The sequence below is a fragment of the Spermophilus citellus genome (assembly GCF_964194105.1).
Source record: "Spermophilus citellus genome assembly, chromosome: 17".
NCBI classification, from domain to species: domain Eukaryota; kingdom Metazoa; phylum Chordata; class Mammalia; order Rodentia; family Sciuridae; genus Spermophilus; species Spermophilus citellus.
In genome coordinates this window covers 62472779-62614340 of record NC_138199.1, presented here as the reverse complement: position 1 = coordinate 62614340, position 141562 = coordinate 62472779, and the positions used below count along the sequence as shown (strand labels likewise).

General features: G+C 43.3%; 1 protein-coding gene across 1 annotated transcript; it reads left to right on the top strand.

The window, feature by feature from the left end:
- Positions 1-54599: 54599 nt before the first annotated feature.
- On the top strand, positions 54600-138236 carry MARCHF10 (membrane associated ring-CH-type finger 10; the record flags this gene model as incomplete). The annotated part of the gene is made up of 10 exons (XM_081272803.1): positions 54600-54689; positions 63803-63925; positions 88103-88277; positions 101073-101222; positions 106584-107997; positions 115788-115954; positions 118576-118685; positions 128993-129106; positions 134162-134204; positions 137559-138236. 10 exons carry the CDS (start codon positions 54600-54602, stop codon positions 137609-137611), a joined length of 2439 nt encoding a protein of 812 aa, XP_081128929.1. The 3' UTR covers positions 137612-138236.
- Between the last annotated feature and the right edge of the window lie 3326 nt (positions 138237-141562).

The following is a 141562-nucleotide window of genomic DNA, read 5'->3' as shown; positions in this document are numbered from 1 at the left end:
AGTTGCTGGTTTGTAGTAGCAACGGCTCCCAGGTTAGTGTGCTACATTTTCCTAACTTTCACTTGGGATGACAAATGGATTTTCCGTCTCACACTAATCCTAACCCACTGGTTGTGACTGTTGAAAGCACAGTACAGAGAAGGCTTCTAGGGTTGTCTTCCACGAGTCCTTTTGCCAGGACTGCGGGTTAGCAGCAAGTGATTTAGATGTTTGCCATCTCTGGCATGAGTGTTGAGAAGAGAACCTACCTCACCACCACAATTCCTGTTCCCACCAGCAGTCCTATGAGCATGCTAGGGAGGAGTTTCATGTGGCTGGATGTAGAAAAATAAAGGAAGGAAAGGTTGGGAAACAGGGGCAAGCCCAGGTTGTAAAGGGCCTGGGAATGCCAGATTATGAATGTTCTAGAACAATGTTTCTCAAGGTGTGTCCACAGGATGTTCATAGTTATTAGGTAACAGAGTATCCTGCTGGATCCTGTTGTCAACTACATCTGAGCAACATTGAATTAACAGTAGTTAACCACTCTTCAGAACTTTTAAAATGCAATTGTTCACTGTGACTCTCCAGGAAGGACCTGTAGTTTGCAAAAATCCCAAATTTAAAGAAATGTTGTTCTTGGAGCATTGTGGGATCAGTCACAGAGCTCACATTCAGCATGACCTGCTAATTGGTCAGCTGACTAGTCAGATCTAGGATCTGAATATTTTTGCAGGTATAGGGAGAAAACTATTTGCCCCAAAGAAAGCATCAAACCCTCCCTCCCTCTTTCCCCCTGGTTTATTGTTATAAGGCTCTGCCTTCAGGACCCTCCATTTTTAGTCAGACAAATTGTATGGTTCTCACATTCTGGACTTTTTTTTTTTTTTTACTGCTCGAATAAAACCTGGTCTTCCTTCCAGGGCTCTAAGGGTGCTCTGTTTTGAATCTCCCATCTGTCATCCTGGATCCCAGACCTGCTGCCTGATGCCCCTTGACCCCTCCCCGCCAGCCTGCCTGGACTCCTTCTGTGCCACTGCTCTGCTCTGTACATACTTTGAGTGCTCCTGGTCCTCCTGGTCAATCTCTCCATGTCCCACCTCAGGCAGCTCACAAGCCTGATGTGACTGTGGCTCTGGCTCCTGCCACTTACTCAGAGACAAAGGCATCTGCATCCTATCTTCTGAGAAGCTGGGCTCCTGCGTGTTTTGATGAACATCCTCCTGCCATCTTTCCCAGTTGTGGTGGCTTCCAGGTGAGATTCTATAAATCTGCTTCAGAGGGATGAGCAAGCAGCTTCTATATTTAACATCATTTAATTATCTCCTGTGGAGGGGAGAAATCTTAGCAGTGACATGTTTAGAGCTGCACTTGGAAGGAGCTTTAGTTGATTGGGCAAAATTGGGTGGGATTGCACAATAATCTAGATGAAGCAGTCAAATCTCTAAGCTTTGGGGGTCTGTTAGGTTGTTCAACAAGAAGCCAGCCGTGGGGAGATTAAATGAAGCTAGGTGAATGGGCAAAGCCTTGGCAGATAAACTTTAATGAGAAACAAGAGCAAGACAGGAAGAAAAGGTACAAGATAACCTACAGAAGACGAGTTGTGCCACTCTGAACCAACTGCTGTTGTAACCCAGGAAGGGACTTGGGACTCATTGAAGAGTATGCAGCAAAGACTCTGTCCCCAAAAGGTTAACCAGTTTTTGGAAGTTGTTAGGAAAAATAAGGAAGGGGAAACAACAAAGAAAGCATTAATTTCCTTTTGTTTTAAACACAGACCGGAAGATGCAGTTCTGATGGATGAATTTCAAGAAAGAAATAATGGGATTTACGAGGCATTTCAAATGATCCAGGGACTTAGGGGCTCCTGTAGGAGGCCAGAATGAAGGCCACAGGATGACAAGGCATATACGATTGTTTAGGAAATTTGTGAAAGGTACAGATAATGTGAAAATAGACCAAAACCCAGATTCTTAGAAATAACAGGCATCTGGAGATTTTCTCAGTTAAAAATGGTTACTAAATCTGTGGAACTCAGGAGTTAGGGGTGTAGTTCTGAGGTAGAGTGTCTAGCACACACAGGTTCAATTCCCAGCACACACAAAAAAAATTAAAAATAAAAAAACACATAAAAACTAAATGTATGGAACTCATTACCCCCAAGAGGTATCATAGGCTGCAAATAGAAATAGGTGTTTTTGAAAACAACTTGCGTGATGTTGTGATGGCTGGGACTGCCACATTATACTGAGGGAAATGGGATTGTTGTGCATGAGCTCATAGGGGGGCCAGTTGCATATGTTTAATGCTTAGTCTTTAGCCTCACTCTCAGTATCACTGGAAATTTTGGGTTGGATCCCACTTGACTTTACTTACTTTTTTTTAAAGTACTTTTAAAAAGTAAGATTGCTTATATGAATGTATGTATTGTGATATTATTTGGTACCCACCCTGTGTTAGAGATCAGATCTCACAATAATACTATACAATCTAATAATTCCCCCCATTTCATAGATGAGAAAGCAAAGCTCGGATAAGCAGCTAGCTCAAGGTCGCACACAGCTAGTCAATGAGGAACTGGGTCTTGAATCCCATTCTTACATTTTTTTTTTTTTTTTGGTACTGGGGATTAAACTCAGGGGCACTTGAGTCACATCCCAAGCCCATTTTGTATTTTATTTAGAGACAGGGTCTCATTGAGTTGCTTAGCTCCTCGCTGTTACTGAGGCTGGCTTTGAACTCGTGATCCTCCTGTCTCAGCCTCCTGAGCCACTGGGATTACAGGCATGCGCCACCACTCCCAGCCCCCATGCCTACTCTTTTTTTATTTTTTTTTTTAAATACTTTGGCAACTGCTTTCTTTTTTTTTTTTTAAAGAGAGAGTGAGAGAGAGGAGGGAGAGAGAGAGAGAAAGAGAGAGAGAGAGAGAGAGAGAGAGAGAGAATTTTTAATATTTATTTTTTAGTTCTCGGCGGACACAACATCTTTGTTGGTATGTGGTGCTGAGGATCGAACCCGGGCCGCACGCATGCCAGGCGAGCGCGCTACCGCTTGAGCCACATCCCCAGCCCCCCATGCCTACTCTTGATCCATGTAATATTGTCTCTCATTCACTCACTTCTTAGGTTTTTCTTCCCCTTGTGCCAAAATTTAGTCTAAGACTAAAAGCCCCAATTCCCAAAGTGTACTTTTTTTTTCTTTCTCATTGCTGAATAAATGACCTCAGTCATCATGGAACTAGAGCATTTGCCTCAAAAGTCCAAAGGACTCAGCAGGAGAGGGGACAATGGGAGTGCTGGGGCTGAGACCAAAAGGAGAGTGGGAAGAACTGATGTCGTGGGCATTTCATGTGTTCCATCATGTAGTTTTCACAACCTTTACTGTAATTCCCATTTTAGAGTTGAAAAGACTGAGTCTGGAGAAATCATGTAAAATACTTAAAAACCCATAGTGCACAGGCAATAGACCCAGAATGTGAATCTGTCTAATGCCGAGGCTGCCTCCCTTGAAGCAGGGAGGACCGTACAACCGTATTCTCCTTCCTTCCAGGAAGGTCACCTTGTGCATTACCTCCATTGCCACAAACTCCAAAAGGCTCTCTGCACAAACTGTTGCTAAATCTAAACTGTTGGGAGGAGCTTTGAGCTTCCTTGCTCTACAAAGAGTAATTTGGGTTGAAATTATGTCTGTTGAATGAACTATCTGCCCCTGCCTCCTCCTTGTCAACATTTTTCCTAAATAGTTGAAGAGCTGATTTTTAATGAAACAGATGGATATTCTGATTCCTCTAACTCAGGGTTTCTCAACCTTGGTGTGTTGACAGGGTGGGAAGGGACTGCTTTGTTGGGGGGATTGCCCTTTGCATTGTAGGATGTTTAGCAGCCTCCCTGATCTCTACCCACTGGATTTAATAACCTCCCTCCCAAACAGGATGACAACGCCAAATGTCTGCAGACCTTGCCAAAATCTCGTCTAGGAGGCAAAACCAACCCTGGTTGAAAACCACTGGGGTAACCCAAGGGCCTTTCTACCCCAAAATGCAACCAGCCAACCCCACCCACCCACTGATGCAGGAATGTAAGCCCTGGGGACATGGTCAAATGACACCTGTAGATGAAATTTGGCTTTTCTGGTTTGAGGGGGGAAGGCATCACAGATTGCTGGCCCAGGACATATTTGATGTCCCCATGAGACGTTAAAAATGTAGAGCTTTCAATGTGCAGATGGCTTGCGCTGCTTAATTACCAACCGAAAGCACAGTAGCATCTTCCCTCTCCCTGCTGCAACAGGCCTTCAGGAGCAGTGGAGGCAAGACGACCGGGAGCAGTTGCCCTTTCCCGCATCCTTATCGCACACTAATTATTTCATTCTAAAGAGACAAAGTAGAGAGAATGTAACATATGATTCTGACGACAAGTACTTAAAAAAAAAGAAAACTGTCTGCTTTTCCTAGTGACTAGAGCATAGGAGCTGGTTGCTAAGCAACTGGGAAACTGCAGACTCGTGTACTGGCCACGCTGGTTTCGGAAATGAGCCATAAAAGGAATTCCCCAGTGAGAAGGGATCCCATACCATTGCCTGGTTGCCATGGACACCATACATAAGTGATGGATCGTGGGTTACAGGCCCTGCTTAAGAAAAAATATGTTGTCTCTGCTTAAGGCTTGAATGGTATGAGAAAGGTATGGAAATCTTCTCCCCCTACGTTATCCATGTGAGCATGCCCTGACCCTTTCTTTCCTCATGTGCTCCCCCTGAAAGAGAGGTCTGAATCTAAGTGGTTGAGACATTCCATCCAATTTCAGCTCTGCTTTTATTTAATGTGTTCCAGTTTTTTAAGGAGTTGGAAGGGAGTCTGCAATCTGGAAAAGCAAAATTTTAAGCAAGAAAAGATGCCTCTGGTGGCAGACTGTCTGTCTGTCATCCACCCTTGTTTGGGGGCCACACAGAGCCAAGATCAGGCACAAGGGCAACTCTCTATGTTCACACGTTCTATTGGAATTTTGCAAAACAAGAGAGATTAGCAGAGAAAAAGACAATAGCCGTGACTCCAAAATGAAATTGGCATGTCATGCAGAGCAAGGCAACAATAGGCCACTTCAATTCTGTCAGAAATTAGAAACAGACTTCAGATAATAGGAGTGGAAAATGTGAGGCAAATGCAAAGATGTGGAGCTTGAAACACAGAGAGGTGCAGGTTTCGCTGGGATTCCTGTGGGAAATAGAAGAGTTATGCCTTGTTGGAGCACTGACTCTCACTTCCAGGAGAGGACATTAGACTCTAACCCCAAGTGGTCACAAGGAGACTGAGACCCAAACAGTGAAAGTGATTTTTCTCAAGGCCAAGAAGACAAAAATTTCTGGATGGTCTATAAAGAAGAAGCCTCCATTTTTAATATTTCTCCATAACAAATTCCCTCAGAAGGTAGCAGCTTCAAATAATAAACAGTTATTATCTTACAATTCTTGCAGATCAGAAATCCAGGAGTATCTTAGTTGGGAACCTCTGATTTGGGATCTTTCATGAGGCTACAAAGATGTCAGGTTCTACTGTCATGAGTAACTAATTAGAAGAAATTTTAAAAATAAGGTAAAATAAAGATGTCAGAGGAGCCACAACATCTCACTGCTCCAGGGCAGGAGGATCAGCCTGGCAGCTTGGCGGGGTGCTGGCCAGTCTCAGGTCCTCACTGACTGTTGGCTGGAGACTTGTATTCCTTGCTCTCTAATTCTCTCAATCAAGCAGTTTATGATATGGCAGCTGTTTCCCCTCATGGCCAATGAGTACCCAAGGCAGAAGCTGTAGCCTTTTAAAATCTCAGCTTAAAAGTGACATCCCATCATTTTTGCCATGTTTTATTTGTTAGGATGGAGTCACAAGGTGCAGCTGTACTGAAGGGGAGTGGATTACATGAAGACATGAATATTAGGAGGTGGGACCATTCACTGGTGGTTAATTCAGGGGCTGCCTACCTCCAAAACCAAGTCCACTTTCAAGATAAAAACCATAAATGGGAGAGATTGGGGGTGGGGCTTGAGCTCCTAGTTGCATGTGGAAGACAAGAGAGGGGAGAGTTCTGGGGCCTAGGAAGGGGCAGCTTGGGGAAACCAAAGGGAGAAGTAGAGAAGAAAGTAAATGTGAGAAGTAGAGAGTAGCAAAGAATAGGACCAGATAAACGTCCAGAGGAGAGAAGCAAGGGGTTGGGATGAAGGGCATACATTATAAGAAAATAGATAAAATAGAAAAGGGGATGGGGAATGAACAGGAAGTGTAAAGAAGAATCAAGACATGGGAGAAAGGAGTGGAGATGGGGGAATTAGGAAGAGGAAGGGAAAGAGAGCCAGAAGCCAGGGGCAAGGCGCTTACAGACAATGCTATAGAACAGAGGGAGAAAATTGTTAGTGAGAGGCGAGTTGGTGGGGAATGTAATAATAGAAAAACTCTGCCAAAGAGATGGAGGAAAAGGAGCTATTTTAGGGCTGGTGCAGAAGGTAGCAACTGGGGAAATCAATGACAATAACAACACAGATTTATTGAATGCCAAGAATTTCACGTGGTACCTGATTTAGTCTTCATTGTCACTCAACACTAAAGATGATGTTATTTATAGCATCTCAGAGATGAAGAAATTTAATCTTGGAAGAATTAAGTGCCTGCTCAAGTGGGCATGGCCAAGAAGTGGCTGCAGGTGCAGGGAAGCATGACAGGGCATCATCTTGCCAGGCAACCAGTCCTAGCCTCACAGTCATCTTGGTTAGGGCAGAGGAGCTGTAGGGTGCAGAGTTTATGCCCTTATCCTATCTGTAAATGGATGTTAGCTCATGTCTCTTCTGCTACCCACTGGTAGTCTAAGTCCCAGCACAGATTTGGATCACTAGATTTCTTGTCAGTGGTAGTAGTCTTAACAGAACATGATGTCCAGGGTGTGTGCCCCAGTTTATTATATGAACCCACATATTAAAATACAACTCTTCTCTATATCACGTAGTTGTTAACTACATCACTGAGAGCATGTCTTGTTCTTCAAAATTCCCATTGTGCTTTGCACTGTCTTATACTGGTATTCAAAAAAACTTTATGAAGCCAAACATTTATGTACACTGCATCCCATGAGAGATTCTGCTGCAGTGAAGTGGGGAAAGTGTGTCTCTGTCCCCTGGGTCCAGCTTTTCATTAGCTGTTTAACTCTGGGCAAATTACTTAACCAGACTGGAATGCAGGACCCTTATCATTAAATTAGGTTTGCCTAACTAATCTTTAAAGTTGTTTTCTAGCTCGGAAACTTCACAAATTAGATATCAAGAACAAGAATTAGGAGTCAAAGTCAAAATGGTCAATGGGTCAGACACAGATGTGGGCTGCCACGTAGGCAGAACCAATGCAGAGCTGTGCCAGAGTCTGTGCGGCCAGGATGCCAATTCAGCAATATGCATCTCAAGGGAGGTTCCGCTCAACTCTGTGCACAACAAAGACTCCATGAGCTTAATTCTCCTCATCACCAAGCTCCTTCTCTGATGCTATGTTAGGAATGTAGAGAGGCTTATCAACTGGCAAAACAATAGAGACCAACGGGGCATGATGGGTTCAGCTGCCAGAGTGCCATTAGGAATAAGGAGAGCAGCAGGACTCAATGGGTGTGTCGTGGGAATCTGGGTGCCTGGATTTAATCATGCTTTTCAGTTGTTAGTGTGTGGAGCTGGTGCCTAGGAATAAAAGACAGTGTCACCTATCTCTGTTTGGTTCCTGCCCACCTGGGCAACTCTCAGAGGGCCAATCTGCTACACCATGGTCCATGAGGTACCCAGGCATGTGCAGGCATTTTGTGAATGCATCAAAGGGGCAAGTCTATGCTAAACACAGAAATTCACTGATGATGGATTCAGACCATCTTAAAAATAAAGATTGAACTTGTTTGCTTCTATAATCACCATCTGCTGAAAATGATAGAAAAGGTTTGATATTAATCTATTTGTTGTAGCCATGGGTTCCATTTCCTAGTATTTCTGCATAAAGAAAATAAATTAAGGAAAAATACATCACTCTCCTAATCGTAAGTCTCTAAGAACCTTACCAACAACAAAAGGTTTTGGTGATTCTTGGGAGCAGTGGAGAATCGACTTCCTCACATGTGTTCTGAGAAATTGAGTGCAGCAGCTGTTGTTGGTGTCCTGCCCACAGCCTCTCCGCCTTTACATTTCAGCACGCGTTGGCTTGGCTTCCAACTACCAGCATTTGTATATCTCGTCATCCAGAACTTTCTTTACCTGGGAACTGTCGTAGAGTTTTGGTAACTCCTGCCCATATAGAAGGCAGGAAGTCTGGGGGATTAACACTCAGCCCTAACCAAAAGCAGCTCTCCTCAATGACTGAGGGAGGTGGGATACAAATCCCCAGCTCCCTCGCCTTAGGTGGTGTAACTGAGGTATGACTTCTGCCCTGTCTCCCAGAGATCCCCAGCAGGATTTAGCCCCACCTGCCCAAAGCTGTAACTTACTTGATGACAAATCTTTTATTCACTTCCTTCCTTTCCTTGTATCACTTCCCCTCACTCCTACTGGTGTTTCCTGACCTCACCTCTCTGCTAAACAGTGTGCACTTAAACCCCTATTTCAGGTCAGCTTCTAGGGGAGCCCAAACATATCCTAGGGCAATAAGAAGGAACAGAGAACAAAATATTATTTAAAAGAAGGATTTCTGTAAGCAGTGTGTTCCCTGATGCATTTAAGAGTTTATTTGCAGCTCATTACCTTCCTTTAGAGAAACACCATGGGCTACATTAGCTAAGAAGTGCTGCTGACTAAGGACCAGTCAGAAATGAAGATAAAACATCTCTGAAAAGATCCCAGAGGTTATTAGAAACATTACCTTGATTTGCAAAAACTCTGTTTTTCCATGATGTCCGTCTGGGATGAACAATGCCACGTACCTGGAGTGATAACCAATTGCAGCATCCCTTGAGATTCCTATCTATGTAATTACCTGGAAGCCACACACTGACTGGGGACAAGGGTCTTCAGAACAGACAATGCTGTTCGCTTGGCAGTGCCCACACTGGGTCATCTGGTGTGCCTTCAGCAGCATCTGGTCCTAAGGCTGTCCCAATGCAGAGGAAAGGGGAGAAAGAGAACAGAGACATCATAACTTGAAGGGCAACTGGAGAGGAAGCAGCTTACAGCATGTGGGCTCGATTTTCCTCAAAAAGCTCATAATATAACTGTCAAAAATGGCACGGTGAACCCAAATTATAAGATAATTATGTTCAATCCCAAATTCAACACAATAAAGGTTATTTGCTCTCCAACTCTAGCAACCATCTCATAGAGAGGAGAAAAATGCCATACAAAAACAAAATGTAAACTTGCAAAGCAGTAATAAAACCAGCACACAACTATTCATTTCAAGTCTCTTTTGAAAAGCCTTTGATAATACCAGTAATTCCCCGTAAAGCTTCTATTCTTTTGCCACAATTCCCTTCTGCAGATAGAAAAAGGGTTTGCTGTTCTACAGCTATTCCTTTTAGGGAGATAAAGTCCACTTTATTTTCCAATTTTATATGTTTATCATTCTTTAAAAAAAAAAAGAAAAGAAAGAAATCCCTGATCACCTATGCCTAGCTAAGCCTACCATATAAGTAGGGGCTTAGTGGCAATACCAGTGTGAATCCTCCTTGTTTTATACAGCACAATTTATTTAATGGTCTTAACAAGGTGCTTAAACATAGCCCAAGAGCCTTGTCCAAAAGACATTCCAGTAAAAAGTAGAAAATTCAACTAACAGTCTACCCATTTCCAAACATTCTGATGTTTCATAGCATGCAATGTGAATATTAGTCCTTTTATAACCTGGCTCAGTGGTTCTCCTGGATACCACTGGTAGGTCTACCTGCAACTGATGCTAGAAGAAAGGAGATTGGGACACCTTTGGTTGCAAGAAAAGGGATTTATTCAGATGAGTTCAACTAAGAAAAGGGTGATTGTCCAGTCCTTCGCAGACTCTTAGGAAAAGCTGTGTGATCAGGTTTCAGGAAGAGTGGGAACTGGCTGCCATTGGCATCCAGCTGTGGGGGCTGATGTGGTAGAGGAAGGGCAGACAGAGCTATGTGCAGGGATAGAAACACCTCGAAGGGAATAGGTGTGTGGGCAATGCATAGGATAGTAAGGTAGGATAACAAAAAGGAAAAGGAAGAAGAATAGGAATTGGGAGCAGGAAAAAGGTAATAGAAACTAAAGGAAAGAGGAATGATGAAATGTCATCTGCGAAGGCTTAAGCCAGCCACCAGCAACTGACCAGTACTAACCATCAGCTGTCCATGCTGTGGAGCCAGTCTGTGCAACCCTGAGAGGCTGCAAATACAAAGCCCTTCTAATTTATCTGAACTGGTCATTCTGATTGACATGGAATTAGGATCTATTTTTAAAAAAGATAAAGTCGTATTAGTTGGAAGGATGTACATGATCTCAAGGAAGATCTGGATGAAAAAGTCTTATATAACTCATAAAGCTTCATAGCATGTAAGTAATTGCATTTGGGGTATTTTGATGTTGCTTGCTATGACTGATGTGGATTTTAGTTTGTCACTGGGTTTATTTACACAAACATGGTAGTGATTCTTTGCCCCAAGGAATATGCCCTAAAAGTCCCTTTTCTTGCAACCAAAAGTGTCCCAATCTCCTTTCTTCTAGAATCAGTTCTAGAATTCTACTTCAACTGTCATCAGAAATGGGTCTCAAATACCTAAGACGCTCAAGGACTCTGCTAAGCACTTGCTGGATGCTGTGTTGAAGAAGACACAGTCCTGTTTTAATGAGCTTGTAATCTGAAAGTGGAGGGGTGGGTGGTGGGGGTGTTAGGCATCATTAGACATCATTAGACAGTAACTGTGAGCAATAGACAATCAATCACTTGTGTCCACTCGCTGTTCTTGGAACTCAGCTGTCTGACTAGAGTCCATGACGAGCCCTCTCTTCTTCTACCTCCCCCTGCCTGTCTCTTTCTACCTAAATCCAACTCATCCTTTCATCCTACCCATTCCATGATCACACATAGATAATTATATTTAGTCCCAAGGCAGATCCTTCCACAGCATGCGAGCCCTTTGGAACCTCTCCAGTCTTGGTTTACTAAGCATAATGGAAATGATGACTGGAGGCTAAGTGGAGCCTTTTGACTCCCTGAGTCAACTGGTCCAGTGGAAACCACTCAGGGAGACCTCAAACGCTGAGAAGAGGCTGAGCTGCTGCACACCTGCAGCCGTTGTCCTGCTCAGACATGTACTCACTGTGCTTGCACTTGTGGCTTCATCCGGGACTTCACGTGGAAGTGTGTGTGTGTGTGTGTGTGTGTGTGTGTGTGTGTACACTAGAGGAGAAAAGATAACTCAGATGGGCTTTCCAACCCTCATTCCCTCTCCTGCCTCCTTCTGCACAGCTGCTTCCTAAAATCCAGGTAAGAGACTGCTACATTGCATTGGGAGCACTTTGAAGTTTCTTGCTATAACTGATGTGGGTCTCAGTTTGTCACCAGGTTTATTTACGCATACATAGTAGTGATTCTTTGTCCCAGTGAATATGCCCTAAACCTTTAGGAATGGGTGGATTTCAGTTTGTTACCATGTGCCAACCGGGATCATACCCCCTCTGGCATTTTCTCTACCAGTTTTGTCCTAGGAGAGCTGCTGAGCACTGAGGACAAATTTGACCTGTTGACTGTGAAGATGCTCCATGGTTGGAGCATTATTCTGAAAGCCTGTGCCTGGTGTGGTATCTCTGCCTCTGTCCCTCTGCCCTAATTCCAGTGGTGACAGGGATCAAGTGTCCAGGATTATCCAGTCTGCCTGTCGCCAGTGTCAGTGCTTGTCTATTACCCAGGGTCTTCACCAGACACCTCAGCCTGCAGCCCGAGTGCCATGGGGGTAGTGGTAACTTTACTCTTACGCTTTCAGATTACAGACCCTGGCCAAAAGCATTTTATTCTTCCCAGAGGCTGAGGGACAGGTTTTACTGGAGTTCATATCCCCAAACTTGAAAAGCAAGTTCATCTCCTTTCCTCTACATGTTGGTGTTCCATTCTATTTTTGAGGAAAAAGTCAAGCATCCACCTCCATAATGACTCTAGAGATCACATCTTGCTCCCAGTGTGTATGCTAGTCACTAGAGCTTGGCTGATTAACTGTGGCAGTTTGGGACCAAAAGGTTTCTGAGACTTGGGACATTCCGTGCTAAAAATCAGGAAAATCTCAAGCAGCCTTGGTTGAGTTGGTCACCCTAAGTAGAACTGATCACTGGACCTCTTAAACCAGATCCCTGGCATCCCTGGGATCTATAGTTAAGCAAAATCCATAAGAAACAAAGAAAGAGCTGAATTTGGAATAACAGCAGACTGTTGCTCTCCTTTGCCTTATTCAGACCCTCAAGCTTAGTTAGAATAGTCTTTGTTCCTCTAGATCTGAACGGGCAGGGAGCCAGGAGGACACGAGCTGCAGCATCACCACAAACCTGGACTGTGTTTTAAGTCTTGTCAAAAGGGGATCCTGACAGTTATGCATAGATTGAGATGCAGATGGTACAGAGTTGGACCTGGGGCCAGGAGCACCCACACCTTCCCTCCATCATCTACACTTCCCTTCCAGGTTGCCAGGGGAACCTGTACTTACAAGGACAAAGTGAAGCTAAGAGGCACTCATTCTAACTGTTGCTTTGGTCCCAAATCTTGTTGTCAAGCCCTAGGGACTTGCCTGGGTCACTTAAAGAGCTTCCTCAGACTCAATTGGAACCAAAGCTCAAATCCCAAACCTCAGGGCAAAGTAAGGAAAAACCAAGCCAGAGAAAGTCACCAGGGATGAGCAGAGCCAACAAGAAAGGAAGGGGTACCAGCAAGTGAGTATCTACCCCAAGGTCCAAAGCCAAGTTTATCTCACCAGGGAATCTGGAATAGCAGCTGAATCCAATCCACAGACCCTTCCCCTCCCCCCAGCCTCCTGCAACCTTTTGGGTGCCTAAAGATGCTGTGGTTGGATCTCTAAGTCACACTTTGTTTTTCTGGAATCTTTAAGGCACAGTATCCAAAGAAAGATTATGCATATGCTCTGGGATCTTTACCTATTTGAAAAACTCAATCTCTATGGCCCGATTTTAACCAATTCTCTGAACTTGCCTTTGATGGGGAATTTCCACTTCCCCTGCTGGACTGGACACAGGCTGGTACTCAAGAAATCTGAGCTTTATTCTTTTTAAAAATCTCTGTGACTGAAGGCAAAACATTTAATTACTGTTTCCTCACCTATAAAATTGACTGGACTAACCTTTGGGGATTAAGGTTTCTTTTGGCTTTATGATTCTTCATCTCTCTCTTTCTCTTTCTCTTACAAACACACACACACACAAACACAAACACACACACACACACACACACACACACACACACACCTTGTTCCATTTTATTTCTGGATATTAACTCTTGAACCACGCCACACCATATTGAAGCTTGAGATGAAGAAAAAAAATCAGTAATCCTGGTCCTCTTTATTTAAATGTTGATATTTTGTTTATCATGGATTTTTTCATTCATTTAAATTTTTAAATATTGCATAAAAATATTCATCTTGGTTACTGACTTTTTAGTGCCCCTTTAAGCTCTATGCCCAAGGCACCTCACCTAGTGTCAGCCCTGTTAGTCCAATTCAGCATCTAGGTGAGTTGGCACTGAGTGAAGGAGGGAATGCCAAGAGAGGCAGAAAGAGAGATTAGATGTCACCACTTTACGCGATTACCTCAGGCCAGCACAGAGTCAAGCACTGAACAATCAGAATGCAAAGGCAGGACATGCACAGAAGTCTAGATCTTGCACCAGCATCTCTCTTGACCCTCCAAAAGGTAATCATTTATCATTAAAAAAAAATTTAAACTTCAGAAAATAAAAACATAAGCAGCTGGAATACCAAAAGAATGAAAACAGTTGTTTTGGCACAATGTTACCAGATAATGAAAAAGGAATTTGTGTTTCATCTCTTGCTTTTTCCTCTCAGATTGGAGGGGATCAGGGAAAGGTAAGGCTTAGGCAAACAAGCCTCCGGGGACCCAGAGGAGGGTCACCCTGAGGAAGGTCACCAGCTGGACTCATCCGTTCTTTGATCTTGAACAATGAAGGCCGCTGGTGACCTACCACCTTGCAGCAGGACTTGAGGGAGAACATCTTCAAGCGGCACAAACCTGGGCCTGGTAAGAAGAGCAAAGGGAATGGTATCAAAACATCACCCCCTTAAAGCTGCATCAGAGGACATTACAGGAATTGTATTGCTTTCAGTGTGATGCATTAATAGAGACTAATAGCTCTAAAAATGGATTTGTACCGTAGCCCTCCCTGGCAAGCCTTTATGCTGTAAATAAGCAAGAACTGGTGTTTGGATGCTACAGTGACAGAAGGCGCTGGACAGGATTCGCTTCTTATTTCTGGCTGGGTGCCCATGAGCAAATCATTCACCCTCTCCGTGCTTCCTTTTCTTCATCTGTAAAAGAGGGCCACTAAGACCCCCCTCTATCTCTCACATTATTCAGGAGGTGCTCTAGTAAAAGGGCTGGGGGGGTATGATTTACTTGTAAAAGATTCCCTTTTGCTATCTTTCTGCCCTGTTGGCTTTTTTTTTTTTTTTTTAATGGAGAGTAGTAGTCAAATGCTTAATTAGTAGGTTTCAAGATATGAAGAATACAAGGCTTTACTGTACATTTGGGAAGAAAGAAGATTTTTTTTCTTTTAAGTCGAGAAATAAAGCTTGCTTAGGTTTCTTACTGAAGCAAGTCACACCCCCACAAAAATGAAATGGAAGCATGAAAGATCCTGAAAATCTGGGACTCTACAAGCAAAGAACAAGTACTGGGTTGGTATTTTAAAAAAGATTTCCATTCCATGTGCAGTACCTTTGTACTTCCTTTATGGATTTCTCCAACTCTTTTTTGGCTCTACAATGAGCTATTTTAAGACTGTTTTCCTTCCATACAGTAATACCGTTCAGATAAGGCAATTTAATTGTCATCATACTTTTTCTTAGTCTTTCAAGACCTTTTGTTATGGTGAAATAATTTTAGGCACATCAAGCACAAATCTATTAAATACTTTCCTAATTTCACTAATGAACTATTGTGGGTGGTAAAAATTAATTTCATTCCACCCATGATGCATATCTGTTAAATTTTTATAGTTAAGAAATGAAGGTTGCAAATAACTGTATTCCAATGAGAGTCTTCTCTTTAAAAAAAAATGTTGCCTGTTGTTTCATTTATGCCAAGATGGATCAGAAGGAAAAAAATCTATAAAAAAACTCACAAATGAAAATGGTTCAATAGGTTCAATCTCCAGGCTAATACTGGAAACGTTTTAACAGGCAGAATGTGCTTAGGAACTTGAAGGACCCTGTGTTAATGAACTAGGCGAGGAGTTCTGAGTGGGTGTGTTTAAGCTCATCTGCATGAACAGATCAGATCTTAGCAAGCTTGTTAAAGACGAGGTACTGAGGATCTCAGGGTCCCAGACTGAATCGCTTATAGCTCAGGCGGTGATGCCCATTCTATAGCTCAGGTTGTATCCCTGGAACCCCTCTGCTATTTTACATACCTCTATGGAAGGTCACAGGCTAGAGGATGAGGATGGCATCTAGCCAATCCCTCCCCATAATACAGAAAAGGACTCCAAGCACAGGCTATACTAACCGAAGGCCTGGGAACCCACTTTGACATTTGCTCATGATAAGAATGACCGGTCAGACCCATTACTTCTGGTTGGAAGGTACTTTGAACAGGAAACCAGGAATCATCTCCATCATGTAGAAGAAAATGGGTAGGATGTGCCTTCACAGGGAAAAAAAAAAAAAAGAAAAGAGAAATACACAGTTGAAATGAAAGCGCTCTCCTCCAAGAGACTGGCCAGATGCCACACAGCAAGAGAGGTCAGAGTCCTGTCCCTGAAGGTAAAAATTTCCAGAACTCCTGAGGACCTTGATGCATGTGAAACTGGGATTAACTATTAAAAGTTTCCTTATTTGCAAACTGTCCCTTCCAGGGCCAATTCCTATTTACTTAAATTAGTGTCAGTCCCTTGGGTACAAAAGGCAGCCTGCTGATTTTTCTTCAGTCAGATTTCATTCCAATTTCAGCCTCTAAATGTGTGCAAGCTACTTTAAAGGGTTCTCCAAGCCTGGTACTTTAACCTTCTACTCTTTTTTCTTTCATCTCTTATTTTTGACTCCTCTTCCATTTCTTTTCCTTCTTTCTAAGCCCCAAATAGTAGCTAGATTGGAGGACACAATCAAGGATAATAAAAAGAATCCAGTCTATACGAAGACAGATAAAGAAATCCCCTAACTCATGTTCTGTGGCCCTGAAGTAATTACTAAGAGTCCAATGGAGTTCATGCTGGTGCTGAGCTCAGGGCTTACCAACATGACCTGGAAGATCAGTGACAACTTTAAGGAATAAATGAATAAAAGAAGAATGACAAAGCAGTTACCTTTTATTTTTTTTGTCAGTCTATGAAAATAATGTAATTGTATTCCTGCACACACACACACACACACACACACACACACTCACACATATGCTCTTCTTGATCCCTTTTTTCTATTAAATGGCAGTGAGCCATGAAAGACTACAGAGAATTATAAGCAGAATCTGCCTTAAAAAAAAAAAAAAAAAGATTTCTCTCCTCAAGCTACAGTAAGTTGGATAAATGCTATTTTTGGATGGAATATATCTAATGTCCAGATGTGATTCTACCACATGAAGGGAAAAGCAAATCTAAAGCCCCAAACTGTACTTGAGGACATTTTTTTTTTAATTTCTGGTAATAATGATTTATAATGGAAAGACTTCAACACGTGGTCCTGGCCATCTGACTCTGCAGCGGTCCCCTTAGGAGTGACATCTGCACACATGGCTCCAACATGTAGATGATCCCAAAGTTTACATTCCTGACTTAATTGTTACTAACTCTCTGGGTTTGCAACTTTTCAGTGGTATATTTCCATGCAAGGCAAGGCAAAAATCAGGATTTCTGTGCTCGGCCAGTGAGTTCTCCCATGAATGTGACCTTGAGAGGTCATTTGTCCACATAAATACTGCTTCGGCTCCGACATTTTTGGACATCTTCTTCATTCACTCAACAAATATTGATTAAGCATCTACAATTTTCCAAGCTCTTTTCGGTGCTAAAAATGAAGTGATAAGTACAACAAACGTAGCCCCTGGCCTCAGACTTACAGTCTAGTGGAATTTCTCTGGGAGTCCAGGTTACAAATTACAAAAGAAGATAATCTTATTACTTTAGCAACACAAATGGTGGTGTCACATTTGATCACAGCCTTCATCACTGTGCCTGACCCTGACTAACGTCTGGCCATTTGGAAAAAGTCAATCCCTGCAATATAGTTATGGAAGATAATCAAAATAATGTGCCTCTGAGAGAAGAGTCACAAACAGATTATTGAGCAATGACATCATTGCTGGATAAAGAAATGGGCTCTCCAAGTGACTCTGTAGTTTATACTCCTATAGGAGAGGGGATAAGGACATCCTGTCCAGGGACAGCAGCCAGGAGGCAGAGAGGAAGAAAAGAGGGAGTGGTAGGGAACTAGATGGAGCAAGTCCAATCCAAGTCCAGGCAGGTAGTAAAAGCCCTGGGTAGAGGAGGGAGTGGTACTCTTAGGGGGAGAGAAGTGTCAAATGAGAGTAGCTTTGGAGGAGCTGAGCCCAGATGTTTGGAGAATCATGATCAAGCTGCATAAGAAAATCCATCCAAGAACTAGATTGAGAGAAGGAACTAGGCTTGTCATCCCAGAGGAATAGAAGTCTCCAAGTTGCTCAAATAAACCTACCTTCTAGTTGCCAGATAGGTGATCTAGCATCTCCGAGGGCTAGGGGAAGGAAGGGGCTGGGCAGTGTGTCTTTATGGTGCCATAGAAGTGTCTAGTATTCTGATATATTGTCTGACTGGTCCCTACTTTGTCTTAAGAATAGGATGAAGGCTGAGAATAACTATGTCATCATATGGACAGTCAATAAGGGGTTAAGATGGGACTAAAATCAACTACTGTATTTGGCATTATTTCATAATCATTTCTCAAATGTCCAGTAGCCATCTGAAATGCATCTATATAAAAGAATCTTCTTTTCATCATTGACAAATTATGTTCTTTGTTTTGAAGTTCGAATAGTTATTTTTTAGCACGAGAGATGGATTTGCATGTAGTCCTACAAATTCTCCTACTCTAAATCCTTCACAAATAGCCAATCTGGGGGGAACATCTAGCTGCTACCTGAGTGTGCCTGCAGGCATGAAGCAGAGCTGATCAAACTTCAAAAACACTGGGCCTGCAACCTTGGATTCACTTGACTAACCAGGAAGCAAGTCTACCTTTCCCTCCTCAAGGCCTTCCCCACCCAGCATGGTCTTTTAATCCACCAGGTCAGTAATATCCTAACCTTGTGCTCCTTGGCACTTTGGGTGGTGCCACTCCCCTTGGGGACTCTTGTGGAGTTGTTCTCTTGGTCTCTATCCCAACACCCTGCTTTAGACCAGTGGGTTTCAAACCTGGTCTCAGAGGGTGCCTCAGGGTTCATGGGATGGCTTAACAGATGGGATCCAAACTTCCCATCGTAGGTACTTAGCTAGTGGCTGTTGATATAGTTTTTAAATTGGTTTTCTACACCAGTCTCCACGCAAGATTTTATTTCATAAAACAAAAATGTCAGAGGAAGTTCTATGACACACACACACAAACAATGCATGTGTGAGTATGCATGTGCGTGCGTGCGCGCGCGCACACACACACACACACACACATACACGCTAATTAATTACTGTTTTAAACCAAGAGTCAGCAGTCATTTTAGCCATTTATGGAATGAACAGGACTAGACAGTGAAGTAAGCAAATTCCTTCCATGGCCGATTAAGCACAAGACATAGACAAGAAAGAAGAGAAATTGGCAAATAAGAAAAGGGGGGAAAGAAAGAAAAAGTTACAGAATTGATTTTGGGATTTTTTTGCTCCAAAACAAACATACATTTGTGTTCATTTAATATTCTGTAGACAATGAGGGTGTCCTTGGATGACAAAGGCTCACATCTGGGGCTCAGGTTGGAAAGACATCTCTCTGTCCACAGCAACTGTATTCACCCTATCACGGGCACAGAGTGAAGGATGTGAAGGCAAAAGTTTGGATTCTTAATTTTTCTTTAATGTTTCTCTGATCATTTTACCTCATTCTCCTCATAAGGATGTTGCTATGAACTCTTAACAAACCATGTCCAGAGTTTCAAACATGGGATTGCAAATATTTTACTTGAGATTCTCATTAATGTGGCAAATAGCTTCTCTTGGCTACTTTCCAATTTGTATCTTTAGCTCTGTAATCAGAACAAATAATGTAATTGTCAGTTATAGATCAAGTCTACCACTTGCCAAATGATTTCAGTGGTTGTCATATTAAGAGTGTCCTTGAAAGCACCAAACATTTGAGGCTTTTGCTGGAGGCATCCAAAGTCGCTGGGTTATTTTTCCATTCATAACCCTGAGCAAAGGCCCTCTGGTATCATCCTTAAGCCTTTGGTTTTGATTGTTGACACTAAAACTGCTAATCAGCCTTCTATTTAGAACTTTAAGACTGAGTAATCCACCCCGTCTCATAACCCTGTCATGCGTGATATTACCCAAAATAATCGTTGCCTCTCTAGCCATCTATCCTCTCTTGAACTTACAAAGTAGAATTTCAATCCAGCACAGTTTTCCTTCTGAGTTTCAGCCTCCCATTGATAAGATTATTAAGTGACCACTTTCGTGTATCAAAGACACCTTAAGTTCAACATACCCAGCACCACACTCCTTTCCTGAGGATCTATTCCACTACCTGTCCACCTGCACTGGCCACCATATGCACAGTTGCTTAAGACAAAGATCTCTGGGCTTTTCCCTTCTTTCTTGTTGATTGTCACATCTAATAGGTGTTAAGATCTTAATGATTCTACTTCCTACATAGGTAAGTGTTATGGCAAGTGTCTTCTAAATGGCTTTCCTAATTTCACTTTGAATTCTCCAGTCTGCCCCTCAATTTGCTATTAGTGACCTTTCAAAATTACACACTTGACCTTGTAACTACTTTCACCTAAAATCCTTCAGTAGGTTCCCTTTTCCTTCAAAATACAACCAGACTTCTTATCCCGGAGTTTAATGATCTTTATGAATTGTCCTGGTCTTTCTCCACTCCCCGCCCCCAGGCCAATACCCAAGGCTTGCACTCAGCAAACCACAGGCTGAGTGATGACCATGCCCTCTTGGCCGCCTTCTTCCCTTTGTTAATACCTACTCACTCCTCCAAGATGTTGAACATTGTGCCAGCACTGCTTTTAGCTACACACATAGCAAAATTTCTAATCCTCCTAAGAATCCTGTGGAAATTGTAGAAATGCCTAAGATTGCCCAAGTTCAGTTAGTGAGTAGCGAGAGACTCAAATCAAGCCTTGTCAGACATCAGTGCCCAAGTTCTTTCCATGAAGCCAAGATGCCTGACTTCAGAATACCACTCAAATGTCCTTCCCTGACCCCCTTATGCTGTACTTTCATGACCATCCAACCTGGAGTTCCCTCTAAGAAGCCTCAGGTACAACCCCCAGAGCAAGTGTCTGTCTGTTGGTGCTATAGGCTCTGAACTATCAAGCCGACATTGGGACTTTGAATGAGCTAAGAAACGCCTGTTCACAGATGCTAAAATTCAAGTACATAAAGCTATATGGAGACCCCCATCTCTAGGCCAACTTAGAGGTGACCAAAGTTAACCACTACTGTGTAACCTTCCAGAAGTTTTTGTGACTATGGAACTATACATACATATAGCCTTTGCCCCCAACACAGAGGCTCATATTTTATACTCTTCCTCTGTGATTTTTTTCTACATCTAAGACGTTTTTCTATATTGGTACATATAAGTTGGCTTCATTTTTTGGTAGAAATAAATCTTTAAATATTCTTTCCATGATTCAAATGGAGGAATAAAACTCACACTTTTAAGATTTAAAAAATCAGGGCTTGGGATATAGCTCAATGTTAGAGTGCTTGCCATGCATGCACAAGGTCCTGAGTTTGATTCCTAGTACTGAAAAAAAGTCAGTATAGAAAAAAAGAAATCTATCTATATGCTGTTTTTAAGAGAAACACCTAAAATATGATACAGAAAGATTAAAAGCCAATTCATTGAGTAAAATAAGAATACATGAACTTTCTCTCTCTCTCTCTCTCTCTCTCTCTCTCTCTCTCTCTCTCTTTCTCTCTCTCTGCATGTGTGTTATGTGTGTATGTACATAAATAGGTAGGAGAAGGGAAAGTTGAGCCTCATAGAAGAAAGCTAACCAATGAATGGAGAAGGAATGATGGAAGTAGAAAATTTCTATTTGGCACCTATCATAGTATTAAATGATTCAAGCAAGAATCATCAAGTGTTACTAAGACTAGAGGGAAAGAATCTGAGGAGTAGTGAGAAATTTATAATTGTTTGAAAGTATCTATCCATAAGAAATAACAAATTTATAAACTACAAAAGAAAAAATAATAACTTTACAAAAAAGAAATTTGAGAATCACCACCTTAACCAAGTGATTCAAATTAATACAAGTAACAAAACCCATCAACATCATCTGTGATGAACTGAGATGGGTGCAGCACTGTGTCTGGAGTGTTTCTGTCAAAATGCATAAATGGAATATAATCAGGAGGGAACGTCAGATCAACCCAAACCAAGGGGAATTCTGCAAAATAAAGAGCCAGACTCTTCAAAAGCTCAAGTTCAGGAAAGATAAAGAAAGCTCTGAGGAAACATCTCAAATTAAAGGTGACTAAAGAGATCTGACAACAGAGTACAACCTGTGATCTGGGACTTTCTTTTGCTATTAAGGTCATTATTGGGACAAATCTGAATAACCTTTAAAAATTACAAATCTGATCTTAGAACCACTCTTAAAGTCCTTCAATAGTCACATTTTGCCTTCAAAACCAAACTCCTTAGTATGTAATTCAACACTCTCACTAAGCTAACCCATCTGTAAATACTCTAAGGGATAAGACTTGTTCTTGTTGTCAACACAGCCATAATTTCATGCCAGGCTGAATGTGGGTGCTGTAAGGAATTCAGACAGAGCCTGCGTACCAGCCCGCACCAGCCATGATTTGGCCGTATGCCTTTTGAGTGATCCTCCCTGTCAAAATCTGGATCTTTGGAGAAGATATTGGCCAAATTATATTGTTATATTGTGTGCATGTATGGATATGTAACAACAAATCCTACCATTATGTACAACTATAATGCACCAATAAAAATGTGGAAAAAATTTGTGTCTCTGAGGGTACAGAACATTTCCATACTGCAAAGATTCCCCATGTTACCCTTTTATAACCACATGCACCCTCTCAGCACCCTCTCCCTTAACTCCTGGCAACCACTAAGCCATTTCTATAGTTTTCGTCTCAGGAATGTCCTATAGGGCCAGAATCATACAAGAATTATAGGCCACACCTAAAATCCCAGCTACTTTGGAAGCTGAGATGGAAAGATCATTTAAGCCCAGGAGTTTGAGACCAGCCTGGGTAATATAGTAAGGCCAGTACTGTCTCTTAAAAACCAAACCAAAACAATGTCATATAAATAAAATTATACAGTAGATAAACTTTGGGGTTTGTCTTTCTTCACTCAGTGCAATTCTCTGGAGACACATCCAGGGTCTGTTGAGTTCGTCGATTTTGCATTCCCACCGGCAAAGTTTGAGGGATCCAGTTTCTGTATGTTCTTGCTAGCATTTGGTGTCGTCATGATTTTTTATTTTAGCTATTCTGATAAGCATGTCATGGTATCTCATGGTGGTTTTCAGTGCATTTCTCTAATGACTGATGATGTTGAACATCTTTTCATGTGTTTATTTGCCATCTGTGTTGTCTTTTTCATGGCTTTTCACCATCTTCTAACTGAACGTTTGCTTCTTTTACTGCTGAGTTTTGAGAGTTCTCTCTGTATTCTAGATACTAGTTCTTTGGTGGGGATGTGCCTTGCAAATATTTTTTCTTAAAAAAAAAAAAATATATATATATATATATATATATATACACACACACACACACACACACACACACACACACACACATACAAAATTTGTTTTTTAAGTTCTCTTACCAGGATCTTTTCAGAGGAAAAATTTTAAATTTTTATGGCATCAAGCTCATTAATTTTTTCATGGAACATGCTTTTAGTTCAAGTCTAAGAATTCTTTGCAGAGCCTTGAATTCCAAAGATTTTTCTCCAATTATTTTTTTCTTAAAAATTTTACATTTCACGTCTAGGATTGTGGCTCAGCAGTAGAGTGCTTGCCTAACACATGTGAGGTGCTGGGTTCAATCCTCAGTACCACATATAAATAAATAAATAAATAAATATATTATTTATTGTACTGATTAGAGCTTCTAGTATTGTGTTCAATAAGAGTGGTGAAAGTAGGCATTCTTGCCTACCTTATAGGGGAAATTTTACTTTTGTACAATTACATATAATATTAGTTGTAGGATTTTGCAACATTGGGTAGTCTTTCTCTGTTATAGTTTGAATGTGGAATATCCACCAAAGGTCCATGTGTTAAAGACTTGGTTCTCAGAGTTGTGCTACTAGGAGGTGGAGGAAGCTTTAGGAACTATATAAACCTTTTCTCTTTATAAGTTAGCCATTTCAGGCATTTAATTATAGTGATAGAAAGCTCACTAATTCACCCTCTAATCTTGTTTTTCTGGAAGTTATTTTTTTAATCATGAATGGGTATTGAATTTTATCAAATGATTCTTCAGAATCTACTGATATTATTATGTGATCTTTCTTCTTTATTTTGTCAGTTAGCTGACTATTGATTTTGAATAATAAACTGGCCTTGTATCCCTGTAATAAAACTCATTCTTGGTATATATTATTTTTATATTGCTGAATTCTATTTGCATTCTTATTTTATACTTTGTTGGGAATTTTGGGTCTATATTCATGGAAGATTTTAGTCTATGGCTTTCTTTTTCATGCTGTCTTTGGTTTTGGCATAAGGGTAACACTAGCTTTATAAAATGAATTAAGAAGTGTTCCCCCCTCTTCTATTTTCTGAAAGAAGTAACATGGAATTGGTTTAATTCTTTAAATATTTAATAGAAATCTCCAGTGATACAATTTGGACATGGAGATTTCTTTTGAGGGGGTTTTAAAATTATAAATTCAATTTCCTTTTTAGTTAAGGTTATTCAAAGGATCTATTTCATATTGGGTAAGTTGTGATACTTTGTTTTTCCATTAATTGGTCCATTTCTTCTAAATTATTAAATTTATATTGGTAGAGTTGTTTGTAATATTCCCTTATTATCCTTTTGATGTCTGCAGAGGCTACAGTGATTTCTCTTTTTCTACTTCTGATGTGGATAATTTGTCTTCTTTATTTTTTATTTTTTAAAATCTTGTTAGAATCTTGTCAATTGAATTGATCTTTTCAATGAAACAGTTCTTCAGCTAATTGATTTTTCCCATTGTTTTTCTGTGTACAACTTTATTGATTTCTGCTCTTTATTATTTCCCTCTTGCTGTGAATTTATTTTTGTTCTTCTTTTACCAAGTTTTCAAGTTGGCACTTAGATTGATTTGAGACTTTTTAATTTTCTTTTTCTAATGTACACACTTAGTGCTATATGTTTCCTCTTCAGCATTATTTTGGATGTGTCCCACAATTTTGACACATCGTATTTTCATTTTCACTCAATTCAATGTATTTTTAAACTTCCTTTGACACTTCCTTTTTGACTCCTGTATTATTTATATGTGCATTTGTACTTTTCAAATTGCTTGGAAATTTTCCTGTTATCTCTTTGCTATTTATTTCTAGTTTCACTCCATTGTGGTCAGAGAACACACTGTGCATGATTTAAATAATTTAAATTTTATTGAGGTTTATTTTATGGCCAAAGATATGATGTATTTTGATACATATCCTTTGGCACTAGAGAGATTATGTCTTCTGCTGTTGTTGGGTAGAGTATTTTATAAATGATGATTATACTTTGGTAGTCATTTGTGGTTTTTTTTGTAATACTCCACTTATTTTCTGTCTAGTTGGTCTAACAATTTTGAGAGAAGTGCATAATTATGTATTTTTATAGATCTCCTTTAAGTTCTGTTAGTTTTTACTTCAGATATTTTACAAGTGTTATTTGGTGCATACACATTTAAGACTTCTATGTTTTCTTGGTGGGTTGATCCATTTATAGTTATATAGTGGTCCTTTCTGTATCTGGAAATTTTCTTTGCTCCAACGACTACTTTATTTTACACTAATCCAGCCACTTCTGATTATTTCATTGTTTTACTTTATTTTTTATATTTTTATTGGTAGATTATAGTTGTACATGATGTTGGGATTCATTGTTACATATTCATGCATTCACACAATATAACAATATAATTTGGTCACTCCTGCTTGTTTTCGAGCTCCATTTGCATGGTATATCATTTTCTGTACTTTTACTTTCATCGCATGGCTGTCTTTCCCTGAAAGGAAAATCTCTTGAAAACAACATATAGTTGGGTTTTATTTTTAATTCTGCCAGCCTATATATATATTTTTTGGTACCAGGGATTGAACCCAGGGGCACTTAACCACTGACCCATATCACCAGCCTTTTTTAATATTTTATTTAGAGACAGGGTCTTGCTAAGTTGCCGAGGATATCACCAAGTTGCTGAGGCTGGCCTTGAATTTGCAATCCTCCTGCTTCAGCCTCCCAAGCCTCTAGGATCACAGGCATGTGACACCATGCCCAGTCAGCCTACATCTTTTAATTGGAGAGTTGAGACCATTTACATTCAATGGTGTTATACAGAGATGTTTATCAATTACTGCCATTTTGATTTATTTATAATGTTTAATTTGGTCCTGCTTCTCATTTGCTTAGCTAGTCTTCAGATGAGATGTGTCCATTTGTGAACTCTGTGTATTTTTTATTTCTTCTTTGTTAAGTATTTCTTTAAGTATCTTCTTTAACACCAGCTTAGTAGTCATGGATTCTTTTAGTTCCTGCTTATCTTGGAAGGTTTTCATTTCTTCTACAATTCTGAATGACAGCTTTGTTGTACATAGCAATGTTGGTTGACAGTTATTTTCTTTCATGACTTTTAACACATCATTACAAGTCCTCCTGAGTTTTAGAGTTTGTGCTAAGAGCACAAAAGTAATTCCAATTGGCTTGCCTCTAGACATGACCTGACATTTTTATCTTGAGGCTTTAAAAATTTTATCCTTTTCTATCTGTTAGATATTTTAATTATAATGTGTTGTGAGGAAGATCTTTTCTGATCTTTGCCATTGGTATTCTGTATCTGGATGTCCATCTCACTCTCAAGGTTTGGAAATTTTTCTGTTATTATTTCCCTGAAGAGGATGTATATGTCATTAGCCTGCATCTCACAACCCTTTTCAATTCCAATGTTCTCAAATTTGGTCTCTTAGTATATGCTGGTCATGGTTCCCTGTTTTCTTTAATACTGTCTGAATATTCAAGTCTGGCTACTTTGTCTTCTAAGATTCTGTCTTCAGCATAGTTTACTCTATTAGAGGGATTTTCAACTGAATATTTTATTGTGTTGATTGATTTATTGTGTTATTCATTTCCAAGATTTCCATTTGGTTCTCTTTTTAATATTTATTTTTTAGTTGTAGTTGGATACAATACCTTTATTTTGTTTTATTTTTTTTTTTTAATGTGGTGCTGCGCATCGAACCCAGGGCCTCGCATGTGCTAGGTGAGCACTCTACCGCTGACCCACAACCCCAGCCCCTCCATTTGGTTCTTTAAAAATATCTTTGTCTCCTTACTGAATTCTTATTCATGTCCTGTACTGACTCCCATAATTCATTCAGTTGTTTTTTTATGTTATCTTGGAATTGTTTTAATAATGATTCTTTAAATCTTTAATATTTTATCCACTTCAATATCTTTGTACTCAGTTGCTGGTGAATTATGAACTTTAAGAAGCATCATTTAAAAATATTTCTTATATTCAAGTGTGGGCTTTTATGCATCTGTTGGGATAGATTTCTCTTCCACTTTTATACATGGGCATTTTTAGGGTACAACCTTATTTTGCCAAAATGTCCAGAGTGATCTAGATTGAGACCTTTAACAAGTGTGGTATCCACAGCCTTTGTGTTAATTCTCTCTGTTTTTGCTGTAAAAATGGATGTTTGTGAGTGGGACACGAGGGCCCCCCAGTTGCTATTCCTACTTAGGTTCTGGTCATTAGTTTGGGATTTTTGTCTCCTCTGTTGTTTGCATTAAAGTATCACTGAAGTTTGAGAGTGATTAATTTGTGTGTTGAGCAAGTGGGGGCTCAACTTTTGACTGGGATTAACTCAGCAGCAGAGACTCTATCCTTTCAACTTGCAGTGCTCCTGTATCTGCAGGTATCCCAGCGCCTCACAGAAAAGGAGTAAACAAAAGCAACAACTGAAGCAAACTGTATATAGCATTAAAGCAAATACTTGAGTCTACTAGGACATCGAATACACTAATTACCACAAAAACAGAAATGATGGGGTCAGCAATTGCCAACAGCACAAACATTAAACTGCCATGAACTAGATCTGGCATTAAGCAGCTGGCATCAACTAATGCCAACCACAGTACTAATAACTGCAACAACATGAATGGTGGGGCAGGGTTTATATAAACCAAATAGCTTTAAAAGATGGTAAAAATACAGTTTATTAAGAGAAATCAAAATGTGATAGGAACAGAAAAGAAAGTTTAAATGTTCAAAATGTGAACAGAGAGAATGCAGAAGAAACATAGCAAGTGATGGTTATAAAAGAAGGAAGAGAAAAAGTAGAAAAAAGTAAAGGGAGAGAGAAAGTGAGAACAAGAGAGTTTAACTATTAGTGGGAGAGAGAGAGAGAAGAAAGAGAAACAAAAACAACCAAAAAGCCCTAACCCTCAAAAGTCATAGAAAATTTATTGTTTTAAAAAATTCTATAAAAGAGCAAAAAAGAAATAAATACATAACTGTTGTATTATATATATAGTATATAATATATATTACATGTAATATATATAGTATACAATAATTATATATGTATATGTATAGTTATTTTATATATCCATGAACCAATCATCAGAGCAAGAACACCAAAAATAAAAAAGGAAAAAAGACTCTTCATGGAAAGTGAAAGAATTTTTTTCCACTGAAGTAGTCAAAACTGTCTACAAGGATGGACGTTCACTGCCTATGCCTAGCAATATCCTTCTTCCATTGGGCTACATAGAGAAAGATAGAGCAGGAACTGGGTGTTGTTAATCTGTGTGTGTGTGTGTGTGTGTGTGTGTGTGTTGCTCACAAATCTTCCAGCTGCAGCCTAAAGCTGGTAGAAATAGCTTTCACCTCCCCTTCTCAGGTGGAACCAGAATGAGAGTTTTGTCCAAACAGGCCAGATAGATGCACTCGCTCGGTGGGGCGGCTGCAGAATTCTAAGAGGGAAGTTCTTGTGGCTGGGGCATATGTCTAATCAGGCCTTAGGGAATTTATTGGGTGGTATCTGCTCTGGAGAGATTAGATCAATATATCCCTAGGGCCAGGCAGATGCTGAACTCTGCTGGAGTCTGAACCTCAGAAAGCTCCCATGGATTCTACTTGTGAGGCAGGGAAGCCAATCCTCCACAGGTCTCACACTTTCCACTGTCCACAAATACACTTTCCTAGCCTTATTCCCCCATGTGCATTGATGCTCACCTGTTCAGTTTCCTGATTCTCTTCACCTGATCACATAAGCCAATGGATTCAAGGGGAAAGCATTTCTGACTTGAATGCCCCTGGGTACAGTCTTTTCTATGCCTGTTTCACTCACGTTCTGCTAGGTACACCCTAGGCCACACTTAGTCGCTTGCTGGGGCAGCATGGCCATGTTTGCTGTGATCTCCTGAGCTACCACACAGAAAGTTGCTGTGTCACCTCCTCAAGATGGCTCCTACCTCAGTTCTCCATTTGCCAGTTGAGAAATACAGAGCACTTTTCAAACACCAGTTCACTGCACAGCCTCTGGATCAGACTGTTTTTCTGATCCAGGTTTTTCCATGCCAAATTTGCCCCTTGTGTTTCTCTCACTTTATTACCCCTCCCCTCTGCAGTGAACCAGTGCTGCTGCCATGGCCACAACCAGCTTGGCCCCAAGGTACTCTTTCTTGTATTTTGTTCAATGCATCAGAATGTCTGAGTCTTTAATATACTCTCTGTCTACATTAGAGTACATTAGAGACTCTAATTGAATTAGTGAATTTCAGTGAATTCCCAATTTTACCTATCTTACTGAAAAGCAATACTCCCATTGTTTGAATCCCAAGACACAGAGAAATTGGAAAGGCAGCCTTCTTCTAATCTGCCATCTTGAATCTCCTATCTTTTTACTTTCAACCTGCCTATATTATTATATTTGAAGTGTGTTTCTTATAGACAGCATATAGATGGGTCATGTTTTAAAACTATTTCTGTCAATCTCCCTTTTAATTGCTGTATATGGACCACTTACATTTAATGCAATTATTGATATATTGGATCCTAAGATTGTCATTTGATTTTTTATTTTCTTGTTTGTTCTATATTTCATTTCTCTTTTTGTTCCTGCCTTACAGACATTTTTAATAATTCAATTTTGGTTTATCTGTGTTGTTTTAGAATATATTTATTTGTAGAGGGTTTTTAAGTGGTTGGTGTAGATATTACATTATACATAAATAGCTCACACAGTCTGTTGGTATCATTTTTATATTTCAAGTGCAATATAGAAAAATTATTTCCTTTTATATCTCTTTACCTTCCACCATTTATAATACAATTCTCTTACTATTTCTTCTACATACATTTGGAACCATACCAAAAAATTATCATTTGTACTTCAACAATTAAACAGTTTTTTTGAAGTGCTTGCGTAGGTGTATGGGGCACAGGGCTCAATCCTCAACACCACATAAAATAAATAAATGAAATAAATGTCTAGAACTAAAAATATTCTTAATTGAATAATAGATGGGAAAACGATTGTATTGTTTACTAATTTACTAATTATTTGTTTTTTTCTGATGTACCAAGTATCCTTCTTTTATCATTCCCTTTCCTGATGCTCCAAATTTCCTTCTTCTGCTGTTCTCTGTTTAGAAAATTTCTTGTAGCCATTCTTTTAGAGTATGCATGCTGGTGACAGATTTTTAGTTTTCATTTATATGAGACTATCTTGGTTTCCTTTCATTTCTGAAAGAAATATTCACTGGGTATAGAAATTCTGGGTTGACAGTTCTTTTTTTCTACACTTAAAAAAATATCGCACTCCTTCCTTAAGACTCCCAAGGTTTCTTATAAGAAATCCACTATCATTCAAATAATGTTTTCCCTGACTAATTTCAAGATTTTTCTCTTGGCTTTTAGTCTTCAGAAGTTTAACTATGATGTGTCTTGGAGTGGATTTCTTTGGGTTTAACTGTTTGTGGTTTTCTCAGCTTCTTACTCTCTAGGTTTATATCTTTTATGAAAAAATTAAAGTTTTCAGTCACTGATTCTTTGAGGATTCTTTTATTCTCACTTTCTTCCCCTTGTCTTTCTGCAACTCCAAAAATACTATGTAAATCTTTTGTTATAGTTCCACAGTGTTCTGAATTTCAGCTCATTTTTTGTCTATTTTTGAATCATTGTTAACATTGGGCAAATTCTATTATTCTACCTTCCAGTTCACTGATCTTATTTTCTGTTTCCTCCATTCTACTATTGAGTCCAAACACTGGGTTTTCTATCTTAGTTATTGTATTGTTAGGTTCTAAAACTTCCATTTGGTTCCTCTTTATATCTTATATTTCTTTGCTCAGACTGTCTACTTCTGCATTCATTTCTAGTGTGTTCATGGCTGTCATCTTGATGTTGGCATCAATTGATTGGCTTTTTATTTACTTATGCAGTTTAGTATCTTCCTGGTTGTTGATATGATGAGTAATTTTCAGTTGAAACCTGAACATTTTTATATTATGTATGAGTCTACAGATCTTATTTTACCCATTTGCTTTATTTTTGATTTTTGTTTGTCTTTCTCTTTTTTAGTTATTACACTGTTCCAGCAGAGGAGGGGGACACCACTTTACTATTGCCAGGGAAAGGTAAAAGTCTTGGTTCCCCACTCAGCCTCTGTATTATACCTGAATAGCACTTCTCATCACTGAGGAGAAGAGAGGGAATGTGCAGAGGAGGGAATTCCAGCTCCCCAGATGTCCTCCACTGACACTGAGGTGGGGATTGCCTTGTTACCATTGGATGGTGGTAAAAGTCAAGATTCTTCACTAATCCTCTTCTAGTCCAGCAGGGATGGGGAGGGCCAATTCATTACTGCTGGTTGGTGGTAGAAGTCCAGGCTCTTCATGGTGGGTACTTCATCATGGCCTCAGAAGGGTAGATTTCTAGGCTCTGCACTCAGCCGTTTCTGGCATGGGTGAGGGCCAGAGATTTTTCTATGCTTTTTAACTAGATTAGAACAATTATTATATATGTTAGTCAGCTTGGGTTGCTATAACAAAATACAATGGTCTGGTAGCTTAAACAATAGATGCTGTCTTATAGTTGTAGAAGGTGGGATGTCTGAGATCAAGGTGCTGGCCAATTTAGTTCCTTGTGAGGGCGCTCTTCCTGAGTTGCCAATGGCTACCTTCTCACTGCATTTTCACATGACAAAAAAAAAAAATCTGTCTCTCTTCTTCTTATTTTTTTTGGTCTCTCTTCTTCTTATAAAGCCACTAATCCCATTATGAGGGGCCACATCCCTGACCTCATCTAACCCCAATTATCTCCCAAAGGCCCACTTCCAAACATCATCACATTAGGGGATGGGGCTTCAACATATACATTTTGGGGAAACATAATTCAGTCCATAGCACTAAAATTTTCCTATCTTGCTATGCCACCCCTTTCCCAGACCTTTAGCTAAAGAAAGCAGACTTTTATTGTTGTTATTTTTAACTACTCCTGTTGGCATTCCCAGCTTGCTGGCTTCTTCAACTCCATGTCTGGGAGTAAAAAATAAAAATCCAGAAACTCACTGCAATATTATTCCTCAGGTTCTTTTGTGAGTGTGTGTGTGTGTGTGTGTGTGTGTGTGTGTGTTGCTGAGGATTGAACCCAGCGCCTCTCAAGTGCTAGGTGAGCACTCTACCACTGAGCCACCACCCCAGCCCCTATTCCTCAGTTCTGAGGTTCTCAAATATTCTGCTTTCTTTTCTCTATCTTTTAGAGTCTTATATTTGTTCTATACATAATATCAGGGTTTATTATTATGCTTAATGGAAGGAATAGGAAAATACACTAGAAAAAGAGAATTTTTTTTCCCTTAGGAAATGAAAGGAAAAAGTTAGGGCTCCATGTACTTGTTTGTGTATATAAGACTATCATAAGCCCATTACTGGGCATTATCTCCCAAACTGGCCACTGAGAGACATTCATTAAAGTTTATAAACTTTAGTTAATAAATTTATACATAGACTCTCTATTTGTTGAAAAATAAAAATTACATTCTGCCAAGAATCACTTGGACAAAAACATAAACATAATTGACTCTGCCCAGTGAATTAGAACACCAACTTCTCTCATGTGCCTTTTAAGTCCTCTTTGCAGTAAACTAAATTGACATTTCACCTTTGCAAACCTCAGGTTTCTATTCATTTCTATTAAGATATACTTAATCTTACTGAGACTTGAATAAAGGAGTAGTATGGGCTGTCTTTGCTTTAAGCCAGTGTAATAAAATTAAAACTATTTTCTCACAATAATACTAAGATGTTATTTGCCTTTTCTCTGTGTTAAAATTCTCATAAACTATAATGGGTTAAACTTCTGATGCTTCAGCATGAACCCAACATCAGTATCAAACTGTACTGGTATGAAAGGTCCATTGATTTAAGAAAATGGGAAGACAAGCCATAGACTGGGATAAAATGTTTTCAAAACACTTATCTGACAAAGGACTAGTATCCAAAATATACAAAGAACTCCTAAAACTCAACAATAACAAATAACCCAATTAAATAATGGGCAGAGAATCCAAATAAACACCTCAACAAAGAAGATATACAGACAGCAACTAAGCATATTAATAATGCTCAACATCATATGTCACTAGAGGCTTGCAAATGAAAACAATGAGAAATAGATACTATGTATATATCAGAATGGCCAAAATCCAAAAAACTAGCATTACCAAATATTGACAAGCATGTGGAACAACAGATATTCTCATTCATTACTAGTAGGCGTGCAAAATGGTACAGTCACTTTAGAAGACAATCTGGCAAATTCTTTTTTTTTTTTTTTACTTTATTTTGTTTATTTTTCATGTATTGCTGAGGCTCAAACCCAAGGCCTCACACACGCGAGGCAAGTGCTCTACCACTGAGCCACAACCCCAGCCCTGGCAAATTCTTACAAAACTAAACACACTCTTACTATTTGATCCAGCAATCATACTTCTAGGTACTTACCCAAAAAAGTTGGAAACTTATGCCCACACAAGTGTTTATAGTAACTTGTTTCATAATTTTCCTGAACTGGAAGCAAACAAGATGGCCTTCAGAAAGTGAACGAACAATCAAAACCATGGTATATTCATAAAATGGAACATTACTCAGTGATAAAAAGAAATGAGCTATCAAGCCATGAAAAGACATAATGATATTTTAAATGCATATTGCTAGTGAAAGAAGCCAGTTTCAAAATTCTACATACTGCTTGATCCCAACTATATGATATTCTAGAGAAGGCAAATCTATAGAGACAGTGAAAGATCAGTGGTTGCCAGAAGTTTTGGGGAAGGAGAGAGGAGATGACTATGAGAAGCATAGGGGATATTTAGAGTAATGAAAATATTCTTATGATTCTGTAATGGTAGATACATGCCATTATACACCTGTCCTTTCTTATGGAACTCTGTATAAGAAAGAATGAACCCTAATGTAAACTATGGACTTATGTTAAAAATAATATATCAAAATTGGTTCATCATTTATAAAAAATGTACCACATTAATGCAAGATGTTAATCCTAGGGTGCTGGTGTGGGGAGGGACTTAGGGGAACTTCCCATACTATTTGCTTAAGTTTTTTAAAATATTTATTTATTTTTTTAGTTTAGGTGGACACAATGTCTTTATTTTTTTATTTTTATCTTTATGTAGTGTTGAGGATTGAGCCCAGAGCCCCACGCAAATGCCAGGCAAGCGCGCTACCGCTTGAGCCACATCCCCAGCCCAATTGCTTAAGTTTTGATAAACCTAAAACTGCTCAAAAACGTTTAGTCTAGCTGGGCATGCTGGTACACCTACAATCCCAGCAACTCCAGAGGCTGAGGAAGGAGGATTACAAGTTTGAAGCCAGCCTTGGCGACTCAGCAAGACCCTGTCTCAAAATAAAAAAAATGTTGGGAGTGAGCCAAGGGATGAAGAACCCCCAGGTTTACTCCCCAATACCACCACCATCAAAAAAATAGTCCACTTCCCCACCCCCCCCCCAGATTCTGCATTGCAACTCATCTTTAAAAAACTATCAACTTTTGGTTTTGATTTTAAAGAAGAATATCCATAATTATTTGAAAAGACCATTAAAATACTCTCTTTGTCCAACTACATAGATATGTAAGGGCAGATTTTCTTCCTATTTTCAACCAAAGCAACATATTACAACAGATATTTTAGAAGGTTATCCATGTTAACATGCAATTGCTCACTGTTTTTTAAATAAATAAGTGAATATTCAAAAATATCTGATTTCTAATTTCTTATAAAGTAAATATTGAGAGAGATGATCCACACAAGCAAAAAACTCTTTAGAGTCTTTGAAATTTTAAGAGTGTGAAGGGGTTCCAAGCCCCAAAACCATTGCTCTTGGTCTTTGTGGTCTGGTTAAACTTTTTTTAGGTTATTTTTGGACCATTTAACAACTGATATACTAATAGCAAATATATCTAATAATTACACAGAAGCTTCTGGTATCCAGAAAGGGGCCATCAGGGCTGACGGGTGTATGCTAAGCATATCTTTTTTCAAGCATGAATTTGGAATTTGTTCAATTTTCATTCTTCTGTTATCTTCCTTTAAAACAAAACATTTCAACGAATATAATAAAACATGAAGGTAAATAAAAAAACAGTGAAGTCAAATTTATGGTGAGGCAACATAAGGCTTGCTATTACAGCTTTTAATGGCAGATAGTTTACAATAAACATTGGGCTTAGCCTGGTAGAAAATAGTCACAGACAGGAGGTAATTACTTGTCCATCTCCAAGCATCAGAAACTCTGGAGTCCCTCCAGTTGAATAATGCAGATCTGCCAACTGTCACTCATTTGGACCAATGCTTTTTTTGTTGTTGTTTTAATTAAATTGAGAGAGGGAGGAAAAAGAACACGAGATAAACCTCTCTCTCTGAAAGTGCTAAAATTCCAGGGATGGATAAATCCATGACCCATCCTTTCACGCTGTCTTTATTAGTCCTGAGTAAATCACATAGACTCCCATAAATAGAGCCACCGAGGGAATGGAATGTATATGTACGTGCTAGGAAGGGCCCACTGCCAGCAAATCTGAATATTACAGCAGGGGTTCTATAAACAGCACGAGGAAAGCAGCTCGATCCCCTCACAGATAAGAATATAAAAGGACCTTTTAACGAAGCTTTGCATCATCACATATGAAATAATAAATACACCCAAACAGAGATAAAAAGAGGAAGAGCAAAAAATTATGCAAAAATTCTGTTGTTAAGATATGTGGGCAGTGTGGCTCAAAATAGAAGCCAAGCAGCTTTCCAAAGACTTGAAGGTTTAGATACAGAAAATAAAATCGCTCTAATTCTTGTTTAATCCTGTTCCCTCCAGCTTTTATGTCAGAAACTGTTACCCACCTCTGGTTATTTGAGGACAGTGGAACTGCTCACGGAAATATACCTGAAACAGATTCTCACAAGCACGCATTCTAATTTTAGGGCTTTTACATTTAAAAAAAGAACTGTGGCGAAATTCAAGGTTACGTATAGGGAGAATAACCAAGAAGCAAATGGAATTTGTATCATATTCTAATCTCTAATATGCTTTATGAAAACCTGTATTTATATTTTGTTTGATATGTACTTCAGATTAAAAGGTAATTTAGCATCAACTGTTATTATTAATACCTTAGATTACTTCAAATCAAGGGCTTTCAGTGGTACACTATGTACTTATCAAAGGTGTGTTCTTCTGAAATGAAGAATGCATGCAAGATTAATTCTGATTTTTTTTTTTTTGGTACTAGGGATTGAATTCAGGGATGCTTAACCACTGAGCCACATCCCAGTCCTTTTTTAATATTTTATTTAGAGACAGGGTCTCATTGAGTTGCTTGGGGCCTTGCTAAGTTGCTGAGGCTGGCTTTGAACTCACGATCCTCCTGCCTCAGCTTCCAGAGCAACTGGGATTACAAGTGTGCACCGCCACACCTAGAGTAATTCGAATTTTTATTTCATTATCATCTCATTGGCTAAGAGGTTGCCCCAGTGCTACAATGTAACTTGCATTTCATTTTACACTGAATGAAAACAGTTCTCCTTATACAGTCATGTTTAGCCGAACTAGTGTCTATCTCATGGTGATGTTAGTAAATCTGACTCATTATATGCTCAAAAAGAACTTAAAAATAAATTATACTAGATCTTGTGAACTGTAATGAGCTTCAGTTTCAATTTCATCATGAAAATTTATGACACCTCATAGGTATCACACCCAAAAGAAATAGTAACCTGAATAGAGAGGAAGCAAATTTTTAAAAGGGGAACCGAGTGCTACTACATGTGATTTTTTTCCTTCTACTGATGCTCACTGTTGGCACCCTCACAAGGTCCAGGGGAAAAGTAAGTATGATGGTGTTAGGCCAACATTTTGGAAGCCAATAAAGCTCAGTGATGAATATAGAGAAGTCTTAAGCTTATCTCAAAGGTTGCACTCTGAGGACTTATGGGCAGAATACAGCTCATGTGTCAGCTTTCTTTGACCTTTACAGTGTTTTTCTGAAAATTGAGTTGGTTGCCAACATTCACAAATCAGGATATTAAAAACAACAACCAAACCAAACCAAACAACCAAAGCCTCAAATCTCTGACTTTTCTGAGCAATTCAGAGGTCTGGCCACACTGAACTTTTATAGTCTCCCAGGGCAAGGAGAAGCAGGAGGCAGGGTGAGGCTCATAAGGGACACCCCTTCAGCTGGCCAGGGTGCATACCCAGCCTACCTTATTCACCCATGTTACCCACTTGACCCTCAGATATGTGTACGTGGTGTCCTGGGCTTATGAGTCTCTCTGGCTGAGCCTCAAAGAAAGAACTGGTCAGACTCAAGCGTTTGCCCCCTGGGGGTCCCTCCCTATCTCTTTTACTAAAACTCTGAAGTATAGTTTCAGATCCCAGCTAGACCTGAATGGGAGGCATTCAGAGCCTTAGTCCTGATCAGAATCACATCAAATTATCGTTGCTCTGAAGATATTCTGGAAATAAAGAGTCAGAGACCTTTCTTGAAGCTTATGTTCAATCAAAGTTGAGTTGGGAAATGAATCATAAGACAAAATGAGAGTAATTCTGGGATCACAAAGAAAAATGATCCCCCAACAAAGGTGTTATGGTAATGTCTCTCAGTATGTGAGATGTAGTAAAGAATAATACCTGTATTCTAGCCCCCACGCTGCCTATAACAAGCTGAGGGACCTTAGACAAGTCACTTAGCTTCATTACTTTCTGTCTTTTCACCTGTAAAATAAAGGAGATCCAAATCATATATTAGAGTCACCTGGAGAACTTAAAAAATGTTGATGCCCAGGCCCACTCCAGGAAAATTCAGTCTGATTCCTTGAGTTGGAATCCCAGGAATCAGTATTTTCCTGATGCTCCCTAATAGATGCTAATGCAGAGAGGAAGGAGAGACATGAATCAATATGACCTCAAAGGTTCTTCCCATCCTCCAATTCTGTGGTCTCAGTGGATTGGGACCAAGTGCCAGGAGAATAGCCATTTGTACTGTTAATGGCTCTTTGATGTCAGATTGCCAGCAAAGAACATTCATTTCACACACATGCATGTGGGGGTTGGGGGGCATAACTTTTCATTTCCATAGTAAGTAACTAAGAGAATTCTGGGTTAGAAGCTCACATTCTACCACCCAACCTCTTCAATTCACTTTCCACATCCATATCTTAGGCAACACTTGTCCAAGACATTATGATTCTCATATTGTAAATAATTATATACAGTGAAGTTATTTAAATCATTGTCCTTTAAAAGTTACCAAGAGCTTCTTGGTATGATAAGGTGGCCATCAGTCATATGCTGCTATTGAACACTTTCGATGTAACTGGTCCTAATACAGATGGGGCTAGAAGTGAAAAATATACACTGGATTTTGTGTACGTAGTGCAAAAAAAGGTAAAATGGCTCATTAATATTTTTATATTGATTTCATGTTGAAATGACGATGTTTTAACACAGTGACTTTGGCAAAATGTATTATTAAAATTAATTTCATCTGTTCGTTTTTACTTTTCTAAATATGATTCCTAGAAAATGTAAAATTACTGAAATTTGGCATGGTAAAACATGCCTGTAATCCCAGCTACTTGGGAGGCTGAAGCAGGAGGACCAGGAGTTTGAGGCCAGCCTTGAGTAAACAAAAATATTTTAAGTACTTGTTAGCTCACATTGTATTTCTATTAGATAGCACTGAGAGGTGTCCACTTTCTGAAACTTTAGTTGAAGTTTGTCCTGTGCATGTGTTTTTAAAGACAGTCTCATGAACTAAGTTGAGGGTTGATGAACAGTCAACTTACTAGCCTTTATTGCCAAGGGACTGACTAAAATTCCACAGCCTTCACTGGGTGGAGAGTCACTAATCAGAAGTAATAGAGCAGTCCCTTGGTATCCTTGGAGGATTGGTGCTCAGACCTACCTCAGCTCCCAAAATCTACACATGCTCAGCTTCTTGTATAAAATGACATAGTCTTTGCATAAACCCTATGCACATCCCCCCAAATGTTTTAAATCATCTATCTCTAGATTATGTACAATATCTAATACAGTGTAAATGTCATGGAAATAATTATTATATTATATTATTTGGGAATAATGATAAGAAAAAAAGTCTTTATGAGTTCAATACAGATGCATTCTTTTTTTTTTTTAGTTGTTGATAGACTTTATATTATTTATTTATATGTGGTGCTGAGAATTGAATCCAGTGCCTCACTCACACCAGGCAAGTGTGCTACTGCTAAGCCCCAGACCGAGATGCATTTTTAAAAAAATGTTTTCGATCTGAGATTGAATCCATGCCTGCCAAACTTGTGGATCTGGAGGGTTGACTGTACTTATGCCTATAGGACACTTCTGTATCCCTAGATATGGCTCTGGGGAGAATCCTAGTGGAACACTACAAGTGGCCACTTCCCCTTCTTTTCACCAAACATTAGGAATATTGTTTCAACACATCTACCTCTTCCCACGTTTCCCCCCATTCACACACTCACTTAGCCAGTTCTGTCCTCAAACAGAAAACTTACAAATGGTACACAAAGTTCATGGGGGCATTTCGAGGGGACATCATCAAAGTGTCCCATTTGGTGCAATTGTGTTTCCATCACCAATCTCTCCAAAGCTGGGAAGCAGTTGTTGCTACAGTCTTGGGAGATTTCCAGCTAAAAGGTCTGAGACTAGCAGTTATCAGGCCCCCACCCGGGGCCTTATCATGCAGCCACAATACAGGGCAGGGAGGGGAAAACATGTCAGATTGAATGTTTGGAATTAGGGCCAACTCTAAGTGCAGAAAGAGCAGGCAACTGTCCAGAATATGTGGATCGGGGTGCCAGGAGCCTCCAGCCTCTCGGGAAACTCTTTTCCTTGGCTCATTGCAGCTCTTTGGACTAAGGCTTTGAGGCCTGGTGCAGGATCGAGTTCCCAGGTGCACATGGGACGAGTCACTTACGCTTCACTGGGAATACTCTTCAGATTAATTCGATAAATATTGATTATGTGTGGCTTCTCCAAGAAGCTCTAGATAAGTGTTCGGAACCTTCCTCCGGAGGGGTGGGGGAGAAACATGCAGGAGGGAGGAAAAGGACGCCAACGCCAAGGCTGGGAGAGCTGACAGCTAACGTCATCCTGCTCCAGGTCTAGCCGGTGTCTGGCCGTGCTGGGAAAGGCTTCCGCCAGCGGGGAACTGACGCACCCGTGGGCACCACCGACGGCCCTCCAGCAAGGCTCGGAGGCCCTTCCCCAGTCCTCCCCGTGAGAACCTACCCTTCCTCTTTCCCTCGCCCTCCCCCAGGCCCACACCTACTCTATCGCAGACCTGACTCCATGGTCTTGTTTACCTTCCTTCCTCCCCCGCAAGCGCAAAGACTGTCTGAGTCCTCTGTGACACACGGCCCTTGGCCCTGAAATGCTTCATACGCATTTGAAGAACGAACGCCGGAGTATACCCTCCTGGCCCGTTGCGGGGTACCAAGAGGAGCTATGGTCCTGCCCATGATCTCAGGGTGAAAGAAGTTGCAAATCTATGTATCAAACTAGGCCTGCATTTCCAAACACTACACACAACATTTTGAAACAAAGGTGAAGGGGAAGAGGCGTAGGGCAGGTTGGGGCATGAAAATATTACCACCCATGTGTGTACATACCCACTGAGAGGCTGCCAAAATGTTGCCTCTGCCCTTTCCCACGTGTCTTCCTTCCTGTTTTACCCCCAGCCTCAGTGGGTCTCCATGAGAAAGACCATTAGGATAACTTGGTTGGCATCAAACAAATAAAAACAAAGTATATCAAAACCTTCCCCGCAATCCGAGGGTTATCGTACTTTTTAACAAACTGACCCACCACTGTTCTCCAGCATTTGTGATAGGCTTCTGCAAGTAGGCGCCTGGCACTCGGAGAGCTCAAGGTTCCAGCAACAGTTGGGTGGCCTTGGATAAGGAGCACAGGGAGACTCTTTGTCCTCTGGTTTCTTCAGTGTATTAAAGAGAGAGAATGGTATATTCAATGGGTATGAAAACAGCTTAACATTAGTCTGCATGAAGCTCTTTGAAATGCATGAAGGGCATCGCAGTGTATCAATTCAACACTTGTCCCAGTGTTCACTCAGAGGCCTTGTCTGAACATTTGTAAAATCTCTCTGGGGAAGTGTACATGCACATGCACATACACACACACACACACACACACACTCACAACTATATTTAAAATTGCTTTTAAAATGTTTAAGTAAACACACTGTAATGGTTATAAGGCGTCTGTGCAATGTAAGCCTGCCACGATAAGAGCTATTTGAGAAACTAAATCACATCAATGAAAGAATAGCAATGAGTCAATTGATGAAATATTGCATTAGCAGTGGCCTCTGACCCCGTGTGATGCCAAATGAATGCTTTTTCCTCCCTTTGTAATTCAATCATCTTTCAGTTAGATTAATTTCTTAAAATCCACTCAGTCTTGTATTACACACACACAACTCCAGCTGTAGGTGAAATAAAGGACAAACCGCAATTGTGTTATGACTCTCTGCTACTGCTTTATTCTGGAAATGGACAGTGTCCTGTTTGTTTGTTTGTTTGTTTCTCTCTTCCCCTCTGACAAGAATTTTCTTTCTGTTAAAGGGTAAAGTCAAGGGACCCAAAAACCCCAAGGCAGAGACCCAGTCACTATGCTATGAAGCTGTAAAAACACCACCAGGAGAGGCCCCACAGTGTGCCTCCTGGACAGATAGACTGGCTATGTTTTAAAAACATTATTTGAATGCAAAGTAACTGACTGGAAGGTGACTTTGTGAAGACAGCAACTCTGGGAGGAGCTAACAAGCCGGCCCCACGCCTGTGCTCGGGCTTGCTGGGGGAGCTCGCTCCACACACGTCCAGGAATTTGAGGTCTGAGTTTGTTTAAGTCATGTTTTAAGAATGTTCTCTCATTATCCTGACTCAGAGGGAGCAGCAAGCCACAGAAGGGACATTGCACAGCGATACCTTCTGGGTTTCAAGAACTGCCTTCTACTGTGTTGAGGATGGGAGACCCATGTGGCACGAAGTGGCACCTTCACGTCTGCTTTCCACAGGGCTAGGGGAAGAGCACTTTTTCTTGTTGACATTTAAAAACAACAACAACAAAAACTTGTAACCTGGGAATTAGGCTGAGGAAGGTGGGGAGGGTGGGAAAGATATGGGGAAGAGTGAGGGAGACAGAGAAGGAACTTGACCAAAAGAGAGACCCAATCAAAAAGTCTGTAAAACTGGCCAAGAAATTTGTTTGGGAAAAATAGAAATCTAAGAGCTGTGGTTTGACAAGTAACACCGACTGGTAATGAGAAAGGCAGAGAGAGAAGAGAGGGGAGTCTAGGATAAGGAGGGGAGGGAAAAGAGAGGAGGAGAGGTGCAGCTCAAGGGAGGAACAAAGGGGCGGTTAAAAGGAGTGAGACTCAATGTGTGACATCAGAAAGGGACATTATGAGGGAATGCATTTTAAGGAGAGCCTGGAAGTTAACAATCAGGATATGCTGCCCAATAGGGGACATCTGTTCATGTCCATGTCCCAGAACAAGAAGAAACAGCTTTGCTGATTTATTTTTGGTCCTCTTGTCTTATCCAGCCAACAAGCATGTGCTTGAGTGGCATTGGGAAGGTTCCTCAAAGAGTGAAGTTGGGCCAGGCATGGTGGCTCACACCTGTAATCCTAGCAGCTCAGGAGGCTGAGACAGGAGGATCACAAGTCTAAGGCCAGCCTCAGCAACTTAGCAAGCCCTGAGCAACTTAGTGAGACCCTATCTCAAAATAAAAAGTGGAAGGGATGTGACTCAGTGGTTAAGTGTCCCAGTGTTCAATCCCTGGTGACAAAAAGGGTGGGGGGTGGTCTCCTCACCTACCTTCCCTCACAATGGTCTTCCAGCCACATTGACTTCCTTTCATTTCCTTGAATCCCCTGAGCTTTCTCTCACCTTAAGACCTTCCCAATTCTGTTTTCTGCACGCTCAGAGAACTGGATCCTCCTCATCTTTTGGGTCTTACACAGAGAGGCCATCTTAAACCACTCTGAACAAAAAGGCTCCCAATCTCCCCACTGCTATCTCCATCACTGTACCCTATTAGCAAGCACTAATTGTCACTCGTCAGCATATCTTTCCTGATTTGTCTACATGAAAATTGTCCTTGACACCTACTATCTATTCAATAATTATTTGCTGATTGAACAAATGGATGGAATATTCCAGATTCACTGATTTGAGCACTGGCAGCAAGCCCCAACAACCCATCTTTGCTTTTGTGATTCCTCTTCCTGACCTCTCCAAGCCTAGCTCCCACCTGTGTCTTGAAGATGGTCCTGCTGCCTGTGAAGACCCGAAGCCTAGCAGAAGGAGAGGTGAACAGTCATCCTTGGGTGGGACAGAAGCAAAGAGACACTACAGTTTAAAGAAATTGGAGCTAGGTACAGTGGTACACACCTGTAATTCCAGTGGCTTGAAGGGGGGGGGGTGTGGAGGCAGGAGGATTGCAAGTTCAAAGCCATCCTCAGCAAAATTGAGGCACTAAGCAACTCAGTGAAACCCTGTCTCTAAATAAAACACAAAATAGGGCTAGGGGTGCGGCTCAGTGATTGAGTGCCCTGAGTTCAATCCTCCCTCAAAAGAAAAAAAAAAAGAAAGAAAGAAAGAAATTGGAGTTTGCAGCTTATCTGATGCTTCTTCTGTCATTAGAAAAACTGAAAGAGAATTACAAAAGGCAAGCACTCTGAAGAGAAAAGAGGGCAGACATTGGAAATATTCTAGTCAGGGACAAATGCTCATCTGTGTGGTACCCTCAATGGGAAAGGGGGACCTGATCCATTCCTGTGAGTGCAGAGGTTACTTTATAGAGCAAAACCTCCAGAATCTCAACCATCTGAAAATGGGTGATCAGAAAGGAGGGCGCCTTTGCTCTGTTATGCGGCCTACCGGTTGTAGGGCTACTATCATCCTCACTTGCTGTGCACCTTTATCCAAATAAAATGTCATGGACTAGAATTCACAAAGGTCCAGGAGTTGCTCAGTGCTCATGTTCCCTGTATTCTTGATGAGAAGGATGTTTTCGGTTTGGCCTGAGTATTTATTTCTCCAGAAACATGCTCTATGGTCATGTGGGATTCTCGGCGCCATCATGGATTCTGAAGGCTGCATCTTTCTCAAGAGTTGAGAGTCAGTCTACCGATTCAACTCTTGGCCAAACTTGTGTAAGTTGAGTTGATCCAAAGTCCAAACAAACCAGATACTCCTTCTGGACAGAAGTCCAATTCTTTCCTTTGATAATAGTTTTTCAGAAATTAAAAATGCAGTATGTTTTCTGTTATTGAAGTTCTTACAATCACATCCAATATCGTATCAGATGCATCAGTTGCCATAATGAAAGGTTTTGAAAAGTCTGAAGCTTCCAAAGTGGATAAAGAAATCAAAGCTCATTTGAACTTTTGAGAAATATTTCAGCACTGTAGGATCCAAAGACTCTAATGAGTTTGCCCCCTCTTTGTAAAACAGCACAATTGACAAGCAACAATTCCAAGTGAGGGAAATTCTAAGGCATCTCCCAAAGGGCATGCTTTCTTAAAAAATTAATTATAGTGAGTTTGCCAATCTCTAACAGAGTCTACTTTGTTCCACAAAAGAATTGGATTTCAAATATCTGATCTTTGAAAGCCCAACAGACATTACTAAATTTCATTTAATTTTTGAATGACTGACTGCAAGCCCCAAACTGAATACACCCTCGCAATTAGGGATGAGGTCAGAAAATGTCACTCTGAAACTCAGGATTAAAAAAAATAATATAAAATCAACCACAATGATATTATTTAAACACAACTAGCCTTTTAAGAAAGAAATAAGGCTTTAGAGATGTTTTATAAATTTGTGGGAGATGTTCCTTGGGGTGTCCTCAGATCTCAGCAAGGAGAATTAAATCTATGTATATAATGTAAAAAATAGTGATACCATTTGTTGCACACCTACTGTGTATCAAGTCCATGCCAGAAACTTTACATTATCTTATTAATTCTTATTAATTCAAGTGCCACCGCTGGGATTTTAACCCAGGTCTTCTCAACTCCAGACTATATGGTTAGGACAATAGATAGAAGAAAAATGTCCCCATAAGTCAAGCAAGAAGGCACCTATCTGAAACATAAATATGGTAAAGTCTCCAAAAATTTTGAGGTGAACAATCCAAATCAGTTATCCAGACTTAAATGTCCCTGGGGGGGTAGGAAACTTATTCCTTAAGGTCTCCTTAACCTGCTGGATGAATCCCTTAAGAATACTCAATTCCCTGTGATCTAATTCAATATTTACCACAGACTCCTTTAATTCAGGCTCCTGGGGATAACTTTCCACGGGGAGGAAGCACCTTATGTACATGGCCAGGGTCAGCTTGCCAGCTTTGTTCTCTGGATGAAAAAATAAATAAACTGGTCAGGTGGAGGACAAATTAAAGTTTCTGCTGAGGGGGAGTCTTTGGAATCAGTTCCTAAAATGATCAATTCTGAATTAACAAAAATGGATCCATCCTACAAAAAGGATCTGATCCTACAAAACCAAGACCCAAATCCTGGAGCCTTGATGACCTCCATCATGAATTATACATAGGGAATGGTCAGTGATAGAGTGCTTGCCTAGAATGCAGGAGGTCCTGGGTTCAATCCCTAGCACCAAGAGAGAATGAGAAGACTGTGTGTGTGTGTGTGTGTGTGTGTGTGTGCATGTGTTTGTGTGTGTGTGTATGTTTACATATACACATACACACATACCAATGCTCACCTTAAACATCCTATTAAGCTCTCTAACCATCTTAATACGTCAATGTAGTATCATTCTTAACGGGTACCATTAATTAATGGTTATCATCTTGCACATACCCCTTCTTGTCAACTGTAGCTAAGGGGTGAATGCAGAATGTTATAACAGCCCACAGCATACTCCATAAGTCATTAGTCAGTTTTTTTAAAAAAAATGAATCAGATGAATTCCCTGCACAGAATTGTGCTGGAAGAGAACCCAAGGAGTGCTCAAGGACTAGCATGCCTGTAATACCCTTCTCAGGAAAGCTACTCTTGGAAATTCTTTTTGCAAACAAACGCCATGGCTCAGGTCAGGTGCACTGATTGAAAGCAAGACCATTACATTAGCCTCAACCAACGAGAACAGGAACTTGTCAGTCATGTGTGGCTCAAGATCAAAATGACCATGTTTAAATTGTTTGTGAGGGAGGCCATGCGCCTCTGAGGCCATTTGATGTGAAGCTTTATGCCCTTGTAAAAGAGCTCCTGATTAGTTACTGTCAGAGACCTAATTAGACAGCCCCTCCCCCCACACCTTTCCCTAAATATGAGGTGAACAAAAGAGGGTGGGTATTTCCAGCTCAACTGAGTAGCTGGACCAGTTTTCTGGGGGATATCCCAATCTTAGAAGCCTTGGGAAGCTTTGAATGATAACTACCTCTCTGGAAAGTTAACTTTTCATATTGAATTAACTGTTTTCCTCAAAAAATATTATTCTGAAACTTAATTCAGTCTACTTCTGAAATTTTACACTTGAAGCTGCCCTTGGTTGGACTCTTAGATTCAACAAAAGAATGCTGGTACTTACTGGCCAACAAGAAATATCTTATTATAATCCACTGTCTACTGAAGTCTTAATTTTTTTCTTCACTTATTCATCATTTAATAGGGACACATGCAAAACAGCAGGTACAAGTAGGATCCTTTCCTCAACCTGGAATTGTTTTTCTTCCTCACTTTACTATTTCTCTTCCTTAGCACTTTGCTTTTTAAATCCATAACTAATCTTGTTTGTAATTTACATGCCAAGGTTAAATTTACTCATGAACCACTTAAATTGGAATTGCTCTATAGCTTTTTAATGGGCTGACCTTTGGTTCTATCACTCTCTTTCAAGGGCACCATGATTCTTTTCATAGAACTGAATTTTCAAAAACATGTGAAGTGCACAAGAGCTTAAAACTGAGATGAAGTGATGTCTACAAATCTTGATATTTTTAAATCTTAAAATATTTATGGTTTATGGGCTGAGGTTGTGGCAGAGCGCTTGCCTAGCACGTGCAAGGCCCTGGGTTTGATCTTCAGCACCACATAAAAATCAATAAATAAATAGAATAAAGCTATTGTGTCCAACTACAACTAAAAATAAATATTTTAAAAAATATTTATGGTTTACACTCATGTGCATTAAATAAAATCTTAAAATATGCTTTAGGAAAAAAATTACCAATTATCAAGTGCTTACTATGTGTGAGGCATGATGTTAAATGTTTTGCCTTCTCTCCTTCAATCTTCACAGCAATCTTTGGATGCAGGTAGTTTTATTTTATGCAGATTTTGAAATTGAAGGAGAGAAAGCTGAGTCCAATAAATACCATGTGCTTTTTCTTACTAGTGGGCAACATCAAGATATCAGATGTGGGAGTCTTGCTTCTGAGTGCTGTTTCTGGTTTTTCTCCTATGTACATGGTCATCTGAGCTTCAACTTTCTCCTGTTAATCATTAATAATAATCATTTATCATCATTTTTTTATTTGAGGTACACCATAGCTCCAACAGAACAAGCTCCTTATCATTTGACTATTATAGTTTCAAGCCAAAATTTCTTAAACTTGGTATATTTTTAAATACCTACCTTTGAAAGGCAAAGATCATGGAGAGTGATCTTAGGTTAAGTCCTTAGTTAATGTTTTAATAAAGGACACTAGAGAGCTGAAAACAAGAACAAAGTGTGGGTGGGGTTACTGGTACTGGAAAGGTTGTAAGGACTTCTGGGTGACCAATGAAGGTCAAATGAGAAAGTGCCCAAAACCAAGACTTCACCTAAGTATATTTTGTCCAGACTCTGTTCAGCTCAGGATATGTCTTAGAAGTTGATGCGAAGACAAAAAAAAAAATAAGACTCAATGTGTTATATAGAGTCCCATCGGGCCAAAGTATGAGTAAAGAAGTACTAAAGGACAAAAACCTAGAAAGCAAGCCCAGGGGAGAAAAATGGGAAATTCATGCACAGAAGTTCAGAATTCATTGCACAAAGAGGATGCTTTAAGGGTTTCTTAGCAGGGTCAGAAGACATTAGACTTCTGATGCTTCTTAGGGCAGAGAAAATGGTGGGCATAGTGTGTGAAGGACAGAAGCCGGGGAGTGTTAGGAGATCCTTATGATAATCTAGTTAAGAGGTCATAGAGCTAAAAATCAGGGGGTGGTGACAAGAATAGAAGGACTGTAGAGGACATGGTCACCACCTGGATATGGGGATTGTAGAGAAGACTCTGGATCCACAGTCACATAAAGATTCTGGGCTCTGGTGAAAGGTCCAACAATTTCTATTCTCCTTTTTTTTTTTTTCCTCCACCCAATCTAAAATGTCCTAAGTTGACATCTACTGGCAAATTACTGACAGCCTAAATATGCAAAATAAATGCAAGAGTCACCTTTGCCTATGAGAACCATATGCAGAAATAAACCTTGGAAAAACAGTAAAACTAGCAAAGGTTCAAGTGCCTTACTTCCAAAACCGTGGGCACTGGTCTAAGGCTCCAAGCACTTATTTCCCTGGGAGGTCGGTGAAGACCACTGATAACCAAGAGGCCAGAGTTCTGGTGTCCATTCTGCTTAATTATTTATGTCTTCGTTTTTATGTTGGACTACAGCATTTCTATTGGAGCTCCCCTGCAGAACCCCACCTCCAAGATTACAGTATCTTTCCCTCTTTCCAAGTATGGTCTCTATATTATGTCATTTGGAAAAAAATTCCTCTCTCCTTTTCTAATCTCCTTCTTGATAAAGCCCTGGACCCTTTCAGAGAAGAAGTGAGGGCCTCTACATCTGAGTCTGGGCTCCGACATCAAGACAAAGCCAGCGAGCCTCCTCCTTGAGCATCCCCTTGCTTTCCTGCCACCATCACCGTTTTGCCTTCCCTACTGCATCCCTCCTGGTTCCCACGGCAACCGGCGGGGCGCCCACGTGTGGGCTCAGGACCTCTGAGGCCCCCGCCCCGCCCCGCCCCCCACCCCTGCGCTCGCGACGGGCCGCACGGAACACAGCGCGAGGAGGGCAGAGGCCCGGTTGCCAAGGAAACGGAAGGACGCTAGGCAGCCGACCCCACCGCCACCGCCCCTAAAAAGGCCGGGCAGGCGCTGCGGAAGGCTGCCTCCAGGAGGAGGAGGAAGCGGGAGGGAAGACGTGAGTGGAGGAGGAGAAGCCCAGGCCAGCCCCAGTTCAATTGATGGGCAGCCCCTCTGCACTGAACCCGCCCGCCGAATCCGCTCCTTGGCCCCTTTAGGAGACAAAGTGTAGGCTCTCAAGGTAACTGACCCGCCTAGCCCAGACCTCCGTGGGAAGCGAGGTACTTCTAAGATTCTGGAGGGAGGTAGGGCCTCCTGATAACAGGGCTGCCCTCCTGGGGATGGCCCCCGCCCCACCCCACCCCCTTTTTTCCAGCCTCTAAAGCACTGATTTGGGGAGTCTTATCATTTGCGCACAGGCAGCCCCTGCGCACCTACGTAACTTCACTGCACCCTCCTCAAACCTGCAAGAACAGGAAAGGTATATTGGTGATATTTGGTATTAATGATAGCACCAATGGGCTTGTCAAACCTGTGGCATCCGCCCCCTCCCCCCCCCCACGTCCCCAAAGTTTCCCAGTTACACATTGAGTCTCTCTGGGTTTGATCCTCAATATGTGATGGCCCATCTCCCTTTGTTTAACAACAAAATGTAAAGTGGCCGCCTTGAACAACAAGCTCCTTTCTCGCCCTCACCCACCCCCCACCACCTTGATTTCCTATGCCAAATTGGCTAGGAAGAGTCAAAAGATTTCCCTGCCTTTCCCAACAATGACTCCTCTTTATGATCCCAGGACTCAGGGAGTTAGGAAAATTGGCCCCAAATCACTAAACTTTGTTGTTTATTATCAAGACTTTTTAAAAATTTTGTTTATTTTTTAGTTGTAGCTGGACACATTACCTTTATTTATTTATTTTTATGTGGTGCTGAGGATCGAACCTGGAGCCTCGCACATGCTAGGCGAGTGCTTTGCCACTGAGCCACAATCCCAACCCCTATTATCAAGACATTTTTATAAGTTAAAATATTTAAAAACTCTAATATTATTTTGTAAATCTAAGATTGAAACAAATCCTGCAATTCTTGTTATTACAAATTAATTGAGAAAAAGGTTGAATTAAGATCTGAAATCTTTCTTCCAGGCACTCAATTGTGGAAAAGAGGGAATTTATAAGCCTGATTGACAGGTATTAACGTTGCCATTTAAAATTTGTTTTAAAGGAAGCTTCAGCCAAAGAAGAGGTTAAATCTAAAGCTTGCTTAGTTGTTGAAATCAACTTTAATGATGTTTCTAATATTATAATATTATAAGCTGAAAACAACAAAATAGCTTATTAAAAAGGTCTCCTTTCAAATCATTTTTAAATAAACATGGCCACAAAACAGGACTCATATATATGTAAAAACTCATATATAATATTATACATAGTATGTTATATATAGTCATATATATAAAATCATTCAATTCTCTAAAAATTATACATATATACACAGAGAGAAAAAGAGAGAAATTTTTAAAAAATGTATTCTGCAATCAAATTATCTTCTCCTTATTCAAGGAGACCCAGTTTGAATTCATTGGAAATTTACACTAAAGAGAAATTTGTATGTCACAAAGTTTTTAGAATTTTTCTCATTGAAATTTCACAGATGTGTAGAATTTGGAGGCCAAGAAGAATCCTTAGCTCTTGCTTTCAGTGAGGCAAGTTCCCTTATCCCTCTATCTCTTTCCTCCCACTACTTAACATGGCCTCTTCACTGATTTCTAAAGCACAAATTTGACACAGTACATTATCACGAAAGATTTAAAACAGAAGTATGCATAACCATGAGTGGATTCTAAATTGAGAAGCAGCTTAAAGGTGAGCAATAGAAGACAATATGGAATGCTATTTTAGAAACATATGCCTTGGCCATTTTTATTATCATTGTCTTCCACTCCTCCCACCTGTCTGTATTTGCTGATGAAAAACTCTTGGCTTCAAATGGCCATCTGATTGAATCGGCCCACAAAACTGAGCCCCATGATTTTCTCCTGTGGGATCATATCCATACAGTTACTTCTGTTTTGTATTCATCCTGATCAGTTTTTCAAACCTGCAGTGTGGTATGAATTTCAAGTGAATGTGGGAGAATATTTGCCTAACCTGAGATAATCGACCATCTCCTTGGACAATCTCTACAGTCTGTTTCCTTGGTGCCTACAGTATCATTTAATCTCACAGAGTCTTGATGAGCTGAAATAAGTAATTACATGTAGTACCATGATGCTTCCAAATACAGTGTAATAGAGACTTGGGGTAGAGGGTGGAGAGAGAATTTGGTAGGCAATTGTAAAGTCCTTTATTTTGGTAGGTGATTGTGAAGTCAGAAGTAACCTAGCAAGTTATTCAATAGCATTACTTCCTGCCTCTTTAGACAAAGTGATTTCATGCCTTCTGATTTAGAGGCCTCCTTAAAATAACATTGTGTTAAAACCATGATAGCTGACTTTGCTATGTTAACTTTGTAACCATCTGATTGGACTCTGGGATGTGCCTCTTTAGTCACCATTAACATATTTTCATTATGATCTTTGTGTTCTCTGACTGATTAATATTCAGACAGGCTTCTCTTCCCAACAGTAGCAGCAGGGATCTCTCTCTCTCTCTTATTAACACCATAGTTTTCTGAAAAGAGTGGGAACAGAACTTCATTCTATGCAGCTACAAATTTATATGAAAAATGAAAAGTGATCCTTTAAAATCTAGTCTCATAAAGGACTATTAAAATGCTGAGAGATTATCAGATGTGGTGGCTCACACCTGTAATCCCTGCTACGACAAGGCTGAGGCAGGAGAATCTCAAGATGGAGGCCAGCGTCAGCACTGAGGGATACCCTATATCAAAATTAAAAAAAAAAAAAAGGACTGAAGGTGTAGCTCAGTGATCCAGTGCCCCTGGATTCAATAACCAGTACCAGAGGAAAAAAAAATGCTGAGAGATAAGATTTGGTTTGGTTATGGACTGTGGAATCTAAATATTGGGTTGCAGTTTCAGACTCTGACTCTCAAAAACCAACATTCTATACTTGAGAGAAAGTTATTTCCCCTGAGGACCAGCAAAAGTTTTTCCTATTGTTCAGAGGTAGACAATAAACCTTGAGAGATTTCATAACTACCAGACGAGACATTGGGTCACCATAAGTCAGGGACAACCTGACTCTGCCAGTATCTACATGACTAAATAAACCTGAGGCGTTTGGGAAGGCCACAGAGGCCACACACTGAGGACTAGGATGTCTCTTTTAGCCTGTCTACCCAGAGCCTAGAGCAGGCCCTGTCACACCATGGCCATGAAAAAAATATGTGTAGAAATAAATGAAAGGGCATCACTGGACTATAAACAGGAATCTTGTGGGGGCTCCAGCGATCCTATAGGTGAGGTCTACCCATCTCATTATGCACAGTGCCATTTTATCCCTTTGTGAGCTTTAATATTATGGTCATGAATTTGACCGTGCCAATCAGAACCAAACTTTTTGAAATCCTCTACTTCCTTACCTCCTGTTTGCACTCTATCCTCAGAACTGTCCCTTCACTAACTGCTCTCACCAGGGTTATTCGCTACCACCTCCCCAAAACACTCCCTTGAGAGCTCAGAAAGGGCACCAACCTCGTTTTCTGGCCTCCCAGGCTTCTTCACAGGGCTTCTCTTTGGCCATCTGTTCCTCAAATTATAGAGTTTGTCACAGGTTTGTTTTGTGTCCGTTTTTTCTTTTTAGTCTCCATTCTACTTTAACCTGAGTCATCATTTGCCAGCATTGGCCAAATCTTTGCCTAATTGGCTTCAGAGTCCCGCATCTAACTGCTTGCTTGACATCTCCACTTGTGGAAGGGCCAGGACACATGAAACTCTATAAGTTGTTTTCTCAGCTGCTGCTCCTCTGTTTTCTGAATGGACTGTTGGTGCCCCAGGCAACTAGCTTGAGCCAGTGACCTGGGTTCCTCGACACTTCCTTCTCCACCCCATCCCTACAGTCACCAAGTCCAGATGGTTTTCTCTCCTGAACATCCTCCTTATCAGTTGCGGTGAAGAGTGTGGACACTGGCACCAGGTTCCCTGGGTTCCAATCCAAGTTCTTCCACTTAATAGCTCTGTAGCCTTAAGCAAGTTACTTAAGCAAGTTCTTTTTGTGCCTCAGTTTCCTCACCTGCAAAACAGAAATACAGTGCCTGCCTCTCAGCATTGCCGTGCAGATCGACTAACTTAATGTGTGTAAATGCTCAGAACAGTGCCTGGCACTGGAAATAGGAGCTATGATTCCTGCTCTGTCCCTATTTCCCTTTTTTTTTTCTTCTTCTTCTTCTTCTTTCTCCTCTTTCTTCCCTCAACCTTGGCTAACCCAGCCTGGCCACCATTTTACCTCATCTGGGTTATTATCACCTATTCCAGTGGTCTTCCTGGTTCTACCCCCAACCATTCTCCCTACTACAGCTGGAGAGGTCTTTTAAAAACACAGATCATTTATTCCCCAGATTGGAACCTGTTAAAGACTTCATATGACTCTTCCAACCATGGCCTTCGAGGACTCACATGAGCTGGTTCAGCCTTTCTGGGGCTGCGTCCTGAATTTCCTCCCTTGCCCCTGCCCCTTCCTCATCTGCATCTGCCCCTTCATGTCCTAAAGCCTCTATACCTGCTGTCCTCTCTGTTCCAATTCTTGCTTATCTCACTCCTTATCAAACCCAGTGTTCCCTGACCCCTCCAGGGCAGGTTATGCCCCCCCATAACACTCCCTCAAAGAACCCCATACTTCTGTTCCATAGCACTCATTGGCAGTTAAATTTCATTTATTCAATGTCAGCTTTCCACCTTAGCCTAGAAGGCACAAAGGCAGGAACCACGTCTGTGTGGCTGGTGGTTGTACCCAGTACCTAGCACAGTGCCTAGGTTGGAATAAGGGTAGAATGGTTGTTATGTAAATAAATATGAGAAACCTGGGATTTATGACTTGGTCATTGATAATTCAGCTAGGTTTTGGGGGTTTTCTTTTTTTTTTTTGTCACATTATAGAAGTGCTTCTGAACCCGTGTGTCACTCAACCTCACTCCCTGTGAATAAGCAGGACAGGCTCACTGAGGCCAGCTGATGAATGTGGCTGCATTATTTATGCCCAGAACCAGGAGAGCTATACGGGCTTCAGCACCAACACAAGAAGCCCCTTCAGCCTGAAAGGAGCATCTGTGCCTTTCAAGCAACGGAGATTAGATTAATAAGAGAATAAAAGCAATTACTGGAAAATAAATCCAAACATGGCAGTCACAAAGGAGTCCGTCACAGCACATTTATTTCTCTTTTATATGCAGGTCAGGAATTAAGAATCATGTTGCATGAAGTAAAGGATAGACAGAAGTTCGTCAGTGATGTTCAGTGTCTGCAGGACATGCAACACAAGGGGGACTCTGAGTATCAGGTAATTGTGGAAAGTAAGGAGTGTCTTTCACCTTCTCTTACAGTGTTGGCAAGTATGCAGACTAGAGCATCAGCTTATGATGCTCAGTCATCGTTTCCACAGGGGGTAACCATGAAAAATCACTACACCTTCCTGAGTCTCTGTTTCCTCATCTGTCAAATGGGGAGAACGATGGCGTCCATTTCACAACACCATCACCAAAAAAAAAAAAAAAATGAAACTAGATAAAGAGTATTTAGGGCAGCATTTGACACACAGCCCTTAACAACAAAAGACATCAGGGTTTCCACAAACCAACTAAGAAAAAAAGACTATAAAGGGTTAACTGGGTCGTGTATAAAATAACATGCTCTTCTGTTGTCAGAAGAAGGGTGGTTACATATTCTACAATAAGCTAACTGTTGGTCTCCCTGGTTACGGTGTTTACATGCAAAAACAAAACAGAAAAGGAGCCCTAGGGGTCATGATGCAATTACCGGGGGCTGGCATAGGACAAACTTGCTAGACTGGGTTGTGGGATTCTGGGAGTTGTACAAAGTGTCAGTCATCCCCCCTGCCGGAGGTCAGCCCTCACCAATCAAGAGCCATGTCCTCAGCCTTGTTGGAGGAAGGAAAAGCACTCCTTCCCTAAGGAGAATAAAGATCTGCCGTTCTGAGGTTTTTTTTTTTACCCCCTTCTCCTTAGTAATTTCAAATATAACCGAACCTCCTGGGTCACCAAGGAAACCAAACCTGTCTCAGTAACCTGATTTCACCTGTATAATATGGCTTCACTTTGGGGCTGGAAACGGAGTCAGCAATTTCCTCCCACAACTTGCCAGCCCACATATAAGAAAACTATAAAATCCAGGGAATTTCTGGAAAACAAATAAGGATGTAAACATCTGAACCAGTCACCCTAGAAATCCATCTCCTTCTCACAAAGACGCCTCTGCCACCTGGCTTGGGCGTGGAAATACTTTTTGAGATTGTCTCTGGAACAGGCACATAGGGAGAACGATCTTATTATTCTGTGGTCCCTGCTGAAGAAAAAGCACACACAACCATGTAACTTGGAGGCATTGTCGTTTTATTTTCTAATCTCAGTTGGGTTTTCAGGGTTGCCTTTTCATTCATTCAGCCAGTATTTATCAAGGGTCTACTATGTGCTGGATGAGATATCTATTCTCCCAGAGTTCTTGTCCTAGGCATGGGGGAACAACACCTCTGAGTAAATGTGTAAGATAGTTTTAACTACTGCTATCGTTCAGATCTGGAATAACCCCTCAAAGCCCGTGTATTAAAGGTTTGGCCTCCAGCTTGACACTATTAGTGGTAGAACCTTTCAGGGGTGGAATCTGTGGGATAGTCGCAATCCAGTCCCTTCCTCCTTCTCTCCCTCTCTCTCTCTCTCTCTCTCTCTCACTTCCCAGTGGCCATGAGGTGAACCCACTTCCTCTGCCATTCACTCCCACCATGTTGTATGGTGCTGCCATAGGCCCAAAGCAATGGGACCAATAGACCAAGAACAGAAAGCTCAAAACCTGTGAGCTTTCCTCTTTTAAGTTGATTTATCTCAAATTATTAACTGTCCGAAGAAGTGAATGATGGGAAAGAGCCTAGAACCTCCCAAGTAGAAGAAAATCGAATGTGTTAATGCCCTGAGGCAGGAACTAGCCTGGGACACTGGAAGAAACAAAAGCCGACCAGAGTGGCTGAAAGATATTCCCAAGAGGAAGTAATGAGGAGGCAGAAGAAGTTCATAGGAGCAGATCGTGTTGGGTCTCACAGGGCAAAGCTTGGCATTTAGATTTGATTCTTAACACTGTGAGAATTATTGAGTGGTTTTAAGTACTAGGATCTGATCTACATATTAAAAAGATCACTTTGGGCCCACCATGGTGGCACATACCTTAATCCCAGCTACCAGGAGGCTGAGGCAAAAGGATCACAAGTTCAAAGACAGCATGGGCAACTTAGCAAGACCCTGCCTCAAAATAAAAAAATAAAAAATAAAAAAGGCTAGAGATGTAGCTCAGTGAAAGAGCACCCCTGGGGGTTCTATCCCAGCAAAACCCATACCCGCATCATTTCAGCTTTACGGGGGAAAGGACCAAAAGGGCAACAGAAAAAGCAGAAAAATTCATGGTGAAACTCAAATGGAAATTTAGGAGAGAGATTATGGTGACTTGGTTGGTAGTTGTGGAGGTGGCAAAAAAGTGGCCCGACCCAGGAAACAACAGAACAGACGTCTTGCTAGATGAAGAGGAGGAGTGAGGGAAAGAGAGAATGAGGGGAGACTCACTTCAGCACCCTTCCTCTGCCATCAGTCCCACGTGTTATCATCACTCTTTTAAACCGTTCCACTCTTCAAACCTCCAACCCCCTTACTTCTATTTCCCCTCTTATTTCACATACCAACGAAACTAAATGAAAATCCCAAGGCCAGCACATGGAATGCGCCCAACCTATTTCCCCTGTAACCCAGGCTAGCCCTCAGGTCTCTGGGGAGTGACCCCCTTCTTTCCAAGGACCAGCTGAGGTGTTGGTCCCACCCCTTTGCTCTCCAGCCTCTCCCACCCAGGGCCCCTTGTCTGTCTTTGACCTTCCCTCCTCCTCACTGACTGTCTAGACATGCTCATGCATCTCCCATCTATGACCCAAAGAACAACCTCTACTTTACACTAACGACTTGTAGTCAGGAGCCTGCCCAAAGTGTCAGAATCATAAGCTCACTCGCTTATTGGATATTTCCACCTGGAAGTTACATAGGCATCTCCTGTTCAACGTGCCAGTTGTATGTTGGACAGCTGTACGCCACGTGTCCACTCCCTGCCATGTTTCCTATGGCCTACGCCTGCCTTGGCTCCTTCCTCCCCCTCCCCACCCACACCCCACCAGTTACAAGCCCTGCCGAGTTCACCTATGAGCTCACGACCTTTTGTTTTCCTTTTTATCTTAGTGCCACCACTGTGGTTCCAACCTCCACAATTTCTCTCCAAGACCATTATGACATCCTTATAACCGATCTCCTTGCCTCTGTGATCTCTCTTGTCGTCTTTCAGATTGCTTTCTTGAAATCTAAGCTGTGCATTTGACTAGGCCATTGGAATACACAAAATCTTTCAGGTGTTTTGCCACACTTAAAGGCAGGCCCAGGACCCAAGAACCTGAGCTAACTGACCCAGCCTCAACCCCCCGCAACCTCCTCTTCCCCTTTGCACTTCGCTCTCTTGACACAAGGGTGGTGAGGATCATAGTTTTAATTTAGGACTAAAGGAAACCTCTGTACTCACAAGACGTACTCACAGTAGTTTTATTTTATTTTTAATTTTGTAAAACCTTTATACTTTACCTATCATGAAATTCAATCTGTGTTAACTGTTCAGTTAATGATTTTTAGTAAATTTACCAAGTTTGCAGCCGGGGCTATCAGTTTTAGAACATTCCCATCACCCCAATACCATAGTACCCTTTTATATCTCTTTTATATCACAGGGCTAGTGAGATTGTGTTACAATTATCTTTTGAGCAAATGCACAACACCTCCTTAAGGGCAAGGGCTGAGTCTCTTTTATGTTGAACCATGGGCCCTGTCATTCGCTAAAGTCAATATTAACCTAACTTGGCCACCAACTCTATTTATTAGACTTAGATCCAGCTGACCTGTGACTAGTCTTTTTTTGTAATATTTATTTTTTGGTCGTAGACGGTCACAATATTTTTATTTTATTTTATGTGGTGCTGAGGATCTAACCCAGGTCCCCACACGTGCTAGGTGAGTGCTCTACAGCTCAGCCACAACCCCAGCTCGTGACTATTCTTAAGAGTCAAATTCACCTTTTTTTTTTTTTTTAGCATTTTCAATCTCATTTATCCAGAGATTTGCATAAAGTGAATATGGTTGTCCTGAAGATGCTCTGTGTATTGTTGAAGTGAGTGTACAGAGATAGTAACTACTTGAAAGGGAACAGCACTGATTTTTTTTTTAGTTATATGATTCAATCTATCCCTTGCTTTGTTTCAAAAAGTATTTAAAGTAGTGGTTTAAGATTCAATTACATACCAGGCGTGGTAGCACATGCCTGTAATCCCAGTGGCTCGGGAGGCTGAGACAGGGAAATCACAAGTTCAAAGCCAGCCTCAGCAATGGCGAGGTGTTAAGCAACTCAATGAGACTCTGTCTCTAAATAAAAATGTGGCTCAGTGGTTGAGTGCCCCTGAGTTCAATTCCTGGTACCCCCACAACCCTCCCCAGAAAATAATTTATTGTATGATGTTAGTGACCCCTCAGTAACCTGGCCCACATATGACCTATATGTATTTAGATAATTTACTGAGACTTGATGTTGGATAGATATCGATGAGCTTGGTCATTTACCAACTGTGGAAATCCTTGTTTTCTCTCTCAGTTCAGCCATCTGCTCGGGACACCAGGGATTCCCTGTTTCAGGGTGTACAAATAGTGTAAGACCTAATAACTAGGTGTGACTCCCAAATCATATACATTTGCCACATATTCCTTCCTGTGCCTGACTTGCCTTTAATGAACTGGCTCAAATTGAAGCCCTTAGAAACCTCCAGCGTAAACTATTCCTGCTCCATCCTAAAATATGCTAAGGGTTGGTATGCACCAAATTAGCAGTGCTTTTCAGGTCTCTGTGCTAGCAGCAGGAGAAGAGGGATAAACCCACCCTGAGTTATTTTGATACTACTCCTTTCAGTGGCTGGGTGGGACCCTTTTGAGAAAACAAGAGGGAACAAACATCTATTTGGCATATTACATGCTATTTCAGAATCTGGTAAACTAGTATATAATTATATGCCATCTCAGAATTTGGCTCTATTTCTTCAAGGGTGTTCATGCTGCATAGTTATGTGTGTGTGTGTGTGTGTGTGTGTGTGTGTGTGTGTTTCCTTGTGGTCAAATGTGTTTATGTAAGGGAAGGCAGAATTTAGCCATTAATGTCTACTAGAAAGCAGGAGGGAAAGATTACACCTGGCATTTCAGAACAATTTTCTGTAATCCATCGAATGTGTCCAAATGGGTTTCATCCCATGTCCTTTATTCAGAATCTTGATTCTTTTAAGTGCAGATAAAACAGCTAAACATAATAATATAGATTTATTCATGGACATGATAGGTGACTTTATACCAGGTGGCAAGAGTTACAGGGGCACCTGGCTCGCCTGTGAGATGCGTGTTTTATTCCTTTATTTATGAGGAGACTATCATGTCAAACTTTTTAATGGCTTCAGTTTCTTAACCTTTTAAAATGAATGAATTTCAAGAATGTTATCAATGATAATTAAAACCCAGTCCCCGGGTTTTGTATATTAGAGCATAAGAACAACAAAGCAGCAGCAATTGAAGGCAGTGGCCATGCACGTCTCAAAATGCCTCCAGGGTTAGTGTAACAATAGCTCAGTGGATGCCTTTACTGACAGAGATGTAAAGCCAGATCACTTTCAGGATGGTTTTTACACCAGAGCTATGTGGCTGGCAAGTGTTCCTGTGGCATGTGGCTTCTTAAGTCATCAGGAGTCCCACTGGTGACTAAAGAGGGAAGACAGATAATAAAAAAAGAATCTCTGAGCACAACTGCAGGCTCAGAAAGTTGTAATGCCAAAGAAAAAGTGGTTTACGATGTGACCCAAGTGACTGAGAGCAGGAGCTGCTCATTGGGCCATCTGGGGACTCTAGGCAGGGAAACAGAGCTCTACTTACAGGGCAGAAAAGCAATGATGAGCCCCAGACCCAGACAGAAAGGCTCTTTCTTCTGTGGCCAAGATCATAGTCATGCGCTTTGGCAAAGGCTGACTTTGGAAATAGAAGTAAACTGGGAAATAGGATTGAAAACAGCAATTAAAAACCTGACGATGTAGGGGAGGCGGGGACCTTTGAGGGAACCCTCGCCATGGGCCAGTCACTGCTCCCATGTTACCCACAGAACCTCCCGCTCTCCTCCTAACAGTCTTGCAGAGGAGAGAGCTGACAATCACTGGAGTTAGTTCTCAGTGCTAGAAAGTGGCAGCCCTGGGGCTCGTGGTGTTTACCAGGATTGAGTTACAGTGAGTCACAAAGCCCCCGCTGTCCCCCCACAGGCAGACAGGCACATTCTGTGATTTGCCCCCATGGTGGGGGCTTCTGCACCGGAGGCAGCCTGACTGCCTGTGCTGTCGTCCAAGGGTGGGCTGGCAGCCGAGCGGGGACACTACCAAAGGAGAAGCGAAGAAGGAAGCCCTGGCTCTCCCCAGAAGGAAAGAAAGAAGAAGTCACCTGCAGCCTTCCATTTCAAGACTGCCCTCTGATGGTCTTGCCACACAGCAGAAGCTTATTTATAGCCATCTCGGGCCTGACACATGGAACAGAAGGGGAGGACGATAGAAGCGCAGGTTATGAATTGCCAAGCCGTTCCTCCTCCCGACCCGTGGGTTTCACCCTCTGCTGGTCACTTCAGGATCCCTACCATAGAGATCTTGACAACAGCAATGACCCCAAATCACTCACATTTACAAATACAAGGAAAAGTAGCCCTCTGGGAAAAATATGGCTAGGTTCTTGCTTGTTTCTAGGACCAGAAGTCTGGTGGCTCTGTTCCGTGTTCCTTCTCAGCAGAGCTATGACTGAGAGGATTGATGTTTGATTTGCACAGAAAGATTGCTGGTCATCTCAGGATCAAAATGATCAAGTACCGACCTTGCCGCTGGTTTGTTCTTGCTAATCTACATGAGGAGGGAGAAGGAACCAGGGGCGGGGGAAATGCTTTTCAGTATAGCAAGTCCATCTATCCCTCCTCCCTTTTGGTAAAGAAATATTTAAGTCGTATGCATTCTTGGAGAGAATTTTCAAAAAACACTCAGCCCACAAGAATTCTGTTCATCCCACAAAATCTGCCGTGGTCCTACGTGCATGTGCTCATACTGGCTCCTCCACTTTCAGCCTTTAATACCAGTAGGTTAAGGCGACACAGACATCTGTCACTTTGGGAAACAACACTCCATGCCAGGAATCCCCCTCCCAGGAGTTCTGGTTTGCAGACGTCATGAAAGAACAGAAAAATGGCTCATATTTCATTGAACTTCATCAAGCTCTTCAGATTTCTTTTAGGTTTGCTTTGGCTCATTTATCATTTCTTGTTTATTTAACTTATTCATTATAGTTACTATCTAGTGTTCTTTGCATTTTCTTTTTTACATTATGAAACAAACACTACCGGGTTATTTATTTCAATGATTTACTATCTATGTGGCATTACTTTTAAAAAAATAAGACAAACAGTGGGACGGTGGGGAGGGAAGAAACAGTCATTTCAGAGTGTTCTTCCTCTCCAAGCAAGGCGGGGTGCAACTCCATCTCTCTTCTGGAATCCAGGATTCCACCTGCTGCAGGTGACCATCTGGCTGCTGGGGATGAGCTGGAGGCCAGGGCCTTACCTGTGATTCAGTTGAGAAGCACAGTGTGAGCAGGTGCTCAATGTTTTGCTAGTATCAGGTCATTTCTATTCTTAACCTTGTAGCATAATGTTAGACTTTCTCCATGGCATGAAACTCTGGAAAGTCCTGCCATATCACATCACAGAGGAAAGTGTTTCTTGTAACAGAAGGAAAAGAAATCTTCCCTTTCTCAGCCTGTCCAGGAAGCAGGATATGGCAGGTCTACTTTAGTAACAATATTGTTGATCCCACACCAAATCCATTCACTGTGACAGTGGATGATTTGACCCTAGAAGGGCAAAGGTGAATTAGGTCACTGGGTCTACAAGTATAGAAATACTCCTAAAGTATTACTCTTTGGGATTATTTAAAATGTCAGTTGAGATCTTCAAAGCACATGATATCTTTGAATTTTTTTAGTCCTAATTACTAGAGGAGAGAGATTTGTTACCATATTTTCTTTGAATTTTGCTAAGAAAAATGGGGGGAATGTTGCTAATTTTATTTTTATTATTTCACATTTAGGGATTGGTATTTTTTTTCCAAAGCCAAAATTCAGTTCAATTAATATTAAGATAAAGGGTCACACTTTATCCACAAGAGATTGAGCCCAAAGTCCCCAATATGTGCCTAAAACTGCAAATAACAATGACTCTTGTGTATTGTTTTCTCCCCTGATACCTATATACAAATGATAAAACTGAGTTTATAAATCAGGCACAGTAAAAGATGAATAACAATAAGTGAGGCACAATAGTAGTACATGCCTATAATCCCACCTACTTGGGAGGCTGAGGCCGGAGGACCATAAGTCTGACAATACTGTCAGCAACTTAGCAAAACTATTTCTGGAATTAATGAAAGAGAATAATTTTAACAATATACTTTAATAAAATTGCCAACATCACTACTTTGAACTGTTATTAAGTAAAATAAGGGTCGCGTGAACATAAGCACTTTGATGTTACCATATTGGTTCTGATCACTGAGATAGCTACACAGTAATTGTTAGATAAGCAACGTATATGCTGAATAAAGGGATGATTCATTAGGACAGAACAAGATGAGAAAAGTGAGATTTCATCATGCTACTTAGAATGGTACTCAGTTCAAAAATACATAAATTGTTCATTTCTGGAATCTTCCATTTAATAATTTTGGACCAAAGTTGACCATACCAGAGAAGAGGAGTAATCAGGAAAATGAAAGAGAAAAGATATCCCATGATCTGGTTCTTAGTGATCAGCAGGATTGGCCAAGGGAACATTGTGTGGAGGTTATTCCAAGCAAAGGGAATAGCATGTGCCAAAGCTAATGTGAAAATTCTGCACATTGGGGGTAACTTTGCAGGTGGGAGTAGCAAGAAGGGGGATCTAGGAAGAGAATGAGATGGAAGGCGAAGCTAATATGGCAGATCAGGTATAACCTTCCCCGAGAAGGCAAGTGTTGGGTAAGTTCTTGACAAAATGCCTGTTAGTGTGTTCATTATTTAGACTTATTAAAGCAGTGACTGAGATTTTTGACCTGGAATTTTGCGCGAAGGGCCAATAGGGCAACGCCTGGTCTTTATACTTGATAGCCGACACTTTAGGAACCCTCAGAGAAGGATAACATCTATCTTATGCTCCTCACAATCAGAATGAAGCCTCAAGTTGCCAAAGCCAGTCATAAATCAAAATTTTTTTTGTTTTCTCTAGGCTTGTTTGAGACGACAGGAATGCAGAAGAGACTCAAAGGATGAGAAGAAACAAGATCAGTTTGAGGGGCAAGAGATAGATTTTGAGAGATCCCGGAATTCAAGCGGGTCATCTTCCAAACAGGTATGGAGAATTCTGGGGGACAGACAGTTTCCTACTCCTGTGTGTGTGTGTGTACTCCAAAAGGAGATGTTACAGAATCCTAAAGGTCAGGGCAGGGAGAGGTGCGGGGTAAGGCATGGGCCCAAAGATTCCATCCCAGACACCACCCACCACTTCCCAGCTGTGTGGCCTTCCTACTTTTTGGTGAGGGCTTGCTCTTCTTTCCTGTGGTTAAAAGACTCGATGTCGATGGTCTGCAAATACCATCTGCATCAGAAATGCTGGAACACTTTGATTTTAAGAGTTGAAGGCACTGGGCATTCATGTTTGTGACTTATGGTCTAAGCCACTGCATGTTCGAGTCTAGCTTTTATTTCAAATGGAAGAAGACAGCAAAACATGGTGATAACGTCGTCATGCAAAAACTGGCAATTGTTTAAATATTTTCATCTAGGATGATAACAAATAATAGGGACAATATCATATTTTTTAGCAGAATGATGAGGATGATAATGTGCCGCAGTCTTGGCTGGGCACTGAATCACGAGCCACCACACACCTTGTAGATTCAAACAGCAATTCTTTATTCCCGAACTCACACCGGCCTCTACACACGTTCTGGGGAAATCCAAGTTCTGTCGCCGCCCAATTCACCTACTCCACGAGGCTTTTTTCTCCAATACTTTCTGAATCTCAGGAGAACTCAACGGGAACTCAAGGATCGGGCGTGCCTGAGGTAGCTGGATACGCCCTATTCCCCCCGCAGGGTACACCTTAAACCTGGAACTTCCCTAAACCCAAGTCTTAAACCGGGAACGCCTTAAACCCAAATTATCCTAAACCGGGATACTTCCTAAAACCTGCAGGATACACCCTAAACCTGGATCCACCCTCGTCCTTGAGCAGGGTCACCTTTCTCAAACACACATGCAATGTCACAGCGAATTTCCAAGGCAAGTCCATTTAACATGGGGTACGCTGGCAAGGAAATTTCGATGCGTCATTCCTACTTGGCAATGGCCCTCAGCATCAATGATAGCAGTCAAAATAGTTACCATATGTGAGTTCTTACGGCGGTCCAGGCACTGTACTAAGTAGCTAATATGTATTAGCTTACTTAATTTTCACACATATATATGTATCTAACACACACACACACACACACACACACACACACACACACTTGCCCCATTTTACAGATAGGAAAACTGCACCTAAGAAGTTAAGAAATTTTACCTAAGATCTCACAGCCAGTATGTTGTGAAGTAGGAATTCCATGCCAGGCAGGCTGACCCCAGAGAAGGTATTCCGAACTGCTGAGCTGTCCAATCATATTTCATCTTTAAGATCTTGGCTGTCTGAGAATTTTACTTATCCTGCCTACAAGCTAAATACCACAAACTGCATTCAAGCCTGGTTGTTAGCATGGTGAATTGATTTAAGATGAGTAATATGCCTTTTATGAATTCTTACTTAATATTTTATGCCTGAAATAGACTCCAGAGGGAGGGACTCTCTCTCTCTCTCTCCCTCTCTCTCTCTCTCTCTCTCTTTCATATCAGTGGCGTGGATCTCTGAGATAGATCTTGGATACCTGATATCAATCAAATTCTTTTTGACATTGAAAGGAAAGTGACCACAACACTCGGAGCGACCAAAAGATCTTTATTGCAGCAGTGCAACAAAGAGAAAAGAAGGAAGGAAGAGAGAGAGAGAAAGAAGAGAAGAGATGAACAGGGAGAGAGCAAGAGCAAGAGAGAGACAGAGAGCGCGCACAAGAAAGATAAAGAGAGCAAGAGAGAGAGAGAGAAAGAGCAAGAGAGAAAGAGCAAGAGAGAGAGGGGCCTGGCAGGAGGGAGTTTTTATAGCCCAAATCTAATGGGGCCTCTGGGTCTGCAAGCTGCCCTGTTGGCCCAAGTGGGGTTGAGTGCTCAGCCTTGAGCGGGACTTGACACAAACAGGTGATAAAGGACCAGATAGAGGGGGGTTTGAGTGTGTGGGCTATCTTGCAGCCAACATCTGTTCAGCCTGCCCTGCAGACAACACAGTTCAGCCTGCTCTGCACCCAACAGAGATTTTTTCTTTAATCTACAGTGTTCACAACTGCAGTTATTTAATGTTCAAAGGACACCTTTAAAACATCTATGATTGATGTTTATGGATGTAGCTATATCCCTGGGAGAGATGTATACTCCCTAATAAGGGATATAAAATCACAGGACAAAATATCCCGCCTAGAGTCTGAAGGTGAAGGAGACCATCTCATGGTACCACCAGCTCCAAGAAGAACATGTTGCTAAGGCTTTTTCCTGTTAGTCAAGGACTAGATATGATGTCTGCTGCTGGATAAACTTAGGGAGTGAGATCAATCCAAAAATTAAATCCAGTTTGGATAGAATAACACATTTTAGCTCTAAGACAAATTCTTACATTTTTACACTTAGAAACAAAAATCAAGAACAGATAAGAAAATTTAAAGTATTTTAAGTAAACAGTAGTGTGTAGCAATCTTCCTAGAATGGCATTACTAAACAAATGGGCATCTGGATTCTTCTGTTTTCATGCAGAGATTCATGTTCGTAGTCGGGGCCAGTTTGTATGGCAGCTCGCATGCATTTGGGACATTTGGGACTTGCAGTTTATGCTCCTCTCTACTCATTTTAAGGGGACAAGCTGGTGTCAGATTCCTATGGTTTCCTTCTTTCTGCTATAAAAATTAACCACTCTTTCAGACCACTTCTAAATAAGGACATGGTTATACATATAGAAGTAATTATGTGAAATAGCTTCTATAATCATAGATTATTTGTCTGAATTTTCCGACTCTTCATTTTATTATTCACTTATACTCACCACAAAATAATGAAAAAATTGCATAGAACTGGTAATTTCTATCTGAAGTACAACTTGGATGCAGTGGGCCATGCCTATAATCCCAACAACTTGGGAGCCTGAGGCAAGAGGATCACATCTTCAAGGCCAGCCTCTCTCTTCAAGTTAGGGAGACCCTGTCTCAAAATTTTAGAAGAGGCTGTAGCTGTAGCTGAGTGGTAGAGTACCCCTGGATTCAATCCCGAGAAACACACACACACACACACACACACACACACACACACACACAGTACGAGGACAGGAGTTTCTGTGTTCATACTATTCCACCATTCCTCAGTGTATCGGAGAACATGAAACATTGCTTTCATAATCTCATTTTTTCCAAATGATAAAACCATGGGGCTAGGGTTGTGGCTCAGTGGTAGAGTGCTTGCCTAGCATGCACAAGGCACTGGGTTTGATCCTCAGCACCACATAAATGTAAAATAAAGTTATTGTGTCCACCTAAAACTAAAAAATAAATATTTAAAACACACACACACACACACACACACACACACACACAAGGGTTTGGTCCTTGACTGTATGAATGACTTTAAGGCTATATCTTCTCATCAAGAAGAGTGACCGTGGGCTGGGGTTGTAGCTCAGTGGTAGAGTGCTTGCTTCACATGTGTGAAGCACTGGGTTTGATCCTCAGCACCACATACTAATAAATTAATTAAATAAAGGTACCATGTCCATCTACAACTAAAAAAATATTTTTTTTTTAAAAAAAAGAAGAAGAGTGACAAAATCAGAATTTTCCACAGTTGAAGTTCACTGCTTTGCTTATAGGGTTGGACCCCCACCTACATTTCTACGAAATCTGATTGTCTTTAAGCCTTCAGAGCCTGGAGATGTCCTGCCATATCTCAAATCCTGAAGGAATGCACAACTTATTAATAAGCTTTTTTTCTCAGTGTCCATAACACCAGGGAGATCCTGGACCTAGTCTCCCAGAGTCTATAAGAAATAAGATACAAGAAAGCTGGCATCTCCCGAAGGAGAACCAGGCCAGACAGATCCAATTTCCAGAGCTCAGCGTATTGAATGTCACATCAGGAGCTAGAGTGTCAAAACACCTGTCAATCAGAGAGGGGCAGGAGAAAGAAGCTGCTCAGAGAGCCAGTGTGAACCCACCAAAGTCCCCCTCCCTGGATGCAAATTCCCCGAGTAATTTCTTTGCAGAGATTGCAGTGCTGAAACCTCTAAGTAACATTTTGCCTCTGATTTGTGGAGGCAGGTTTATTCTCTTAGTGAGTGGCTAGTATGAAAGTGAATTGCTTACTCCATGGAAATTCTTCCACCATTCTGTCACTATGTGGAGCGTGCCAGGACCAAATTTTGACACTTGAATTGCAATTTTCATCACTTGTTCATTTCTCAACTCAGATTCGCATTGTGACAATTCTGATGAGCCTGGAACAAGCAAGGCATTTACCATCAGGTGATGGCTCCAGTGTCAAATTGTCATTTCCAGACACCTGCCTAGAGGTGGGCATGTCCCCAAACACGGTTACCCTGGTGGCTGCTCCATCATGGCATAGCCTCCTCGCTACAACCAATGTCTCTAACTGCTGGGGGTACGAAGAGGTTGTGTTTAATTTAAATCTAGGAATAAGCAATTCCTATCAAGCCCCTGCTGAGTGGTTCTTTAAAGTGGTACCTCTTAAATACATTTCAGCTTGTGATTGGGCATAATAAAAAACATTAATCAAGGCCAGCTCTGTCCCTCTTTACAGTGTGAATTCAGGCAAACCCTTTGCCTTCGAAGCATTTCAATTTACCATCAAGGGAATACTTGTTATTGTGCTTATCTTGTTTGGGATGATTGTGAAAATAAGGGTGATCTCTAAGTGACATACTAACATTTGAATACATATAAACTGTCACCGGTGTCCAGTGCTACCTGCAAATGATGCTCCGACGGGCTTCAGTAGAGGAATTGTTTCTGCTCTTCTTCTTTTTGCCTCAGCCCCATCCAGGCCACATTTCTAAAGGCCAACCTAACGTAGCAACTTAATTTTAGACCTTTCTCAGGGTTACAGATAACCTCTTAAACAGCTTAATCAGAATTTTAACATGGAAATAAACAGTAGCTTCACATATCCAACTAGAAATTGGATAATTTAGGGGACCAGGAAGCAAAGCAGTCTCCATATAAGGAGAAAATAGCTCTCCTCTTTCCCAGGTGCCCCTAGGGATTGCTGCTAGCTTGGAGGATCTGCTGTGATTGACAGGGCACCAGGATTTTTCATCCTTTCAAACCTCAGCAGAGAAGAGACAGAAGCCCCAATTCCCTTGTAGAAGATGAAGAAAATGATTAACCCAGGACAAGGAGGACAGCAAGCTTCTCTGAAGAGACACACTACAAGTCCTTCTCATCTTTGGAGATCCTGTATCCTTGCTGCAAGAGACACTGTTCCCAATGCACCAGCCTCAAGCCCTGAGAACATATTGTCACTGCATTTTCTTTGTTGGGAAGGAAAATGGAGATCAGCCCTCAGTTTTTCAAGAGCACCTTTTCCTTGGGTGATAGGAACCCTCAGCAACCAAGCTACTAAATATTTAGATTGCAGATCACAAAGATCCAAGGTTACATTGGAAGGAGGCGTAGGCAGTTAACCTGATACCAAGAAGCAGCTGGCTGTGGCCCAGGCCCTGCTCAGTGTGATGTTTACATCCGTGAGGTCACCTGAACCTCCCAGCAAACAAGGTAAGTTTCAGGAGAAGGCTATTTCCTGACACACACATTTTTAATTGTTTTATCCATGAGAATCCACACAAACTTGGGAGATTAAAAAAAAAATAAAGGCTCTAAAATGCAACCTGTAATGGTTTAAAAAATCAGCAGGTCTACCACCCCTCCATGAGGGCAGCAGAGGTCTAGAACTGTGGTGTCCAGTGCCAGTGGTAACATGCCATGTGTAGCTATTCACATTTAAATTAATTAGAAGTAAATTTAAAATTTAATTCCTGAGTCACACTAGCCATGTTCCACTGGGGTCAGAGTCTGCTGTGCTCCACTGTGCTGACACAGAGCATTTCCATCATTGCAGAAAGTTGTGCGGGACAGTGCTGCTCCAGATGGCCAAATCTAAAACACAAAACAAAACAAGACCCATGATCCAGGAAAGAGTTTGGCTTCCCAGAAGCTGGACCTGCAGAATCCACAATGCAATACTTTGCATACTGCAGACTGGCACTTGTTGGCTTCCCTGTGACCAAGCTGTCCCTGAAAGCTGGCTTGATTTGCATTTTGTGTTTTTCCTGTGACCTGGGTATATTTGCATGACTCCTTTCCTTACCTGTTTATCCATCCTACTCTTCCTGTGAAGCCTTCAGCTTCTCCTCTTTCAAAGGGCTCTTAGGGAGTTATTCTCCCATTAATCTGTCAGTGTCAAGCCACTGACACCCTGAACAGTGTTACAAAAGCAGCCACAGCTTGGGACGTGGCATATGTGTTCTGTGAGTCATGCTTGTAATCTTCTCCAGCTTCTGCGGGTCCATTGTCAGGTTCCTTGGGGGCCGGCCTTCCTTCCCCTGGCCCCAGGCTGTGCACTGATGAGGCTGTCACGCCTGCACACACTGGCTCTAACTGCTAAGGGCCCTGCCCTGGCTGTGAGTCATCTCTCACACCTGGTGTGGTGTTTGTCACAGCCGCCCTCTTGACTTCAGAGCAGATCCTGCGCCCTCGAGGTGCACCTGAGTGATAAGGCAGCTGTGCACAGGGCGTCTGGAGCAGGCTGTGTGCGTCACAGAGAGGGAATGTGCAGCCCATCTTCTGACAAGCGCCGATCTGTGGGATTTTCCTTGGAGCTCGTTTTCCATTTTAGCTGTTGATCTGTTCACTGCAGTGTTCCTCAAACCCCTCAGACTCAAGATGCTGGATGCACCATCTCCCCTTAAATTGGTTCCTCTTCCTAATTTGGTAATTTCTGCCTGAGCCAGATTTCTGCAAGTTGTCTTAGACTCCTCCCCCTCTTCCTTCTGCTCCTCCTCACACTTCAGAGCAGTCAGACACAAAGCTTGTCTGTCTTATCTCCTCTCTTGACTCTGCCCATCATCACTTCCCTTTGCTGGGCCCTGTCTTTGTTTCTTTCTTTCTTTTTCTTTTTCTTTTTTTTCTTTTTTTTTTTTTTTAGTCTGGATCATTGTAGGGATCGGTCCTCTGCTCATCTTATCTAGAAGCAAATTGGATCATGACAGTACTTTATTAAAAATTCTTCACTACTTCCTCATGGTCTTTGGGATCTTGTTCAAAGACTTGGCACTCAAGGCCCTCTTTGGCCTGACCCCTGCAGACACCCTGCACATCGTCAACTATGAGGGCACGCCCTCTATGAAGAAGAGTATCCAGGGCTTCTCCTGGACATCCAGTGGCTGTTCTTATCCTTCTTGTGTGTTCTCAGGACACCCCTGGGTACATCTTTTACCATGGGTACATCTTGTCTGCCTCCTCCCTCAGACTCAGAGATAGTCACAAGATGCCACTGTTTACTGTTACATTTCCAATACCTGGCAGGAAATAGGGGCTCAATGCTTGATACCTAATGTATTAGGAATGTGCACATATTGAAAGTCACAACTGTATGGACAGAAAAGCCACCCTGCATGAGAGAAGACAAAGGACAGCATTACTTTGAATGGAGAGTGCTGTATGACCTGACTTTGAAATTATCAAGAGAGGAGTGTGGTTTGGTGAGACTGCCAATCGACAATGACCAGTTTGGGCTTGAAAATTAGTCGGTTATGAACCACAAATCCCTGAAATGCTGGTGACTAGAGTAAAAAGCTAAATTCCTGGTAGACCATTCTGCCTAGAGACAAATGACTTCTTCCTTCAAGCCTGGGTAAGTTCCCTTGATCACAGGTAGGCAACACACAAAGGCATCAGAATGCTGGGCTGTGGCTCTCAGTCAACAGAAGAAACTCGGCCCAGAGGTGACTCAGGACTTGCCTGGACTTTACAACTGAGGTCATCTCATTGTGGTTGAATGTTCTGCAGGATAACTCACCAGACCGAATTGGCTAGTTCTTTTATGATTAGGTTGTAGATGCATACTGGGTACAGGCCCCTCTCCAGGCAAACCAGCTCTGGAGGTCTGAAGGTTGAAGCAGCAGTAATGGAGTAAATGAATGATAACTACCTGCGCCAAAGCCAGCAGTGCTTCATTTCTCCTTTACTTCTGCACTTTGTCTGAGTTCCACTAGGTAATTTAAAAATAGGGCCTGACATTCAAATGAGGCAACTGTCAGTTTAAATTGTGATTGGTTCCAGAAAGGTGTCCTGCCTCTTTGAACAGATAAGACAACTGCTTCCTTCCACCAGGGTGATTCTGCCATGTGGCTGAGTTGATACCAACACCAGTTGTGATCCCTGTTCAGTGAAAATGTTGGTGCCAAGAATTGGTGGTCTCTGACCCAAAGAGCTCCCTGTGTCAATTAGACTTAGCAGCTCAGAAATTGCATGAGAGAAGATTATGATAAAATATCTCTTTTTCTTTGTATGTAATAGCTTATATTTCAAGTTTACTACATTTTATTAAAATTACCTACTTTTAAAAAATGGTTCCAATTAATCTCTAAAACCAAAAAACTTGTTAAAAACCAATTAAAATTCAGATATCAAAACTTAAAAATGTTTCAATTACGAGGTAATAATATTCAGGTGCATACCTGCACTAAATATATTTTATAACATCTGGCATTTCATCCTAAAACAGTGTTTTATATTGCTTTATTCATTAAAAATTATAATACAATTATTAATTAAAAATAAAGCAAAATTAAAAAATAAAATAAAATGCAAAAATTATAAATCACTGTGTATAAGCCACTGTGTTGGGTACTATGGGGATATAGTAATGAATAAATAAGCCATGCCCCACCCTCGGGTAGTTTAGAGTTGGTAAACTAAGATATTATATAAATGCCTGCAGATTTTAAGCTGATCCTAACTCATGGTCAAGATCTGGGGAGTTGGGTATGAGGTGGGGAGCTGAGGCAGGGAGGATTTTCCAGGAGGAAGGAAGAGGGCCTAAATCAAGGCTCATCTGGGATATGGCGAGCGTCCAGTCTCCCTGCAGCAGGAAATGTGCCTTAGCCCTCTTTCCAGAGCTTCCCTGTGACTCCTTGCCATAGGGAAGGCTGCCTCTTCACTGAGGATGCTCCTTCCTAACCGTCCTCCAGGGGGCGCTCTCCTTGCCACTCCAGCAACCCCACCAGGAAGCAGGAGGGAGTCCTTGCTCCCCAGTGCTGCTCCCAAACCATGGCTCCCCTTGCTCTGTTGGTTTATGCTGTTTCACTCCAACGCCTTCCCCCATTGGTCATCCCCATTAGTCTCCTGGCCACTCTCCTTTATTCAGTGAAGGCTCTGGCGGGCAGTTCAGTCTCTGTCCACCCCATCTCCTGATTTCCTGCCACCGTCCTTGCCGACTTTAGCAACCACCTGGATAACCCAGCCACACCCTGGCTCCTCAGTTCCTGATGCTTCTCAAGAGCCCTGCTCCATTCTGTTCTGCTGCACCTAGCCCCAAGGCACATCCCTGACCTCTGATGTCACCCCCAAATGATCCTGTCATTACTGCTCTCTAGACCTCCCAGCTCTGCGAATCCATCACTTCTAGTGTGACATCTTCGACTTCTTGGGAATCTCTGTTCCATTGGGATTCTTCTCCCTTTGGCTTATGATCACCCCACTCTGTACTGGTATCTCCTTTCTAAGCAACCTAAATTCTGTAATTTAGGTTTGTAATTCTTTGCGTAATTCTTTACCTCTTTGTAATTCTTTATTCGTTTGTCTTTTTTCACACCTGTCATCAAGCTCTGCACATCCAGTCTCTGGGCCTATATTCCGGTCACTGGCTATTGCTCAAGAAAAATCACTCCACTTTTTGAATAATGGTGTCACTGAAAGGTTACAGCCATCAACCTCCTGGAACTCCTCAAAGCTGCCCAGTTACTCTACCCAACTCTCTTCCACCTCAAACCTCCTTCCTTCTCCCCAGGCTTCAATCCCTTTTTTCTTCCACCCCACACCATATGCCCAGATTCTAAAATCAACCCCTGTACCTGTGTCAGGATCCACCCCTTGCCCTTCTCAGGACCTTACTTAGTCCCTCCCTTTCCTGCCTGTACCTCCAATTTGGTACCAGAGTGTTCCCATCAGCGGGTAATCGTAATCTAAGGCCTCCCTCTCACAGAGAGAGAGAGAGAGAGAGAGAGAGAGAGAGAGAGAGAGAGAGAGAGCGCACAGCCCTTCCTTATCCCACACTCCCCTTCACTTATTTCTTTTTCACAGCCAAAGTTCCCAGAAGAATCATTTACACTGCCTGACTCCACTTCCCCACCTCCTACTCACGCCCCAGCCCACTCCAATCTGGCTTCACACTCCTCATTCCACAGAAATGGCTCTTCCTCGAGCCACTTCCACATCCATGAATGCTGCAGATCTCTTTCGGTCCTCACCGAGCTTGACCTTGGGGCAGCTTTGGACTCTGCTGGCTGCTGCCTCCTCCACATGCTGCCCCCTGAGCATCTGCAAAGCCGCTCTCCCCCTGGCTCCCTCCCTCTTCTCTGGAGGCGGCCTCTCATCTCTGCTTCTCATCCTCCTCCAGCTGGCTCCGAATCCTGGGTTTCCTCGACTCTGTTCTCTTCCACTCTACACCAGGGGTCTTAGGCTATTTTTGTGCCACAAACCTCTTGGCCGGGAGTGCATCCCCTTCTCAGAATAATATTTCCAAATGTATAAAATAAGATACACAGGCTTTCAAAGGAAACCACTTTTATTGAAATAGTCATCAAAATATTTTTAGAAATTTGTGATTCAGTAATATGTGTGCTTCCTTATTAACACTTTAAATAACAAGTGATGGGCGTAAAGGGTATTTTGAGACATCTGCAATGAATTTAATGAGATGCGAAAATATCTGTGATTTCCATTGGTGACAGAAATCACAGGTCCTGCTAATACTACTTGTGGTTTGTTGCCTGCATTCATAGATGAAAGATCTGCTTAGATTTCAGGTACAGGTTAGTGGAACTTTAGAAAGACATGATTTTTTTTTTTTTTTTTTTGCCATCCAAGTTCATGACAAAGTCTTCTTCCCTAAGAAGCTGTGTATTCTAGTTATCTCATGAACATTTAACTGCCAAAGTCAAGATGTTAATGACCAGTGCTTCCCAGATCTGTATTTCCAACCTAAAGTTCATTTTTTATCTCCAGATCTAATTATTTATATATCCCAACTGTTTATTTACTGTATCTACTGGGGTGTCTCAAAGACACCTCAAACTCAGCAGGCCCAGGTCTAAAGTTCCCACCCTGACCCTTCCTCCTTCCTTCTATGTGTAGCATCATTGGAATCTGGCATTTCCTCTCCACCTTCCCCCTGGTTCAGTTCATCACCAACTCCTATGAATTTTGCTTTCCCAATGTCTTTTTGATCCATCTATATCTTTCCCAGCAGCACCAGCCCCCTTGGTGACCGCAGTGGTTAGATTAGATTATGTAAATTGTAACCTAATTGTAACCCTCACACTTGACTCCCGCCCCACGTCTCCTTCCCATACCACAGGCACAGCCATGAGAACAAGTGGAGCTCACTTCACCTCATTTGCTTGCTGAAGCCCCATTCTGTGGCTTTCAGAACCAGGACCAAAACTCATCATGCAACCAGCAGGGCGCTGTGGGCCCGGGGCCCTCCACAGTGCTCCCTAAGCACCCAGGCTTGGTATCCTCTTATGTTCTAGGCGCTTCCTGCAGCCCTCACCCTGCCTCCTCACTGTGCCACAGATCTCAGCTGCGGTCCCTTCCTGACCACCCCTGCCCCAACTAGATTAGGACCCTCCTCCCATGTTCTTGTGTATTTTCTTTTTTTCCCCCTTTCACTTATGACTCTTGGAATTTTTTTGCTTATTTAATAATTATTTAATTAATCTACCTCCACTCACAGAATATAGCCCTTAAAGAGGGTAAGATCTTGTTTTTATTCACATTCTCTGGTCCCCAGTATGAGAAGTTATATTGTATTATAGTTTAGTTGATATGGATTAACAGGTGGTAACTATAGGCAGTTGAGGTGTGGCTAGAGGAGGCGGGTCCCTGGGGGCATGTCTTTGGGGTTTATATTTTGTCCCTGGTGAATGGAGTACTCTCTCTGCTTCCTGGTGGCCGTGTCCTGAGCCACTTCCCTCTGCCACACCCTTGCGCCACGATGTTCTGCCTCACCTTTTGCCCGGAGTTTTGGAGCAGCCATCTATGGACTGAGACCTCTGAAACTGTGAGGTAAAATACGTGTTTCCTCCTCTAATTGTTCTTGGCAGATCTTTTGGTCACAGTGACAACGAAGCTAATTAAAACACATTGCCTTCTCCTTGGAGAGGTTCCTTTTCTGTGCAACAGCCTAAAGCACCAAGTGTGAGACCACTTTCAAATTGATCTTTGATTTGGGTGGTGCTGGGAATCAACCCCAGAGTCTTGAGCATGCATCAAAATTTATCTTATATTGACTCCTGTATTGATTGTTGGTTTCTTGTTGCCACATGATACCATGAAGGGAACAAATTTTTAATCTATTGTAATAAATGTTTATTATGGACTATATGTCTTCACCATTCCTTTGAATAACCCAGCCACATGCTGGTAGTGTTCCCACAAGGCATCTAGTTTATCCTACATCCCTAATATCTACATATCTATATTTCTGTTCCATTTTCCCCCAGCATTTTACAGTGAAAGCCTGCAGACACACAGAAAAATTGAAAGAATTGTATACTAACTATCTGTATACCTAGCAACCAGTTTATATATTGTTGGCATTTTGCTATATTGGCTTTATTCCACATCCATCCATCCATTCATCCATTCATCCATCTTGTATTTTGGTGTGTTTCATAGTAAGCCACTATACTCTGCAGCCCTAAACACTTCAGCAAGGACATCATTAACCAGAGTTGCCTGTTTGTTTATGGGTTTTGCAGTTTTGATTATTCATTTTGTTTTTTCGGGTTTTGTTTTAGAGGTTAAAAAAAATTACTTGCAGTGAATCATTCACATCTTAAAGAGTAATGCTTGGTGAGTTCTGACCATGCATGTGCGGTGCTAGCCAACCCCCACCCATTAGTTCACTCTCTGAAGAGCCTTCCTGCCCCTCCCATCCAGCTATGCCCTGTCCCACACAGAGGTGACCACTGTTCTGAGTATTTTCACCACAGATTTATGCCTTTTCTCCTTCTGTTCTTAAAAGCCATTTTCTTTGAGGTCAACTTTATGTCATCTCTTAGAAATAGGTAGAATATACATTTTAAATACATTAGATAAATGAACGAATCTGTTTAATAAATTATAATTACAATCATCTCCAAACATGACAAAGTTTTTTTTAAAGAAAACAGAAAAGTTGTACAGAAACTGATATTCTCATATACATCTTAAATGTAAATTGATACAATATTTTTGGAGGATGATTTAGAAAAAAAATTTCAAATCTTTGTGATGCTTTTAATCTAGTGATATAATCCCCACTTTGGAGACTTAAAGACATAGCTAGAGAGATATTGAAATTTACAATGATATTCTTCATAACAGTATTTATCATAACAAAGAGTTGGAAGGAACCAACAAAAGAATTATGATATTCATACAAGGAGGAATATATTCTAAAGACAAAGAGAACTTCAAAGAACTAATAAAACTTACTTAGCAGATTTATTCCTACAGTCATATTTGCATTATAATTCTGAAATTGTTTCATGTTTACTGCAGGGTAAAACAAATGAATAAACATAAATATAATTAAGGAATAAAGATTTTAAATATGAAAGAGATACAAATACAGAAGTAATGGAAAGCCTTGTAGTGTTAAATTTTAATTAGAAATATTGCTGTGGATTCATAATTTTTTAAATACATATTTCGAATTCATTCCAGTGGAAGGATCTAGAAATAGTGCCTCTCCAATGGCAATGAACACACGTAATGCTTTCAACTAGAAGGAACCAGAGCTTGAGAAATAACTGACTCCAGGTCTGAGGCACATAAAGTACAAGACAGACTATGATATATATATATATTTTTTTTTAGTGGACACAATACCTTTATTTTGTTTATTTATTTTTATGTGGTGCTAAGGATCAAACCCAATGCCTCACAGGTGCGAGGCGAGTGCTCTACCGCTGAGCCACAACCCCAGCCCCAGACTATGGTATTTTATTGTACCAGAAAACAAAGAAGTACTCAAGATTTGCTAAAAGCTACCTTCAACAGAATCTCACCTTAGGTTTTAGCACAACCTAAGCAACAAAAAATTTGATGAGCTAATCAAATGAAACATCCTTGAGACCACACTATTAATTAATTAATTAATAAGAGGAAAAGGAGAAGGAAATGAACTTCTTTAGAGAAGGATGCCAGCTAGTAAGTGTAGAAGAGACGTAGAATTAGAAAATCATCATTTGGCTGCCCTAGTGCAAAGCACATCAAAAGATGCTCAAGTCATTGGGTGAGAAACTGGAAATAGGCCATTCAGCAAGTGTCAAAGAATCAACCCACAGACAACTTGCTGGCTACACTGGAGGATGTGCTAGAGAATCCTGACCTTATCCTGGAGCTCAAACAGCATTAGCAACATTAGGACCACCGAGCAGTGTGGCTGCCGATGTGATTGTGCAAAGAAAGACACTAGCCTGGCATGGTGGCATATGCCCATAAACCCAGCAGCTCAGGAGGCTGAGGCAGGAGGATTGAGCATTCAAAGCTACCCTCAGTAGCTTAGCAAAGGCCTAAGCAACTCAGCAAGGCCCTGTCTCTAAATAAGATATTCAGAAGGGCTGGGGTTATGGTTAAGTGCCCCTTGAGTTCAATTTCTGGTTCAAAAATTAGAAAAGAAAGAAAGAAAGAAAGGCACCACATCATCTATAAAATATTCATATGCAAAATGATTAACCTGAATTTCATTAAGAGGCAACAAATTCAGGACATAAGACATTTTATGTGGCAGCTTGGTTAGATGGTAAAAATCCTGAAAAAAGAACAAAGGGCAGAGAACAATTCTAGATTAGAAGACGAAAGGGATATAATAACTGCATGCTAAAAAAGATATCTTGGGGACAATTGGGTTTGAATATGCTCTGTATATTAGGTAATATTATGAAACTATTAAAGTTTCTTCGGTAAGATAATGGTATTGTGGCTTTGTAGGTGAATGCATGCTGAAGTACTTAGGGCCAAAGTATCTTGGAGTATGGCCACTTTGAAATTATTCAGAGAAAGAATAGGAAAGAGAGAGAGAGAGCAAATTAACAAGGTTAAAAAAATGTGGTTATTTATACTATTTTTTCAACTTCTCTATAGATTTGAAAATTCTCAATATGGGTGAAAAAAACTATAGAAAGGTGTCTATTGCTGCAAAGTATTGCTAAGTGAAGCAGTATGTGTGGCACGATTTTATTTTGTAAGAAAAAAATCATATTTATACCTACGCATAATAAATAGTATACATGAAGGTAATGTTGGCTGCTGTAACAAAGAGACTAAAAATGCACTGGCTCAGTCAAGATGGAAGTTTATTTCTTGCATATGACAGTCCTGGTTGGATGACTTCGGCAGGCTGCTCTTCTCTATGGAGACTTCCAGGGACTGAGGCTGCTGTCTTCAGCATGTGACTTTCCAAGATGCCATTCCAGCTCACAGGAAGGGGGCAGGCAGAGGTCCAAGGCCAGAGATTTTCTCTGAAGCAGACTGCTCACATCTCTTCCACTCATGCTCCCCTAGTGAGACCTTCCTCCTGCTGCACAAGAGGCTGAAAAATTCAGTGCTAGGTGGGCAGCCACATTGCAGCTTTGACTCCTGCAGCTTTAGCAGGGATTTCAGTAGAAAGCTAGTAGTCTCCCTCAGGGTCATAAAAAGTGTCTGAAAGAATACAGACCAATCCGTTTGCAGTTTTTATTTCAAGGTCAAAAGATTTTTGAGTGTTTTAATATTCTTTCTTTTCTTTTCTGGGGTGTATGTGTGATACTAGAGCTTGAACTCAGGGTGCTTTACCACTGAGCTACATGCTTGGCCCTTTTTAACTTTTTTATTTTGAAGCAGGGTATTGCTAAATTGCAGAGGCTGACCTTGAACTTGGAATCCTCCTGTCTCAGCCTCCCAAGTCACTGGAATTACAGGCATGTGCCACTTCCCCCAGCTTAAATTTTCTTTTTTAATGCTTGTCTCTAATTTTCTGCTATAAGCATGCATTTCATTGGTAACAAAGAAAAAATTAGACTTTAAAAAAAATAAACCATTGAACTATGGCAATACATGCCTACCCATGTTTATAGCAGCACAATTCACAGTAGCCAAACTATGGAACCAGCCTACATGTCCATCAGTAAATGAATGGATAAAGAAAATGTGGAACATATACATAATGGAGTTTTATTCAGCCATAAAGAAGAATGAAATTATGTCATTTGCAGGAAAATGGATGGAACTAGAGAAAATTACATTAAGCGAAATAAGTCAAACTCAGAAATTCAAGGGTCCTATGTTTTCTCTCAGATTGGAAGCTAGAGAGGAAGAAAGAAAAGAAGAGGGAGCAGATCTCATGAAAATCAAAGGGAGATCAGTAGAGGAAAGGGACTAGGGAGAGGGAGGAGGGCACTGAGGAATGGTACTGGCCAAATTAGATCATTGTAATATGTGCATGTGCAAACACGTAACAACAAATCCCATCATCATGTACAACTATAATGCACCAATAAAAAAGTATGGGAAAGGGGCTGGAGTTGTGGCTCAGCGATAGAGCACTCACCTAGCATGTGTGAGGCCCTGGGTTCAATCCCCAGAATCACATAAAAATAAACAAATAAAACAAAGGTTTTTTTAAAAAAAAAAGTATGGAAAAAATAAACCACTGAAACAACAGAGAGATGGGGCTGGGGTTGTGGCTCAGCAGAGGAGCACTTGCTTAGCATGTGTGAGGCCTTGGGTTCAATATTCAGCACCACATATAAATAAACAAATAAAATAAAGGGGGGCTACAAATAAAATAAAGGGGGGCTGGGGATGTGGCTCAAGCAATAGCGCACTTGCTTGGCATGCGCGGGGCGCTGGGTTTGATCCTCAGCACCACATAAAAATAAAATAAAGATGTTGTGTCCACCAAAAACTAAAAAATAGATATTAAAAATTCAAAAATAAAATAAAGGTATTGTGCCCAACTATAACTAAAAAAAAAATATTAAGAAAAGAAACAACAGGGGCTGGGGATGTGGCTCAAGCGGTAGCGCGCTCGCCTGGTATTCGTGCGGCCCGGGTTTGATCCTCAGCACCACATGCCAACAAAGACTAAAAAAAATAAATATTAAAAATTCTCTCTCTCTCTCCTCTCTCACTCTCTCTTTAAAAAAAATAAAAAATAAAAAATAAAGAAAAGAAACAACAGAGATCATTTTGCTGGCAAATTTGCAGGATACTTTGTTTTCTTCCTCCAAAAGAAGCAAATTAAGGTACCACTTTAAGCATTTTTTTTTTAACTCAGAAACCTTCAGATGGACTTGATTCACTGTCCCATTGATTCTCAAAGCTCCCGGCAAGCAGACCCTCCCTCCACCCCCTCTACTCTGGCCCCTGGACTGACTGACCAGGAGTCACAGTGTGATTCCACTCCATGCTGGCCATGGCTCACATGTACCTCCAGCATCGCTGGTTTCTGCTCATGCTTCACGTCCCAGCACATACCATCAACCTCTCTTGACTTCTCATCTTTTCTCAGGCATTTCAATGGCTTGAGCATTGGGTTGACCCAGTTTATCACTTAATTCAGTGTGGTTTTGCGTTTGGCTTGTAAGGCATTGCACTTGGGTCTCCCAGCTTATGCTTCTGGTTTCTATGTTCCTGCAAGTGCCTGGTGCTCAGCTGAAGACGTAGCAGGTGTATATGGTGCTTCTCGTTGCCTTCCATGTTTCACGACCTCTTATTTTGAGTTGGCAGCATTTTCAAGGATGACCTTCACTGGAAGGCCAAACCCTTCATGTTGCTCAGAGTCTCAGCTTAAAAGGAGACTATAAGTTCAAATAAAGATGAAGGGAACATACATTGTAGCAAAACCATATCTGAAAAATACCCAAATTTTGATGTGGTACTAAGCACTACCTTTTAGTGCTCAAATATTTAAAATCCAACCATTTTCTGCCCACATACTGCTTCTTTACCCACTGCCCACCACACAGATCCCATCCCTAGGACACCTGGAGAACAATGGACACAGGTGTCCCCAGTATTGAGAAACCCAAAGCATGTCACCCATGTCAATGGTGGCTTCTGCAACATGCCAATGGTTCATGTACATTATAAGAAATACCTAACAGGCATCAGAAAGTATATCATGCTTGCTATTTCTGTAGTTCACTGCCTCTGGGCGTTCCATAGTGGGATGAATAGTAATTGCAAAGCAAGTTCTAAAGTCCCACACATACTCCACTTTCAAGAGCAGACCCAATGGTGACCAAATGTTAGGGAGATTTTAATCACTGAGGCCACTCAGGAGAGGGCCCCAGATGGATCATTCCAACCTTCTAGCATGCGAATCAGAAGTCTGCAGGCAGGAGAGAGTTCTCTAGAGAACCTGATGCCATGACAGTTATGTCTTCAGCAGCCCAGCTGCCTCCAAAAAGCATCTTGTGGCAAAATGAAGAGCAAGAGCTTTCAAGTTGACCCTGTATTGCCCAGCCTCCCCTGACAGCCACATCCTTAGGTGGAAGGACAAATAAGCTTAAGTTGGACTCAGGTGGGGAGGACTCAAGCCGAAAGAAAAAAAAAAAAGGCTATTGATTGCTCTTATTTGTTATTGTTCCATTTTACAGTTCTGGTGACCTCTAAATGTCCTGAAAACATGGGAAGGCTTTTGCTGCTCTTAGACTTTTTTCTGGACAAGAGAAAGTTTAACTTGCTTGGTGCTAAAACCACTCCATGTACAATACTGCTCCATGTAGAACATGCTTTATATTAACTTCTTTGAAATGTAAAGGTATCCATCTGAACCTGAGTGCCATTTATGCATCCTGTCCTTAATTCCCTAAGGCAATTTTTATGTTTGCGGCACAATTTGAATGTGGACTTTGGGGACGGCACTCTGAAGATACTCGTTTGCACACATGGTCCCTAGTCAATGCTAGTCACAAGGTCTCACGTCACAGTTTGACTACTGAAGTTCACTTCCTTGATCACACGTTTCACAATCCCATGGGACTAAGTTTATTTCAAATGTAATAAACACACAATCTTTCCCTGGCACCAGCCTAATATTACCCTTAGCCTCTTCCCTCTTCTTCATCAGTCATGCCCTGATCCACCCTGCATCATAAGATCCACTCAGCTCAGCCTTCCATCGCTGACACCCGGCAAAAGTGGGTTTCAAACACGTCAGTCATCGCTCAGCCACACACCTGGGGAGGGACGGCAGCGGGTGTGCCCACCCAGAACCAATTTCCTGGGTCTTGGAAAGGAACCACCAAAGAGAGTTGGAAAATAACTTCAAGTCTTTTCTGTCCCTGCCTCCTCCAGTCCACCCATCCTCTGATCAGCCGTGTTCATTGTCACCTTACGCTTTCACACTCAATATTGCTACATCCCAGTTTTTTTTTTAAAGAGAGAGTAAGAGAAGAGAGAGAGAGAGAGAGAGAGAGAGAGAGAGAGAGAGAGAGAGAGAGAGAGAGAATTTTTTTAATATTTATTTTTTAGTTTTTGGTGAATACAACATCTTTGTTTGTATGTGGTGCTGAGGATCGAACCCGGGCCGCACGCATGCCAGGCGAGCGCGCTACCGCTTGAGCCACATCCCCAGCCCTACATCCCAGTTTTTAAAGCTCCTCACTTTCCCAAGGAGATGCATCCCACTCCCCTGTCCTTGTTTCTCCACCCTCCAGGAGATCTCACTTGAACCATCACGTAGTATCCAAGTCCTCCCCTGCTGCCTGGTCCCTTAACCACACCTCTTCTTTTTCCATTGCGAGTCTCTCTGAACTTTTTTTGGGGGGAGTGGGGGGCTAACCAGGGATTGAACCCAGGGTCGCTTAACCATTGAACCACACCCAGCCCTTTTTAAAATATTTTATTTAGAGACAGATTCTCATTAAATTGCTTAGAGCTTTGCTAAGTTGCTGAGGCTGGCTTTGCACTAGTGATTCTCCTGCCTCGGCCTCCCGAGTCACTGTGCCCCATCATTACAGGTGTGCACCATCACCCCCAGCTTTCTCTGAACTTTTTTTTGGGTGCGGGATGGTACCGGGGGTTGAACTCAGGGACACTGGACCACTGAGTCACAGCCCCAGCCCTGTTTTGTATTTTATTTAGTCACAAAGTCTCACTGAGTTGCTTAGTGCCTCACTTTTGCTGAGGCTGGCTTTGAACTTGAAATCCTCCTGCCTCAGCCTCCCGAGCCACTGGGATTACAGATGTGTGCCATTGCACCTGGCTTTCTCTGAACTTTTTTTTTTTTTAAAAAAATAACTTTATATTTATTTTTATGTGGTGCTGAGGATGGAACCCAGCGCCTCCCACGTGCTAAGCAAGCACTCTACTGTGAGCCACAACCTAGCATCCCTGAGCTCTGAACTTTTGAGAGAGCTGAGCCCTGGGCAAAATACTGTATTTCCTTTATTATGTATGATGCCAGAAGGGAAAGTAAGGGATCTTTGGAAAGACTTAAATACAAAAATAACAATACTCCAGGAAAAAAAAATGGATGGATTGAATCAATGAATTATTTTAGTTAACATGATTTATGAAGGTTTTTATCAAATTATCAATATTAAACATATTCATGTATTAATAGGTTGGGTTTTTGTTGTAACTTGTCATTTGGTGGGGTTTGTTGTTGTTGTCGTTGTTTTAGGCTTTGACTCTGAATGATAGAGCGGTTTTCTTCCCCGCAAAGAAATAGCAATGTGCTGCTGCCTCCACCTCCATGTGACATTTCAACTCAGGAACATATGGAGAAGTGGTGAAAACTGTAATTTTCAAAATTATAAGAGGAAAACACAGGTTTTAAAAATCAACTTTAAGTCAAAAAATTTAATTATTTCTTGTTTGATAATTTCTAAATATTATTAAATGTTTGCTCTTAGAGCTTTACTGTCTGAAAAAAATGCACCATATTTTCTTAAGACTGAAGGAATTTCAACTGGCTGTTTATGACTATAATAAATATATGGCCTGTAGAGAAAAACAAGAGTGCTGTGGAGGAACTGACCCACCTCTCTGTCCATCTCTCTTTGGAAGAGGCGAACTCCAGTAGGATTTTTACTGGAGTCTTTGGCTTTGGTTTCACCCGTGGGTGGTTAGTATTTAGTAATTAGCTTGTTAATTTTAAGGGTGGCTGGATGTGAATAACTAATTATAAAAGCCAACATTTACATGGCCCTTACTGTGTTATATGTACATAGTGCTATATGCATATCTTATCTCAGTTAATCCTCATGAAACCACAAAAAGGTAGGTGGATATCATTGTTCACACGTGAGAAAATCAGACTTGGAGGAAAAAAAAAAAACAAAACCTAGTCACACGATTATCATGTTCCAAAGGTGGGATTTGCTCCTAGGGAGCTGGGTGCCTGGGTTTTAAATACCACACTTTATTGCCGGAATGAGTTACTACAACTTCTCCCACCCAAGGATCATCCTCCCCAGATAGCACAATGGGTTTTCACCAAAGAATAGAGGGCCGAGGACAGGAGAGGACATGAGCGACGACAGAAGAAGCTGAAATGTCTTGCTTAAGATTGCTCAATGAGGCAGGCCTCAAACCATCTATTAGCATATTCCTAAGTATTACTGGTCTCGCTACTGTGACTCCTGTCTCCATCTGACCAAATCACACACTTCCGGTGGCAATTTCTGGACTCTTAAGAATGATTACCACCTGGAAGTAGTAAGGGTGGTTGGAACCAGGAAGGCGGAGGATGTGCACAGAAAACAGGTGCACATATTCCCCTGACAGGCTTGGTTTGATTGGCCATACCCTTTTTTTTTTTTTTCCAGAGAGAGAGAGAGAGAGAGAGAGAGAGAGAGAGAGAGAGAGAGAGAATTTTTAATATTTATTTTTTAGTTCTCGGCGGACACAACATCTTTGTTGGTATGTGGTGCTGAGGATGGAACCCGGGCCGCACGCATGCCAGGCGAGCGCGCTACCGCCTGAGCCACATCGCCAGCCCGGCCATACCCTCTTTTACCTCCTTAGTGCTCCTGGAGGCTCCAGGTAATGAATGGGTGAAGGAAGAATAAACACAGGCTTAACACACACCCAATAAAGAGGCTCTTTGCCAATCCCTCCCAATTCCCCACTGCCTGGGGGCAGGCCAAAAATCGGGGCCCTGGCTTGGGGTGATGGAGATGGATGGACTCACTTAAGCGGACACCTGTTCCTGATGCTCTAGTGCAGGAGTTGAAATTCTTAGCCTGGAGCCCTGCCTTTCTGCCCACTGGAAAGAAAAGGTTGAAGTGGAGGCCTCTGGGTGAGCAGACTGCCTGACCATCTAAAGTAAAGCAAGGGGCTGGGGATGTGGCTCAAGCGGTAGCGCGCTCGCCTGGCATGCGTGCGGCCCGGGTTCAATCCTCAGCACCACATACCAACAAAGATGTTGTGTCCGCCGAAAACTAAAAAATAAATATTAAAATTCTCTCTCTCTCTCTCTCTCTCTCTCTTAAAAAAAAAATAAAGTAAAGCAAGCTGTTCGGGTGGGAAATGTGTTGGAGAAATTCTGCCCCATATTCACTGCTGCTCTGCTTGGGACCCAAATCCAGGCACTGTGACTTCCATCACCCGCTTACAATGACAATCTTAGGCATCATAACTAAAATTTGCCCACACTTCCTTTTCTGAGAATAGAGAACTCATCTCATGCTCAGAAATGACCCTAATGTTTCATCTTAGACATGTCAGAATAGTTCTTAAGGATTTCTATTAAGTCCCACAATCAAGAGGGAAAAAGGCAAAAAAAAACAATCCATTCATTATGTCTTGTTCTCTTCCTGTCCCTTTATCTGAGGTTGGTCTGTTTTCTGAAAATATATGGCGTCACAATAATTATTTGTCTGAAGGCTGTATCCAAACACTAAATTTCAAAACAAGATTTATTGTCTTGGAATATAATGATCTGTCTACCTGTGGATTTATAGAGACTTCCCTATGGAAGACTGACAAGTAGAGGGCTTTTCAGAGTTTAGTTTGTCTTGCGTTGCACCCAGTAATTCAAAGCTATTTGGAATATTTTCCTGAGTCAGGAGCCTGTGAAATGAAAATGCCGCGACTGTCCGAGAGGACAATGAGCAAGATCAATACAAATTGCAGCAGCTGGGGAGGTGCCGGGGACATTCATTTAGCAGCCTGTGTCTGCAAAAGTCCACACTTACAGAGGGCTTTCCAGTACTGGACTAATGGGCAATGTAGGGGAACACCCTTAGAGTTGGGGGTGGAGTGAACCCTTGTGATTTTGTCTGGTGCACAGCGTCTGGCCCATCAAACAGTGCTAATACCAGGTCCTAAAGTCATAAGGCTGTACTTAAATCACCCTGGAAGACCAGGTTTTTGATAGTCACTTATATTCTTTTCATCATTTCTTTGGTGGGTATAAATGTGGCAAAGTATAAAACCGTTGAACGCCTGGATAATTTTTATCGCATCTGCCAGGCTGTGTTGAGATATTCTGACACCGCAGGAATCACGATTTATCCACGCATAGATTTATGCTGACTTCTTTATAGAAGATTGACAAGGAGGAGACTTTTTAAAGATTCATCTGTCTTAGGCTGCACCCAATAATGCAGAATATTGAAACCGAGGCTTGATTTAATCAGTCTCCACCACACTATCGTGATTTCCTTTCCGCGTCAAGTATATGATTAACATAAGGAATATCTTCCCTCACCCACCCCCAAAGTAGTTCAAATAACAAACTGCAAGAATTTTTAAAAGCACTGTTTGTTTGTTTTTTTCTCTTTTTGTATAGTAGCTTTTAACATGAGCTACTTATTGGTCACTGAATTATTAAATGCATTCTTTTCAGGATGTGTTGCAAAACAGACTCGAATTCTTTCTTTTCATAATATTTTACAAAATAACCTCATTAACTTTGCCATTATTTCTAAGTTGATACTCCCATTCCATTAAAAAAAAAAAGAAAGAAAAAAACCTCACAAAAGGGCTCATTGAACACGGGAAGATGCTTCAGCATCGTTGCTGGAGGGGGTCCCTACATTCACCTCATTTCTTTTTTCTCTACCTAGCAAAGGTGACCTACTTGGCCACTGATACTCAGACATCTTTCATTTCAATAGAGTTCTGGTGAGGATGATTCTGTAGCTGAATCCAGAGCATCTAGCAAGATATGTGGGGTTAAGTGTGAATCCAAACTTCCAGCAATTGACCAAACATCAGTCAAGCAAAAACATAAGAGTACCATGACTCCAAGGAAACCTGAGAAATCATCAGAAACCACCAAATCCCCTTCAGGTGAGTGGCTGGTTTATTGAAATTCACATCATCTAAAAATCCCTGCCTTCACGATGACAACAATCAAATTAGTGGTATTGGTTAAACCTGGTGTTTTCCAAGTGACTAATTCCAGTTTGGGGAGCTCAATGATCCTGTGCACATGGTAAATTCCGCAGTGACTATCAGGTCAAAGAGGCATGACTTATGCAGAACAAACTGTCTCCTTGCCCTTTTCTCCAGCCAATTATCTGCTTGGTGTGGCAGTCCCCAGAATTGCTGCCTTTACACCCTTCTTGGGGGGGATAAAGGCATTTGGTCCCAGGTATTAAGTTATGACTCAGGCCAGAGGAGCTTTCAAAAGCATCCAAATGGCATAATTTATAGCTGAAAGGGAAACTAATAAAGTCCTCCAGTCCTGTGTTTGTCCTCTCTGGGAGCAAAGGAACTTGATAAATCCTTCCTTTTTGTGCAATTTGGTAAATAATTCACTCTTTAGCTGTGATTCAAATCACGGACTGGTCTTTGCGCTAGGAGTGGGAGTGACTTAATAGTATCCAGGAAGGAGCTAAAATCAGCGGGAAGATTAGAGTCCCTCAGGCTCATTCCCATCAAAGCCAACATCTATAGGACAAACTTGAACCCTCTGGGAACCAGCATAAGTTGGGGTAACTAGGCAGAGAGTTCTGCCTTCTGGGAAGGGATCCAAACTAACTGCTGAAGAATTCGTAAATAACTGCAATTCATTAAAATCCGAATCACAGCTACTTCCTAATCCTAAATAGCTTCTGTCAGGCAACCACCCGTCCAGTTAAATCTTAATGCATTTTTTAGAAAATGTCAGCTTTCACTCAGATTAACCACCCACGTTTTATTGCTATAATGAAGTAAAAACCAAATTAACTTTCTTTTTTCGTTTTGTGGTGCTGGGGATCAAACCCAGAGCACATACTCTACCACCTAGCTGTACCCCCAGCCCTCAACTTCTATAACAATGTACTTTCAGGCAAAGCCACATCTCTTGCTCCTTATTTAATCAGGGAAAAGTAACACCACAGTTAATTTCTCACTTTAAAGACTTGAGGCTCTGAATTCAACTGTCTTAAGGCCAAAATAAAATAGAGGAGGTCATTCTGCAAATATTTCAAAATACAAGTTATAATTTATTGAATTGAGTATATCTTAATTGCAAAATTTTGAGTGTAAGTTTAAGTAATATGGACTCCACTCATTCAATTTGACTTTTTTGCCTTCTTACTAAAAACTGGTAGCTGTTGCTCTGTCATCTTGGGAGTAAAAACATTAAAAGTAAAACATTGATGATTTAGTGTGTCTGATTAATACAGATGTTTTTCGGATTGAGCAAACTCCATATGGAACTTACAGCACTGACAAAAAGAGTGAATTAATTCACCTTCCATTCTATGAAAAATCAAATTTGAAGAATTACCAGACTGAAAAACATCAAGGTTTAAGCAAGAGAGCCAAATTGGCAAAAAGACATCTTTTTCATCAAATGAGGAATGTCACTTATAGTAAAAGTATTTACAAACTGCCAGCTTCACTGTCATATCATGGCCGGAGCCTATATCCAAGACCCGGTAGTCATGCGCTGGACAGGAACCGGCTCTCTGTCCAGCACAGCAGTCCTAGAGATTGATGGCAGTGCCAAATCAGGTGTGCAGTGATCTGCATTGATCAAGAAGCTGCCTAAAAGCAAAGTGCTGGTGTGTTCCGGTCCACTCGTCCATTCCTTTAACTCGTGTGGACCCACCCTTGGAGTTCCCAGGTAGCTTAGTGAAATGAGAGCCTACAACCGTGGCAGGAATTTAAGCTGAGTCTGTTCAGGAAAAATTAAGCTGGGGGTGGTGACAATGCAGACAATTGAAGTGAATGCTCTGCTGTTGCAGAAAAAGAGGAGTTGTTTCCTGAATTATCTGGACATTGAGCTGATCCACTAGTTGAATGCAATTGCCTGCTTTTCTTCATTTCCATAGAAAAATATTTTCTTAAAGCATTTCGGGAATCACCCCAGTTTGGCAGTGCAAGGCCAAACCTTCTTTCCAGTTCAGACCTGAAGCATCAAACACAGTGAAATCCCTTTGTGACATCTACTTAACAGGCCAGCTGTCCTTCCATACTGTGTGAGGCCAGATTCTTCCCAAATAAGAAGAGTGTAGCTGGGGAGTGTGGCTTGCCTTACCATAAACCTGTGATGATAATCCTTGCCCTCTAGAACCCCTGAAATCACTACTAGCAACTCAGGCCCATTGAATGCCCTCCACAAACAGATTCATAACCAAGAAGGCACCAGATTCTCACTGATCTTCACACTCTGTCCATTGGAGGTCACATGTTTAGGTTAAGTTTATAGGTTCCCTGGAACAGTTTCTGGATAAGTTGACTTGTGATGCTCCTTGTTATCTCCCTCTATGCGGCAGGGTGAGTGGTTGATGGGCAAGTACTTTGGAATTAAAATGCTTATTAATTAATTAACTAAAATGCTGGGTGGGTGGTGGTGCATACTTGTAAGCCCATTGACTCTAGAGCTGAGAAAGGAGGATTGCAAGTTTGAGATCAACCTCAGAAACTTAGCAAGACCTATCTCAAAATAAAAAAATTGGGAGCAGAATTAAAGTCAGCATACTGTATACATGCATATCCTTGTTTATAGCAGCACAATTCACAATAGCCAAACTATGGAACCAGCCTACATGTCCATCAATAAATGAATGGATGAAGGAAATGTGGTATATATACTCAATGAAGTTTTATTCAGCCATAAAGAAAAATGAAAACTATGTCATATGCAGGAAAATGGATGGAACTTGAGAACATTATGTTAAGTGAAATGAGCCAAACTCAGAAAGTCAAAGGTCCTGTGTTTTCTCTCAGATGTGGGGGCTAGAAAGGAAAAAGAAAGGGGCAGATCTCATGCAAAGTGAAGGGAGATCAGTGGAGTAGAGGAAAGGGACCAGGGGGAGGCAGAAGGGGAAGGAAAGTGTTAATACTGGGGAATGATATTGGCCAAATTAGATTATTTTATTGTGTGCACGTGCAAATATGTAACAACAAATCTCACTATTACATACAACTATAATGTACTAGTAAAAACATGGAAAAAAACAAAAAAATCATATATGTGTATGTATTCAAAAATTTAAAAGGGCTTGGAGTTCAATCCTCAGTATTATTTTTTTTTTAAATACTTGGATAGCTTCTGGTCCCCATGTCATATTTGCTGTGTACCTTTTGGCAAGTAATTTCTCTGTACCTCAGTTTCATCATCTGTGAAATGGAGATGGGATAAAAAGAGAATCCCATCTGCTGGGATTGCCAGGAAGAGTCAGTGATAAGCACACTCAGCCATTAGAATAGCACACAACACTGTAACCACTACCTAAATTATAGCATTATGTTACCTCACATGTGAAAGCAGCACTTGGTACAGAAAAACATTATTTTCCTTGTCTAAAACTTATCCCCACCCCACCCCCCATTTTTTTCTCTTCACAAAAATCAGCGGTGTATTTTTTTAAAATCTCTGACATAAATGCAGGTACACATACTTTGACTACACTTTTTGAGTTTCCAAAGCAAAACACAAAATGGAAAAAGACCAATAATCAGGAGTTATTCACCAAGCCAAAAATATGCTTTGTCTCCAAAGAGGACATGGAAAATTCAGGCAGTGTGTCAAGACCCACTTGGGTCTGATGTGTAGCTGATGCAGGATCCTTCACAACCACAGTGAACACTGGTGTGGGTGAGAAATACGCCTCGCAGAGTTGCATGTATTTCAGGCTTCTATGTGGGCTGGCGAGCTGCAGAGCAGTCAGCAGGCTCAGCAAATGCAGGGGTACAGGGATGATCGGGAGGCTATGGTGGTCTCCAACTCCTGCCTGCTCTGAAGACCTTTGCCAGCCCCAGCCTGGGTTGGAAAGGGGCCTCCTCTCCCTTCCAGGACATGAAGAGGCATCCCAAGGCCATCGTGCTGTGGGATTCTGGCTCTTGGAGTCCTGCAGTGCTCTTGACCCCAGGGCCAGGCACATGGGAAGCCTGTGTGCCCTCTCTCTGCTCTCACCTGGAGCCTGGGCAGAAACCCCCAGTTATGTTTCAGGAAAACGGATCTGGATGGAGTCCTGGCAGGCTGCTTCCAAAATCTTGCCCTTTAAAACAAAGCCAAGTGTTCTGAAATCATCCTCCCTGATTATTGAGTTCAGTGTCAGTCATTAACCAGATTCAGATTTGCAGTCGGAGTGAGAGACCTATTCTGCCTCACTGTAGCTTATCTTGAAGACATGTTCTTGTAAAACTAAGCGAGAGTGGTGAATTTGGGTTTTAAAAGATAGAAATCTAAAATAACTGCGGTCTCTTTTGGATTGGGAAATATTTAAAGAGCAGCCTGGGAGAGGAATTTGAGGGCAAATCCTGAAATCTTCATAATTTGCCTTGCAAATAAATTCTATTGAAGATTTTCTCTGAAAGGCCAAGATGAATGGGTTTCCCAGCAAGTCAAGCTGGTGTCCAACAACGGTCCAAGCTATCTGCCCAAGTCAGAAAAAACAAAACAATATAAATGAGAGAACAGAGAATCATTTTTTTACAGAAATTCATAATTCTCAATCCCTTTTTACAAATGCTTCTGAGACAGAGGGGCTGGGAGGTATCACGGAGCCCAGAATGTGAAATCTTGGCTCAGAATCCTGGCTCTACCACTTTATAGCCTTATAAATGTGAGCTGGCAACTTCCCAACTCAGTCTCCTCATCAGTAAAATGGAGTTACAGTATTGCTACTTCACCAGGCAGATAGAAGATTAAGACCCTGGGTATCAGCCTTTGGTAAAGTTAGACCCCACCCACCCACCCTAGTCCTTCCACTGCTTCCAAAGCCTGCTCCCAACACCACCTGCTATGCTTGGGCAAAGTAGTTTGAGATGTGAGAGTGTTATAACTTAGTTATAAAAAACCTTAAAGTATTTGATCACTGAAGAAGGCATGTATTTACTCAGTACCTATGGGGAAGTTAACAGGTCCACTCAGCTGCTCCCCACCTCCAGTTCCCCATCCCAGGGTGCATGATACCAGGGCAAATTGCATTTTCCATTCATCACTCATTCACTTGGTCCTTCATTCACTGCTGGGCTCTGGGGATAAGACACACAGACCCACCAGTCCTCCAGGGCCCCCCAGCCTAGTGGGCGGCCAGGACACCAACAGGGCAAACAGTGCAATGCTTGCCCTGACCAAGGTAAGTCCTGAGAACCTGTGGGAAGGAGTGAACAAGGTGAGACTCCTGAAGGATGAGATTTAACCAGGCGAGGAGAGCAAGGAAGTTGTGTCCAGCAGGAGGTGCTGAGCTTTCAAAGGCCTAGAGGAGAGAGACGGGTAGACAGACATCAAGGAGCTACAAATAGTCTAGGGTCTTGGGTCTTCACACACCCCCAGACCAGTAGCAGAAGCATCACCTGAGAGCTTGTTAGAAATGCAAACCAGAAAGAAGCCAGGCACAGTGGTGCACTTCTGCAATCCCAGTGGTTTGGGAGGCTGAAACGGGAGGATCACAAGTTCAAGACCAGCCTCAGCAACTTAGCGAGGCCCTGGTCAACTTAGTGAGACCCTGTCTCAAAATAAAAATTAAAAAGGGCTTGGGAGGTGGCTCAGTGGTAAAGTACCCCTGGGTTAAATGCCTGGTACCAATAAATGAATAAACAAAACACAACCTGAGGCCCCAACCAGACTTACTGACTAGGAATCTGCACCTAACAAGATATCAGGGATATTCACATGCACCTGTGAGTTTGAAGAGCTCTGGTATAGAGTCAGGCTGCAAATTAGGAAGTGTAGAATATAAAGTTGAGGCTCTATAGGACCAGGCACCCAAGGTCCTTGAATGTCATGCTGAAGGCAATGGAGCATTGGTTATCAAAGGGGACTGTGCAGGGAAGTGATACAGTCACACCGGATTTTTTTTTTTTTTCTTGTAGTGCTGGGGATTGAACCCAGGGCCTTGTGCCTGCGAGGCAAGCACTCTACCAACGGAGCTATATCCCCAGCTCCCAAATCAGATTTTTCATGTTGATTCTGGCCATAGCAAGGAGCAGGGACCAGTTGGGAAGGTGAGGGCAGCCAGACCCAGACCGCAAGAGACCAGACCAGCCTTGCAGTCGACCCGGGGAGAAACGAGAGCAGAGAGAATAGAGAAGAGGGCATGGGCTTGAGGGATGGTTAAGGAAGGAAGCCTAACAGAACCTGGTGACTTGGAAGTTGGAATCAGGGGGAAAAAAAGGAGGAATCAAAGAGAACTCAGGGATCTGGCCCAGAAAAGTAAGCCAGTGGAGGCTGCCTTTGCCAAGGCTGAGGAAGCAAGAAGAGGGTGGGCCCCCTTCTGTGGTGTTGTCTTTGAGAAGCAAGAAGGATAGAGGGTAGAAATGCCGGGTCCCTGGTCTGCTGTTCATCAGGGCACTCCTGCCACTTGCAGGAATCTAAGGGCCTCAGCGAGTCAGAGGGGCTTGAAATGGCAAGAGTGCCTCCTCCCCTGTGACAGTGAGTGGAGCCAGAAGACAGGTGACAGAGGAGCTTTGGGAGGAAAGAACAGTTAAAGGAAGAACAGAGGAAGACAACCGCCCAGAGAGAAAAATGACTGAGAAGTAAACCACTCTGAGAGACAGTTAGGAAGGAATAGTAAGTAGATTATATCTGCTTGAATCTATGGCAGAGATACTCCTGAGTCCCTCCATTGGACTGAGACCCTCCACTTCATGTAATAGTTTTCAACTGGATGGCTACAATGATTTCAGCCATTCATTTTAGAATCAAAACTGATTTTTACTGCAGCTTTTCCCCAAACTGCTCTACTGAATAAGAGTCACCAAGGAGGTGCTTCACTGAAACACAAATTCCTGTTTCCATCCCTGAGCCAGAGTTTCTGTGTTAGTTAGCTTCAGGACACTCTAACAAAATACCTGAAATAATTACCTTATAAGGAGAAAAGGGTTATTTTCGTTCATAGTTTTGTAGGTTCCAGTGCAAGATTGGGGTAGACACATTCGCTTTGGGCCTGTGGTGAAGCAAGAAAGCTCACTTCATGGCCAGAAAGTGAAAGAGAGAAAGAGGAAGGTGACCAGGGACCTACAACCCCCCTTGTGGACACATCCTCAGTGACCTATCAACACCAACCTGGGGATCAAACCTCTAACACATGGATCTTTGGAGGGCACTGATCCTAACCATAGTAGCAACCGAATCTCCCATGCAGGACTCTGCAAAACTGTTTTGAAGGAGCCCTACAGAGATGCTCATCCCAGAGGTTTGGGCAGCCGTCTCAGAGCTTTGCTTCTTAAACTTTAATGTTCATGGGAAACACCTTGTTAAAATGCAGGTTCTGACTCAGTAGGTTTGGGGGGGGGGGGGGGGCTGAGATTCTGCATTTCTAAGAAGCTCCCAGGTGACGTTCATGGCTGCTCGTCTAAGCACCAGCCTAGGAGAAGCGAGGCCAGAGAAAACACCCGCCTCATTTTGCAGATGAGCAAACAGGTTTTGAGAAGGTAAGCGGTGGACTCAAGGTGACCGAGCTGGCTAGGGGCAGGCATGAGGGAGTCGCTCTGAATCATGACTCCATCAGGCACCCGCGTTCTACCTCCAGAGAAATTGGCAGGTAGAGCGTGAGGTTAGTGTTGAAGTCATTGATTCCACTTGGACACCTCTCTGGTCCACCTGCCTGTCCCTCCTTGATTCCTCCCCCTCCCGTGATCCCACCAGGGTCTCTCTGCAGCTTTCTCTTTCCCCAAGCTTCCCCTCCGGAGCAGAAAGGACAGATTAGGGCATGACCACAACCTCCTGCCCGGGGCAGCTGGAGCCCGGGGGCGAGTGCCTGGCGGCAGTGAGGCCCTGCAGGCCACCATCTGCTGCCGCCAGAACAGCTTGTTAGACTGGCTGTGGGGGACGAGGGAGGACCGCGCCTTCGACATGGCTGCCTCAGGATGTTTCGGGAACTTGCTGGGGGAATAACTTCCCTACATCTGCCAGGTCTGCCCAAGACTATTGGCCGGAAAGGGGTGTGAAGGTGATGCCACTTCCCTTGGTTAACTCCTGGGTGACTCAGATCTAGGCGAGGAGGCTCCTGGGCAGGAGCCAGGCCTGCTGTGCCTGCGACACCTGGAGGCCCCACTCCCACCCCCGAAGAACCATTTTTGAGTTTTGATTCATTCTCAGACTTTTTTAATGTCCTTTCCCACCGGCAAGTGCTGCTTCCTGATTGCTCTTTTTCTTTTATGCAGGTGACAGCAGCGAGCACCCCCTGTTCTGTGTTGAATATTCCCCTTACTGCTCCGTCTTTGCTTTCTCTCCCAACATGCAGCCCAATACCAATTACTGCTGCCTCCTCCTGCCACTAGTGCCACCAGCCTCCCCAACAGCCCAGTGCTCTTCCTCTTCCACTCCTCCGGCTCTCCCTCCCACCTACTCGACTTACACTACCACCACCTCAAGCCCCACATCTGGGTCTCCCTCATCCCTCTGCTACTTCCCTGTCTCCTGCCCAACTCCATCCGAGACACCTGTGCTGTGCGTGTCAGGCCCCAGAAGGCCCAGTAAGATTTACCTCATATGGTAAGTCGCCCCTGGCAAGGCACGCAGCCCAGAGGAGTCAGGGAGAGGGGAACATCAGGCTTCCAGAAGGCAGATGACAGGAGAGGGGCCAGAACAATGCCATGAACAATACTGGAGGTGTGGTATGCAGGGCAGCAGGAAGACTGGACAGCGCCACCACTTGCTTTGGGCTCAGCTTCCCCTAGCGCTAAAGAAGTAAACAATCAATAAAATCCCATCATCTCTCAAGACTCTCTTGATTTCTTAACTCCTATGTCTGGCCCTCTCTGGAACGTCACCGCCAGAAACCCAGCAGGCTCTTCTGTGTCTGCCCAAACCCTTGGCCATATGAATCAGCAGTCACCGAGGCTGCCCTGAAAGGGTGGCTGGCACCAGGCGGGTCCTTGTGAAAACATACGCTGGAACTGAAAGCCCATCCAGACCGTGCTGAGGAGGGACAGATGAAAGGGCTCAGTCAGTGTTGACATTCCCTTTCCTGCCTACTTATTAGGCATTGCATTTCCTAAAATCCAAAAAAAAAAAAAAAAAAATCCCACCTCCTGCGTTCCAAAATAAAACATATTTATGGTACATAATGAAGCCTTAATTAAGATCTCCTCTGGGTGTGTGAGACAACATACATTTCCAGCAGACTCAAATAAGCAAATGGATGTGACCTATTATTTGTGGCCATATAGAAAGCTGCCTATTACACCAGGCAACACTGGCTCTTATAATTAAGCTGTAATTCTTCTCATGATCCAAAGAGAGCAATCACCTTTTCAAAGCAGGATCTCCTACATGGAATCCCAGCAGCACCTAGGCACCAGGGACGCCAGTCAAGGTAGCACTGGGCAAGGATAAAGGTGCAGGAACTGTATTTTCCTCTTTCTCTTTTCAATTTTGTCAAGAACTGTCTGTGTAGGGCCAGTGGTGTGAGGGAACTGAACCATTATCAGGTGCATGGAATGAGCATAGACAGTTGGATGGCTTGGTTCTCAGTCCGATTAAGATCTATTGCATATCAATTCCAGTTTCCCAGCTTTTCAAGAGAACTGGAGCATATACCCTTTATCAAAACAGCTGTTTTGTTTCTTTGCTATCAGAGGCATCCCTTTGCTCAGATACTGAAAGAGGGTATGGGCTACATGTTGTCTGAAGCAAAACGCAGTCTTCTCCAAATTCACTGACATGAAGAATATTGGGTTACCAGGAGATGAAACTTGTGAACATAACTCCTTCCTGTTTTTCTAAGGCAGAGGGCTTGTCCTGCTACCTGAAGAGGAATTTTATAGTTCACCTCTTAGGGCATGTATGACTTAGATTTCCTACAGACTAGCATAGGCACCATTCCATGATCAGTTCTGAAATTTGGTTCACCATTCATTTGGGTAAGGTGATTAGGAACTTGGTGGGCTTGCTGAATGTCTGAAACTCTTAAATCCATGCATGCAAAATATGCAGTCAAGGTCACTCATTTGTGACTGTGATTGTAGATGGAGAAGAAAGAACGTTTTGCAAGAGCTTGCTTTCCATGGACGTAAAGGGTACCTCAGACAAGAAGTGAGCAGTGCAGCCAAATTAAATCATAACCTTTAAGGTCATGACCAAAATGTCTTACTCATCTTTGTGAACCCTCAATCACTGCATAGCAAAGGCACACAGGTATTTGTTGAACAAATTATAATAAAAAAATTGCTATTTGCCTTTTGGATTTTAGAAAAGAAGGCTTGGGAGAGAGAATCAATAAGAATGACACAGGATTGCAGGCTGCTGAATAAGTTATTCTCAACCTGCAAAGCCTGCATGACAATAAGTTTCTGGTCAAATTCACTCCTCTCATGGGAATGACTTCAGATTTTCCTCGGTTTGAAGTATTAGTATTCATTATGGTAGAAGGAGCAGTTACTGGTTTAGCGGCTAATAGGCTCCAGACACAAAGTTAGGTCATGTATGTATATTATTGCTAAATTTTACAGTAACTTAAGGTAGGAATATTCCCATTTTGCAGTTGCAGAAACTGAGGTTCAAACTGCCAAAGGTCAGGGGAATCCTAATGCTACTCCACTGCCAGACCTAGTAAAATAATCTCTGGGTGTCCAGCTTTATTAGTTCAGTTTGCTGGAGCTCAATGACAGGAGACACGTAATCATTTTGGAAATTAAGAGATCTGATATTGTAAAGAAAGCAGTTTTTTGAGCACCAACAACAAAATAATCTTTTCTCCTAAGCCGCCTTAGGTGTTTTGCACATCAAAAAAAAAAAAAAAAAAAAAGATTCTAGTTTTGAAGTTCCCCATAGCTGGGATTGAATGTATCTTCTGGAGCCCTGCGAATACTAAGCCATTGTTATTAGTCTTATGTAACAGTGTGAAGCAACCTACAGACTGGCCATGAGAGAGTATCTGTCCTCTAGGAGTTTATAGTTTACTTGGAGAGAAAAAAAAAAGTTAAGCAATTTTTGAATATTTAAATACTAAAGGCCTTCAAAGGCTGAAAGCAAGGCTTCTGGAAAAGGCAGAGTAAAGACTGACTCAGTGGACAAAAAAAAAAAAAAAAAACACCAGACCTTGAAGGACCTGCTTGCTGGTGCAGACTGGGGAAAAAGACTTCCCGAAAGTGTGTGGATGGAGTCGGAGTCAGAGGGTCCATCTGCCAGCAGTTGAAGGGTCTGCTGCCTGGAGGTGGGGGTGGCGGAGGAAATTTGAATATTCTGCTGGGAATCAAAGTGAAATCCTTCTGACTAGGACTTGGCCTGAGCTCAAGCCTATCCCTTCCCTGGTTGCTCTGTTTCTTCCTCATCGAGAATCCCACAGCTTCCTCCTCTGTCAGTCAGGTGAGGGGAGAGAAGCCGTTGTTGGTCTCTGAGAGCTGAGGAATGAGGCCAGTCTGGATTCAAGCATTGCAACTTTGGGTGCTGAGAAAATGCTTTCCTCCTCCAAATCCCCTCCTAGTGTCCCCCTCCACAAAGAGCCCTGTCCCTTCCTCTCACCCTCCTCCTCTCACTCCCTCCAAAGAATAGAGTCTCATTTTCCAGAGAACTTCCACTCTCTCTCCTCCTTTATGGCCAAGCCACAACCTCTCTAGGCCCTACCAACTTGCTTTACGCTGACTCGACACCACCAGAGCACCCCCCCCCCAACCTTCTAGTAAGTTCCCTGTGGTGCACGGGCCCCTGGCCTGCCCTCCTGTTAGAGGGAAGCGGACCCTAGTCGCAGTATTAAACTGGCCTTCACCGTCTGCCAAAGAGAAGTTTCCTCCCTTCCCTGAATCTGGATAGAAACTTCACACAACCACAGCCTACACACTGAAACACGAATCCAGTTGTCCCCACGTGCCAGGAAGGGCTGTGCTCCCAGCTCCACCCTGTTGCCTGCTGGCTGCATCTACTTGTGAAACTTCTAAACTGTCTAAAAGGGGATGAGCCAGGCAAATTCTCCTGGGGGAGTAAGTGCAGATATTCACAATTTAACTGCCTGGTGAGCCCAAGAACTTGTAGAGGTGCCTGGAAAATGCTGCGAATTTCCCTCATATTCACGTGCACTGATGCTTAATACACGTGAAGAAGAAACTTGACATTATTCATACCAAGTAGCAACCTAATTCCAAATATGAATTTTTAACAAGTGCTCATTGGGAATGCAGTCCACGGTAGCACTCTAGCTACTGCTTCCTGCCACCCGCACAAGGGTGGGTAGGACATGGGCAAGGAAAAGTGGATGGTCCCTGAAGGTTGGAATCTTCCTGTAAGGTAATGTTTGCCACAAAACAACCCAAGGACATTAATATGCAAGTACAAAATATAATGTGATTCAAATTTGGGTGAGCACTTGGGGAGCAAGGGACCTTGAGTGTCCCAGGGGCCTTCTGGACAGTATCGCTGACAGGACCATCCAAACATGAATTGGAAACTAGAAACTTCTTAGTGGAAGGAAAGACCCCTGTGCATTGCAGGTGTCATGGGTGCTCATTAATGGCGATCATAGTCTTGCAAAGTAGGTATTATTTCCATGTAACAGGAGGAGGCTTGGAGAGGTGAAGAAATTCACCCAAGCTCATGTGACTACAAGGGAGTGGAACCAGGTTTCCCCAGAGCTACTCTGATCTCTAGAGTTCCTGTGACCCGCCCCCCCCCAGACACCCCATGTTGGGCCCTTTGAGCATTCTTTATATGGATGTTTCCCTGTAAAAAATTAATTATTGAAAAGATTTTGCACCTTTCAGCAGCACAGGCACCAAAGATTTTATCAAGGAAGAGGAGGCCAAACCTGGGGAGATTGACAGTCAGCCCAGAGATGCACAGCCCAAGAGCATCTGAGGACAGAAGCAGACAGAAATCACAGCTGCCTGCAAAGGCACAGACCCTCTGGGGAGCAGGTAAGGACGGTGGCTGCCGTACCTTGGTCCTCAGGGAAGAGGATCGACTTGTGCTGTCACCTGGTGAATTCTTCCTGGTTTGTAGATGCTTGTGCTTTTATGTGATAGAAAATACCCAAAAATGAAATACTTAAAAAGGTTTAAAAGCAGACTGTTTGATCTTGAGTTTTTTTTTTTTCCTCCAATAGATGTTGGTGGGAAAAGCAATGGAGGAGTTTATCTTTTATTTTATCTCCCATAACTCCAGAGCATGACAAGGTGTGTTTTTGAGTGGACAGGAGCTGGGGGAAGATGCAAAAGCAGGCTGCAGTTCTGGGGAGGTCCCACCCAGGAAGAGGACAATGGATATCCGTGATAGCAGACGGTTTGTCTCTGAGAGAGATGGCCTTTCTGATCCAGGGCAGTCATAGCAGCAAGATCTCAGTGTGTAAGAAATATCAAAATGAATATATGCTTTATTTCAAACACTGACTTGGTGGAACGCTCCTCTTTCTGAATTTGAGTCCTGAACATGCACCCAAAGGCTCATGCCATCTACTCTGCTAACCCTGTCACAGTCCCCTTCAGTGACAGAAAGGAGGGGAGAACAGCACCTAAGGAGCTCACTTAGGACTCAAGAGAAGCAATGTGTCATAACCAAAATTTGCTCTCAGAGAAGCCATTGAGTATCACACTTTCTTGATACTAAATGAACGTGGTAGCCTTTGTATTTAAATGGGAGATATATATATAATGGGGAGTATTTAGATGGCTTGGAATGAGATGCCATTAAAGTACACATGAACTAGTAGCAATGAGATGTCCCCAGTTACAGAATGTCTTTTGGCAGAAAGGGCATGAGCTTTAGGGCAGACCCCAGTTCTAGGGTTCGTCCTTTATGGTCATGTAGCCACACTGGGATAGAGTTCCCTTATCTTAAAACAAAGATAATGAAAATCTACCTTGCCCTGTTGTTAAAGTGGCTTAGTGAAGTAATACACAGACCAGCACCAGCACATATCAGGTCCACGCAGAAGGCCTGAACCATTGTTAGTTTCTGTCCTGCCACCTCCCCAGTGGCTCTCTGTGAACTCTGATATTATTTGAAAGCTGACATTCTCTGCACATGAAACATTCCTGGACCCATGGGGCTCATTCAACCCTCCATCTGCACCTAGGGGACAAGTTTTATTTTTCCTATGACTCCCTGAGTTGTTATCCCAGGGCTCCTTCTCTTTCCCCAATTAGAGTCTCTCTTTAGTTTCTTTCCTCACATTCTAATTTGGCTTGAATAAATTGGAGTAGAGTCAGATATTTGAACAGTGAGAGATTTGAAGCAAATGTAACCAAGATAATATACAGAAAAAAATCAATAAAACACACATGCGCGTGCACACACACACACACACACACAAACACACAATACCTAAGAGAAAAATGAAGAAGGGTAACAGACAATTTTGCAGAGACATATAGGCGAACACTTAAAACAGAAGTTCAGCCTTAATAGGTTATAAATGTAAATTCACAAGTGAGCTAAATGTGGCCTGCCAACTTGGCTAAGGATTTTAAAATGATATTTAATAGTGGTTGTAAAACTAAGAGCTAATACTTCCTGGCACTGTTGTGTCAAATGCTATCGACAAGGATTGCTGGGGACCCGGTTATGAGAGCGATGTTCTTGTGCCTCCCCCAGAGGGTAATTTGGTGCAAACTGGAAAGAAATTTGGCAACATGTGTCAAAACCTTCTAGAAACTTCATACCTTTTGACCTGGTAACTCCACCCCCACAAATCTATTCTAAGAAAAGAAGGTGTGTCGTCAATGATGCACAAGCAAGGAAATTTATCACAGAAGGGATCTGTGACAGCAAAAACCCCAAAACTGTCTACATGCCCAGCAACAGGGGAAGAGTTCACAAATTATGATACATTCATATTATCATTGAGGAATAATGACATGAGATAATGCATACAATGAAATGTTTAGAGAAAGAAAGCAGGACATACAGTTGCATATACAGAATCATACCAATTTTGTTTTTTTAAAAAAGGAATAACCTCTAGATAAGGAAGGCCTGGGTTGTAAGTTCAAATACCTTCAGGGAGCAGGTGGGTACGGCAGGAGAGATTCATAGCGGGAATCATGAGGTAAACCACACATCCATGTTTCCATCTGAAGGCATTTAATTCATGGTTCCAGTGCTGAGCCAAAGCACTACTGCAGGATGGGAACAGCCAGGGGTCTTTAGCCTGCAACTCCCCAGAACATGAGCAATGGTCACCTGAGCCCTTAGTCATGGGCAGACTTGGATTAGTTCATCCTCTCCTCTATTTTCTCCAGTGATCATAGGCCGCTTTTATAACCAGAAGGGGAATAAAAAAATGAAAAGTCTATGGCTGTTGGAATTAGGACACTCTTGGTCAAGCACACGAGGAAGTCCAGACCAAAGGCATCATCTCAGGGCAGACAGTCGCTTGTTCCGGTTTCATTTCCACATGCCTGGAACTCCTGGCGATGGCAGGGCCCCCGGCCACAGCTGGAGGCCAGGCAGGCCTCAGAGCAGCATCCAGTGTCTGCACTATGAATAGCACGTCCCTGGCATACCAAGTGGAGTGTTCATCCCCAGCCCTGAAGTCTGCTCCCTCTTTGATAGACACCAAAAAAATGGGGTTGAAATAGCATAAATATAGAATGCTGTCACCTTTAGGAAACACACATGTGTGCGCATGCTCACACACACACACACACACACACACACACACACACACGCCAGAGAAGCTCTGATTGAATTTTTTGTGTGTGTGTGTCTCATTTTATTATTTTTTTATTTTTTTATTTATTTTTTTATTTTTTATTATTTTATTGTTGGTTGTTCAAAACATTACATAGTTCTTAATATACCATATTTCACAGAATGATTGTGGGTTATGAACTCCCACCTTTACCCCGTATACAGGTTGCTGTGTCACATCAGTTACATTTCCATTGATTTACAAATTGCCTTTCTAGTGACTGATGTATTCTGCTGTCTATCCCATTCTCCACTATCCCCCCTCCCCTCCCCTCCCCTCCCCTTCTCTCTCTCCACCCCCTCTACTGTAAATCGTTTCTTACACTTATATAATTTCTCTCCTACTCCTCCTTTCCTCTTATATGTAATTGTGTATAAAAAATTCAATCAGTGCTACAGGGACACTGATTGAATTTTTAAAGAGGAGACAGTTGTGGTGACAGGGAAGATACAGTACCTGGTGTGTTTTGTTGGGAGCCGCAGGAGTCTCAGCGAGGTGCGGTGCAGTGTGTAGCTGGGACTTCTGCCCCAGAGGCCCTGTCACCCTGTGACAGCTCAGTGGCTTCCAGGAAATGAGCTCATGGCTCCTGTTGAGTCTCCAATTTCTGTTTTTCAGAAGTCATCCAGCTCATTCTTTAGCCCACCAGGTGTCTCCCCCTTCCCTGCTCAGAACCTGAGCTGAATTGGCTCAGGGGCAGCGGGGGTGGGGATGGGGAGCAGCCCCTCACCCTCTAGCCAGGGAGGTGAGTTCTAAAAATGACCAGAAGTCTTGCATTCCAGCACCGTGAGCCAACTTCTGAGGCCCTCCTCAAATTCAAAATGGAAACTGATCAATCAGAGCCTAGACTTTGATGCCTTCGTATCACTTTTTTCCTCAAAAGAAAGAAATAAATGATCAGAATTCAGCTGGTTATGTAGAAGCACGAGTCTCCCAAGTGGGGATCAGCCCCGTGGGGTGGGCGAACAAGTGGGACTCCTGTGCGCACATAGCCAGATGCTCAAGGAGTCCTTGAATTGCTGATAAATCTCTTCCTGGGGTTTATAAACCCCATGAGGGGCCTGGTAGGAGAGTTTAACAGATAGAGCTGATGAGTAAAGATTCGCACTGTGTCTGTGAGTGTCCTGTGCAGTTAACAATAAAAGAAGCTTACCCAGTGTTAGGACGTTAGCCTCTGAAGCCCGGGCTCCCCTGCCAGGCAGCTCAATTAAAGCGAGTGGTATTGACTTGGCCCTTGGCTGAGCCGACTGCTCCAAGGATTTGCATTTCCCCAGCAGAGCTGTTATCACAGACCTTCCCAGGCCCCGCAAAGTCCTGTCCACTCGACAGGCAGGCGAGCTGCTTTAGAGACTAAGTGATAAGGACAGCAGAGTCTCATCAGATCCACAGAATAACAGAGAGCAGGCAGAGTGGGGGGTGGCTCACTTCAGGAGGGAAAAAAGAGAAATGGGGTCAGAGAAGTACTTTCAGTTTCTACCCGTGCCATCAAGGTGAATGACCCTCAACCACACACACACACACACACACACACACACCCCACACAATGAATTCCTTTGGATCCTGGTTTTCACAAGGAAATTGGAAGTCTAACCAGTTTCTAAAGGGATAATACAGGATAGTGGTTAAGAACACAAACCTCAAATCAAACAGGCTGGGGTCCAAATGTTCACTCCATCACTTATTATGTGACCTCCCTGGGTGTTGGTGTCCTCAGTTATAATGTGGTATGATTATGGAACGTATTTCATAGAGCTGTGGGGCTTATGTGTGTGTCTGTAAGTGTGTGAAAGAGAAAGAGATATATAGTTATGGTTCTACTCAAAGTTCACCCTCAATAAGTAACACTTATTATTTGTATAAAACAAGTTTTGAATAAGTGATCTCACCAATAAAAATTCCTCCTCCTACTATAAAATCGGGAGGGTGGGGGAAGTTGGGGATTCTATAATGGCCAGAGTTTATGAGTTTACTAGAGGCTAATGACAGAGAGGAGATTGTGATTTCTTGAGAGATTTAAAATTGCAATTTTCACTAAGTGGTAAGCATGGCCAGTCTTCATTCAGTGTATCTGGGCACTGGATTCTAGAGCCTTCCTCGCAAGCAGTCTGCCATAATGAACATACTTTTCATAAATTTTTATAAAGTTGTATGAGAAACAAGAGTGTCATAAATGTACGTCAGATGAATTTGGATGAGAAAGGATCAGTCGTTTTTGTAGAAGTTGCTCCCAGAGTGCTGGTTTTCCTTCATGATGTACAGAATGAAAACCAGTATTTATCCATCCTGGCCCCTGACTGGCCTGAAGCTGGATCGTTCTTCTGGAAGTTTCTGCAGAAAGAATCTGTACCCTCGGGGTCACCCTATTTCCCCAGAACCAGCCTGAACTCCACAAGGGTACAAAGGAGAACCCAGCAGCAGTCAAAAGAAGCTGACTGTGTAGCATTCCCCCTGCACCTCCTACCATTTTGGCCATTCACATTTTCTTCTCCAGGGCTTTTTCTTATGGTTGAGGGATCCCCTGCTGGGTGTAAAGGGCTTTCATGCATGGGCACTTTTAACAGCATGACCAATTTGTCTCTTGTCCATGCAGATCCAGTAGTGCAACAAGAAACCCTGATATGGGCAGGCGAGACTAAGCTGAAGAGGCCAACCCGAGAGAGAAGAAACTTCGTCCCCTCCTCACCACTGATGATGACAGCTGAGAACACCCTTGAGAGAGCCAGAAAAGGAGACCCAAGTGCTCTTTCCCAGAATGAGCCACATTCAACCCCAACCCAGACTTTCCAAGGAATGAAGAGTTCTCAAGTGCTAAGTGAGCCCTTGGGGCCACCACTCATGCCCGCCATCATGGGGGGGCCAAGAAGGTCACCCTTTAGGTTCCGAGATGAAGATTTCTATTCCGTTTTATCGTTAAATGCTGGAAGAGAAGATGAGGACACTGAGGAGGAAATCCGTGTAGAAGAAGAGCTTCTGTTGGTTGGTATGCGCTCACCCCGTTCTCCCTCCAACCATAAAAAAAGTAGATTTCTTGGGACATCAGTTACTCAGACCAAAAATAAAAATTCTGAAGAAAACCCTGAACACTGCAGAGGTAATTCTTTAAGAAGGAGCGAGCCCAGTCATGGCTCGTTAAGAATAAGCAACACAATGGAGCCATTGCCTACAAGGCAATTTTCTGTAGGGCAAAGGATGTTCCAGGAGCCCAAACTACCTGATGGGGAGTCTGTTAAAGACAGGGACAGTGGGGGAAGTGAAAATGAGCAAAAGCCCTTCCATTCAGTGGACACCAATTCTGAACCCAGACAAGATGGTGGTCTCAATGCTGAAAATGTACCCAGTGATTGCATTTCTATGGAAAACAGGTCTGGTATCCATGATTACGAAAGAGATTGGCAAGACTATTTAAATAGTTCCAGAAATTCTTTTGACCACTTACTTTCTGCTAGACCAACAGCTTCGAGATCCTCCATGAATTCATCTTATTACACTCCTGGATCATTAATGCATTTTGCTCTGAGAGATGAAGTTCCAATAGACTTGTCACTGTCACCGACTTTAGGTCACAGCTCAAGTTCAGAGGGAAATTCAAGGTTCAATGTTCGCCGGCCATTGTCCCCTATCAGAAATAGGAATCCATTTGCCAGTGCTGAAAACCACCCAGTAAACTCTGGACATGAATTTGACGTCAGGGGAGCCGAGGACATTACTTTCACAAGCCTGCCTCAGGGGGCTCCATTATACACAGAAGATCTCTTCACAAATCCTCAAGGCAGCTTGTCCCCGGTGCATCCTCCTAGTTCCTCTCCATCAAGAAGGAACTTACAAGGTCACTTGCATGTGCCTGGGTCCCTGCAAGAAAATATACCTTTTACTTTCTTTGCAGTGTCTGATTTCTCAAATCAAAGTGATAATGGCAGCAGTATGGCAGTATCCAGGTTCCCAGATGTAAAGGAGGCCACTGAGATAAAGACAGACCCTGAGAAACTCAAGAAATTGCAAGAAAGGTGAGGAAGTTTCATAATTACATATATAAACACACATACTCTTTTCCATTTCTTCCAATGCTGAAATAAATATTGCTTTCATTAGAGTGTCATGGGAATTTTATCTAAATCAGAGGTAGACCGGTCTTTGACATATTAATGATTGCTTACTTTGAGGAAATTGTCCCTATTTTGATGCTCTTAGAATTTAGGTATGAAAAAAGAAAAGTTTGGTGTTTCTGCTCAATATCTTTAGTATTCTTAAAGTGTTTTTTTTTCCCCTTGAACACTATAACTTTAAGAAAGGAAAGTTGGCTAGATGTAATGGATTCTGATGGAGTAGGGCTGGCTTTTCTCCCCAGCAATTAGGAACCAGGATTTTTCATGAAAAGGTTGTTATCTCCCCAGAGAACAAACCATTCAGCACTTGAAGTTCACAGCTCCCTGTTGGGACTTATCGCAAATCAAACCAACAGTTCTAAAATCTGAACCTTCCAAACCGAAGATGGTTCCCAAACAGTTACCATAGTTACCTCAGTCCTCAGAGGGGCCGGGCTGAGGGAGCCCCTGCCTCCATTTTATGTGTTCTTTCTTATGCACAAAAGAGAGAAAAGCGAGACCTTTTTTGAACTGCCCTTTCCTTTGATCTTTCCTTTCTCATGAGGTGATTTGGGGGATATTTCACAGCTATGAAATGGGATACTTTTTAAAGCTATCATTAAATAGTGTGTCAGAATTCTACCATTTCATTTATGATAGGTGTTTACTGTCCCCTAATCTAGGCCTACCGATCTGGAAATTGATTCTCGGAAATGGGAACCCTCTTTGTGCCTGTTGGTTTGGCTCATTCGGGCCATTAATTATCCTATGGATATTCATTTGTAAGCAGAAAAATTGCCTGACAATGAATTAAAAATGAAAAAAGGAGGGGGAACCAAAACACAGACTACATATCTATTCCTCTGCCTCTTTAACTCCAGAACTAGCTTTATGGTTTTCGGTGATAAACAAGGCCAAGAAAGCTCTCCCCACCCATCCTCACTTACCTGAGCCAACAGCTTCAGACATGCTAGTCTGAACATTGGATGCCACCATCCCAAAGCGATACATTTGGGCTCAAAGTAATCATTTTAAATGCATGGACTTCTAGGCCTGGTGATGCATTAAACAGCTCTTGTTCACGGGATACTTGCTTTATCAGATGGTTCTGTTTTCCTGCATGTAACAGACCTTATATTTTTCTTATTATTTCCAAAGTGTCCATTTTAGGAAAGACTTTAGAATAAAGACTTAAAAGGAAAACACCTATAACCCTATCATGCTGAGATAAGCACTGTTAAAAATTGCAACTTTTAGTGAACATTGGTTCATATTGTTTTAAAAAATATCTTATTTTGCTATTTTAAGCCATTTCTCAATACCACTTAACACTGTTAAAATGTTTTCCTCCAGTGTTAGTTACATGAATACATAAAAATAAGTATATAATATGTATACACTTTGGAGAATTTTTTTTAACAGAGAGAGAGAGAGAGAGAGAGAGAGAGAGAGAGAGAGAGAGAGAAGAGCCCCAGACATCTCTGTGCCCACCTCCAGCTAACAGAACCTTCTTGACGTGCTGGAGGGCTCAAGAGCACCACGCCCACCGGATCTCCTGGTCTCCCTCCTCACTTCCCCACCCCCTGACCTCACCTGCATTGTGTTAGTGGTTCCTTTGGATTCTGTCTTATCCTGTTTGGGACTTTTTGCTCGATGTTCTTCCCATACGTGTATGTGCGTTGCTAAACTCTATAGAACCGTTCCTACCCTTTTTGGACTCTGTAGAAATGGAATCTCTGTTCTTCCATGACTTGCTTTTTCCCCTCACAGCATCTGTGAGATGCATCCTTTTTGGTATCTGGGGCTTTCATTTGTTCCCTTCACCACAAGTGGCACAAAGTGTTTGGTTGTGTGGATACACCTGTTCTCCTGTCCACGGTCATGTGGGCTGTTTACTGTTTTCTGCAAACAACGTTGCATGAGCATCCTTGTGAATGTCTCCTGGTGCACGAAGGAAGAGTGCTCTGGGATGTTTATCTGGGAATGCAGTTTCTGGGCTGGCAGGTGGCACTTCTTCCCCTGTACTAAGTAATGCTCATCTACGGTTCCACCCGGTTCCACCCGCAATATCCAACTTGTGCATCCTTGACAATTCTTATGCTGATCAGCTTTTCAAATTTGCCAGTCTGAGGGGAATAGAATGATGTTGTGGCTTCAATTTGCATTTTCATGACTGTTAATGAGGTTAGGTATTTTATGTGCTCTCTTAAATGTTAAATGACCATTTGTGTTTCCTTTTCTGTGAAATACTTGTAAGTCTTTATTTTTCTTTTTAGAATATTTGTATCTTATTTTAGGAGTCCTTTATATATTCTAGCTACTGATCGAATCCCTTGAAGTTAAATATTGGAAATATCCCCTCCCAACTTCTAGTTCATCTTTTTCCTTATTATGTCTTTTAATGAAATTTATTTATTTATTTAGTACCAGGGATTGAACCCAGGGGTGCTCTACCACTGACCTCCACCCCCCTCCCTTTTTAGTTTTCATTTGGAGACAGGGTCTTGCTAAATTGCTGAGGCTGACCTCAGACTTGTGCTTCTCTTGCCTCAGCTTCCTGAGTGGCGGGATTACAGGTGTGCATTACCATGCCGGTCATGAAAGGAGATTCCTAATTTTAGTATAGTCAAATATGTCCATCTTCTTTGTGGATTGTGATTGGTACCTTGTCCTGTTGAAGGAATCCTTCCCTAAGCTGACATCATCATGACATTCTTCCTATTTTCTTCTGAAATCTGTTTCACTTCGTACATTTAGGACTCAATATGAATGGGGTTGTGGATTTAAATGGGAAATGGCTTTAATATGTGGTGTGAGGTGAACTTTATACTTTGCTCTACGAACATGCCATCGTCCCAGGATTTTCTCTGCACAGCCTCTTCTGTGGTGCACAACATGCCATACACGTATGAATCTGATTCAGGGCTCTTCTTTTTGTTCCATTAGTCTTTTTTGTCTTTCCCTAATTTAATACTGACTGTCTTAATATCCACAGTTTTTATTGGTTTTGCTGAGTGATGGTGCAAAGCCTCCCTTTCCACATTGTTTTGTTTTTTCGTTTCTTGTTTTTTGTGTTGTTGTTTTTTTTTCGGGGGTGGGGGGGTTGGGTACCAGAGATTCAGCCCAGGGCCGCTTAACCACTGAGCCACATCCACAGCCCTTTTTATATTTTATTTAGAGACAAGGTCTCGCTAAGTTGTGTAGAGCCTTGCTAAGCGCTGAGGCTGGCTTTAAACTTGGATCCTCCTGCCTCAGTCTCCAGAGCCGCTGGGATTACAGGCGTGAGCCACCATGTCCACGCAATTCTTTTAAGACTTCTTGACTATATACTTAAGAGTCTGCTAGTTGGGATTTTTATTACAATTACATTGAATCTACAGGCTATTGGGAGATCGACACCTTTGAGATATTGTTTGGTTCTTTGGTAAACATGGTATGTTTCTCCTTTTGTCTTTAATATCTTTTATGTAGTTTTTAAATTTTTTTTTTTTAGTTGTCAATGGACATTTATTTATTTATTTATATGTGGTGCTGAGAATCATACCCAGTTCCTCATGCATGCTAGGCAAGGACTCTACCACCTAGCTACAACCTTAGCCCTCTTTTACGTAGTTTTGTGATTTTTTCTTGATAAAATCCTTTCCATTTATCTCTAGGTTCTTTTATTTTCTGTTTACTATTAAAACAGTATTTTAAATTATAATTTTAAATCTTTTTGTTAGTGTATACAAATGCAATTGACATATTTTTTCTGTATTTTTGCTAATCTTATTCATTATAATATATAGCTATAGCTTTTTTGTTTTTTTTCATGTAGAAAATAACTTCAACCACCATTTTGTAAAAATCCTTTTTCTCTATACCCTTGCCAATTCCCGAGTTTTTATGTTTGTCAAATGATTAGCCAAAAATTATAATCAGTTTAATTTGCAAATTTTATGCTTATTAGTGATGTTGAACTTTTTCCATGTTTATTGTTAATTTGCATGTCTTCATTTGTCACTGCCTGATCTTGTCTCCTATCTACATTTTGGGGGGAATGTTAATATTGTTTTTACCTCCTAAAATATACCAACATTCTATATAGAAAATCAATAGTAATGCTCTGCCAAATATCAGGCATATACTTTTTCACTTTTTCCATTTTATTTACTTCATATTTTATGTGCATGATGTTTTTTTTTAAATATGCATATTTTTAGTTGTTGATGGACCTTTATTTTATTTATTTATTTATTTATTTATATGTTGTGCTGAGAATTGGATTCAATTCAAAATATGCAGGTTTAAGATACTTACCTATGTCAGAAAGTGCTTAGCACAAAGCAAACTCCTACTACATGGGAGCTATTCTTAAATTCAGATGATGTGCAATTTGAAGTGGGGTTCTGATGTCTGTTTTTATTTTATTTTTTTTACATTTAACCAGTTGTCCCACAACCATTCTATCCTTCCCTTCCTGATCTGAAATGCCTTCTTGGCTCACACAATCTCTGTCAGTCTGTTTATGGACTTTCACGTCTGTTCTGTCAATCTGCCTGAAATACTGCATCAATTATACACTTTTTATTTATTATAAATTTAAGGATTTAAAAATATTTGCTATAGGAAATTTCCTTTTGTTATCTTTCTTTTAAAAGTTTTTATTGCCCATCTTAATTTTTTTGGGGGGGAGACAGTACCAGGAATTGAACTCAGGAGAGCACTCAACCACTGAGCCACATCCCTAGCCCTATTTGTATTTTATTTAGAGACAGGGTCTCACTGAGTTGCTTAGAGCCTCGATTTTTGCTGGGGCTGGCTTTGAACTCTCGATCCTTCTGCCTCAGCCTCTTGAGCTGCTGGGATTATAGGTGTGCACCACCGCACCCAGCATCCATCCTAATTTAATTGCATTGTGGTCTGCAGTTTTTGTGCCCCAATACATATTCAACATCTACAAATACGCCATGGCATTAGGGAACGTTGCATATCCTCTGTTCTCTCATGGTCTGTACATACATGTAAAATACAGTTTGAAAAGTTTGCCATCAAAATTCTTCCTTCTTCCTGCTGGGCATGGTGGCACACGCCTGTGATCCCAGCAGTTTGGGAAGCTGAGGCAGGAGGATCAGGAGTTCAAAGCCAGCCTCAGCCATGGTGAGGCACTAAATTACTCAGCGAGACCCTGTCTCTAAATAAAATACCAGAAAAGGCTGGGGATGTGGCTCAGTGGTTAAGGGTCCCTTAGTTCAATCCCGATATCACTCCCCCCCCCCAAAAATTCTTCCTACTTCCGTCAGCAACTTAGCAAGACCCTGTCTCAAAATAAAAAATAAAAAGGGCTGGGGTATGGCTCAGTGATTGACCGAGCGACCCTGGGTTCCACCCCTGGTTTTAAAAAAAAAAATCTTCCTAGTCAATTATGTTCTTTTGAATTTGTCAATTTCTGAACGTTATTTATTAAAACCTTCCCATATGATTTAGATTCACCCATCCTCCTTTATCTTTATAAGAATTTGGCTTTTATTTAGCACATGAAGGCTCATATTTTCTTGGTGGATTGGTCAATATTACCTTTACACTTTTAGCTGAGTTACATTTTGTCTGTCAATATCGCTACACCTGGAATTTCATTTTGTTAATCATATATATTTTTTTAATTCCCCAGAAATTCTTCTTATCTCTCATTGGTCCTTTCCCAGAGCAGTGGAATCCTCCTGAGAACTAATCCCCCGTTAGCTGACCCATTCCTTTCTTGCAGGGTCAGCAGGCTCTTTTTTCTTGTCTCCTCTCCTCCGTGCTGCTGGGGTCCACATGTGACAGGTGATCCCAGCAGTCCATGAAGGAAGGAGTGGCTGGTTCAGCATGGAGGCAACCAACTCGGTTGTCCAACGGCTGTGCCTTGCTTCCTCGGCAGCCCTCTTCCCTGACTTGAAGACTTTGTGTGATCGGGGACGCTCATGAACTTGTCTGTAAACTCAGGGCTGTATGAGAGTTCCCTTTCTATAGCACTCAGCTCCGGGGAGTGCCCGGGCACAGGCACTGTTGCTGGGCTGCCCTGGGTGCTGAAGCAGGTCTTGAGCCGGTTACCCTCATATCTGCCCTGCCTGTGAACTTGTGCACCCCAAGCTGGGGACTGTCTGGGTCAGCTCTTCTCCACGGTTTTCTACTGCAAGCAGGTCTGGTCCTCACCTCTGTATCTACTGTCCTAGGATTCTCCAATATTTCTGGCCTGCTGGTCTTCCGGCACTGTGGTGGATTCGTTCTCTTTTTAAGAGATTCGGGTGGGAAGGGAGATCCATGGGAGTCCTTTGCCTGCTGTCCTAAGAGCAAGCTCAACTCTTTAAATAACAGTGTGTCCCGAACAGAAGGGAGTGAAACTATTAGTGCGCAATCACTTTGGGGTGATGACTTCATGTCTGACCTCTTTTTCTTTTTCTCTCTCTCTTCTTCACTTTTGTGAACGTATGTATTTTTCTCAAAATGTAGTAGCCCATGGATTCCCACTAATACCTTTGAGAAGATGGGAGAGCTTACATTAGGAGTCAGGCATTTATAAACTATATATGTACAAAAAAATTAATCACAGAGCCAAATGCAGTGGTGCACCCCTGTAATCCCAGGAACTTGGGAGGCTAAAGTAGGAGGATCACAAGTTGGAGGCTAGCCTGAGCAATTCTGTGAAACCTTGACTTAAAACTTAATATTGAAAAAATAAAAAGGGCTGGGCATATAACTCGGTGGTTAAGCACTTGGTTCAATCCCCAGTACCACCTCCCCCGCACAAAAATTAAACACAGAGCCCTTGATCCTACTCCTTAGATCGGTGGTCTTCAGACCTAAGTGACCATCAGACCATTCAGATTCCAGGGCCCAAATATCTTTGCTTGCATTTCCATTTATTCTATCTTATCAAACACCAGCAGCTTACATTCTGAAATGTGGACTCACTTGCTGGCAAGAGTTGTTATTGGTGAGCTCACGTCCAGGTTTGTGGGTTCATCACTTCTCTGAACCAACACCTATTGAGCACAACACCTCTGGCCACAAATGTTTTGCCAGGCACTGGACGCACCTGAAGTTCAGTGTCCCCGTCACCAGGCACCCAGCCTGCCCAACCCTGCCAAGCCGGCTGCAGTAGTGCTACCCTCCCCCCTATTACAGATCAGGAAACGGGATGCTGGGGAAATTAGAAGCTCATCCCAAGGTCACATGACTTCATCATTTCAGAGGCAGCCTCAAGCCCGGGAGCCCTGAGCATGAATCCCACAAGCTTACACACCTGTACGTGATGTTGGGCACCACAGACTCCTCACAGCGGCTGAGGCAGGGAGGGGCTCCTGGATTTGCGCTTCCCTCTTGAGGCCTTTCCTTTGTTTTTGTTCCTGGTTTTGGTGTTTGGTTTTGCCTGCTGGGATGGAATCTGGGGCCTCAGGCATGTGGGGCAAGGCCTCACCCTGGCTTCTTGGTTTTGCTGGCCGCGCTGGTCCCGTGGGCTCACAAATCTCAATAACTACAAAGAAACCTAATATAAGAATTTGTGCACCGATTATGCATAACCCCATCTAGAGGAATGAGCCCCAGGGTGACCAAGGGTGAGCCCCAGGAGCAGGCGGGCAGGATGTGGGGCGATTGTTCCTTCTTCCTTCCCCCCAATGCCCTGGGAACTGGTATCTGCAGAAACTGCAAATGTGGAGACTCTTGGTCACGAGGCCGTGTTTTCCATTTAGTCTCCTGGAGGAGGACTCCGAGGAGGAGGGAGACTTGTGTCGCATCTGTCAGATAGCCGGGGGTTCCCCCCCCAACCCCCTCCTGGAGCCCTGCGGCTGTGTGGGAAGCCTGCGGTTTGTCCACCAGGAGTGCCTGAAGAAGTGGCTGAAGGTGAAAATAACCTCAGGTAGGTGGGAGGGGGGACGCCCCCATACAATTAACCCGAGCCACCCCCGAGCGGGCCTCGGAGCCTTGCCCACGGCTCACTCTCGGGGAAGCATGGCCAGGCCCAGGAATCTTGTTCATAAATGCTGCCTTCAAATTGCGGGAGGGAAGCAAATGTTTTTCAAGTCTGAGGGAAGAATCCTGGAAACACTTGCTTACCAAACCCTTCTCCTGCTTGAGACCTGAGCAGAGATGCTAAGATTGCCTCCCCAGAGGAGGGAGACAGAAGAATCAGGTCAGGGGTTGAAGCTCAGCAAGCATAAGGTGGCCGTGTCCACCAGTGGACGCTGTGCAACAATAATTCAGAAAGTCCCCTGAGAGAGACCCCCAAATACACACGCTTTCATTGGGGAAGGAGGATGTCACCTAAGATACCAGGCAAAGCTGTCTGTTGGCCACAGGGATAAGGAAAGAGAGTTGATATGATCTTCTAGAAACATAGCAGATAAAGAGAGCTCCATGTGCTGCCTTTGTAGGTTGATCTTATAACCAGGTAAGAAACCCTCTCTGTTTTTTTAGGGGTAGGGGTGTGTGTGTGCCAGGGATTGAACTCAGGGGCACTCGACCACTGAGCCACTTCCCCAGCCCTATTTTGTATTTTATTTAGAGACAGGGTCTTGCTGAGTTGCTTAACGCCTCACCATTGCTGAGGCTGGCTTTGAACTCTCAATCCCCCTGCCTCAGCCTCCAGAGCCCCTGGGATTACAGGAATGCACCACTGCATCCAGTTTGAAGCCCTCTCTTGACTCCCCGGGGAGGGTCTGTAACCTCAGTCCTCATCAGTAGATTTACTTTTCTTGGCAGAGAATGGGTTTCTTTAAAAATGGCTTTAAGAATGACCAATAAGAAAAAATTAAAAAAAAAAAAAAGGACTCATCAATGCAAGCAACTCAATTAGAAAACAGATGCTCTTTCACCCTCACCTCTCTGAAAGCTTTACTCCACAGCCAGATCCCTTTGCTCTCTGCTTCCATGTTCTGATCACTATTTCAGGCTACCAAGGAGACCTAGCACTCTGCTCTGGCCCCAGGCCTGTTGCCATGCTCCCTCACCAAGGACAGCACACCATTTAACTAGAGAGCGAACACCCAGGATAATCATAGTAACTGCCTCTTTCCTGCAGCTCTGTTTCCATGTGTGCCTCTCCTCTTCACATGAGAAACACAGGCCCACTCCCAAGATGCTTAAACGCATGTCCACACAGCAAGCAAAGATTCAGTCCAGAGCAAAAAAAAAAAAAAAAAAGTGGATTTCGGTTGCTAATGACTCGGCCAAACAATGCTTTATCTTACTAGAAATTTAAGCCAATTAAACATCTATCACAGGGAGAGGGGGAAAAAAGACCCATAAAATGTGTTATGAAAATGATCTTAAATGCTCGTAAATGCCGATGCTCGTATGAGTATGTTCAGCAGGATTAGGTTGGAAGGCACATGGGATGTTCTGTAGCCAAAAGCATCACTGAATGGTGCTAAAAAAGAAAAATCAAGCAAACAAAATGGAGATAAGGGATTACTGTGCATCCTTACCCTTTAAAAGTCTCTATTATTTACTATTTCTTTATATCCCCAGTGGGAAAATAGAACTGGGGTATAAACCTGTACAAGACCTAATTAGTAAACACATGCAGATAACCAGTAAGTCCTCTGCTTTTTGATGCATAAAACAAACACTGGTAAATCATCAGTCTAAATGCAGCAGCTACGCTTGGGGGATGCTCATAGCTTTTTTTTTTTTTCCCTTTTTCTTTTTTTGGTACTGGGGATTACACCCAGGGGTGCTTAACCACTGAGCCACATCCCCAGCCCCTTTTTATATTTTATCTAGAGACAGGGTCTCACTGAATTGCTTAGGGCCTCACTAAGTTGCTGAGGCTGGCTTTGAACTTGCAATCCTCCTGCCTCAGCCTCTCAAGCTGCTGGGATTACAAACCTAGCATCACCACACCCAGCCCAAATTGCATGCTTTTATAAAAACAGACATTCAGGAGCCTTCTCATGTTTCTTCTTTTTCCAAATGAGGCTGAGCTCAGGCTTTGGTGATGGGCCCAGATGCTCCTTTTAACTAATACCCACACATGGCCCCTCACTCCCTCGCTTTTCTCAGTTGGGATTTTCACCTGTGTGCCAGTAAAGGTAGATTTTTAAGCCATCAACTAGCTTCAGCCATCTATCTGGGCCTCACTAATTTATTTACCTGACTCTTAGCTTCCGTGTAGCAATTCCAATTTTATGAGCCATTATGTTTATATTTAAATAGAAACAAGACCTGTTATTTAAAAGCCATGGGAATTTCACCTACATGAAGCTCGCATAATAAATGATTACAAAGGGAATTTTTCAGATCTCAGATTCAAGGTCATTTTCTAGAGAAGATGACTGACTTTAAATGAAGGTCACTGAAGCTCAGAATTTATAGCATGCAGAAGTTGAAACTCAAAACATCAGCTGTCTAAATTTTCAACACAAACCAACCCAGGGTTGAATGACAGGTAATCGATCACGTGTGTGCGTGCAGGCGCGTGTGCCTGTTAAGAACACTTAAGATCTACTCTCTTATATATAGTTCTTTATCTAATTCAAGGAGCAGATCTGGGTGCTGTGAAGACCTGTGAGATGTGTAAGCAAGGCCTGCTGATCAACCTGGATGACTTAAACCTAACCGAATTTTACCAGAAGCACCAGCAATCCCGGGTAAGAAACGCACCCACGCTACCTCCACAGACTACAGTAAACTAGGGGTGCAGGAGGGGCAAAGGCCGGCTTTCCCCGATCTAAGGAATGTAGAAGGCCTGTGTGTGACATGAGTCTGGGAATGTCCCTTTGGCTCACTTCTTTGAGAAGGGTCTGTCACTACATGTGAACGTTGGAGAGTTGGGAGGTGTTGGTCATCCTGGGTTGATGTCCACCTGCTGTCAGGGACAAAAGTAGGAAGCTATCAGCTCTAGTGACAAAGTGGACCCACAGGAAGAGCAAAACGTCTGGGCAAGCTCAAATCTGCTGAAGTCATTTAAGTTTAATAGCAACAAAAGAAAGGGAAAAAAAAATCAGGATGTTGGAGGAAATGGGCCCCAGTTAAATACCAAGTAACTCTAGACAATAAGGAACTGCTCCGTCTAAGGTTACTAAACACGGAGTAAATGCACACTGTGTGCTTTTGGGGAATAGGATGAGTGGAGAAAACACTTTTGGGGCATTTGGATTGTGTTTTGAATACTGCAAAAGTTAACCTCAGGTGGGAAGGCAATTTATACCCAAGAAAATCATCACCCACTTCTCAAGCAAACAACCTCCCATTTAGAACTACACTCTCCAATATAGAAGCCACAAGCCACATGTGGCTAATGAGAAAGTGGTTGTAACATATGCTTGTAAGTGCTAAATACACACCAAATTTCAAAGAGTAACAAAAAATATAAAATATCATGTTGTTTTATATTAAATGTATATTGTATTAGAGCATTTTTCAACATTGTAACAAAATGCCCAAGGCTAGACCACTTTAAAAAGAAAATAGGCCATCCATGCCATGGCCCTTCCATGTGGGAACAAAGAATAGAGGTTTATTTAGCTCACTGTTCAAGGGCTCATATCTGGTGATGGCCTTGCTGGCAGATCCCTGACACAGAACATTGCATCATGTAGCAAGAAACAGGAAGCACTCTCTTACTCTTATAAATCCAACAGGATTCAATCATGGGGACTTCATCTTGGCAATCTTATCTAATCCTAATGCCCTCCCAAAGGCCTCACCCATAAGCATATAGTCAGATTAATGTCCATCTTCTTAATGCTTCACAGTGAATCAATTAACTTTCCGTCACGATAATGAAATACCTGAGGCAATTAACTTACAAAGAGAAAAGGTCTATTTTGGCATGTGGTTCTGGAGGTTCCAGCTCAAGATTGAGTGGCTTATTGCTTTGAGCCTCTAGAACAACATGAAAAGAGCATGTGGTGAAGCAAACTGTTCACCTCATGAGCCAGGAAGCAGAGGGAAAACGAGGATGACACTGATCTCCCACAATTCTCTTCAATGCTCCCAGTGACCAGAGGAGCTCCCACGAGGCCCCACCTACCTCCTAAAGGCTCCATTACCTCCCAACCGTGCCAGCCTTTTCCACATCCAAACCACAGCACTGAGGGCTAGATTTCAACAGGGGAAACACTGAGACCCTAACCAAACACAGTACACATCACACCTCAAAGACTTTGCGTGATATAAGAAGCTGAGGAGTCACCGCTCTGTCCTGACAACAGGAAAAGCTGAACCAACTGAAAAATCAACAACTCTTCTTAGATACATAAGAAAAATGAGACCACAGGACAAACCACTGTCCCTAAAATTGGAGAGAGAATCGCAACTTACCAGAGCAGAAGCTCACAAGCAGAAGCCTCTGTGGGAACAGTGCTGGACACAGAAACCTAAACTGAAATTAGTGAACTGCTGAATGCAGTGTGGGCAGTCTGAGGGTCAAAAACTCCAAGGAAAACCAGTCATCAGGGTGTCCCCACACTTCTGTGAGTTTTATCTCCAGGAGCTTAATCAGGTTCTTGCAGTGAATATCAGAAAAAAATCCCTTCACACTTCTGGCGGTGGGAGGGAGCAGTAGCCATGTCTGTATGCGCCAGATTGTACTAAAGTTATATGTGTTAGTCTGATTGACAACACTATAACAAAATACCTGAGATAATTAACTTATAAAGAAAAAATACTTATTCTGGCTCATAGTTTTGAAGGTCCCAGACCAAGACAGGGTGGACCCACTGGTTTGGGCCTCTGGTAAGTGTGCTGGATGGTAATGGCAAGGAGCACCTGGTGGAGCAAACTACTCGCCTCATAACCAAGAAACAAAATAATAGAAAGAGGCAAGGGTCCCACAGTCTCCTTCAAGAGAAAATCCCCGATGACCAAAGAATCTCTCACCAGGCCCCACCTCTTAAAGGTTCCATCTCCTCTCAGTAGCATCACCTTGGGAACCACATGGACTTTTTGGGGATAATCTACCTCCAAACCACAGTAGGATAACATATGTTTAATGAAAATACCAAAAAAGAAGAGAGAAAGGAATAGACTATATCACTGAAGCAAGAGCAACTAAGAATTTCTCCCACATTAATGTCAAGACACCAAACCAGGGGCTGGGGCTGGGGCTCAGCAGTAGCACACTTGCCTGGCATGTGTGAGGCACTGGGTTCGATTCTCAGCACCATGTATGAATAAATAATGAATAAATAAATAAAGGTCTACCAATAACTTAAAAAAAAAAGACACCAAACCAGAACTCCAAGAGTCTCAGAGTACATCAAGCAGGATAATTGTGAATAAATAAATAAATTGTGATTTATCATATTTAAGATGGAAAAAATCAAACAGAAAGAAAAAAAAATCCTGCAAGAAGTTAAGAAGAAAAACTACCTCCCCTGTATAAAGCAAAGTTAAGAATCATATCCAACTTCCCAGAAAACAAGTAAGTAGAGCAAAATATTTAAAACGTTGACCAACCTTGAATTCATAGGTTGCTTATCCTGGGATGATGTCTACCTGCTGGACAAGTGGTGATTCTATACCCTGCGAAACTATCCTTCAAAATTAAAGTAGACATTATCTATCTATCTCTCTCTATATATATATCTATATCTATATCTATATCTATATCTATATCTATATCTATAATATATATATAATATTATATATATATTTATATTATATATATATTATATATATATTTAATTTATAAATATATTCAGGCAGAGGAAGGAGAAGTTGTGCTCCATTTGTGTACAATATGTCAAAATGCATTCCACCGACATGAGTAACCAATTAGAACAAATTTTAAAATAAAATAAAATTTGAAATAAAATTGAAGTAGAAATAAAGACTTTTTCAAAGACTTAATACCCCAAAAGGATGTAAAATATCACAGATAACTGTAGATTACAGTCATGTGCTTCCTAATGACCTTTCAGTGATGAACAACATATGGTGACGGTATGTACCATGTAGTCCAACTGTGCATACTGTACCATCTAGGCTTGTGTACACCACTCTGCGACCATCACACAGCAATAAAATTGTCTACAAACACATTTCTCAGAATGCATCCCCATAATTAAGGAACACACAGCTGCAATTATACACTGAAATGATATTTTGGATATATTAAGTTAATAAAATACATGGCTAACATTAATTTCACTGATTTCCTTTTACTTGTTTAATGTGGTTACTATAATTTTTCAGACTACCTATGTGGTTTGCATTGGTGCCTCACATTGTATTGTACTGGATGGTTCTGATCCAGAAGGTGCCTTGCACATAATAACCATCAATAACATTTATCTAATAAAGGTAGCCCAGCATTATTACCATTATAACTTAAAACTGCCCCCCCTTATAACACGATTCCAAAACAGTACTAACAATCATGCCTGTAACGCACATGATTTTAAAACTATAAAACCATTGTTAACAACCAGAACGTCACCCCTCAGAGGGACTCACTTCAGCTTTTAGATTATTAGCCTGCTTCCAGACCTTCCTCTGCAAACATTTTGACAGCTGAATCAAAATAGTGTGCAAGAGTCTGGGCAATTCTACAGTTTCTTTTTTTAAACCCTAAGGTGCTAGACAAAGGAACACAATTCTGATAAGAATAAAGGATATTGGAATCTCTTAATAAGTCATGCTACATCAGCGTTGCAAAGACTGGGCCTCAGAAGTTTAGAGAAAGAAGAACAGAAAGAAAAAGGGGGGGAAGGAAGGAAGGATCAGAGGGACAGAGGCGGGGCGGAAGGAGAAAGAATTTCTTGAAAAATACATTCGGCATTTTGAGGCCTGAGACTCTCCCATCACTCCTAACCCCAAACACGAAGGTCTGACATGAGAAGCAAAGTAACTCACACTCTGGAATGTTGAGTCAGAACACTGAAAGGAACCAGGCGTGCTGAGCACCAGCCAGAGTGTAGACAGGCTCTTCTCGAAAAGTAGATCATTCCAGAAAGTAAGCCCCACGAACTACCTGAGAAGGAGGATATGCCCAGGTAAGGCTGGTCCCCCAGGACACTATCAGGATGCTCTCTAGACATCACAGACCCCGTGCAGCCCGGGAATGCCTTGTCTAGTAAAGACCTCTTTGGGTCCCAAGCATTTCATGTTGTTCTTCCTGCCAAACTGCTGCTACCATGCCACCTTGGCTTACCAGTGATCTTTGTAGGATTGACCCAATAATAGCAAAATTCTCCAGTTGTCTTAAAACGTTTGCACTCCCATGGAGCCTGAGGAAGCCTGCCCTGCTGAAAAGCTCGCCAGCTCTGACTAAGATCGGAACCTGAATCCTATTCCCTTCCCTAAAGATGCCAGGTGAACTTGGGGAAGCTATGTCCGTTCCCTGGGCCTCAGCTCTCCCGTCCATCTGTGGGGAATGGGAGATAATTCCTACCTTGCAGGGATGGATGTAAGAAAAGACTTGAACCCCTAACAGAATGACGCAGTGCCCGCACAGAGAAGGCTCAAAGGGAATGGGAACCACCACTCAAAGCCACAGAGACACCCAACTTCTTTGGCACAAAGGACCAAAGTAGAATCCATCATGGAACCATCCAAGCTGACTGGCCCACACAGGGGTGGCGCCCAGGCCCTCCAACTCCCTGTTTCCCCCGAGTGGAGATAACGGGCAACAAGCACATTCTAGAAAGAACTGAAAGCAACTGTCTTTGCGGGGTCTGGGCAGGGAGGGGACACAGGCACACTCAAAGGCATTGAGTGATGAGAGCTGAACAAAGGGCAAAAATGGGGACAAGGACCAGCAGTGAGGCCACTGGGCCTGAAGTGAGGAGGGGTGCTTACCAGGGCCAGGATGGCTATCCAGTAGAGGAGAGCAGTGGCGGCCAGACCACTGCCCACAGCGAGGGAACAGGAGGAGCAAACACCCGGGGCCCTCGCTCCTCCACCCCCTGGTCTCCTGCCAGCCAAACCCACTGGCCAAACCCAACGGGAAACCAGAGGGCGAGGGAGCCCAGCCACTCAGTCCACGGGGTCAGCCTGCAGGCCACAGTGCCGGCTGGAAAGTGGCTCTCTGGAGGGGAGAGTGGAAAACGTCCAGCACGGTCATTACTCCACGTGGAAGCAGAAAAGCTTTTAAAATCAGTTTGGGTGAGAACTTGACAGGTCATCAAAGCCTTCTGGAAACGCCCTGCATTATGATCACAGTAGGAAGGTGCTGCAGACCCACCCTGCGGGACGGCAGGGCTCACACTTTCACAGCAGTTGTGCCTGTTCCTTCCCGTGGCCTGTTGTGAAGGTAACAGTGTCTGTTTGCTACAGGTCGGAGCTAAACTCAAGACACCAGCGAAGTGCAACTCAGAAGAGTCCAGAACCCTCCACACGGACCAAGACTGTGGTCTAACACACAGCTACCCACGGAGCCACGGACCTCGGCCTGTGCCTCAGAAATGAGCTCAGAAATGGTGGCCCCCAGGCTGGCGGTGGATTGATCTGTGTCCCCATGTTCCTGTGCCTCTGAGGGCCTGGTTCCTTTTCCCATCCAGGCCATGGCTCCTGCAGGCCTCTCAGCCACCCTCGGTGCTGGTCACTCCTTGGAAAAGAGGTTCCCTTCCGGAGAAGTGGGGTAACTGGTGCCAAACCTAGCTATACAAAGATAGGGACAAAACCAAAACCAGAACAGGTCCATGGCTTCAGCCCAGCCTGGCTCTCCCTTGACCTCAACTAAGTAGCCCACGAGCTTCTTTTATCTTATGCATTTCCCATTTAATTGTTTTCTTTTGCTTTTAATTATAATAATCATGCAAAAATCTCCCATAGTTCACCTCCCCAGATAACAGCTTTTAACTGTTAGCTGCAGGTCTTTTTTTTTTTTTTTCCTTATTAAAATGCCACTGCCCAGGCTCAACCCAAGATTCTGATTTGATTGACGTGGCATGGGGCCAAGTATCAATTTTTTAAATTGTGCCAAAATACACATAACATGAGACTTTAGCCAACTTTTAAAACACTTATTGAAGCCGACATAATGGTGCTCACTGTAATCCCAGATATTTGGGAAGCCATGGCAGGAGGATTGCAAGTCTGGGGCCAGCCTGGGCAACTTAAGTAAAATAGGGATCTCAAAATAAAAAATAGAAAGGGCTGGGGGTGTGACTTTACCACTAAGTACCTCTGGGTTCAATTCCCAATACTACAATAAATAAATAAATGGCATTTATTGAACACCTACTATATGTCAAACATGGGGCTGCAGATATTGGGCAGTCCAAGGCCAACCCAGTCACTTCTTCCTAATGAGGAAGTCCCCACAGTAGCAATAAACACAATAGGGGAGGGTCAGAACAAGGGACCTGCAAAATCTAGGTTTTGCTCCCATCGTTCCATCCATATATGTATTTATTGAGCACACGCTACGCACCAGGCACTGTGAGTACAGGTGGCAATAAGATATGGGCCCCACCCTCACACACCTCAATCCCAGACATGTGCCTTTCCATGTGCCTATGTTGAATCCTTGCCTCCTGGGGGATGTTTTTGTTTTGTAAAATGCCACATCCACCTGTGTCAGCTCAGTTTACATAATGCCTAGGGGAAACGGGCAAACAGAGGTTACTGTCCCCCCTTATAAGTGGAGTCACTCTGGCCTCACACAGTTAAAACTCTTTGCCCTGCATCACAGTGTTTGGTGACGTCAGGCTGCCCACCTGCCCGGCAGCACTGTCGGGCTGTGCCCGCTGGGCCCTGGAGATGAGCTCCCCGCTGCCTCTGTTCTGCGGCACAGGAGGGTCTCAAGGGCCGCCAGCTGCGGTTGTTTTGAAGCACAGGCCTGGCCTTGCTCCATCTCAGTCAAAAACAGATGTCCTCGGACACATGCAGGTACCTAATCACCCTTAGACCTGGGAGCATCTCCGGAATGTATTTGGAGTTTTGACAAAATGTCCAGCCAGGCTGTCAGGCTCTTCGAGGGCACTGCCTGGGCATTGAAAGTTCCCCTGGGTAGCAAGCCTGTTGGCCAAACGGAGGGTAAAGAAAATCAAGGGTGGGAACAGAAGAAAAGAAAGAAAATCAGCTGCTTCGTGGGCCTTGCTGTCCAGAGCTTGCGTCCACGGTTTCAACTGCCTTCTCCTTTCCCCATGTCCCCACCCCCTCCTGCCACTCCCAGTCACTTCAGGCTAGTGACAAAGGGAAGGCCACGTGGGAACCAGAGCGCGATGTGATTGGGTCAAGTGGAGAGTGAATCAGGAGTGGTTCCAATAAATAACGTTCCAAAACCTATTTCATTTGCTGATTGAATGCCACCGAGCTCTCAGTCAACAGGTCCCTCCCACTTGTGGCTTGGGAGTGGAAAGGATGCCTCTGGGTTGCCTACCAAGCCAGCTCCAATTGGCCGGCTGAGCCGTGTCAGCATCGAAAGCTCTGCAAAGGGCTCACGTAAAGAGGAGCCGCGAGATTTATGGCACCATGTGACAGGTTCCCTCCCACAGAATAGAGAAGAGACACAATCTGCTAGAAGTGACTTTTTCAAATTATCTGCAGAAAACATTAGTGGATATTTTCCCATCTGCATGCCTGCAGGCCTTATTGAGTCATAAAAAGTAAATGATTTCCCTGAATGCTTTGACAAACCTGATAGTTCCAAGCCATTTTCTAGCTGATTGATTTGCCATTATGCATCAGCGTGTCTCTACGCGGAGGGCTCCCTGGCAAAGACGGGCCTGGACAGAAAGCCCTCATTCCCTCACAGGAGGCCAGGGCCAGGAGAGCCAGCAGGGGACAAGGCTCAGTCAAGGTGAAGGAGCTAAAAGGCCTGGCAGGAAGGCTTCCCAGAGGAGGTGGCTTTGGAGACCCTCCTGAAAGGAGGCGGCAGGCACCTGCTGTTAGGGAAGGTGGGAGGAGGCATGGGAAACAGAAAAGTGAAAACAAGCAATTTGCTGTCTGCCTACTCAAGGCCAAGGTCAACAGAGCCCAGAAAACAAGGCTAAAAATAGAAGTCTAACTGCTAAGGACAGGCTGGCTTGAGCCTTTTAAGACAGGCCCATAGGATACTGGAGAAGCCTTGGGCGGTGACCTTGAGGCCAATTGGCACCAAGATCCGGAGCTGGCCTGATTCAGAAGGAAGAACACATGGATCCTTGCTCAACTTCCGCACCTTTCCTGGCCTGGACGCTATTTGGTCCTGGAAGAGGTGTGTTCTGCCCCAACTTCCTGAGCTGCCCTTGATCTAATAGGAACAGGAAGATGGGCCTGGCTGTGACAGGAAGGAGGCACCCTGCAGTGGTCATGTGTCAAGTCCGCAACGTGCTACCGTGCGCACCCAGAGTCACAGTTCTGACCTTCTTGAAGGGTGACGTGAAGGGCTGGGCTCCCTGTGGGGCACTTTAGCCCTCCAGGACTGGGAGGCTTCCTGAACTCAGCCTGGCCCATCCAGAGACCCCCGACTCATGGGACTTGGCATAAGGATGATGAGGGATTAAAAGGCCTTCCCCTCATTTCCTCCCAAAGTAGGAATCCTCCCTTACTGACCCACTGACTAATCCAAGGGGAAGGTCCAAGGACAGGGGCGCTGTGGCTTAATGGCTCAACCTTGCTAGGCAGCACCTGCTTCAAGCTCCAGGGAAAAAGCAGAAATGGGCAAGGGGCATGGCTCAGTGGTAGAGCACTGTGTAATAGGCACAGGGCCTTGGGTTCTATCCCAGGACCAAAATAAGTGAATAAATAAATAACAAGTGCAAGATGTGGTATACAGAATAAAGACACATGTTTAGGAGTCAGGAAGTAAAGGAACAAATGAAGTTCATCAGGAAAGCTTCCACAGGAGGTGACATTTGCAACAGCTGTGTAAGGAAGTTCTAGACATGGCCAGGCAGGAGAGTGGCATTCAAAATAGACACATGAAAGCAACAGACGAAAGAAAGCTCAAGCAAAGGCCCTGAGGTGAGGTCCCCAATGCCACCTTAGATCCTGCCTGGACATACCTGGGGATTAGGTGAGCAGCTGGTGGAAGGGGACCGTGGCCAGGGATGCCACTTGGTAGCAAGTGCAAGGCCCTGAGTTCAATCCCTAGCATGGCAAAAAAATAGACAACCTGATTGTAAAGGGAGAGATGAACAGAGCTGAGGTGTGGGGCTCTTTCTCTGGGCAAAAGAGGATCTAGGAAAACCAGGCTTCCCAGAGGCATCTGTGTCCCAGATTGTCCCGCAGTGAAGTTGGCACTTCTAAGACACATCTCATCCTGTTTACTCCTGTGCTCAAAGACACCAGCAGTTCCCCCACACGCAGCATCACGTCCACACTGCTCACGTCTGCCCAGTGTGGTCCACACCTCACCATCTCCCCAGCCCGTGCCAAAATTTTTTTTTTTAATTTCAAAGCAAACGCCTGCCCCATGTGCTCCAGCCACACTACACAGGAGGGAATTTCGCTCACCACACGCTCTTCTTTCTCCATGGTCTCTGCTGGCCTTTAGGGTCTCTGTCCAGAAGGCCTAACAGCCCCCCTCGGCACTTGTCCTTTAAGGACTGTCAAAGGCCACCTTCTCCAAGAAGCCCTCCCCCAGTCACAGTCACCAGTCTCTCTTCCTCCTTTCATCTCCATTGTGACACCAGGCACGGGTGGCTGCTATCAGAGCTGTTTGTGACTGAGGCTCTCTCCTCCGCATCAGGTGGCCAGCTCCCAGTAGGGAGCTCTGAGACCTCCTGCCCTCTGCTCCCTACAACTCCAGACACAAAGCTTTGCACTCATAACTGCTTGGCTCATATCTATGGGGCCGGATGGAGCCTGCCAAATGGAGCTTTCTCAGTGCCTCGTCCACGAAGTAGTACAGAACTCCACTCCAGCTGCCTCCGGCTCTGTCCCCTGCTTCCCCAGGGTGGTCCTTGCTTTGGAACTTGGGCTCTAGTCACACTTCTTGTCAGCTCTTAGTCTTGCTCTTCCCCCCCTCCCCCGACTTGTAGACTTGTAGACAGATCTGACGAGCTTCCTTTTCTATATTTAGGCACAAAATGAGCTGATGAATTCAGGCTTATACCTGGTGCTGCTGCTTCACCTGTATGAGCAGCGGTTTGCAGAACTCATGAGACTCAACTACAGCCGGGTCTCAAGGGAGAGGGTAAGTCTGGTCCCAAACCCGCACTGTCTCCTGTGGCCTAAAAAACCCTGGGGTGTGTTTATTAGATGTGTGTCTGTTGAGGTCCTCATGGTCACTTGGTAAGATATGGGACTCTGGTCAGGACCGAGATTAGCAGCTGCTAAGTGTATCTACAGTGACCCTCTGTATGAAAAGTGATATGATATAGTGATTAAGTGGTCATCAGTGATCACATAAGGAAGTGTGTCCCCCAAAATAGAGGACAGCGAGGATGTGGGGGTTGGGTGTGCACTGTGTGAGCGTGCCCACTGCCCGAGCACGGAGGACCTGTGAAAAGAGGGCTCTTCCCCACAGGAGATCTGTTAGCCATCAGACTATAAGAGGACCTCTCTTCCTGATTTGCTTTGGATCCCTGGGTACATTATACCAGCACACACACATGTGTACGTGTGTGTGTGTGTGTGTGTGTGTGTGTGTGCACCTGCAGGCACCTGCTGAAGGAGAAACGATACCAAGAAATAAAGACTCTGTCAGAGGCATGGCCATGTATTTACCAGGCGTGGTCGTCTGTGGCCACCCTTCCTTTAACAAGAAGCCCAGGGTCCTCTAGGTGGCCAGGTGATATGGAGGGAGAGGCCTGCTCTACTACTCACACTCTGTGGCTTGACCTTTGCAAAGTCGACGACAGGCTGACCTCTGAAGTGTCCTAGAACACTTAGTCATTGTCAGGTCAGCACCTTGGGTCCCAGGAGCCTGCCCTCTTCATCAAATGGCTGGCTGTGGCCAGGCCAGGCAGGAGCCAGGCCAGGGGCACCATCCTTTCCTTAGGTCATGCCAGGGGGTGGCTGTGTTCTTAGTGTTTTGGATTCCCAGGACAACCCTTGAAGCTCGGATCCTGACCTCTGCTCACGTCAGAAGGTCATGATAAGAAGGTAGGCCAGAGTGGCAGCGGACAAGGCACGGCCAGTGCCATGAGGCTGACTTAGTGATCTGCCATCTATCCCATGTGCCTCTCTTCCTCCTTAATTTCTTTTCCTTCTTTCTTTATTTTTTTTTCTTCCTCTCTCCTCCTCCTCATCCTTCTTTCTCAAGTGGACAGGAGGCATCTGCCACACCAGTTATGCCTAGAGACCCAAGCCCTGTGATCCCAGGTGTGGCTTACACACCACAGGTGTGGGCTACTGTGATCTGTTGGGAGCCACCCCTATTAAAAATACCAGATTCAAGCCATCCGCCATACACATTCTAGATTCATTCCTGCTTTAAACACTGAGCTCTCAAGTAAGCAAACAGGCTGGGTCTCTGCCAACATATCTTCTCAGGAATCTCACCCTCTTTTTGACCCAGGCCTGTCCTTCCTTAACCCTTCCATGGTTTTAACGGTAACATAAATTCGTCAGAGAAATACATTTTTTTTTAGAAAAGGAAAGTACAGGAAGCAGGAAATGATCCTTTGTTAACATTTCTGTAACCTCATTTTCGTGATTCCACATCTTTTTAATGAACTTTTTATTGCACACTGAGCTTCGAGGCAGCCAGGGTTGTCGTAGGTCATGGATGGTCCCTGCATCAGTGAGCCAAGGTGGTGGACATCAGCCACCCAACTGCAAAGCAAAACACGAAGTCAAACGGTACCACCCAACAGATGAACACCAAGGCCCGAGAGCACTGATGCTAAGGAAACTTCCATTAAAGCCATTCTGTGGAAGGCCCTTGTTACCCCAGGAGCAAGGAGGGACCAGGGTGGAAAGAAGCAGAAAGAGCCAGGCAGCACTCGCCTCTCACCACCAGCTCACGGTTAACCTGAGAAACCCTGAGACAGGCCCCCCTTCAATCATCCAGCAAGAACTGGTATGAACCACCCATTAAGAGGCAGCCACAAGGAAGCAAGAAACCAATGGATTTTGTCATATTCACACTCTTGAATTTTGGCCTTGGTATTTTCCTGTAGAAGATACTCAGAATCCAAGGGTAACATTTAGGAAAAGAGAGGTACAAAGCCAGGAGAGAAACCCTCCTGCCAGTTCTTTTACCTGCCAGAACCAGAGAATTGGACTTCTTGACTATCTCATTAAGAGTCCTGGTGACCTGAATGTTAATGCTGGCAATGGCTCTTTCCCTGCTCTGACATGCCCTGCCCTGCACCAGGGGAGAATATGGGCTCAGAGAATAAGGCTGGCAGCCATGATGCCACAACGTTCCTTTCTTTGAGGAGTTTATGAACAAGCTGGGAGACAAGACTCACATGTTTATAAAGACATAAAATAACTGAAAAGGAGTGACTGAGAAAGAGAACCAAGGGCCCAGCAAATTCCTAGAGGCTGTAAAGTTGACAAGACAGCATCTCTCTGGCTGGAGCTTCCTGGGCCTCCAACAATTCTGTTAATCATCTCTCTTCTCAAGGAGGATGTGAGATATTTGAAGACAAAGCCAGGACTTCTACACCTGTCTCTCTTGCTGAGTACAGGCTTTGTCACAGTTGACTGCTGACCATGTCCACAACACTATGGATTCCAGGAACATTGGGTGATCACAAATGTGCCAAAGAAAGAAGTGGTGTGTTTCGGTTGGGGGTCTCATTGACCACTTGGGCACAGTCTCTTATGTCTTCTATATCCCACAGAAGTGCTTAGAAAATGCCTGGTACATGATAGGTTCTAAAAAAAAAAAATTGAACCCAGAGGCAGTCAACCACTGAGTGCCACATTCCCTGAACTTTTTTTTTTTTTAGAGACAGGGTCTCTCTGAGTTGCTTAGTGCCTTGCTAAGTTGCTGAGGCTGGCTTTGAACTCATGATCCTTCTGCCTCAGCCTCCTGAGCCATTGGGATTATAGGCATGCACCACTGTGCCCAGCGCTCAATAACTTTTTAATGCACAATGAATCAGAACCTACTTCTTCCAGGGAGCGAGTCCAGAATTATATTTTTAGAGAAAGTGATAATACAAATTCCTAGAGAGAATAGTACTCTAGGTAAAGGAACACTCCAAAATCAAGGTATATTCATTAATTCTGCATACTTACTCTATGCCTGGTTCTAAATTAGATGCTGAGAATACAGAGATAAGACCCTCCTTGCCTATACGGCACTCAGCATCTAAAGACAGAGAAATACACCTCAAACTGTGCCTGGCTCATGATAGAAGACTGAGCTGGAGGAGGAGGAACTCAGTGCAGAGTAGAGTTATATGCAGTGAAGGGCTGTCATCTCCACCGACCTCCTTCCACCTTTTTTCTGAGACAGTCTCCAGCCAGGCTCTTCAGGGACACCAGCCAGTGTTTGAGAGGCCTTCTTCTAATCCTTCAGGTCACACCCTCTGCCAGCAGTCTTCCCTGCTCTGGGAGCCTGGTCGCAGTGCTGCTTCTGTTACTGCTCGAGTCAACTGATCAATATTTAGACTAAATCTTTGCACGGATGGCAGATGGACAATGGGTGCGGAAGGAGAGGGTACTCTGTGCTGAGGAATATGCAAAGGCAAAGAAAAGTCAAGGAGTTGTGTGACCAGGGCAGGCAGAACGTGGCCCAAGGTGTGGGCAGAGAGCCTGTCAGGAAGAGTCTGGGTATGGCTCTGGCGGCTACAGAACAGTTCCCAGCCTGGGATTGACAGGCCAGGAGACAGGGATATTTGATAACTGCAGGAGCCACATGGAGGGTGGGCAGGATGGTGGGGGAAGAGACCACCTGGGCAGCTGCTGCAATGGCACAGGGTATTGGAGGGCCACATGGCGGGTATGGGAGAAGGGCTTGGGTGGGTGTAGGGAAAGGAGAGGCTGAAGGCACAGATGTTATTCTCTGCACATGCCCAGTGGGAGGCTGTCCTTTCCTCACTTCGGATGTCCTGGAGGGAGCACTGCCAGGGTACACAAGTGCCTAGCAGCCTCTTTCCCTTCCACACCCACATGGAGCCTCCCAGGATTCAGGGCCTGCTCCCTTAGAGACCCCTGTTGGGGCTTCCTCCTTGCCTGGGTCTCATCTCCATCTGATTATTTCAGTGTCTTCTGAAGAAAGCACATCCCTTCAGTCTTCTGTTAATGGTGACAAAGCCAGGCTAGGTGGCAGGGGAGGGGAGCAGGGTGCCTGGGAGGCAGGTAGGGTGTGGAAATAACCCTCAGATCCCACTGGTCCATTCACGGCCCTTCCCCATTCCCACGGTTTCTACAAAACCAGAAACTCTTACCCTAAGGGACCAAATCTACCCAGAATATGAGAAGCCCAGGTTTGGCCCACAGTCAGGAAATCTTCCTGCTCACCAAGATGATCTTTTGTGGTGGAGTGTGAGGGTTGGTTAGCTAGACACATTCACCTGGCAACGGCAACCAGAAGATGGAGGCCAAGGTCAGCACGATCCCGGTGTATAATTTACCAGGTAACCAGGACCCATTACCCTGGATGAAATTCCATCCCTCTCCTGCCCCTCCCCCTCTCCATGGGCACAGGGACTAGGGCTGCCTCAACACTGGCCACGCAGTTGCCCAGTAACAGTGTCCAGCACCCCTTGTTTTGTCCCCAGCCTGTCACAAAGCCCCTCTTCTTCCAGGGGAAGAGCACCAGCCCCTTCTGCCTTGGAGCCCACATCCCTGCAGGCTGGCACAATGGGCTCCCACGGAGTAAACAGTGTTTCTTATTGTGGCATAAAATGCCATAAAGTCAGAACAAAGAAAGAGCCCAGGGCCTTGATGGGTCTGCTGCTTCCTGTGAGCAAAGAATACAACCGATTGTTTAAAAGCCAGTGGTGAGGCAAGTGGCCAGTGAGCACAGCCTTCACCCCCCACAGCCTATTCCACCCATCAGGGAGGGATTCTGCTATTCAGATCAATGGCTGAAAGGAAGCAAGTCTGGCCACACTGCCAAATTTAGAAGCCCTGAAACAGCAAAGGTGACTCAGGTTATTGCTGTAGCTGTCCTTGGGACTCGATATGCTGAGTATGGACACTGCCCTCAGTACCTCTGCCCATTCCATGCCCCTTTAAGGTGATGTAAGGGGTTTCTAGAACATTCTCGAGACTAGGGAACTGTACATCTGTTCACAATTGCATTAGAAAAACAATTCATTTCTCATTGTCTTCTTTCTCGTAGTTGTCAAGAAATTACCCACAACCCAGACCGGAAGAAAATGAAAGTAGGTTTGGGGGTCAGTCCTGCCATTTTGAGGGTGTTTGCTAAATTACTCCTTTTCTGTTACTGTGGGGAACTTAATCCTATGGAAGGAAGTCATGACCACCACCCAGAGGCAAAAATAACACTGTAAAGCTTGGGAAAGTCACTGCAGCTAACAGGAAGGCGAGTCCAAGTATGCTGGATGCAGAGCAGATAAGAATTTTAATTCATCCTGAAAGCAAGGAGAAGGGTCAACAAAGGGGCAGAGGGTATCAGCAGGCGGAAGATAAGGTTTTTTTTTTTTTTCCTTTTCCTTGCTGGGATTCTCCAGCATCCAGCACTTGGTGAGCTGGGGTGGGGGTGGGGGGTCTGTCAGGATCCTGTCTGGAATTTTCCTTCCCAAACCCTGAAGTGGGGACTGTTTGGCCATTACCAAAAGGAACTGCATTCAAAACAAGCAAGGGCTTGATTGGATTCTCTCACCATTCGGTGCAATTCAGTGGGTCTGCTGGATTCAGAACAAAGCAAACAGGTCTGAGAAAAGTCCCTGAAAGGCAGAGATCTCCAAGCATGTCCAGAAAAGTCTCCTCACTGTTCCTTATTTCATTCTGGACTGGAGAAAATGCGCTTAATTAAAGCAGGGGGGGGGGGGCTCAAAGTCAGACTCAGGAAGAAGTTCTCTATCAGGAGGGAGAATAAACACTGCAGTGAATTGAGGTGGGTGTGACTATTGGATCCCCAGGAGGTTCTCTGGGTGTGAAATCTTAAAACTACCTGCCTGGAAAGGTTTAGAACAGAGGCTCCTATGCTGGCTTTGCCATCAGAATCACCGGGGCACTTACCCAAAACAGATCCCCCGGCCCCTCCGGCGATGGGGCGGGGCCCTGCAATTCTCTTTCAGGCACAGACCCCGGTGACTCTGATGCAGCTGGCCACGGGGATGTTTTAGATAACCCCACAAGACCCGCCCAGGCGGCTCAGCTCTCCCCAGGGTGGGACCCAGCTTGCGACCCAAGAGAGCCAATTTGTCATTCGGGGCACGCAGTCCCCGGGAGCCGAGTTGACCGTCTCCCGAGGCTGGGGAGGGCCCTTCCTTCCATTCACAAAAGGAGCCCACCGAGCCAGAGTCCCCGCGCGTCCGTCCCGCGAGCCGGCCCGGGGCCCAGCGCCCCCTCCTGCTAGCGAGCCGGGGGACGCTCCGGGGGGCCGCCCGCAGACCCGGCCTGGTCGCCTGGGCGGACAGCCAGGAAGGGAGCGGTGAGGTCTTTCAAGGACCTTTGTGTCGCCGCAGCACGCACCACCTGGGGGGAGGGCGGGGGGAACGCTTCTGCGCCTCGGCGGGTCGCCCCGCGGGTGCTCAGCTTGGCCCAGGCGAGAGCCACCGAGCCCCAGCGCAGCGGGCTGGGAGGACCGCAGGCCCCGGCGCCGCGCCCAGCTGCGCCCCCTCCCCAGCCCCGCCCCGGAGGCGCCCGCCGCTCTTCCCGGCTCCGGGAACCTGCGGCGCTGGGCGCGCCCGGGAGGGTTCGGGTGGGCAGGGGCGCCCTCTAGTGTCCCGCGCGGGCTGCGGCAACCTGCCGCCCTGGCAGCCGCCGAGCCGCCCAGTCTGCTCCTCCAGCCATCCTGGCCGGGCTTGGGGACCGGGAAGTGGCACCCTGGCCTCGGGGTCCAGGCCTCACGGAGGCTACCGTTTCTGGAGGGCAGAAGAGCATCCTTAGTAGGCGCTGCTGGAAAGGCCGTCTCCACGGAGCGGACGGAGGGCCCCCTTCTATCCTCCCTGCTGCTCTGAGGCAGATGGTCCCACTGATCAGCCACAACTCTTGCCATCTTTTTCTGTGAACTAGAAGCAGCTTTAGGATCCCCACCACCACTTCCCGCCGGTCCTATCCCCAATGTGGGGGCAGCCAGTTATCCCCTGGAAACAGATTCTGGTCCTCCCCACCTGTCCTGTCCTCCCCACCTGCCCCAGTGCTGCAGTGTCTCCGGGCACAGTGCAGGCAGAGAAAAAAGCCCTGCACTGAGAGGGACCCTGGCAAGCTGGCCAGTGGCTGCCTTTGCCTGGCTTCACACCAGAGCCATTATCAAGACAAAAACCCAGACAGCCTGAGACAGAGCCAGAGGCCTCCAGCCGTCCTTCTGGGCCACCTTTTTTTTTTCCCTGCCCCCCCCCACCCAAAGCTGGCATGACTCACCTGGTCACAGGCACTTTGTTAATATGGACTGCCAGCGCTGAGTCACAGCTGTGACCTGCCACCCCAGCTCAGTTCAGGTAAACAGGGAGGGAAAGGCAAAACATCAGGGTACACCAGGTGGCACAACAAGTGCCAGCTTCCTGGTGGCTCTGTGGTGCTTACTGGGCACCCTTTGCTGAACTTGGGAACCAAAGCCCCAAATGGCACCAAGGTAAGAGAGAGTCCCTGGATATGCATGCCAACTTGTCACACAACTCTGTGACCCATCCCCCTAACAAACAACACTTTCTAGCTGGCAAAAATGACTGTCACCATAGCCAAGACCAAGGCCCTGGAGGGGAACAAAGACTACCTGTTGATATCCAGACAGGTGAGGACAGGACTGGGACAGGCATGAGGCCAAAGGCTGGGCCAGAGCACCCTCCCTCTTGCTCTCCCCCAAACACAAGCCAAGAAGCACAGAATGGGTGAGGAACTGGGCACCTTGTGGAGTGGGGGCTTCCATTAGGTGAAATGTAGCACTGAGAGGGTCCTGGTAAGGATGGGGGATGTCATTTGCTCCCAACTCCCTTCCCTTCTTCATCAGTCAGAATCCTTTCTCAATAGTGTTTTTCAAGGTGAAAAGAAATACACTGAGAACAAGATTTCTCCAATAATAAGGAGAGCCCCTCACTCTTCCTGCTCCACTGGGGCTCTACTGCCACCCCAATGCCTCTGTGCCTTCCACCCTCCTGTCATGTGTTCTTCTGCCTCGCCATTAACCCAAAAAGACATCTTAGAAGCCCAACTCAATCTCTCCACCTCCCTGTCACCTCCACTGCTAGGCAATAGAGATTGATGTGGGGACATTATTCTGAGAGGAGGCAAAGTCTCTTCCAGCTATTTGGCCTGCAAACGTTAGTGTACCAAGCAGTGCTGGGATGCAGGGATGACTGAGTTGCGTTCATTGAGTGGCTTACAGTGCAGCTTGCCCTTGGTCCATCTGGAAGCCCTAAAGGTCAGACTGGGGATTCCCCAGCCCCAGACTACAGATGTCTGTCCCCAGACTGTTCCAGGCATGGTAGCCATGTGTGTGACTGGCCATTGGGCCAGAGTGGAAGAATGAAGGGCAGCAATGCCATGCCCTTTCAGGGCAGATCCCACAGTCTGCTGTGGCCTATGGCCTGAGAGATCTTCTTGTTTTGTAGATTCCGAGTTGGGAGATGGAAATGAAAGCGTTTATCCAAGCCGGGTCATCTAGCAAGGAAGCTGGCCATGGAGCTCAGCAGAGACCTCTCCACTCAACAGCCCCTTCTGTGCCCCCACAAGTCTCTCTCCCTCCTCCTCCTTACTGAAATTGAAACCAATGTGTTCCAAGTTACCATTTGTACCTTGTGCCACTCTCTCCCTGGGGTCTGGCTTGAACATCCCAGGCAGCAACAGGAACCAGACGAGTCCCAGACAGCACAGGTCAGGCACCCTGGGGCTGTTGAGCCCCTGGCAGGCTGTCCTGCTACTGCCCCTCAGCCCAGAAGCCCAAGGGGACCCAATGGCCCTGGCAGGCCCAGCAGACTGGGATCCCACTGCCGAGGCGCCTGTACATGCCTGGCTCCTCCCCAAGTGGGACGGAGCTGTGCATTCAGTAAACTGACTTTATTCTCCCGTCCTGTTTCATACTTATTTTCCTCCATGGATAAAGACTGAAGTTCTCTAGGGAGAAGGTGAAGGAGGGGGAGAGGGGAAGCACATCTCTCACCCCACCTGACTTTCACTTCTGCTTGCTGGCTGTCACCATGGGGGATGACACATCCCAGGTCTCCTTGGGTTGGGACAGGCTAGTGCACCCTTGGAAACTGCTGGGTGTGTGGACTCCATGCTTCTCTCCTAATTGCATCTAGGGGCACAAAGACTAAGTCAAGAGGGGGTCAGTGAAGAAATTGCATCTGTCTGTGTAAGAGAAAAGATAGGTCAAAAAACTATTTAAAATGGAGGAAACATAAGTATAACCCATGCAAACATGTTACGCTAAGTGAAAGAAGCTAGGCACAAAGGACCACATCATCTATGATTTCATTTACATGCAATTTCTAGAAAAGTCTCTGGGGACTGGGAAAGAAAAAGGGATTGACAGTAGATGGGCCAGCCAGGACTTGGGATGATAAAAGTGTCACAAAGCTGGTTTGTGGTGATGTTTACACAACTGGACAAATTTGTTCAAGCTCATTGAACTGCACACGTATGATGGGAGGGCTTGATGGCATAATTGTGTGTCTATAAATTTTCTGAAAATTAGAGGAAAAGCCAGAAAAGGAGTCCAGAGGGAGGAGGCTGAGATAGGAGGATTGCAAGTTCAAGACCAGCCTCCACAAATTAGTGAGATCCCGTCTCAAAATAAAAAGGGAGAGTGATGTAGCTCTGTGGTTGAGTGTCCCTGGGTTAACCCCCAGTACTTTGGGAAAGAAAAGGGGTGGAGGAAAGACTACATGTTTAAAACTAAGTTTTATAGCCAAGGGGGGGGGGCAGGTGCCAGTAGTCCCAGTTACTCAGGAGGCTGGTGAGGGAGGATCACTTCAGCCCAGGAGTTCAAGTCCAGCCCAGGCAACATGGGGAGACCCCATCTCAAAAAACATATAGAATAAGTTTTACAGAAAGCTGTATGGAATCCCAAGTAGCTGTGCAAACATCCTGAACTGTCAGGATGTTTACACAGCTATTTGAAAACCTGATAAGGGTTTCATTAGAAAACCATTGCATTTTTGAAAACTGTACTCTTTCTACAGAAAACTTCGGGGGATTTACCCAAACAACTAGGACTGCCTCCGATGAGACTGAGGGTAGGAGAGAACATATCCCAGCCCCCTCCAACCACTCAGTGGGGTAGTGGTCCATGGCTCTGCCATGTGGAGCTTTTCACCATCTGGACAAAGGCCCATTGATCAAAAAGAAGTGCTGAGGGCTGGGGTTGTGGCTCAGTTGTGGACCGCTTTTCCAGCCTGTGTGAGGCACTGGGTTTGATTCTCAGAACCACATATCAAAAGTCAGTTCATCAACAACTAAAAAATATTTTTAAAATGTGTTAAAATATTAAAAAATGAGTTAAAATATTATTTTTAAAAATAAGGCTGGGGTTGTGACTCAGCAGTAGAGCATTCACCTAGCTCGTGCAGGGTCCTATGTTCGATCCTCAGCACCACATAAAAACAAATAAAATAAAGACATTAAAAAAGAAGTGCTGAAAGGGGTGTCCTTCTCAAAAATCTAGCGGATTCTAGTGATTATTGCCCAAATCCACTAGAGTTTGAGGCATAGCAGGTGGATTATGGGGGTCTTTCTAAGCCTTGGCTCTTCAGGCATCCAGCATGGGGGATGACACATCCCAGGTCTCCTTGGGCTGGGACAGGCTAGTGCACCCTTGGAAACTGCTGGGTGTGTGGACTCCATGCTTCTCTCCTAATTGCATCTAGGGGCACAAAGACTAAGTCAAGAGGGGGTCAGTGAAGAAATTGCATCTGTCTGTGTAAGAGAAAAGATAGGTCAAAAAACTATTTAAAATGTTTATCCACCATCAGATAAGTATGTGTCACACTTAACAGAAAAAAAGCATGATGCTCACGACATGGAGCTCAGTCTCATGGGGACAGTGGAACATATACCATAAAAGTCCCATCAAGGTATATGAGTCTTCAGATCCTACTATAGAGCCAGGCCCCGGGGTAAGCACACAGCTGACACTTGCCTGGAATGGTCACAATAAACGGTGAGGCCCGTGTTGTTAACCCCATGTCACCTGGGAACAAACCCAACCTCAGGGAGGTTAAGCAACATACCCAGGTCCACAGAGTGAAAGTTGGCTTGTCAGCCACGTGCACACACCTGAAGCCTGTGTTCTGCTGCCCAAGACAGCAGAATAGGGGTCCCCAAAGTCAAGGGGTGCAGCAAATCACCTGCAGGAGAGAAAAGGGCCTTAAGGGATGGTGAAGCCCAGGGCCATGGAGAAGGGGAGGGGCAGGAGGGTGTGTACACAGATGTGGGGTGTGAGGGTGCCGTTGGCCACGATACGGTCATTGGGCAGGTTGCTGGGAGGGCCCCAAGGTCAGGCCAGGGATCTGAGAGTCCATACATAGGCAGCAGGGAGCTTTCAAACACGGCCACCCAGGCTGCCAATGGCAGAGGAGGCATCCTATGGCTTCAGAGCTTGGGGTAAGCCAGCTCCGGGGGGGGGGGGGGGGGGCGGGGGCGTTGGGTGTGTGCTCTCAGACCCGGGTGATTGCTGGTATAAACATCTAATTAGTCAACTCAGTCCCACCCCATTTCTGTGCACTGTGCCCCAGGATCCCGTGTCCCTCCTCCACTGCCTTAGGAAAGGAGGCCACCGAGAAACAAGAGGAAAGAGGTCACTCAGCCTTTAAATCTCAAAATAAGCTCTGGAACCCTCAGCAGGGATGACAGGTTGAGACAATGTTCTCGGTCTCCCAGCCTGACTGCCGGAGAGCAGGGCCTGGCTCCAGTCCTCACTGCTGCAGGGCCCAGCAATTTTATAACGCAGGGAGGGTGGCGGAGAGGGAGCATGGGAAGCTCGTGTTCTTGTGCCTTGGTTTCCTAATCTGTAAAGGAGGACAAAAGCACCCACCTCATGGTGTGCTGGGAGTGAGCAGCTAGCCCGGGGCCCAGGCATGGGGTGCAGCTGGCCCCTATCCTCAGGTTCCGCTCCCCCATTCCACCAACCACGGATCAAAAATATTGAAAAAAAGGGCTGGGGATACAGCTCAGTTGGTAGAGAGCCTGCCTGGCATGCACAAGGCCCTGGGTTCAATCCCCAGCGCCACAAAAAAAAAAAAAAAAAAAAAAAAAAAGAAAAAAAAAGTGTGTCTGTACTAAACAGATACAGGCTCTTGTCATTCCCTAAACAATATGGTATAACAGCTGTTTACATCCTACTTACGTTGGGTTAGGTATATAAGTAACCTAGAGATCATTTAAAGTATGAGTAGGATGTGTATAGGTTATATGTACAAATACTACACCATTTTATATAAACTACTTGGGCATCCTCAGATTTGGATATCTGTAGGGAAAAAAATCTACCGTGGATATTGAGGGGAACAAGTCCTCCTCAGATATCAAAGGATAGCTATAACTTAATAAATATTTTATTATCATTATCATGGAGAATAATATGTCCAAGGCAATGCCCCAAGCCCTGCAGCCCCAG